Genomic DNA, 144179 nt, shown 5'->3' with positions numbered 1-144179 from the left:
CTCCAACTCTTTAGGCTGGCCTGTTGTAGGTTCTTTATTTGGGTCCCCCTTTTCAGTTATGGAGAATCCAGGATCCCCAGCACTCAATCATCTTTTATAGTCCTTTGGTAAACAGATATCCCCTTTCGCTGCCCCAATGCTACTACCCAGAAGTTAACCAAGCTTCTCTCTTTACATGCTCTGCTCTGGATAATATGTGCAGTAACAGTCTTTGGGATGCACCCAACCAGTCAGATTTTCAGGATACCCACAATAAATATGCATGCACTACTCCTATTGTAGGGAAACCTCTTTGGTCACTGTGGCCAATACCACAAGGAGCTGGTTTTATTTCTGGATGCCAGTACTCTCTCAATGGCATCACCAGGGATTGGTTCCCACTACCTGCAAGACCCAAACAACACATTTCTCCTTCCTCTGTTAGCCACCAGGGACACCACACTGGGCTCCCAACTCTGAACACCAGGTTGGAGGCTCAACCTTAGCAGGTGGAACTTCCTCTTTCACCTTGATCACAGGAAGACTGGCTTTTATTTCTGGATGCTAGCACTCTCTAGATGACATTACCAAGTCAGTTCACTGTACCCAGAAGGCCCAGATGCCAATGTTCTCCCCTCCTCCATTTCCTGGGTGTTCTGAGTGAAAATAGTTTTCTTGGGTGAAAGTTTGGGCTACAGCCTTTTTGTTTCACGCAGTTATTATGCCAATGTGTTTATCTTTCTCGGCATTGCGAGTCTTCTTTGTATATGAAGGTATCTGCAAGTCAGTTGTTTTTTCTATATACAGATGTTTGTAAATGCCCCTTGTTAACTACTGCCCCTGTTTACAAAGCCGCACAGCAATGCCGACACAGCATTACCACATCGGCAGCTGCTAGCGCAGCTTTGTAAACAGGGAAGTAAGTGTGTAGTATCTATAAAATAACGTATCAAATGAAGTTATTTATTTCTATATATCTAAATGGACTAACATGGCAACTGCACTACTTCAGTTTTTAATGGAGAAATGAATCATTAGGAAGGATCCCAGAGGTAAATCATTCCCAAAGCTGATGGTTCATGGTCCAACAATTCTAATTAAAGAGGATTAAAGAGTTTTCACAAAAACATAAGATTATAATGAATCAATTTGTGTTTTAAAGCAGTACTAACTACATTATCTTCCGCTATACATTTACATCTTTTTTGGGGTTTAGATCAAAGGTCTTCAAACCTTGTCTGCGGGACACACTTAGCTAGTCAAGTTTATAGGAAACCCACAATGAATATGCATGAGACAGACTTGCATGCAGTGGAGGGAGTACATGCAAATTTATCTCTTGCATACTCATTGTATCTTAAAACCTGACTGGCTCAGTGTGTCCCAAGGCTGGGTGGAGAACTGCTGACATAACTTGATGGCAAAAGAAATGCTTAAAATGCTGTAGAGTAGTGTTTCCCAAGTCACTCCTGGAGTACCCCCCCCCCCCCCTTGCCAGTCAGGTTTTCAGGATATCCACAACGAATATGCATGAGAGATTTGTATACAATGGAGACAGTATATGCAAATCACTTTCATGCATATTCATTGTGAAGATCCTGAAAATCTGACTGGCAAGGGAGTACTCCAGGACCAACTTGGGAAATACTGCACTATGATAATTAACGTCTAGTTTAGGCGTTCTCAATGCAGTCCTCAGGTTTTTAGGATATCCATGAGACAGGTTTGCATACAGTGGAGGTAGTGCATGCAAACCTATCTTGTGCACATTCACTGTGGGTATCCTAAAAACCTGACTGGCTGGGTATGTCCCAAAGACTGGGTTGAGAACTCTTGCTGTAATCAGATTAAAGCATTGATAGATAGCCTTCCATAAAATCAGTGAAATTTGTAAGTGGCTCCCTAGAGTGCAACAGTATTTTTAAAGAGCAAGAATGACAACACTGTAATATAGTTACACATTTTCATGCATAACCATGTGATTTATATTAAACAAAGCAAATTGTTCAGTAATGCATACATGCTTAATGGCTTAAGTTGAACAGTTATTCCCCTTTCTTCAGAAGCCTGTCCAGCAGAGGCACCTGCATCTAGACAGCTTCATTTCAGGGTGGAAAAAAAAAATCAGCTGATTGCAGTGTCCAACTGAGCGAGTGTGCCTAGATCTATGCTGGTTTAAAGACAAGACAGATAGAGGCTATTAAGGTGGCTTGCAAGCCACTGCTGTGCAAAAGTAGAACAGGAGCAATAGACTAAGAGATTAGCTGGCTTTCACAGACCTCTAAAAGCCATTATAACAGCTTAGTGCCAAGTCACATCTTTCAAGAAGAGCCTCCTAATGAGTGCCGTCTCACTCTATCCCAAGGAGTAATGTTATAATGGAGAGGCAACAGGATCCTTTAAACAAAGGACACCTGGTCACCCAAGCCCACCTTAGCCAACCAAATGTACTGTATTTACGCTAGCATTGCTTGCAAACTCTTTGCAGACATAAACTTTTAGTGCATAAGGATGGTGAAATTAGAGGCCGACTGAATTGTGTCCGAAACTGAATCCACGGCCAAAATCAGCCACTCGGTTTCGGCCAGAACTGTGACCCTGTCTCCCACTGCAAGCATATACCCCTGAGCCACCACCCAAATGAAAATCCATTCCCTCCTTAGACCTCCTACCAACTCCACCCTCCTTCCCCCTCCATAGGCCCTCCCTGTGCCTACCATGGTGGTCTTTTGGCCTCTTCAGAACAGGGGCATCCCGAGTTGCTCCTGTCCCTGCCATTTTGGGGAATTGGGCATGGCATGAGCAACTTCCTGCCTCAGCCATTCCCAATTCCAAAAGGGTGGCCACGAGAAGTTGCGGTTGCCATTTTCACAATGCAACCAGCAGGGGCAAGAGCAATTTGCGATGCTCCTGCCCTGGGAGGCCACTAGACCACCAGGGTTTTTAAAAGGTAGGTCTGGGAAGGAGGGTAGAGCTTGTGACAATAGCAGTGGGGGCTACAGTTTCTGTCGAAAATGCACAAGGAATTTTCTGCCAAAACTCAGATTTTGCATTGGTTTCAGTCAACCTCTAGGCAAAATACAGTTTAAGATCTTTTGATTACATTTTAGGAAGGAAAGATCAAAAATATATGTTCTAAACCAACTGTTCCCTAAATCTGTCTGCAGGGGGAAGACAAGTCCTGCTGTGGTTAAGTAAGAATACCTGCTTGCTTCTTCCACCATTTTAAAACACGTGCTATTCTATTTCTTCTCCTTAGGAACAGGCAATTGGTCTGACTGCGATGTTCATAACCTTCCTGGTCCCATCAGGCTGGATACTGACCCACTTGGAGGACTACAAGCGCAGACCAGAACAGTAAAGGGGAGCAGTGGCCTTCACCATTACCATATGAGTGCAGCACCCAGAAAACACCATCTTCGAAAAGCTGCCACTTCTCTGTATAATAAAACTCTCAATTAACAACCTGACCCTGTCATAAAAGGTTTCAGTGGAGTTATGCGTGGTTTAAATTATAAACGCTTTCTATTGCTAGAACAACACACTTATAAGAAATCTGAAAGCAAGCACTGTACATCAAACATGTTTCCATGCCCCCAAATTAGGGAATTTTGCATATTTTCATTGAGAGTTGCTTCTGTTCGTTTTTTTTTGTTACATTTCTACCCCGCACTTTCCCACTCATAGCAGGTTCAATGCGGCTTACATATTATATACAGGTACTTATTTGTACCTGGGGCAATGGAGGGTTAAATGACTTGCCTAGAGTCACAAGGAGCTGCCTGTGCCTGCACTGGGAATCGAACCCAGTTCCCCAGGACCAAAGTCCACCACACTAACCACTAGGCCACTCCTCCAAGTCTGAAGCTGCTGTGGCTCTCTGTTTCTGGTGGTTCGCTGGGCTTTCTCTCTTCATCCAACAGGAAATCACATTCCAGATTACCAGAGAGGTTTTAAAACAGAACATGATCAGAAAGATGACCTTCATGATCCATACAAAATTTCCAAACTGTCTGTGTGAGAGATGCAAAAGTGGTGGGTGGTTCTTTATGCAAGACGGAGTCTTTGTGTGCTTCTGTGAGGAACAGATGCCATTAGTGTGTATGTGAAAGACCGCTTGAATTTGAATGTGTTAGTGACAGATACTGCTTGAGGCATGGAGATGTGTGTTTGGCTTTGCTCGTTTCCATCCACATCCTTTTTATTCATAACAGTCACCACAGTAGGTCAAGCTAAAGGTTCAGCAAGCCCAGTATTCAAACCAGGTCACAAGTACCAGGCAGGATCCCAAAAAATAGCAAGATTTCATGCTGCTTACCCCCAGGAATAAGCAGTGGCTTTCTTAAGGTCTGTTTTAATAACAGATTATGGACTTTACGCTAACTGCTTTTACCACATCCTCTGGCAACAAATTCCAGAGCTTAATTATAAATTAAGAAGTAAATATATTTTGTTTGATTTGTTTTAAATGTCCTACTTAGTAACTTTATGATGTGTCCCCTAATCTTGATCATTTTTGAAACTGACACCTATTCTACTTCACTCATGATTTTAAAGAGGAGTATCATATCTCCACTTCAGTTCTATCCAAGCTGAAAAACCCTAACTTCTTTAGCCTTTCCATCCCCTTTATCATTGTGGTCATTCTTCTCTGTACCTTTTCTCATTCTAGTTCTGAAAGCTCAACTTGTGTACTTGTAACCTTCCACTGCTGGTCAATTTACACACATAATATCCATGCATAGGTAAAAAGACGCAGTAATGTGAACTTGGATGCAGAAATACATGCCATCTTGCTACATTCAGATTAAGCTGACATATGCATTTGGGATGTCATGAAACTTACGCGCATAATTAAATGGAAAGCTTCATCAGCTTAAGGCACTGTCAAGAATTACCTATGAAGAACACTTGAAAGCCTGAGAAGAGCAGTGGTGAATGGTTGCTGGAGGCTGAATTACTCAGACTAGATCAATTAGATGGCTGTGCTGTTCACAAACCATATGAGCACATGCTTATATACTGTTAAGCTTATTATTTTTCATAAGAGTGCAAACAGCCAGTTCACAGGGTCTCATGCTGCTGCAGGAAGGAAACAGAGAGCCAGCCACACACTTGCTGCCAACAAAGCCCTGGCACCAAAGCTGTCATCTTAGTTTTAACTAATGTCACAGAGATGTAAAACAGCTCTGAATTATTTATTTCTTTTCCAATGCCTTTTGCACAGGCATTGTTTCTTTATGATCCCAATTGCAAAAAAAAAAAACCCAAAACAAAAGATTGAATCTATCTCCATTTTTGAGACGCTCAAGCTGTCAGACTAAATATTGCTCTCTAATGTTTGGGCCCTGGTGTCAGTAGACTGAATGGGGGGAACAGCAAAGAAGGTGACAAGCTTTAGGAAGTAGTTTGGTACTGCAATTTCTGGTTCACAGCTGGTTACTGAGGAGCAAAAAATTAAAGCCAAAGCTCAAGGTGTGTGCTCCTGCCTTTTGTCACTTCCTCCATCCATCATCACAAGTGGATATGCCATTCTTAGGATCAAAGTCTCTTATGGTGTAAGATGTCATCTTGTAATATTGGAGAAAGCAAGCAAGAAATGTAGACAGCATCTTTCAACTGAGCACAATTTCACTGGTTCCAAGTGTTTCCTTTCTGCCTTTTATCTGTATGTAAAACAAGAAACTGCACTGATAGGTGGAAACATTCCCATCTTAGAATGCTGGTGCTATGACAAGAGGGAGGAGTAGCCTAATGATTAGTGCAGTGGCTTAAGAACCCAGCGTGATTCATTGTGACCCTAAGCAAGTCACTTAACACTCCGCTGCACCAAGTACAAAAACTTAGATTGTGAGCCCACTAGAGACAGAGAAGTATGTGAACCATAGAAAGGCGGTATATTACGAAATCTAATAAAAATATTTTACAGCACATCATGGAACTTGTAAGCTTTAGAATCCAGACACGCTGAAAAGCAAAACATTCTGTAAAATCAGTTTATTAACTTGTATTGAACAGTGATGTGTCACGGTCTGTATGTATAATATACTTACTTAAACGAGCAAATAACCAAACTGGAAAGAACAATACTAATATATTGCAGAATTCAAGGTAGTTGAGGAAGAGAGGGCCAAACCACTCAGCCAATAGCTTTTCTACAACCTCAAGAAGTATCTCACTACAACTTTTGAAGAAGTAGAGTACACAGTGCTGCAGTGGCAATAGGCAACTTTCTGCTCTAGGGCCAAACTAATGTGGAATAATCTCTTCCTCCCAAGCCTCCAGGTCACCACCACTGTCCCAAAGAGGGATATAGCCAGTAGTACCAAAGTCAGAGGGAGCACTTATTCCAGAATGCATATTACCCTCACCTACTTATCAAATGCTGCCGAGACAGCAGCTTGTACAGTGCTCCAACTGATTCAGGGAGAATGCTAATCCAAGGCCAGCAGTGCAAAGTTCTTTAGGTCAGGATATCGTGGGCCTGGTGTTCCACCAGCATCTCCATGCTTTTCACGTCTGTGCACCAGAACTCCAGTCGGTCCTTCATGCCTTTAATCTACAAAAGAGAATGGGAGACCTTAGCTACAGATCAGAATCTGATATGAGAGCTGCAAACACTCTTATACTGCCATGATGCGAGAGTCTGTCGTCCATACTTAAATTATTAACAGAAGTGACGGCACCGTAGCTAGAAGCAACGTTTAAAAAGCAACTCGAGAATTGTCTATCAAGTACACAAAGGAAATGCCGACCTTAAAAGCAAAGTGATCAACAGAGGACTATACCGCTCTGGTCAGAACTTTGTGTTCTCTTCTTCAACTTGGACAGTTTGTTCATACTGCATAGGATATGTTAAGCCTTGGAATGATGTATTCATTTTGGCTCGCATGCCTGTAAAGTGTTTTCTAGTGAAGGTATTCAGTAAGATTAGGCTAAAAAATTTTCTCCCTACCTCAGAGGTTCATTTTGCAAAACAGGAAAACATTCCAGTAATGGGGGGGGGGGGGGGGGGGGGAAAGAAGAGAAGGATCTAATGCATGAAGCCAATTCTGCAGTGGCTTCCATACCAGTGTACCCCAAGTTAGCTCTGCAAGTCCTTATCAGACATTTAACTCATCATGATAGTTATTTTTTTATCTGCTTCCTGCCCAAGATCTACCCTTGCCCCCTCTGCTTTTTCGTAGCCCCAATGGGACCACAATTCTATCTTGCCTCTTCGCTCACTGACATTGTCTTGGCAGAGTCTGCTGTGTTACTTAAACCTCCCTATACTTGGCATTCTGATGACCAAGTAGCACACTATATATCGTGCTGCTCCTGTTGTAGAACGCAATGCTGTATTACCTGTTGTAAATCCAAGACACGTGGTTGTACCCATGTCATGTGCACCCTCTTATCCACTTCATCAATGCTGCCCTTCACCAGCCCCACCGAGAGAGCTTTCATCACCAACAGTTCCACCTGAACCAATGGGGGGGAAGAGGGAAAATGCATATTTATGAATATACCTTAAAACCTGCATGTCATCTTATAGAAAAGACATCTAAATGTTTACGGGTGCTGCTGAAGGGGAGAGAAGCCCCAATGGCAGTCCTACCCTCAGCAGAAAATAGTTCCCCCGTTTGTAGGATGAGAGTCTCATTTCTCTCTCCTTCCCCCTGTCTCCTCTCAGTGCTAATGCTTGCTGCAACTGGCACAGAACTCACATCGTTGATGGTGACTTGCGCACTCTTGGCAATCTCTTCAAAGGTCAGCTGCCTGTGGTTGGCAGGACGTGTGAAGGTCATCTGAATCAGAGGAGAACACAGAAGTCATGCACAACAAACTAGAAAGACTCATCAGAGCTAACAGGAAGAGGAGAAAGAAAATTATTGAGTCCTCAAATGCACCAAATGCTTACCAGCAAACACAAACATAAGGCACATCTCTCTTAATCCTAAACATAAAAAGCTCCAGATTCAAATGTCACTCTTGCCCTGCCACAGCTTGGGTCTGATGATACCTATTCTTCACTGCTGGAGGGGGGGGGGGGTCCCCATAACCCACTGTTCCCCAAGCCCGGTCCTGGAGTACCCCTGCCAGTCAGGTTTTCAGGATATCCACAATGAATATGCATGAAACAGCACTTGAAAAAGTCTCAATGACCTGTTTCTTGCCAGATACAAAGGTCTCTATTCTATCCTCATCCTTCTCGATCTATCTACCGCTTTTGACACTGTTGATCACAGCCTACTCCTTGATACTCTGTCCTACCTTGGATTTCAGGGCTCTGTTCTTTCCTGGTTTTCTTCTTCTGTCTCCCATCATACTTTTAGTGTATACTCTGGTGGATCCTCCTCCACTTCTATCCCACTATCAGTTGGTGTACCTCAGGGATCTGTCCTGGGACCTCTTCTTTTCTCCATCTATACTTCTTCCCTTGTTACTCCGATCTCATCCCATGGTTTTCAGTATCACCTTTACGCTGATGACTCCCAGATCTACCTCTCCACACCAGAAATTTCAGCAGGAATCCAGGACAAAGTATCAGCCTGCCTGTCTGAAATTGCTGCCTAGATATCTCACCGCCATCTGAAACTAAACATGACCAAGACTGAGCTTCTTATACTTCCTCCTAAACCAACCTCTCCTCTTCCCCATTCTCTATCTCTGTAGATAACACTCTCATCCTCCCTGTCTCATCTGCTTGTAACCTTGGGGTCATTTTCGACTCCTCCCTCTCCTTCTCTGCACATATTCAGCATACTGCTAAAACCTGTCATTTCATTCTCTATATCACCACCAAAATTCATCCTTTCCTCTACACTACCAGAACCCTTAGCCACACTCTTATCACCTCTCGCTTAGACTATTGCAACTTGCTTCTCACAGGTCTCCCACTAAGCCATCTCTCTCCCCTTCAATATGTTGAAAATTCTGCTGCACAACTTATATTCCGCCAGTGTCGCTATGGTCATATTAGCCCTCTCCTCAAGTCAGTTCTACATACAGTTCAAACTCCTCTTATTGACTTACAAGTGCATTCAATCTGAAGCTCCTCGGTACCTTGCCACTCTTCTCTCTCCCTAAACTCCCCAGGAACTCCATTCACTCGGTAAATCTCTCTTATCTGCACCCTTCTCCTCCACTTCTAACTCCAGACTCTGTTCCTTTTATCTTGTTGCACCATATGCCTGGAATAGACTTCCTGAGCCTGTACGTCAAGCTCCATCTCTGGCTGTCTTCAAATCTAGGCTAAAAGCTCACCTTTTTGGTGTCACTTTTAACTCCTAATCCTCACTCTCTTGTTCAGCACCCATTTTTATCACTGTAATTCCTTTAATCCCTTATTTGTCCTGTTTGTCTGTCCTAGTTAGATTGTAAGCTCTTTTGAGTAGAGGCTGTCTCTATGTCCAGTGTACAGCACTGCGTACATCTAGTTGCACTATAGAAATGATAAGTAGTAGTATGAAAGGGATTTGCATATAATGGAGTGTATGCAAATCAAGATCATGCATATTCATTGACTGGCAAGGGATACTCCAGGACTGGACTTTGGAAACACTGCCAAAACCCCCACTGTCAGTACTGATAACCTGTTCTCATGCTCGTATGAATACGAATTCAGAGACTACTGGTTCTACTTATTTCTATAGTGCTAACTAGAGAGAAGCAGATAAGTGGTGAAACTGCCAATTCTATAAAGAGAAGTTACAATCTGAGAGCTACATTTACTAAAAGGCACTACCATGCTAGTGCACTCTAACATGCACTGGAACATTACTTGCCATATGCAAAGAGGCCTATTTAGAAATAAACACATATTAATGGCATCAGTAAATCTAGACCTGACCCTGATCACAAAGGGGGTCATATTTAGCCTGTGGCAGTCAGCATAATATTCAACGCCAGGACATACCCAAATACTGGTGCTGAATATCTGTGCATTCAGCAAACACTAGCAGTTACCCAGATAGTGGTGGTATTCAGCCTTTTTGCTGTTCAGATAATTACCCCATTATGAGGCTGAATACTGCTGCTAATGGGGTCAGTCCTACCTCCGCCCTGGAAGCATACCAGATGGGAGCTATCTAGTGTCTAATGTGCTCTGAACACTGATGGCACTCTCTGCATTTGTAGTCAGATGCTGACATGGGCTCCATGAGGAGCGACATGACTGTCACATGGGAAGTTACCTCTTTAATTACAAAGCTGGCTCTAGTAAGTGTGCGCTTCAATTTCCCACTCTGGGCCTACAACTCACCTCCATGAGACACAGCAACTGGATCTTCTTCATGAGAAGAGGTTCATTAGCTGCCAGGTCGGGCTGGAAAAAAACATTAACTGTGCTTAAGAAGGAAATAAGGATTGCAAAACAATTCTTGGAAATCCAAAAAAGTACTCTGGGTTAATCATAATAGGAAGAAATAGTCTGAAGTATCGTAAAGATGAAACTCTAAGATGCAGCATTTAGGCAGCAAGACCAGCCTGTGAGCAGCACACTGGATGTCAGTTCTGCACTATTATCAGTGATCTGATCAGCAAGGTAAAAACTTCATTTTGGTTGGTGATTTTCTTTTCAACCCATAAGCTTTCTTGAGATTCAAACTGAAAACCTTTGAACTTTGAGGCATAACTACCACTGACTTGGCCCACTTCATGTCCAGTGATGATTTCTTAGCTCTTGTGACATGAAGGTTCTCCATTAGTAATGTCCCCAAACAATTAGTGATTTAAGTCACACTGAGACAGACACACATCTGGAAGCCATTCAGTTCTCTTTCTCATTATCTTTTGGTCTATGTTTCAGGTAACAGGCCAGTCAATAACAAACTGACACCTTTAATAAGCTCAAGAATGAAGCTGCAAACTTTAGTGGTATTATTACCTACTCTATGCTACTCAGGGTTACATCATCATTGAGAAAATGTGTCACACCCACTCCTTCTGACCTGTGTACAAAGAACCTGAAACTGGTCCCAGTCTGGTACCATGCTTTTAGCTTGTATGCACTAGAGAGCTGCACGGGAACGGGCTTAGTGGGAATCCCACAGATACTGCAGGGATAGACCAATGTCCTGCGGGGGGGGGGGGGGGGGGGGGGGAGAGGGGGCTGGAAAAAAATTTGGTAGGGGGATACATGGAGAGAGGGAAAGGGGAAATAGAGCATATAGGATAGAAGGGGATGGAGAGGAGAGGGAAACATGCTGCTCATGGATGGGAGGAAAGGAAAAGGGGACATGCTGCTCATGAATGTTTGCTTTTTTGGAAATGTGCATCTTTTAAAAATTATTATTTAGCAGAGTATGGAAGAAAATTCTTTTGTTACTTTTACCAGTATTTTCACTGCTTATAAAATCTGGCTTTCTTGTGGGGGGGGGGGGGGGGGGGTAATCAAGGTGACTGTGCGACAAGGTGCTGCGGGGACAGGGCTGGGTGGGTCAGGGGTGGGGATGGAGGAGATTACTCGTGGCAGGGACGGGTTAGATTTCTGTCCCCGTGCAACTCTCAAGTATGCACTCCTACTCTTACTCACTTGTTGACCCCAGGCTGTCTTCAGTGCTTGGAACTTTTCCACGTTGCCACTGTTAAAAGCATAAAGAGTATCGATCAGCCACTGGCGGTCTGTGTTCCTGAGGGATTCCAGGACAGGGTGCATGAGCTGAAGGGAAAGCAAACGCAAAGTCAAAGAAAAGGCGCAACAAGGGACAGTCCTATTATTACTCCTACCATCTCACCATTTTTAAAACTGTATTTGAATTTTCTGCAAATATAATAGATAAGTTTAAATCTAATTTCATAAGTATATAAGTACATACGTATTGCCATACTGGGACAGACAAAAGGTCCATCAAGCCCAGCATCCTGTTTCCAAATTTCAACAGTGGCCAATCCAGGTCACAAATACCTGGCAAGATCCCAAAAAAGTACAGAACATTTTATGCTGCTTATGCCAGAAATAAGCAGTGGATTTTCCCTAAGTCCATTGTAATAATGGTCTATGGACTTTTCCTTTAGGAACCTGTCCAAACCTTTTTTAAACCCCGCTAAGCTAACTGCCTTTACCACATCCTCTGGCAACGAATTCCAGAGTTTAATTACACATTGAGTGACGAAATATTTTCTCGATTCATTTTAAATTTACTACTTTGTAGATTAATTGAATGCCCCCTAGTCCTAGTCTACCCTTTCCACTCCACTCATTATTTTATAGACCTCTATCATATCTCCCCTCAGCCATCTTTTCTCCAAGCTGAAGAGCCCTAGCCTCTTTAGCCTTTCTTCATAGGGAAGTTGTCCCATCCCCTTTATCATTTTTCTCGCCCTTCTCTGTACCTTTTCTAATTCCACTATATCTTTTTTGAGATGCAGTGACCAGAATTGAACACAATATTCGAGGTGCGGTCGCAAAGGCATTATAACGTCCTCATTTTTGTTTTCCATTCCTTTCCTAATAATACCTAACATTCTATTTGCTTTCTTAGCTGCTGCTGCACACTGAGCAGAAGGTTTCAACGTATCATCAACGACGACACCTAGATCCCTTTCTTGGTCGGTGACTCCTAATGTGGGATCTTGCATTATGTAGCTGTAATTCGGGTTCTTCTTTCCCACATGCATCACTTTGCACTTAGAAACATAGAAACATGCCGGCAGATAAAGGCCATATGACCCTTCCAGTCTGCCCATCCTCTGCAACCCCTAATTCTTCCTGTTCCTAAGCAATCCCACATGCTTATCCCATGCCTTTTTAAATTCTGGAACAGTCCTCGACTCCACCACCTTCATCGGGAGGCCATTCCACGCCTCCACCACCCTTTCTGTGAAATAAGTAACCTTAGGTTACTCATAAGCCTATTCCCTCTTAACTTTGTCATATGCCTCCTCATTCCAGAGCTCTCCATTTGAAAAAGGCTCTCTTCCTATACATAAATGCCCTTGAGATATTTAAACGTTTCTATCATGTCTCCTCTCTCCCTCCTCTCTTCCAGCGTATACATGTTGAGGTTCATAAGCCTGTCCCTATAATTTTGCATTCAAGACCGCTTACTAATTTCGTAGCCGCCTTCTGGACTGACTCCATCCTGTTCATATCTTTCCGTAGGTGCGATCTCCAGAACTGCACGCAGTACTCCAAATGGGGCCTCACTAGAGACTTATACAACGGCACTATCACCTCCTTTTTCCTGCTGATCATGCCTCTCTTTATGCACCCACGCATCCTTCTGGCTTTGACCGTCGCTATTTCTACCTGTTTGGAAGCTTTAAGGTCATCAGACACAATCACCCCCAAGTCCCACTCTTCCTTCGTACACTGAAGCACTTCACCCCCTATACTGTACCGCTCCCTCTGATTTTTGCGACCCAAGTGCATGACCCTGCATTTTTTGGGATTAAACCTTAGTTGACAAATATCGGTCCATTCCTCCAGCTTCGCTAGGTCCTTCCTCATGTCATTCACACCCTCCAGGGTGTCCACCCTGTTGCAGAGTTTAGTATCATCTGCAAAGAGACAAACTTTACCAGACAGCCCTTCCGCAATATCGCTCACAAAGACGTTAAAAAGAGCCGGCCCTAGGACCGAGGTACTCCACTGACGACATCCTTTTCTTCCGAGCAAGCTCCATTTATCACTACCCTCTGTCTACTACCATTCAACCAATTTTTAACCCAATCAGTTACTCTAGGTCCCATACCAAGGGCACTCAATTTATTTATCAGTCGCCTGTGCAGAACCGTGTCAAAGCCTTTGCTGAAATCCAAGTATACCACATCAAGCGCCCCTCCCACATCCAACTGTTTGGTCACCCAGTCGAAGAAGACAGTCAGATTCGTCTGACATGACCTGCCACTAGTGAAGCCATGCTGCCTCAGATCCCGCATTCCATGTAGTTCAAGAAATCTCACAATCCTCCTCTTTAGAAGCGTTTCCATTAGCTTACTCACCACCGAGGTCAGACTGACAGGTCTGTAATTCCCAACCTCCTCCTTATTTCCACTCTTGTGCAAAGGAACCACATTCGCCCTTCTCCAGTCCACCGGGACCACTCCAGTTTCTAAGGAAGCATTGAAGAGGTCCGTCAGCAGGGCCGACAGAACTTATCCGAGTTCCTTAAGCACCCTCGGGTGTATCCCACCAGGCCCCATCGCTCTGTCTACTTTTAGTTTGGCAAGCTCCTCACGAACAGTCCTCCATAAATGCGTCTTGGTCTACCATACATCCATCCCCTTTAGCCTTTGATTTCTGCAGTCCTACCCCCGGTCTTTCATTCGTGAACACAGAGCTAAAATAATTGTTAAGCAGTTCAGCTTTATCCTTACCATTTTCCACATATTTCTCTCCCTCAGCTTTGAGCTTCACAATGCTATTATGGCACTTCCTCTTGTCACTTACATATCTGAAAATGGTCTTATCCCCCAATTTTACCGTATTAGCTATCTTTTCCTCCATTTGCCGCTTCGCTTTCCTGATAGCTTTTCCAGCTTCTCTTCGCTTATTTAGGTATTCTCTCCTGTCATCATCTTTCTGAGTTGTCTTATAACGTGCAAAGGCTAGCCTCCTTACCTTTATCTTTTCAGCTACTACATTCGAGTACCAGACTGGAGCATGGCCCGATAAAGTAAAAGTTCCAATATCTGAAGTCCATCCAGCATGCGTCAGAGAGATATCAACAAAAAGGTAATCAATGCGAGAATAAGTATCGTGAGAGTGCGAATAAAACGAATAATCACGAACCAATGGATGAGATACATGCCAAACATCAGAGATGCCAAGATCCTGAACAAACCTATTTAAAGCTTGGGAAACTTGAACATCTGGACAGGAAGGTGGGCCCGACCTGTCCAACGCAGGGTGCTGTGTGGCATTAAAATCCCCACCACCAACACCAATATCAATTTACCACTGGGACAAGATGTGAAGCGTCCTATCAGCGTATTCAAAACCTCCCCTTGGGCTTCATTGGGAGCATATATTGAGGCTAAAGTAAAGGCCATGTCATCTATCCTGAGACTCAAAAGCAAGAATCGCCCTTCTTTATCATGCTGAATTTTAACTACCTGTGTCTGCAAGGAGGAGTGGAGCAAAATCTTCCAAGCCTCCGGAACGCTGCGAAGCCTGCTCTGCTTTTCCTTGATCATAAAACATAGAGCAAAAGGAAAAGCCCATCTGTATGCAATCTTCGATCTCCAACACTGGCTTCATAGCATATCTCTGAGCTAACGTGAACAAGGAAAGGTCCTGACAGACTGACACTTTGAGGCATATTTTCAAAGCACTTAGCCTTCCAAAGTTCCATAGGTTTCTATGGAACTTTGGAAGGCTAAGTGCTTTGAAAATATGCCTCCATAGCTTCATTATAATCCAAGGATGATAGTTGACGAGCATGCACCAACAAGCTCTCCTCAAAAGCAAATGAAGAAAATCTCGCTATAATGTCCCTGGGTCTATTATCCAGTGTCTTTCCCAAGGCTCTATGCACCCGGTCTATTTCTACTGCACCTGAATCCAGAGTATCACCCATGAATTTTACACACAGTAAACGCACTATGGCAGGAACATCCTCCACGTTACCATTCTCCGGCACCCCACGGAAATGGAGATTGTGCTTGCGTCCCCAATTCTCGAGATCATCAACTTTGTAACGAAGCTCCTCAGTTTGCTCCAACAACTGAGAAAATCGAGAGTCCACAACTGCCGCTCGCTCAGCCTGCTTGTCAGCCCGCTCCTCCAAAACCTCCACCCTGCCCCTGAGTTCGCGCAAATCTAGACTGATAGCGTCCATGTGCTCCAAGATTTTGACCTTAGAGACCTTAATATCTGCACGGATCTCCTTGAGGCATTTGGCTAATTCCTTTGAGAAGCCTTTCTTGGGGAGAGAATGACACAGGGCCACGTGGGAGGAGGCTGAATCCGACTTCGACGAGCAACCAGGAGGAGACGCATGGCGCGATAGGCCCTTAGCCAGCTGTCTCACCAAATGGCACTCACCCTCCTTATGCTGCGATGACGAAAGCTTACTCATGGCTATCAAGAACTCGCCACATAAGTACATAAGTAATGCCATACTGGGAAAAGATCAAGGGTCCATCGAGCCCAGCATCCTGTCCACGACAGCGGCCAATCCAGGCCAAGGGCACCTGGCAAGCTTCCCAACGTACAAACATTCTATACATGTTATTCCCGGAATTGTGGATTTTTCCCAAGTCCATTTAGTAGTGGTTTATGGACTTCTCCTTTAGGAAACCGACCAACCCCTTTTTAAACTCTGCTAAGCTAACCGCCTTCACCACTTTCTCCGGCAACGAATTCCAGAGTTTAATTATACGTTGGGTGAAGAAAAATTTTGTCCAATTCGTTTTAAATTTACTACACTGTAGTTTCATCGCATGCCCCCTAGTCCTAGTATTTTTGGAAAGCGTGAACAGACGCTTCACATCCACCTGTTCCACTCCACTCATTATTTTATATACCTCTATCATGTCTCCCCTCAGCCGTCTCTTCTCCAAGCTGAATAGCCCTAACCTCCTTAATCTTTCTTCATAGGGATGTCGTCCCATCCCCGCTATCATTTTAGTCGCCCTTCGCTGCACCTTTTCCAATTCTACTATATCTTTCTTGAGATACGGCGACCAGAATTGAACACAATACTCAAGATGTGGTCGCACCATGGAGCGATACAACGGCATTATAACATCCTCACACCTGTTTTCCATACCTTTCCTAATAATACCCAACATTCTATTCGCTTTCCTAGCCGCAGCAGCACACTGAGCAGAAAGTTTCAGTGTATTATCGACTACGACACCCAGATCCCTTTCTTGGTCCGTAACTCCTAACGTGGAACCTTGCATGACGTAGCTATAATTCGGGTTCTTTTTTCCCACATGCATCACCTTGCACTTGCTCACATTAAACGTCATCTGCCATTTAGCTGCCCAGTCTCCCAGTCTCGTAAGGTCCTCTTGTAATTTTTCACAATCCTGTCGCGATTTAACAACTTTGAATAACTTTGTGTCATCAGCAAATTTAATTACCTCGCTAGTTACTCCTATCTCCAAATCATTTATAAAGATATTAAAAAGCAGCGGTCCTAGCACAGACCCCTGAGGAACCCCACTAACTACCCTTCTCCATTGTGAATACTGCCCATTTAACCCCACTCTCTGTTTCCTATCCTTCAACCAGTTTTTAATCCACAATAGGACATTTCCTCCTATCCCATGACCCTCCAATTTCCTCTGTAGCCTTTCATGAGGTACCTTGTCAAACGCCTTTTGAAAATCCAGATACACAATATCAACTGGTTCCCCTTTGTCCACATGTTTGTTTACTAGGCAAGATTTCCCCACACAAAAGCCGTGCTGACTTGGTCTCAGTAATTCTTGTCCTCGGATGTGCTCTTATTTTGTTTTTAATAATAGCCTCTACCATTTTCCCCGGCACCGACGTCAGACTCACCGGTCTATAATTTCCCGGATCTCCCCTGGAGCCTTTTTAAAAAATCGGCGTTACATTGGCCACCCTCCAATCTTCCGGTACCACGCTCGATTTTAAGGATAAGTTGCATATCACTAGCAGTAGCTCCGCAAGCTCATTTTTCAGTTCTATCAGTACTCTAGGATGAATATCATCCGGTCCAGGAGATTTGCTACTTTTCAGTTTGCTGAACTGCCCCATTATGTCCTCCAGGTTTATCGTGAAGTCAGTAAGTTTCTCCGACTCGTCCGCTTGAAATACCATTTCCGACACCGGTATCCCACCCAAATCTTCCTCGGTGAAGACCGAAGCAAAGAATTCATTCAGTCTCTCCGCTACGTCTTTGTCTTCCTTGATCGCCCCTTTTACCCCTCGGTCATCCAGCGGCCCAACAGATTCTTTTGCAGGCTTCCTGCTTTTAAAATACCAAAAAAATTTTTTACTATGTTTTTTTGCCTCTAATGCTATCTTTTTTTTCGTAATCCCTCTTGGCCTTCTTTAATCTGCGCCTTGCATTTGCTTTGACACTCCTTATGCTGCTGCTTGTTATTTTCAGATGGTTCCTTCTTTCATTTTCTGAAGGCGTTTCTTTTAGCCCTAATAGCTTCCTTCACCTCACTTTTCAACCAGGCCGGCTGTCTTTTGGACTTCCGTCTTTCTTTTCTAATTCGTGGAATATGTATGGCCTGGGCCTCCAGGATGGTATTTTTGAACAGCGTATACGCCTGTTGTACAGTTTTTACTCTCTCAGTTGCCCCCCTAAGTTTTTTTTTTACCGTTCTTCTCATTTTATCATAGTCTCCTTTTTTAAAGTTAAACGCTAATGTATTTGACTTTCTGTGTACAGTTACTTCAAGGTCGATATCAAAACTGATCATATTATGATCACTGTTATCAAGCGGCCCCAGTACCATACCGTCCCTCACCAGATCATGCACTCCACTAAGGACCAAGTCTAGAATTTTTCCTTCTCTCGTCGGCTCCTGCACCAGCTGCTCCATAAAGCTGTCCTTGATTTCATCAAGGAATTGTACCTCTCTAGCGTGTCCTGATGTTACATTTACCCAGTCTATATTGGGATAATTGAAGTCACCCATTATTATCACATTGCCCATTTTGTTCGCGTCTCTGATTTCTTTTATCATTTCTGCGTCTACCTGCTCATCCTGGCGAGGCGGACGGTAGTACACTCCTATCACCGTTTTTTCCCCACATGCAAGTAGAGACGGATAAGGAAGTAGATGTCAGTGGATGAAGCAATTAAAAGCAGGGTAGTGCAGGAGCTAAACTCTCAGGCGTCCAGCCCCGTGACATCACTTCCTTATCTCCTCTAGAACATTTTTTTAAAAATCGGTGTTGCATTGGCCACCCTCCAATCTTCCAGTACCGCGCTCAATTTTAAAGATAAATTATATATTACTAACAATAGTTCCACAAGTTCATTTTTCAATTCTATCAGTACTCTGGGATTGATACCATCCGGTCCAGGAGATTTGCTACTCTTCAATTTGTCGAATTGCCCCATTACATCCTCCAGGTTTATAGAGATTTCATTCAGTTATCTGTGGTAAGCTCTACCACATGCTTACAGCACCTTAGAATGGCATACCACGAAATGCGCTCAGGCATCCTGCAGTAAATGCCAAATCGGCACACGCTAAAAAATACTTTTTATTTTTTCTTGGAGGGGGCATGTCGGGGGGGGGGGCAGAGAGTGGGTGTTCCTGCACTAATCAGCATGGATATATTACTGCAAACTAACTGGTTAGCGCAGTATTACTGCATGAGCCCTTACCACCTATGAAATAGGTGTTGGTAAGTGCTCAACTGATAATTTTTTTTAATGGCTGTGCGCTAATGGTCAAGCGATGTTGTCATTAATACAAAAATTGGAAAATCAACCATTTTACTGCTGCAGCAAAAATTACCTTAGCACACAGGAAAGACTCGCATAAAGGCACGCTAAGGCAAATTTTTGCTGCAGCTTAATAAAAGGTACATATTCTTCCCCTTCACCTTGTCTCACAATGCACTTTTGAACTTCCTCCTATCTAACAGATTGTGTATTTTTGACAGTCACATGAATCAGGTTTGCAGCTGCTGGAAGATTAGCCCTCCATTTTTTTTTTGACATATTTGAAGAAAAATAAAAACAAACTAATAACACAGATGAGAGAACAGTGATGTAACCTATATCAAACTATCAAGGATAGTGAATTTCCTGGAAGCTAATAAGTTGCAAGATCAGAGACAACATGGTTTTACCAAAGGTAAATTGTGCCAAACGAATCTCATTGAATTCTTTGACTGAGTGACAGGAGAACTGAATCATGGACGTGCTATAGATGTAATCTACTTAGATTTCATAAAAGCTTTTGACACGGTTCCCCACAGGAGGCTCTTGAATAAACTTGACAGACTGAAAATAGGACCAGACATGGTGAACTGGATTAGGAACTGGTTGACGGACAGACGCCAGAGGGTGGTGGTTAATGGAATTTGCTCGGATGAGGGAAAGATGAGTAGTGGAGTGCCTCAGGGATCGGTGCTGGGGCTGATTCTGTTCAATATATATTTGTGTATGACATTGCCGAAGGGTTAGAAGGTAGGGTTTGCCTTTTTGCGGATGATGCTAGGATTTGTAACGGAGTGGACACCCGGGAGGGAGTGGAAAACATGAAAAAGGATCTGTAGAAGCTAGAGGAATGGTTTAAGGTCTGGCAATTAAAATTCAATGTGAAGAAATGCAAAGTGATGCACTTATGGTGTAGAAACCCACGGAAGACGTATGTGTTAGACGGTGAGAGTCTGATATGTATGGACGGGGAGAGGGATCTTGGGGTGATAGTATCTGAGGATCTGAAGGCAACGAAACAGTGTGACAAGGCAGTGGTCTTAGCTAGAAGGTTGCTAGGCTGTATAGAGAGAGGTGTGACCAGCAGAAGAAAAGAGGTTTTAATGCCCCTGTATAAGTCGTTGGTGAGGCCCCACCTGGAGTATTGTTTTCAGTTTTGGAGGCTGTATCTTGCGAAGGATGTAAAAAGAATTGAAGCGGTGCAAAGAAAAGCTACGAGAATGGTATGGGATTTGTGTTACAAGACGTATGAGGAGAGACTTGCTGACCTGAACATGTATACCCTGGAGGAAAGGAGAAACAGGGGTGATATGATACAGATGTTCAAATATTTGAAAGGTATTAATCCGCAAATGAACCTTTTCCATTTATGGGAAGGCGGTAGAACTAGAGGACATGAAATGAGATTGTAGGGGGACAGACTGAAGAAAAATGTCAGGAAGTATTTTTTCACGGAGAGAGTGGTGGATACTTGGAATGCCTTCCTGCGGGAGGTGGTGGAGATGAAAACGGTAACTGAATTCAAAAATACGTGGGATAAACATAAAGGAATCCTGTTCAGAAGGAATGGATCCTCAGAAGCTTAGCCGAGATTGGGTGACAGAGCTGGTGGTGGGAGGCGGGGCTAGTGCTGGGCAGACTTCTACGGTCTGTGCCCTGAAAATGGCAGAAACAAATCAAGGTCAGGTATACACAAAAAGTAGCACATATGAGTTTATCTTGTTGGGCAGACTGGATGGACCATGCAGGTCTTTTTTTCTGCCGTCATCTACTATGTTACTATGACCCTTATGTTACTACATAAATTTGATTATATGGCCTATCCTGAATTTTGGGCAGCTGGTCCCTAGAGGGGCATCACAAGAGTTACTGGCAACCAGAAAGGATATGTCACTATTGGCTTGCAGGCAAGTATCATTTTAATGGACTGATGTGGGAAGCCAGGTGGAACTTCTAATCCTGTGATGGTTAGATAACACTTCAGGGCAACTGGGAGCGTCCAAATAATTCTCTATTACTACTGCAACTGTTGCAAACTGCTTGTCCTCTTCCATTCCAATAACCAGTGATCTCTATCTAATTATCTAAATCACATTTTTACTTTTCAAACTCTAGCAGCAAACTTACCAATTCACCAAAGTTATACACGCCCTCCCCAAGAAGTCCAGCCAGACCCAAAGTGAAGGCTCTCTCCTGCTGTTCAGTCACTGGAGAAAGAAGAATCATGTGTTCAACTATAGACAATGCACTAGCTTCCCCTCTCCTTCCCTCAGACACTTGTTCTGCAATTTTTCTGTGACACTGAACTCAGTTCAGGCTGATCTGTGTTACAGAACCATAAGATCAGAAACTCTAGCGTTCAGGCACTGCCAGTGAGAGCTGCAAGTACAAAAGTCAGCAATTCTGAGACATGGAACTCATGAATGGTTAGTGCAGTGGCTTGAGAACCAGGGGAACTGGGTTAATTCCCACTGCAGCTCCTTGTGACTTAGGGCTCCATTACCCCAGGTACAAAATAAATACCTGTATATAATATGTAAACCAATTTGACTGTAAGCAAAGAAAGGCATTATATCAAATCCCATCCCCTGTTATGGCTGCTCTGATGGAGCCATCTAGTGGTTAGTTCCCAGAAAAGCAGCAGAACAGGATAAACTCTCTGCTCAGGTTTTCCACGTGTCCCATATCTAACCCTAACCAGGGCCCAGATGCACAAATATCCCCGTTACGAATCCATTTTTATTTTCAAATCGGTAAAAATTACCGATTTGGAAATAGAGGGATTTCCAAAGAGAATCGCAAGCAAATGAGTTGCTTGTTGCCTTTGCGAACAGGGCTCATTTGCATGCGATGGGGGAAGCCAGTCAGCCAGCTAAGAATGCGCAGGGCAGCCAATCGCTAAGCATGGCTGCTCTGCGCATGCCACAGACGGCTTCATACACGAAGACAAACTGCGTGTATAAAAGCCGTCCACAGCCTTTTTTTGTTTACCTTCAATCCAGCTTAATAAACGGTTCTGCAAGCCATTTCCTGTAGCCACACTCCACCTCCTTTCTCAGGAAAGGCTCCAATTGTTATTAATTGCCACAGAAGTGCCTGTCTGCCAATCACAGCGCGTTGAGCTGACACCAGCTTCTCTGGCATCATCTAAACGCGCTGTGATTGGCTGTGAGAGAACAGCTGGAACGGCTCAAACAGGGAACTCCGGGAGTGGGGGTGGGGGATTTCAAGCTTCCAAAAACAGCGCTGTGCTTTCATGGGAAGTGGACTAACACGGCTACCACACTCCTCTACCATGGGAAGGGGAAGAAGCAGAAGAGTACTACAGTGAAAAGGGAGCGAGTTAATTGCCAGGAAATGCAAGTAGTTGAAGGTCACACCTCCAGAAAGAGGGTGCAAACCAACTACACATTCTACTGCAAGAAGCTGAAACCTCATTCTAAATAAGCTGAAAAAAAGGGAGAGAGATTTGGGTTGCAAATCAGAGTCTGAATCCTGTTTCTCACTGACCATGCTGGAACGGCTCAAACAGGGAGTTCTTGGGGGGGGGGGGGGGGGGGTGAGGGGGATTTGTAGCTGTGTAGTGACAAATCAAAGATCTTATATGAGCACACTTTGCCAGCCATGTCCTTTTTTGGAGGATGGTACTGGCAGGAGCAGGGACAGCAGTGGGAGAACGAGGATAGAACATTTCCCTGGCAGGATTGGCCAGTTCGCAGCTGACAGCCCTCCTCAGCCAGCCACCAGGCAATACCCCTGACCACCCGCTAACTTTTCCACGGTAAAGGTAGGGACTGCTTCTGTACATCGGGTTGGAAAATGTCTGTGCATCGCTTTGCATGCACATATATATAGTAATTAGCTCATTATAATAGCTTTGCATAGCATTTTCGTTAGCTGCTACCGTGACAGGAAAAGAGCTCTGAGAACCCTTTTGTGCATGTCTCGTTGTACCCCTTGCTCGCTAAACTGGCTAGAACCTCAGTGTAAAAACCATGTTGCTGGCTCGTTAAGTTTAGTGCATCTGGGCCCAGGGCAGGATAGAGGTACAACAAATGCCTGTGGGGGTTCCAGAGGTGCAGAACCAAACTGGACAGCAGGGAAAGCAAATGGTTTCTTGAATTTAGATAGTGCACATTCAGCTTCATGAAACGTTAGATAGAATCTATGCAACTGCAGCTCTCCATCAGAAATAAAGTTACAAGTGGGAGCCTCCTTTCAGGCATCTCGATGCTGTACTGTGCGAGCCTGGTCTCCAACTGCATCTGTGCACCTGGCTTCCCTTACAGAATACTAGTGTAACCGGGTATTGGCACACCTATCCATCATTTTACACACCTGGTGAGGCAAAGGTGCAGACAACTTACTATATTCTGTATGCTGCATGTGTAATTAGTAGCCCCACTCGTAGGAACACCCCCTCTTGCATTAACACATTATGCCACTTACACACACCCTTACTGAATAGCGCACAGTCAGTTTCCTGCCACTTATATAAGTGCCAGTTTTCTGTACATTAATGTGTACAAAAGGTGCATAACTGCAAGCATTGTGTAACAGAATTGCCCTTAATAATATTGAAATACAAGGATTCATCTTCTCTTCCTTTCCATGGTGGAGGCAACTGGAGCAACCTAAGTCCTGTTTAATATTGTTTTCAGTTCAAAGAGGTGATGGGTACAGGACGGTTCCCACATCTAGACAGGTAAATTCCTAGACCATATGTACAGCAGCGGCAAGTGACAATACTAGGGAACAAACGCCTTTGCTCCTCAGGACAGGAGGGTCAGTCTGTATCTAAGCTGGGGTTTCAGGGGACAGAAAAAAATGAAGGCAAATAAAGACCATATGGCCTATCCAGTCTGCCTATGTATGCAGTGGCATATCCATTCAAGGTATGCGTGTTGAGTACGCACCCCGTCAGACAGTTTTATCTGCATTCTCCCTACTGCCCTCCTCCAACTGACATTTCTCAGTTCCCTTCCTGGCAAAGCTCTGCAATTTCCCCGCACAACTTCAAATCACCTCCGCTCCAGTCTTCGCCCAGGCAGCGGTAGCGGTACTCATAGGTTGCCTGTGCCTGCACCTGGACTTTCTCTTACTCTGAACCGTCCCGTCCTTCACAAAACAGAAAGTCGCATCAGAAGGGGTGGGATGATTCAGAGTGAGAGAAAGTCCTAATGCAGCCACAAGCAGCCTATGAGTGCCACTGCTCAAGCAAAGACTGGAGTGGAGGTGATTTGATGGTATGGACTAGAGGGGGGAGGGCACTTCCCTCTGCGAAAAATTCCTAGATACATTGCTGCATGTATGTCATCTACCATCCCTTTTTCTCCCCTATAGATCCTATGTACTTGTCCCAAGCTTTCTTGAATTCAGATACAGATTTTATCCACTACCTCCACTGGGGTGGGGCATTCCACAATTCACTGATTCACTGTTAGGGCTACACTTTGGTCCAGTTTGCTATTAGCAAACCCTTGGTTACCTGGCAAATCCTTGACATCGATGCAGCCTAGGAAGCGCAGCGCATCCTTGTAGTAGGAGGCATGGTTGCCAATAGTCTGGTAATACTTGCTGGAAAGGTCGTAGAAACGGCTATGAACAGAAGTCACGCCGGGCAGATTATTCAGCATCTCTTCCACACTCTCTATTGTCTCCTGTGAGAGACAGAAGAAAAGCTTTGAACCAACACTAAATATGATTTTACTAGTTAGCAGCTACTGCAGTCTCATCCTGCACCTCTAAAATTCTACCCTTAATGGAAAATCCCTGTCAATCTGATACCTCAAGCCTCTCTTTGTGAATGTCTCTCGATTTGCTTTGCTTTGATCACGTTAACCAACTTTTTACACCATCCTACAAATCTGTCAGTAGGACTGACACAGAGCTGATGGGGGAAGAGGCTCATGAGAAACCCTACATAAGCTGCCACTCCTATATAAGGGTTAAGGAATTCTGAAAGTACCAAACTGGGTCAGATCAATGAGTCATCAAGCCCTACATCCTTTCTGTCTCAGGTCACCTAGAACTGCCCATGGATGGAGATGCTTAAGGCTATTCACCTAAATAATGGGTAATGGACTTGTCCTCTGGAAATATTTTTCTCTAAACTCAGCCATATTATTAGTCTTCACCACATTCTCTGGCAACAAGTTCTATATTGCACTGACTGAAAAAAAACTTTCTTGAATTCATTTTAACTCTGTGACTAGTTAGTTTCATGAAGAGTCTCTTACGACTTCTGAAGAGTGTAAAATGTTCCCTATTGATTTACTCCTCACTACTCATGACTTTATAAACCTTGAATAAGAATGCCATCATTACCTGCACACCAGAAGTACACTTATCAGCAGTGCTTCTGAACCCAATATCTGGGACACACCCAGCCAGTCAAGTTTTCAGTAATAAATCTCTTACGGACATTCACTGTGAATATCCAGAAAACACAACTGGCTGGGTTTGTCCTCAGGACCAGGTTCAGAACTACAGTGGAGCACCATTAGTACGCAGTGTTCAGGAGGCATGACTATGTAACCGCATACTATCGGTACACTTATTACCGGAAGAAGGGCAACCTTCGAAAGCTAATCAAGAAATGTATTAAGTTATGTCCAATAAAAAAGGTATCATCTTATTTTCCATGTTTTATTTTGTTTGATTTCTATTGATAACCGGAACAATAAAGAAATACTATCCATCAATACTATAGCGTCAAAGACCAAGTGTGAAAAATTTTATTTACAGCACTGCGTGTATTTACAGTATTTCTGCGACAATCTTCTACAAAACAGTACCTGTAATGTGTTGCACAGCCATTGCTCATTTTTTAAAGTCAGTAATCTTTAGCTGTTTTAGGTTACTGATACTTTTTTTTCTTGCAAAATCAGTCATTCGTCTAAGATGCATGATTTCAAAGGTTCAGCGCATGTTCCTCCATAAATCTGATTAACTTTGCTTCAGCAGGTGTAATTTTCATAGCCGGCACATCATCATCATTATCCTCGTTGTCACTTTGGTTGTTCTCTGGGATATCATGATGTGGTTGAACGGCCTGTATAATGTCCTCCTCTGACAGAAATTCTGTATAGCTTCATTATTTTCGTCCCACTCCAACCAGTCACTAATCATTTCTGCAGATGTTTCTATATCAAAGACCTTTAACATATCGTAGATACAGGCTACTTTTTGCTCATTAGTTTGGTTCAAGGTCTCGATGAAATTTGTTTCACTGAAGCCTTCAAGGTCTGATTCACTAGAAGAACTGCTTTCGGCAAAGGCATCATCCAGGCCTCTTATCCAACAGTTTTCAATGGATGCTTGTTTTACATCATCCCATGCCTTCTTAAACATGTAAATAATTTGTTTCAGATTTAACATTTTCAGAAATTATTATTAACATTTGTATAGCGCTACCAGACACACACAGCGCTGAACACCTGACACAGAGAGACAGTCCCTGCTCGATAAAGCTTACAATCTAAAAATACAGACAGACAAGACAATTAAGGGCGAGGAAAGTACTGGGTGAGAAGGAACAAGGATAGGGGATTCTGGAATGTTAGAATTTTCTGATGAAACAAGAGCTGAAATTACCTCTTGTCTATAATTGTGTTTGAAGTTCTTGATTATGCCCTGGTCTAATGGTTGGATTTTGGATGTGGTGTTCAAGGGAAGGTAGAGAATTCAGATTTTCCCATCCCTTGAGATCAGAGAATCCGCAATGGAGGCAGCTTGTGAATGCCAGTTTTATTAGTGCAAAAAAGTAGAGTGGCACGATCTTTTATTTTCTTATGGCCTGCTATATTATTAGGTTCCTATTTAAATGCCCAAGTTTTGTCTGGTAACAATTTTGTGAACAAGGCCATTTCATCACAATTATACACTTGCTCTTCTGTATAGTCATCTTCAAGGACAGCCCTTAACTGACTAGGAAAGAAGATGGCAGCAGCTTCATCTTTCCCCCAAAATCAGCTCTTGTGAAATTCCATGGCGTTTCTTGAACCTATTTATAACCTCTGCTACCAGAAAATTCATGCCCAATCAACCGTCCAAATTTTTCAGCTTGTGCTTGGAGTATCGGGCCACTAACATGTGTTCCTTTATCTCACTCTTATGAAACCCACGTATGTAGTGCTTTGTCAGGTTCAGGTTCGGCTGCATAACGCACACGCTTTTGTTCAAGTCTTTCTAAAGTTTCAATATTTTTAATTAAGTCATTTCCAAGTCAACTTCTGAATGTTGATTCTGAAATTGAGGTCCTTTGCTATTTTAGCTTGCAACTCTCCTTTGATTACTCTATCTATAGCCGTTAATTTTTCATCGACTGAATAGCAGAGCTTGCGCTTCTTTAAACCCATACTGAATATAAAATATTCTGTATAAAGCAGAAAGTAGGCAGAAATATGTCTCACCTCTGTCACACTTGGCACTGAAAGGAAGTTTGCTGTAGCTACCGCCAGGTCATCTCCAGTACAGCCTACCGTGTATGATCGAGAACCAAACATTAATTTTATGATTTTCGGAGGCAGGTTATTAACGCATATAAAGTGATCAGGTGCTTTAATTTATTTATTTGTTACATTTGTATCCCACATTTTCCCACTTATTAGCAGGCTCAATGTGGCTTACATAGTACCGTAATGGCGTTTGCCAGTTCCGGTATGAACAAATACAAAGTGATACTTTATATGCGATACTTTATATGTATACCCAAGTTTGATTTGTCCTTGCCATGTTCAGGGCACAGACCGTAGAAGTCTGCCCACTGTTCTTGCATTAAGGTTCTGAAGCTAACGTTGAAGCCCCTTAAAATTTACACTCCAGCCCATCCATATCTATTCAGTCATTATCAGGGCACAGACCGTAGAAGTCTGCCCAGCACTGGTTTTGCTTAATGAAGTGAATATGTCTCATCATAGAAACCTTTTTTCTTACTCCACTGGGGAATGGACTGTCAATATGCCTTTCCCCCACCACCTCTATAGGGAAAACTCTTCTCAAACTGTGTCGCGACCAAGGGACCATGATCCTAATTGCTCCTTACTGGCCATATCAGATTTGGTTCCCTCTTCTCCTAGAGTTGTCATTCAAAGAACCATTGAGATTAGATCCTTTTCCAACTCTAATAACAAAGAACCAAGGAGTCTGTCCTCCACCTAGACTTCCGCTGTCTGGCCCTGACAGCTTGGTTTTTGACGACATAGATTTACATTCCTTAAACCTTCCAGAAGGAGTGTCTAGAATACTATTAGCTTCTAGGAAACCTTTTATACAGAAGTATTACTGTTTTAAGTGGAGAAGATTTTTCCTCTGGTGTACAGCCAGAGCATTCAACTCTGTTAGGTGCTGTCTTCCTACCCTTATAGATTACCTCCTCCATCTTTCTGATTCTGGCCTCAATCAGAGCACACTGAGTGCCATTATGATTTTTCACGCTAGAGTTAAGCCAATTTCCGTTCATCCCTTGATGATGAGATTAATGAGAGGTTTATTTTGTACCAAACCTCCTATTAAACCACCTCTAGTGGTGTGGGATCTCAATGTTATCCTCGCAGCGCTCATGAAAACTCCATTTCAACCACTTCATTCCTGTTCCTTAAAGTTCCTAACATATAAAATCCCATGGAGCCATTCCTTCTGAACAGGATTCCTTTGTATTTGTCTCATTCACGTACTAATGGTGCTCCACTGTACTTGTTTAAAACGTCTTAAAGCTAATAAGTAGCTTTGGAAACGTTACTCTTATTGGGGTCACATTCAATACAGCATATCAACTGCAATACAGACTTTCATGCTTACCATGAATCTCAGACCAATGAACACACAAGTACATAAGTAATGCCACAGTGGGAAAATACCAAAGGTCCATTGAGCCCAGTATCCTGTCCACGACAGTGGCCAATCCAGGCCAAGGGCACCTGGCAAGCTTCCCAAACGTACAAACATTCTATACATGTTATTCCTGGAATTGTGGATTTTTCCCAAGTCCATTTAGTAGTGATTTATGGACTTGTCCATTAGGAAACCGTCTAGCCCCTTTTTAAACTCAGCTAAGCTAACCGCCTTCACCACGTTCTCCGACAACGAATTCCAGAGTTTAATTATGCGTTGGGTGAAGAAAAATTTTCTCCGATTTGTTTTAAATGTACTACACTGTAGTTTCATCGAATGCCCCCTAGTCCTAGTATTTTTGGAAAGCGTGAACAGACGCTTCACATCCACCTGTTCCACTCCACTCAATATTTTATATACCTCTATCATGTCTCCCCTCAGCCATCTCTTCTCCAAGCTGAAAAGCCCTAGCCTCCTTAGTCTTTCTTCATAGGGAAGTCATCCCATCCCCGCTATCATTTTAGTCGCCCTTCACTGCACCTTTTCCAATTCTACTATATCTTGTCATACATGACTCAACATTTGGAATATGGCTCAATACAACACATTGGGATCAAATGGAATAAGCTGAACACTGGCCATGGGGTTTAACTTGTTTTGCATATTCAACGTCGCTGAATATACATTTTAACATTGTCACTACTCATCACTATATGGTTGATTTAGGCCTGCTAAACATTTAACTTATACAGACAGTGGCTGAATATTGCCAGATAACTGTGAGCCTCCCTCCACTCCTTTACTACGCAAATACTAGAGCCTTCCTCCACTCATTTACCACGCAGATACTACGAACCTCCCTACACTCCTTTACTACGCAGATACTAGTCTCCCTCCACTCCTTTACTATGCAGATACTACAGAGCATCCCTCCACTTCTTTACTACACAGATACTAGTCTCCCTCCACTCCTTTACTATGCAGATACTACAGAGCATCCCTCCACTCCTTTACTACAAGATACTATCGATCCTCCATCCACTCCTTTACTACACAGATACTTTGAATCATTCAGATAGATTTTTGGTCCAATGCTAGTTGTATAGGGGCCAAAAATCCAAGGATAGGGAAATTCTATGTTTCCCAGCTGTTGGGCTGAAATTCAGGAAAGTTATATGTTCACCAACTGATACTTTGCCAGGTCTATGGCCAATGATCAGAAATCAGATGTGGAATTAACAGCACCCCGCAGGGGCAACTCAGGCTGCAGGACTGAAGATGGAAGGTTGTGCTAGGTTAAAACAGGACCCCACACACATGCTGAACATTTTTTTCTCATCTAAGCTTGAGACAGTTCTGGAATGTAAACTAGGTTTGAGCAGAATTTTTGTTACCATCTTGTTAGAAGTAGAGGTCCTCCTGTATTGATTTTTTTATTATTTTGTTTTATTATGATGTCTTTGTATTGCTTGTTTTGAACTATGTATGCTGATAGTGTAATCTGATGAGAATTGTTGAGATCATGCGGAATACAAATATTTTAAATAAATAAATAAAAATAAAACAAACAGCACAAAAAATCCAACAGAAAGCAATCTCACTCAAAAAAATAAGAATGATATGAGTGGAGAGGGATGGGATGGGACAGGGATGGGATACAATAACGTGCACTCAGAAAAGTATTGTCGCTTTGAGACTTGTACCTGTTGAAGGTTGCACATTTGGATGTTACAATGGCGGAAGTAAATGCATTGAAGATTTATGATGTTCATACAATGATGGGATGTACACAGTCAAACTGTTATTGTTAAAATTTCAAGAAGAAGGGGTGGGGGGGGGGAAGAGAAAAGTTTGATGACTGGAAGATGTACCTTGTTTATTGTGCATTTAGCTATAGTTGACTCACTGTACATATTGCAATTGTGAAGTGATTTTTGAATGATTGTCATCAATAAAAACGTTAAAAATTAAAAATAAGAACGATGATTTGTCTGTACCTGACCTAGTTTAAAAGAAGTATAGTTTTCTTGGAGATGCGGCTCTTGTATTTAAAGAACTGCTCCTTTTCCGCATTATCTTGCTTCATGTAAAAAGCAAATCTATCTTATGTCACACTCCCATCTAGACTAAATCTAACAGGCTGAGTTCTACTTCTGACCAAGACCGGAGTTTCTCTCCTTCTCCCTCCCCCCCAAACTCCTGTTCAATTGGTTTTCCTTTAGTGGTATGTGTGGAAAAACTTTATTTAGCTTTCATGATATGCACATCTCCATCTCTACTATCATCTGTGATATAAGTACCAAGGATAAGCAGACTCAGAACACAAGAATGAGAGACAGAACGGACACAGATACACAGCCCCTCCAGGACAGCAGAACATGCAGTGTCCAGGTTAAAAAGTACCCTAAATATGCAGTGGTTCTCACCTTTGTGGCCTGCAGGTCTCCGATATTTAATTTCAGGGCCCCAATAGCTGTTTTACACAGAATCACTGCCTCATCACTGCTTTTCACCTATAGTCAAACCAAACATGAGAAAGTTACAAAATCATCTACAGCCAAGCCCTTCCAACTGTGTCTCTGACTAGTATACCTAAAACCATGGCACAAAGAACTTACAGTTCAAATAAAGTACACCCATTCTCTGCCAACTGATATCAAATGGTACTGTAAATCTTTCATGTTGAATTTGCAGCGGACCATGCAGAGCGAATAATTAGTGAAAATGACATATATATATATATATATATATATATATATATATACTACACACATTCACCTCACAGATATTAAAGCATGACAGGGTGTAGAATAACCTTGGTATTTTAAGAGAGATCAGTGCAGTAAAGCACCTTGAGCCATCCAGCATATCAGATACCACAACTAGCAATTATGGAAAATACTTCTTGCTGTTTTCAGTTCATATATTTGAAGAATATCCAGCAAAACTGAATGCTGCTGAAACCATCAATCCCCCACAGAAAGTTTTCTAAAAGAGAATGTGCATCAAAGATGGGCCTCCAGTGTCACATATTTAAATGGTGGTCTGCAGCAAGGAGAACTTCTAAAGCACACAAACCAGAAGCTAGGAAAATCAGCAGCAGAAACCCTAATTCCTCCCACAGTGGCAATGAAGGTTTAGCAGAATGTACAGCCTCCTGACTACTCAGATTCTTGAGATGCAAACACTATGATATCCAATATTATAAATATTTGTACAGCTGAGTGTTTTACACAATTCTTTTTACCAAAGCTTTATTAATACAGCACTTAACAGAAATAACCATAGAATTGTGTAGAGTAGCTGCCTGGTACTTATGGAAATGGGTCATGAACCAGGAAAGCCAGAGTTCAAATCCTGTCTCTCCCACCCTTTGTGACCTTGGGCAAGTTACTTCACCTTCCATTGACTTATGTACACGTAGACTGTAAGCCACTTGGACAAGGAAATAAATATGTAACTCGCCTTGAGCTCAGATTTGAGAAAGGTAATACATCTGAATTCAAATCCACTTACTAGAACAGATAAAATAAGACGATAAATCAATAATTTTTATTTTTTACTCTAGGTCTTCGCCTTGACCCAACTATAAATTCCAAGGAATAGGGACTACCATGTTTTTCTGTGCAGCATTGCATTTATCTGGCATCTCTTATTCCAGAGGCCCCTAAAACCTTTCAAGAGAAAACTCGCATAGGACATTTCACATAACAGTGGATGGTGGAGAGTTTTCATCAGAGATTACTGAGTGAAGGGTGAGGTTTCCTCTCAAAAGTTTGCTGCCACTGTTGCATATAGAGGGGGGAAAAAGAAATTAAACTTTCTCCATGGGTCAGATTCAGTCATAGACAGAAAGCATGCTGTGGGATCATGGACCCCTATACTATACAAAAATATTATTAATTATGCTTACAATGTAAAATTCATCATATTTACTTTATAAATATAGCAACAAACCAACAAGCCTTGCTCATATACACATAGCCATGTCTGCACATACAAATGTCTGCAGCTACACAGGCCTAATGATGTACACATAGGTATGTACATTACGTTTTAAAAGTATTTAAGTAAAATGTAAAAGTATTGGCTTCAAAAGTAATGAAGTAAAAGTAGAAAGTCTTATCCAAGGAGTTGTGTCAGGGGGGCACTGAAGAATCACAATGTGTCCCTCATTGTGTATTCTTGCGGACTGTCGGTGGGTGGGGAGGGTTGTTACTTTGGATGTGTCTCTGAAAAGTTTGTTCAGCTGTACATGGAGGTCCCCATGTGCACATGCCAGAATTCAGGTGACCTCTGATGCTGCTGGCCCATGAGTGTGTCAGACAGTGTGAGCCTACATCAGCCCAGGCAGAGAGGGCTTAGTTCTGGGGAGGCTTTCCCTGCAGATTGACTGCAGACTTGCAGAGCAGTGCCAAGGAGTTGCACCAGGTCCTGCAGCCCTGGCAGCTGGAGATAAGTGAGCAGCACTAATGGAGAGGTTATGAGTAACTTGATCATGCTGCAGTAGAAGGACTTTGCTGAACACAACGTGCACATACGACGACTTTGGCACATAAGTATTGCTTCATCTGAGTCCCCCTTGCTTCAATCAGCACAGCCACACTAGTCTGTCTGTTGTTAAATTAGGAGGAGGAGGCAGGAGCGGGGGTCACTTCAGAGGACTCTGGGTAGATGAGAGACTGATGGTACACTTCCTCAGCCAATCATACTTGGGAGGGGGGTGGGGGGAACACTAAGGTTTCCAAGTGATGTCACACATTGGCTTGCATCACTATCAACATCTGATTGGGCCTGGACTTCCACTCCCAGCTCAGCTGTTTCTGGGACTGGAAGTTCAGCTGCAGCCGGGTCTGACATTGTCTGTAGAGGGGGAGAAGCAGAAGTGTGGAAAATACTTTTTTAAAAATACTTTCTAAATTTGTACTTCGTTACTAGAGTACAAAAGTACAGCTTACATATGACAAAAAAATGTAACTCGTTACAAGTAAAAGTACTGCCAATTGTACTTAAGTATTATAACAAAGTACAAGTACTTTACATAAGTATTGCCACATTGGGACAGACCGAAGGTCCATCAAGCACAGCATCCTGTTTCCAACAGTGGCCAAACCAGGTTACAAGTACCTGGCAAGATCCCAAAACAGTACAATACATTTTATGCCACCTGTTCCACGCCACTCATTATTTTATAGACCTCTATCATGTCTCCCCTCAGCCGTTTTTTTTCCAACCTGAAGAGCCCTAGCCGCTTTAGTCTTTCCTCATAGGGAAGTTGTTCCATCCCCTTTATCATTTTTGTCGCCCTTCTCTGTACCTTTTCTAATTACATTATATTTTTTTGAGATGTGACCAGAATTGCACACAATATTCAAGGTGCGGTCGCACCATGGAGTGATATAAAGGCATTATAATGTCCTCATTTTTGTTTTCCATTCCTTTCCTAATAATACAGAACATTCTATTTGCTTCTTAGCCACCGCCACACACTGAACAGAGGGTGTTAACGTATCATCGATGACAACTAGATCCCTTTCCTGATCAGTCCTGGAACCTTGCATCATGTAGCTACAGTTCAGGTTCCTCTTTCCCATATGCATCACTTTGCAATTGCTCACATTAAACGTCATCTGCCATTTGGATGCCCAGTCTCCCAGTCTAGTAAGGTCCTCTTGTAATTTTTCACAATCCTCTTACGATTTAACAACTTTGAATAACTTTGTGTCATCAGCAAATTTAATTACCTCACTAGTTACTCCAATCTCCAGATCACTTATAAATATTTAAAAAAACAGCGGTCCCAGCACAGATCCCTGGGGAACCCCACTATCTACCCATCTCCATTGAGAACCCTTCCTTCCTTATCTAATCAGTTGAGTACGGCTCTCGGTCACTCTATGAATCAGTGTTCGCCATGCCTTCCAATCTCTCACAGCATCTTTCTGTTCTGCTATGTTCATTCAAGTATCTTCCTTGATATCATTTATCCAGTGAATTCTTGGGCAGCCACTTTTTCTTTTTCCACTAACCATTCCAAGCATAATGTCTCTTTCAAGGGACTTGCTTCGTATGATGTGAACAAAATAGAAGAGCTTTTGTTTTGCTACCTTGGCCTCCAGCAAGAATTTTGGTTTGATATGTTCTAGAACTGCTTGGTTTGTTATTTTGGAAATCCATAAGATGCGTAACAGTCATCTCCAGCACCATAATTCAAATGCATCAATTTTTCACCTGTCTGCCTTTCTCAACGTCCAAGATTCGCAGCCATATGTTGCTAATGGGAAGATGATTGCACTGACCAATCTACATTTGGTTGCCAGGCTGATGTCCTTGCTTTTCCAAATTTTTGTTCATGCTGACCATCGCACTTCTCCCAAGTGTCAGCCATTTCTTGATCTCAGGGGTGCACTCACCATTGTGATTAATTTTTGGCGCCAAGAAAGATGGAATCTTTGACTACTTCAATTTCTTCATTGTTGATCTTGATGTCAACATTCACATTTTTTTTGCTGATGTCATAGTAAATGATCTTTGTCTTTTTGATGTTCAGGTGCAGTCCAACCTTCTCACTTTCTTCTTTGACTTTTCTGATCAAATGTTCAAGATTCTTCTTATTTTCAGGCAGCAGGGTGGTATCATCAGCACATCGGAGGTTGTTGATGTTTCTGCCACCTATTATCACGCCAATCTTGGACTAATCCAGGCCTGCTCATCGTATGATGGTTTCAGAATACATGTTGAAAACTGCTGGTGACAGGATGCATCCGTGTCATGTGCCCTTTCCAATCTTGAACCAATCTGTCTCTCCATATGGTATTTGGACTGTAGCTTCGTGATCTTGATAGAGTGATCTTATGAGTTCAATCAGGTGTTGTGGTGTGCCCATCTCCTTCAGGTAGGTCCAGAGCTTGTTGTGCTCAAGCACATCAAATGCCTTTGAATAATCGATAAAACACATACAGAGATCTTTCTGCCACACTCAGCTTTTTCTATAATCGAAGGCTGGCAATATGATCATGAGTGCCTCTGCCTTTCCTGAAGCCAGCTTGCACATCTGACAACTCCCTGTTGATGGTTATACTCAAACGCTGTTGAATGATCTTCATCAAGATTTTGACTGCATGTGGTATCAGAGCTATGTGTTTTGTTTCCTGCACAATTTTCAATCTATTTGATTCAAGGCCCTCCTTAACATACATTGCTACACCTCCACCAATTTGATCCACCCTATCAATACAATATAATTTCTACCCTGGTACGACAGTGTCCAATTGGTTATCCTCCTACCATCCCTGGGCATGTGTCTTCATAAAAGTGCAACTGCAACAAGCACAGCTACATGATAGCACAGACCGACATGCAAACATATCTAAGAAACAGCAACAAACAGGTAACCAATACATAGTTGAGGCGTAGTAAATTCACATTAACCTACCTTTTCTCGGGTCTTTTCCAGAAAAGTAAGAGCCACTGTAGGATCTGAAGAGAAAATGTGCAGTGTTACAAGAGAAATGTTTTAATAATTGCTTAGGAAATGCTAACAAATAAGTACAAACTGTCAGAGTATGTCTAACAGAGAGTTTCTTTATTATATATTTCAAACCACCAAAACGTATTCCCAACATCTAAAAAAAAGACTCTTCAAATATGTCATCATCTTAACAAAATTATAATATCCAAGAGGGACCTCAGCAAATCATAATGCTTTCTTGGCAAACCTTGCTTCTCCTTATACCCCTAGTCAATCTCTAATTCTGACAGAGGTGATAGATCTGTCATTCAATTGCACCTATCTATTGCAGGCTATGAAGAAACTTTAATAATTAAAAAAAAAAAAAAACTCCTTGAGGCTGATACTCAAAGCCCACAACACAAACCCCAAAAGTACAAAAAAGCAAAAGCTAACCAACGCTCAACGCAAATGCAATTCAAATTCTATGCACAATTCACGCTGTTAAACCAAAAGCAAGGGAAGGAGCGTGCCTGCTGCACATGCACAAAAATTTCATGGTAAGCGCGGCTCTTGCACTTATGTTCAGACAAAACCTGAAGTGCAAGCACACACTGGCGCTGTTCTGTGCTTTAAAATATGAGCTTTTCAAAAATTGTTTCCACTAAAACAGGCGCCAATGAGCGCTTTCACTTTCAGTTTTGCTCAGACTCCCACACATTTGTTTCTCACTATCAACATGTAGAATTTGCACAGGCTTGCTTATGCTTCCAAAAGAAGACAAAACCAGCAGTTTAATGTGAGAAACTTAGAAGAAATCCTCTCCCCAAGCCCCTCAACACTGTCTCTGAGCTGGCAGTAAGTTTTTGGTGTTATAGACCAGAATTTGATTCTGAGCATTGCAAAGGAATAGTAACTGACCTCATTAGCATCCATTTCAATACATTAGCATGCAATGTGCGGCCATCTTTGGTGCACGAGCCCTCTGATCATCTGGTGCTAACCCCCTTTACCACTGGCACTAATTTTTGAGCACTGACCCCGTGAGAGTTAAGATGAGATCCCAAATTTCTAGAAACTGCACATTGCTTACCTGTCATCTGCCTCACTACATGGAGAATGGTTTCAACAAGTGACAGAGGATTGACTCTGAAACAAAACAAGATGTAATTAGCACACAGGTGAAATTCAGTCTCTGTGGTCCATTAATGACAATAAAGTCTCTCACCTGTGCTCGAACTCGCAGATAAAGTTCTCATAAAGCTGTGAATAGAGACAGTAAAGCAAATCAGCCACAATGGGTATTCACATCTTCCTCCAAACTGCCCAAAAAACAATCAGCTGAGATTCTTACAGACCAACGCTCAGAACTCCTGCGGTAAAGCCAACAATGCAGAACCCATACTGCTGGAACAGTGCAGAAAACTAGCTCAGCAACGCTCAAAGGAAATGGTACTGAAATTATATGCACGTTGTAAAAGTGCCAGCGAGGAAGCACGCTTGGCGTACGCGCAGAGGAGTTTTGCGGTAAGCTCAGCTCTTGCGAGCATGCGCCAGGAAACCCTGAAAGCGAAGCACAAATTAGCGCTTTTTTTCTGCACCTTTAAATATAGGCTTTTCAATTTTTTTTTTTTACTTGTAAGGCTTATATTTAAGAGCAGGAAATGGGCGCCAATGTGTGCTTTCACTTTCAGCTTTGCTCATACGTGTGCACACTTATTTCTTAGTACCGGTGCTCACAGGCTTGCACAAGCTTTCTTCCACTTCCAAAAAATCAAAACCGGCAAATTTTAAAGAACGGAGGATTTCTTGTGACGCTAACACCTGCTTCGAGCTGGCGTTAGGTTTTCAGCGGTAAAGCCAGCTTTTCTTTTTTGCATTGTCTCCAAGGGGAGAATAGGAAGGGAGGGAGGGAATAGGAAATGACCTCAATAACATGCCTTTGACTACATTTGCATGCTATTTGCGCTAATCTTTGGCATGCTCATTGTCTTCCACGCTAGAGCCCACTGAGCATTCTGCACTCACTAATGCCAGCGTCACATTTTGAGCATCAGCCTACTAGTAGGGATGTATATATTACTCTGAAGTGACATAATCTGCATCTACCAGCTTCCAGTATATAATGCCAAAACAAAAGAAATGATGTTCTTGTGAAATTCCTTAATACTGGTAGAGAACAAACATTCACCTTAATAAGTCCATCTCCTTTGGCAAAATAAGGATCCTGTACAAACTCAAGAACTTGCAAAGTCAGCTGATGCCAGAGCCTAAAATGACAAAAAAAAAGTTAAAAAAAAAGAATAGAACAGATAGAAGTGTAAATCCAACACCTAGTAAATAAAATATATGAAAAGAGAAAAAAAAACAAATACCAAAAAATGGCAAAACAATATAGCAGAAAGATACAGAAATTCTCTCAAATGTATTAAACACCAGTAGCTTCATTAAGAAAACCTTCTAAATGAACCCAGATATGTTGCTAGTATATATTATACCCCATGAACTTTAGGGGGCAGCTTTCTTTGGTACTACGGAAGTATTAAGAGCACTAAAAATAAATCTAAGAGATCGAGAGCACGTCAACTGAGAGACAACAGGGAAGTCACAAATTGCCCTGGGATCAGTAGCATGGAATGCTGCTACTATTTGGTTTTCTGTCAGGTACTTATGACCTGTATTGGCCACTGCTGGAAAAAAAGATACTGGGCTAGATGGACCATTGGTCTGACCCAGTATAGCTATTCTTAGGTTCAAAATAGTCTGACTCAGGAATGAGGTTCATTTCCTGTAACAGAATATCATGTTCAGTTTTGGAGGCTGTATCTTACTAAGGGAGTAAAATGACTTGAAGTGGTTCAGAGAAAAGCAACAAAAATGGTATGGGGGTTTGCATCACAAGCCATATGAGGAGAAAAGATGAACTGCATCAATACCCTACAGGAAAGGAGTGATATGATAGAGACATTCAAATATTTGAAAGATATTAACCTACAAACAAACCTTTTCCAGAAATGGAAAGGTGGTAAAACTAGAGGACATGAATTGAGGTTGCAAGGAGACCAACTCAGGAATAATGTCAGGAAGTACTTTACTTTTTCATGGAGAGGGTGGTAGATACCTGGAATGTCTTCCCACAGGAGGTGGTGGAGATATAAATGGTAATGGAATTTTGGGATAAACACAAAAGAATCCTGTTTAGAAGACAAGGAACTTGTCGTGAAACGCAGCACAGCTCAGATCTGCCTGCACCTTCCGCTTGTGGTCTACACTAGCACCCTCCTCCCTCCGACTGGGTCCCAACCGCCTCTGGGTGAGTCTCTCACTCTCAAAATATCCCCAGTGATTTCTAGGTTACTGGGACCACAGTCCCAGTGGTTGCACAGTTCCCAGAAAGCACTCACAGACCCAACACATAAACCACCAGGATTCTTCATCAGTCCAGACAGCAGAGGCAATAAACTGAATAGTGTTTATTGTCTTTAAAATATTGAACAATGAACAAAAAAAACCTGCAATCAGCACATAAACAGGTAACTGAAATTATAAACTATCTAAACATTTGTTTACTTTCTAAAAAATACCTGAGAAGATCAGGACATATAACTGTTCATAGAGCCTCAGCAAAGAGATCCAACTCTCTTTTCTTCCTGGCTAAGACTGGAGAAAAGCCAGTAAAATCCAAATGAAAATGAGCTCCTGTGCCAGAGCCCAGAACAACAATCTTCGAAAGTATACTACAGACTGCTTTTCCAAAAAGCTTAAACCAGAGGTTCCCAAACCTGGTTCTGGAGGCAACCTTACCAGTCAGGTTTTCAGGATATCCACAATGATCCAGATTGGCCGCTGTCGTGGACAGGATGCTGGGCTCGATGGACCCTTGGTCTTTTCCCAGTGTGGCATTACTTATGTACTTATGAGAGAGATCTGCATGCACTGAAGGCAATGTATGCAATCTCTCCCATTAATATTGACTGTGGATATCCTGAAAACCTGACTGGCTGGAGTGCCTCCAGGACCAGATATAGGAATCACTGGCTTACACAAAGGAAACAACCTTGGTTCTGCAGCAGCTTCGAAGCATAAACATGCACCACCTGCTGGCCAAATTAGAGACATAAACTTCAAGAATTAATTAAGGCAGTTTTACAGGCTTAAAAAACGCTGTTCTGTCACACCTCCGCTGATCAGGTATCGATAGTCCAGTGTCAGGGTGGTTCTGGCTCTTCCTTTCTGGAGAGGCCATCAGCATTATCATGTTCAATGCCTTTCTGGTGTTTATAACAGAAGCTGTTACCACACTCAGTACATGCTAACAGTTTTAATCCTGTATGCTTCATTTTGTGAATAGTGAAGAGTATCTTCTGACAGAAGCTTTTACCACACTCAGCACTTGTAAATGGTTTCACTCCTGTGTGGATTCTCTGGTGCTTTCGTTAGCTGTGATTTATGAATACAGCTTTTTCTATATTCAGTACATGTAAATGGTTTCTTCCCTGAATGAATTCTATGCTGCTTTATTGTCAACACGCTTTTCTTACACTCCATATTTGAAACTGGTCTGTCCCCTGGGTGAAATCTTGCATTTCTTGTGGAGCTTTCTTCCTGGTTGAACCTACTGTCATAACCAGGACATAAATATATTCTATTATCAGTGTTTTTCTGATATTCTGTAAGGTTTGCTTTATTGATACAGCTTTTCCCATATTCTATACTTGTACATATTCCAGTTTCTTTATTATTTTTCATGTGCTGAATTAGCTCCTTTTTCATACTGAAATCTTTCTCATACTTAGGGCATGTAAAATTGGTCTCTTTTATACATGTTTCCTGTTGTTCTAGTTCCCCCTTTCGACTGAAAGTTTTTTCACAGTCTGTACATGTAAATAGTTTCTCTTCAGTGTCAGATCCCTTTGGTAATGTCTCTGCTAAGAGGTCAGGTATGAGCTCACTATCCTGACACTCTTCTGGTAGGCTGCACACAGATAGCACCACAGCTGTGCGGTTTGCATAGGCCTTTAACATATTTACATGAAAGGTACGCTGCTTTCTGTCTTGAGAGACCATAGATATAACATAGTTTGTATCACTCAGGCACCTTATGACCCTGTAAGGTCCTGCCCAATTAACCTGAAGTTTATTCTGATGAACTGGGACTAAAACAAGTACCTGCTGGCCCTCATAAAACTCTCTATTTCGGGCCTTATGATCATACCAGGTCTTTTGCTTAGTCTGGGCTGCCTGCAAGTTATCTCTGACAAAATCCACAAGTTCTTCCAATCTCTGCAGTATATTAACTACATATTCAATTGCACGGGTGTCAGAGGTATCAACTTTCCCCTCCCAATGTTCTCTTATTAGTTCAAGGGGCCCTCTCACCCTCCGGCCATAAAGCAGCTCAAATGGGGAGAACCCTGTAGACTCCTGAAGTACTTCTCTGTATGTAAACAGTAGGTAGGGCAAATATTTCTCCCAGTCTCGTTTCTACAAAAGTCTTTAACATATGCTTTAATGTCCCATTAAATCTCTCCACCAACCCTTAATTTCAGGGTGATATGGTGTGGTAAGTACAGATTTCACTCCATAGTGTGACTACAGATTCTGAATCAACTCAGACATAAACTGTGTCCCTTGGGTCTAAGAGTATTTCTCGTGAATATCCTATCCGGGAAAGTATTTCTAGCAGGGCAGTAGCAATTTTCTCTGATTCAATGAAGGATAAGGCTACCGCTTCAGGATATGTGGTAGCAAAGTCCACCACTGTTGATATATATCTTTTCCCAGTCCAGCTAGGGACAGCTAGAGGCCCCAATTTATCCACAGCTATTCTCTCAAAGGGCTCACTGATAATGGGTAAAGGTTTCAGGGGAGCTCGGGGGTGGACTTGGGTCTTAACCACTCTTTGGCACGCATCACAGGTTCGACAATAGTCAGCTACGGCTCGAGATACTCCCGACCAATAGAAGTTGTAGCACCACTACAAACAAGAACCTCACGAACACACAACTCAATACCATCGTATAACAAAGAACTGAAAAAACTAAAAACACAAGTTAGGAGGCTTGAACGAGCATGGATAAAAATAAAGGATGAACACACACGCAACGCATGGAAACAAATGCAAAGGAAATACAAGTATGCAATAAGGCAAACCAAAAGGTCTTATTAGAAAACTAAAATAGGGCCAAACTACAAAGACACCCATAAACTGTACCAACTCATCAACAAACTACTAGATACCACACCGGTTACCACAACCAACACAGACACCCCATCGGCAGACAAACTTGCCAAATACTTTAATGAGAAAATTGTAAACCTAAGCAACACGCTACCACAGAACACCAGTGACATTGAAAAATTCACTGACTGTCTGGACCCAATCCTAGAGGAGTACCCAGGAGACCGAATCTGGACAAACTTCGCACTCCTCAACGCTGAAACAGTCACCCAAGCTACCAACAGGTTCGCCAAATCCCACTGTAAACTGGACATATGTCCCAACAACCTAATAAAATCCGCCCCGCAACGCTTCATAGAAGACCTCACCTCACACCTAAACTACTTGCTACAACATGGACTCTTTCCCAAGGACAAAGCCAATATACTACTCACCCCAATACCTAAAGACTCAAAGAAAAAAGCAAATGATACTACCAACTACCGCCCGGTAGCATCTATCCCTCTGGTAGTCAAACTACTGGAAAGTATGGTAACCAAGCAACTTACTGAATACCTGAACAAATTCTCAATATTACATGAATCACAACCAGGATTCCACTCAAACCACAGCACCGAAACAGTACTAATCACTCTCCTAACCAAATTCAAACAAGAAATTGCAACTGGCAAGAGTGTACTTCTCCTTCAATTTGACATGTCGAGTGCGTTGGACACGGTTAACCATAAAAATACTACTAAACATACTAGAATACTTCGGTATCAGTGGAAGCGTACTCAGTTGGATCAATGGCTTCCTAATGACTAGAACATACCAAGTGATAGCAAACTCGAACACATCACTACCATGGAAACCAGAATGTGGAGTACCTCAAGGATCACCGCTATCAACGACCCTTTTCAACCTAATAATGACCCCACTAGCCAAATCCCTATCCAACAAAGCCTCAACCCCTACATCTATGCAGATGATGTCACAATATACATCACAGTTAAACATGACCTAACAGAAATCACAAATGAAATCAAACTTAGCCTCATGGGCGGATACATTGCAATTAAAACTCAACGCAGAAAAAACACACTGTCTCATCCTCTCATCACCACACAACACAAAAAAACCCACACATATAAACACCCCAGATTACACCCTTCCTGTTTTAGACAGCCTGAAAATTCTTGGAGTGAAAATCTACCGAAATCTCATGCTAGAGAGCCAAGCAAAAAATACAACAAAGAAAATGTTTCACTCAATGTGGAAACTTAAGCGAGTAAAACCTTTCTTCCTGAGGGAAATATTCCGCAGCCTAGTACAATCAATGGTTCCAAGTCACCTAGACTACTGCAACGCAATTTATGCTGGATGCAAAGCGCAAATCATGAAGAAACTCCAAACTGCCCAAAACACTGCAGCCAGACTTATATTTGGCAAAACGAAATACGAAAGTGCCAAGCCCTTACGAGAAAAACTACATTGGCTCCCAATCAAAGAGCGAATTGCATTCAAAATCTGAACTCTGGTTCATAAAATCATTCACGGCGAAGCCCCAGTCTACATGGCAGACCTTATAGACCTACCAACCAGAAACACAAGGTCAGCACACACATATCTAAATCTCCACTACCCCAGCTGCAAAGGACTAAAATATAAGACAACATATGCATCCAGCTTCTCTTATATAAGCACACAAATATGGAATGCACTTCCAAACGTCATGAAAACAATGCACGACCTAAACATCGCTAAAAACCAACCTGTTCATAAAGGCATAGCAGAATGACCCAATCTAAACACCTGAACCCTCCAACACAATGGAAACTATTACCAGAACTAGACAAAACTTAACTCTTTCTCCTGAATTACTTATATACTCTGTCATCTATGATCATTAACACTGTATTTCTCTTACCGGAATTGGCGATCGCCATCACGGTACTAAGTAAGCCACATTGAGCCTGCAAATAGGTGGGAAAATGTGGGATACAAATGCAACAAATAAATAAATAAAGTTCTGCGTTAATCTAGTGCATGTGCGTGTCAACCCCTGATGTCCTGTTAGTGGAATGTTGTACACAATTTGTAGAAGTTGTTCTCTGTATGCCCTGGGCACTATAAGCTGCTTGCCTGCTGTCCAGGGCCTATTAGGATCAGCAGGACCAGTCTCTCTCTGTACAAGCCCCCTTTCCATAGGATACGATCTCTGCAAATCTCGCTGGTTGGTTGAATAGCCCTCTGCCTCAGGGCTTCCAGGTCAGAGTGCTGTGCTTCCTGAAAAGCATGTCTCAGTCTTATAGCAGTATCCATACCTGGAACGATCTCTGCTGGTGACTGACAAATCAGGGTCAACAGTCTAATCAATAGGTATGTCAGTTATGTCAGGCTGTTCCATACACACTGCCCCGGTCACCTACGTAACTGGTGCTGCTGGAAGCACTGGAGCACCACCTCCTGTTGCTTGGTCAGCTGGTCCCACCGGGACTGGCTTAGGATCTGGAACTGGAGAGATAATCTCTGCTGCTTCTGCTTGTTGGGCCTCCTGGGCTTGACTATCGGTCACCATAGCAGAAATGCTGACTCTGCTATCAAAGGTAATGTTCATTAGACCCACATCAGACCCACACAGCATTGGTACCGACATGTTTTTCATTATGTCTACTTCTCTGTATCCAGGCTTGGTACCCCAATCCAGGAATCCAGGGTACCCATTGGCTAACATTACCTCCGCAGTGCACCCTGGTAAAACAGCATCTTCAGCACTAACTCTGGTTGTAACAAAGTCATGCTAGAGCCAGTGTCCACAAGCCCAGCCTCCTGGGTCTGATTCACAGTTACTGGGGTGCTGTAGAGAGCTGAACAGGGATAACGGGGATCCTGTGGGAATGGACCGAAGTCCATGAGGATCCCGCGGGAATGGACCCAGGTCCTGCCGGGTTCCGGTGTAACCATTAAGCAAATCAAGATCAAGTATACATATGTAGTATCACATCATACCCTATGCTATGTTTATATTGTGGGGTAGACTGGATGGACCAGTGGCATAACAAGAGGGGGGGGGGGCAGTCCGCCCTGGGTGCACGCCGCGCGCCTGTCGGCTCCGCTCATTCCATGCTCCCTCTGCCCCGGAACAGGTTACTTCTTGTTCCAGGGCAGAGGGAGCATGGAACGAGCGAAGCCGAAAGGTGAGAGGTGCGTGGCACCCCCCCCCCATCAGGTAAAAATGCACCCGGGGGGGGAGGTGTCCTTTCGCAGGGGGAGGGGGTCGCGCTGCACCCGGGGGGGGGGCGCATCGGCGATCCGCCCCGGGTGCCAGCCACCCTAGGAACGTCGCTGGGATGAACCATACAGGTAATCTACTATGCCGTCATCTATTATGTACGTTACTATGAATAGCTTTGTGAATCCTATTTAGAGACTACAAACCAGACTGGTTGAGAGAAGGGGTGATATAACCGATGCACATTAACACCCTTGAGAACTCCAGAGCCGGCATGTGGAAGGAGAAAAAAATCCAACACACAGAAGGGAAAATCAGGAACAAGAAGTACAGGACCCTATCAGTAACCAAGACACACTGGGATCGGGGCACATGAAGTTGGGAACGCCAGGGTCAGTGTATAATCATCCATCATAGAGACAGAAAAGAAGAAAACGAATCATCTACAACCCAAACCTCGCAGTCTGAGCATCACAAGAGTTCAGTGAGAATCAAGAGCAGCACCATTTGGATAATATGAGGTACCAAAGCCTCACTCACTTCTTGTTATACAGCTCCTCCAGACGATGCCAAACTGCAGCCAGCTCGGGGCCGGCGCTCTGACTCTGCTGCTGCTGCAGATAACCCTGCACGTCCTTCATGGCGAGGTCAGAACCTACAGCGAGAGACGTGCCGAAACTAGAAACCTAATACTGTACCAAGCAACAAGCACCGGCAGCTCTGGCCGGAAACGCACAAAGGTACGGTGCAGACTCATTTCCGGTGACGTCACCCCGAGGCTTGCTGGGAGTACCGTACTTTACTGGATACTGCGGCTCTAAGAATTCTTGCGTGTCGATTATTACGTCACTCGCATCTTCCCCCGGCTGACCGGCTCCTTTCCTTTATTCATTTACGCGTTCGAAACGCTTTAGTCTCTGGCCTTTGAAAGTTGTGGGTTAAAGGCGACCTTGGAAACACATATAACTCTGAACGACTAGTTCATTGTCACTGCCGTATTGTCTGTGTTATATATGGATTGGGGTAATATACATTGTTACATTGTCTATTATGTATTCAGCACTGCATATAAAAGTTATGCGCTATACGATACGAAATGATTCAATAAAAACTACAGCAGTTAATGGTGGTAGGTTGATCTTTGGATACAGTAAGCCACTCAGGTCCATTCAGTGCATTCGAGCTCATTAGCAGTTTTGAACCAGAACCAGGCCCTCTGTCCATTTGTCTGAGGGCAGCATAATTTCCATTTAAAAACTGATCATGTCCAAATTTGGTGGATGGGAGTAAGGCGGGTAGGGTATTGGAGGGGGGAGGGAGTCAAGGATTTGATATACCATCTTTCTGTGGTACAACTAAAGTACTTTAATATTTATTTGCAAGTATTTTTTCTGTCCCTAGTGGGCTCACAATCCTAATTTTGTTGTCCTTTTGGAGTAATGGAGAGTTGGGTGGCTAGCCCCAGGTCATAAGGAGCCACAGGGAATTGAACCCAGTTTCCCATTTTGCTAGTCCTCCATGAGTATGGCTTTGGTATTGTCCTAGATCTGATAGGGATGAGGTGATTTTCAGTATAGGCAAAGGTCAAAAGCATTAGAAAATGAATGGATAAGTACAGATTTCACTTCTATGTTTTCAATCATAATCTTTGTGATTCATAAATTATTTTTGTTACATTTGTACCCCGTGCTTTCCCACTCATGGCAGGCTCAATGTGGCTTACAAGGAGCAATGGAGGGTTAAGTGGCTTGCCCAGAGTCACAAGGAACTGCCTGTGCCTGAAGTGGGAATCAAACTCAGTTCCTCAGGACCAAAGTCCACCACCCTAACCACTAGGCCATTCTTCCACTCCAGAAGTCTGTCCCTGATAAGTTTCTAGTAACTTTTATTTCTGTAGCCACATTTCACTGGAGGTAAAGCAGTCTAACTTTAGTCTATTAGCATTTTCTGGTGGAATAATAGCCATACTCATACCCAGGATTCTGAATGGGTTACTGGGAGGCCCTTTTATAAAGTGGCAGTAGGACTACCGTTCACCTGGTAGTAATGTCAAAGTTGGTGCACGCTGTTTCCCACAGTAGAAAATATTTTTCTATTTTCTACCACGGGAGGCATTCCCGGTGGTAATCTTCAGCGCAGCCACCAATGGTGACTTTAAAGCAGATAAGTTATGTGTTCCGAATTATGAGTGCGACAAAGGAGTCTGATGGCAGTGTTCGGAATTGTTTGAAGCTTTTTCAAAGAGAACCGGGGCAAACCAGCATACACAATATTGCAATTATAATGTCTGGAAAATTAGTGTATTAAAACATGAAGGTTGTCATGACAAAACAAATGTCGAATACTACGCAACTGATGGAAAGCACAGAAGTAGGATTTAATCAGACTAGAAATTTGTGGAGAAAAAGATAGAGCAGAATCCCAAGTAATTCCAAGGTAACAAAAAGAAATCAAATCACAAGAACTGATTTGATTTCTTTTTCTTACCTTGGAATTACTTTGGATTCCGCTCTACCTTTTTCTCCACAAATTTCTAGTCTGATTAAATCCTACTTCTGTGCTTTCCTTCAGTTGCGTAGTATTCGACATTTGTTTTGTCATGACGACCTTCATGCTTTATACTGCTAATATTCCCTTTCCAGGGTTCAGTGCGGTTTACATTCTAGGTGAGACAAAAGCCAATAATGTTAGTGTGAGGTATGAGAACAATTAGAGTCCATTGGTGTAATGCATAAGACCAAAAACATTATAGGAAAGGATAATGGATGATACTAGGAGGTAGAAGTCAATGGATTGTTATGAAGCAGTCTTTGGGAAGAGAAATGTTTTTAGCCTCTTCCTGAAGCTAAGGTAGCTGCTTTCTGATCTGATGGCAATAGGTAGAGAGTTCCATATTTTAACTCCAAATACAGGAAATAGAGAGCTGAAAATCTTTTGATTTCGAATTGTCTTTTGAAATGGTGGCGCTAGCATCAGTTGTTCTTTCAATCTGTTAGACAGGACCAAAAGTTGCAAAGCGGTCTTAGCAGTTCAGAGGTGAAACCCTGTAAGATTTGAAAAATTAAACAAGCAGCTTTGAACCAGAGTTTTTCTGCTGTGGGAAGCCAGTGCAGTTTGTTAAGATGAGTTGAAACACTAGTATATCTATTCAATCTGTATATTAGTCTAGCAGCTGTATTCTATATGATTTGTAGTTTTTTCTGATATTGACACTTAATACCAAGAAATAGAATGTTACAGTAATCCAAGTGAGGTAGGACTAACATTTGAACTAGTACTGCAAAGGCCTTTGTCAAAGAATGATCTGACTAGACGTAGCTGTCTCATTTTGAGTTTTCAGATTTGTGTTTTCTTCCATAGCTGGTTAATATGGGAAGAGAAGGTGAGTGAAGAATCAAGCAAGACCCCTAGTACTCTGGTTTCAGACTCAACTGTAAAGCTTTGACCATTGGAAAAGATATTGATTATGGGACCTCAACTACTTGATTTTGGAACCACAGGACCTTGTTTTTTTGCACTTAGTTTATTGGTCAGAGCCCAGGTGCTAACAGCAGTCATACCATTCACTACAGACTGAGTTGTATCTTTCTTTGATGTTGTTACTGATAAGAGAAGCAGGATGTCATCTGCGTAGGATAATAGTAGTTCATTAAGACCCAGGTGTATTGAGACAAGGGATGACATAAAGAGATTGAATAGGGTAGGTGAGTGGGGAGATCCCTACGGAACCCCGCAGTTAGGAGATCAGTAGTTGGAAAGTTGGTTGTTTTACTTGACAGAACAGCTTCGATTTGAAAGGAATTCACTGAACCATTTGATTCTTATCTGGTCCAGGCGTTTGAGTAGCAATGTGTGGTCAACCGCATTGAATGCCACCAATATATCGAATTGGAGAAGAATTACTTGGGTCACCTTTGCATAGCTGTTGTTTGACATATGTAGTTAGAACTAGCAACAATGTTTCCGTACTATGTGACGATCTGAAGCCAAATTGTGAACAGTGTAATATAGAAAAAATTTCCAGATATAAAGAGAATTGTTTACTGATGTAGGTTTCTAATACTTTAGTAAAAATGGGTATGCTTGCCACCGGATGGTAGTTTGCAGGTGATGTTACATCTAACCCAGATCCCTTCAACAGCGGAGTGAGAACAATTTTGCCCATATCAGGAGGAAGAGAGCCAGTTTTTAACAGCGCTTTGAGATCATCGAGTAACCAGTTTACTACTTACATAGGGATGGATTTGAGTAGGTATTTTGGGCATTGATCCAGGGAGCAGTTGGCTCGGGAGCATTTCAACAGCAGTGATCTTACAGGCTCCAGGGGAGATCCGGGAAATTATAGACCGGTGAGTCTGACGTCGGTGCCGGGGAAAATGGTAGAGGCTATTATTAAAAACAAAATTACAGAGCACATCCGAGGACATGGATTACTGAGACCGAGTCAGCACGGCTTTTGTGTGGGGAAATCTTGCCTGACCAATTTACTTCAATTCTTTGAAGGAGTAAACAAACATGTGGACAAAGGGGAGCCGGTTGATATTGTGTATCTGGATTTTCAAAAGGCGTTTGACAAGGTACCTCATGAAAGGCTACAGAGGAAACTGGAGGGTCATGGGATAGGAGGAAATGTCCTATTGTGGATTAAAAACTGGTTGAAGGATAGGAAACAGAGAGTGGGGTTAAATGGGCAGTATTCACAATGGAGAAGGGTAGTTAGTGGGGTTCCTCAGGGGTCTGTGCTAGGACCGCTGCTTTTTAATATATTTATAAATGATTTAGAGATGGGAGTAACTAGCGAGGTAATTAAATTTGCTGATGACACAAAGTTATTCAAAGTCGTTAACTCGCGACAGGATTGTGAAAAATTACAAGAGGACCTTACGAGACTGGGAGACTGGGCGGCTAAATGGCAGATGACGTTTAATGTGAGCAAGTGCAAGGTGATGCATGTGGGAAAAAAGAACCCGAATTATAGCTATGTTATGCAAGGTTCCACGTTAGGAGTTACGGACCAAGAAAGGGATCTTGGTGTCGTCGTCGATAACACACTGAAACCTTCTGCTCAGTGTGCTGCTGCAGCTAGGAAAGCGAATAGAATGTTGGGTATTATTAGGAAAGGTATGGAAAACAGGTGTGAGGATGTTATAATGCCGTTGTATTGCTCCATGGTGCGACCGCACCTTGAGTATTGTGTTCAATTCTGGTCGCTGCATCTCAAGAAAGATATAGTACAATTGGAAAAGGTGCAGCGAAGGGCGACTAAAATGATAGCGGGGATGGGACGATTTCCCTATGAAGAAAGACTAAGGAGGCTAGGGCTATTCAGCTTGGAGAAGAGACGGCTGAGGGGAGACATGATAGAGGTATATAAAATAATGAGTGGAGTGGAACAGGTGGATGTGAAGCGTCTGTTCACGCTTTCCAAAAATACTAGGACTAGGGGGCATGCGATTAAACTACAGTGTAGTAAATTTAAAGCAAATCGGAGAAAATGTTTCTTCACCCAACGTGTAATTAAACTCTGGAATTCATTGCCGGAAAATGTGGTGAAGGCGGTTAGCTTAGCAGAGTTTAAAAGGGGGTTGGACGGTTTCCTAAAGGACAAGTCCATAAACCGCTACTAAACGGACTTGGAAAAAATCCAAAATCCCAGGAATAACATGTATAGAATGTTTGTACATTTGGGAAGCTTGCCAGGTGCCCTTGGCCTGGATTGGCCGCTGTCGTGGACAAGATGCTGGGCTCGATGGACCCTTGGTCTTTTCCCAGTATGGCATTACTTATGTACTTATGTACTTATCCTCAACTGTTAATGTTGAAAAGATTCCCAGTTTTGGTCAGTTTTGAGTCCTTGGATTGTAGGATCTCCAGTGATTGAGGATGAACCTACGGGTTGGACTATTTCCTCTGTTGGAGTAGCTTTAGATAGTTCAGACCTAATTTAGAGGATCTTATTGGCAAAATGATCAGCTAGGTTTTGGGTGGTGGGACATGATTTCTGTGAATGTTCATCATCATTAGTGGAAGCAAGTTTTTTATTGACAAGATCTTGACCTATTAGGCTGCTATAGTACTGACGTTTTGAATCAGCTACCTTCTTTTGGTAGCGTTGGAAAGGCTGACTTCCATTTGGATTTATCAGTAGTATCTTTGTTCTTTCTCCATTGCTTTTCAAGGCATCAACATTCCCTTTTTAGGATGGATAGTTTCTCTGTAAACCATGATGTATTTGTGGGCGTCCTGACCTTTTTAGTGGTAAATGGAGCAATTTTGTCTAGTATGGCTTTCACCTTGGTATCCCAGTGGGATTTGATCAAACCAAGATGAGGTAGTGAGGGAATCTGTTAGCTCAGACCAGAAAGTGACCTAATTGATTTTTACCTCTGGTGGAGATGAGTTTGGAGGACTTGTGCCTGATTAAGCTTGACATACAGATATCAATGGTGAAATCCAGTTGGAAATGGTCAGACCATGGTACTGTGACAGGACTTAGTATAGAATCCAGAAGCTTTACTATGCTATGGACGTGTTATGGACGGTGTTACGAGATGGGCGCCCCCAGCATATAACAGCTAGCGAAATGGTTTTGCATGGGTGGGAACATGGGCGTCCTTAGTTAGACCTGAAATAAAAGCGACCAGGGTAAGGGAGAAGTCGTCTTTAGACCCATTAGCAATTTTGTGCAGTTGGAGAGTGGCGAGAGCGTTGTTGGGAGAGAAAGCTGAGAGTTGTTGAGTACCTGTTACCTTTGTCTGTGTGCTGTAGTCGGAACATTTTCACCCTCACCTGCCTCGATTGTGTTTTACCTTTTCAGCTTTCCCTACCCCTTCTAGCCCCCAAACCCAGACACCACTACTCCTTCCTCTATCTCCCCCATCCCCTCCCCACTCCCTATCCCTCTCCATTCACTGTCCCCAAGTTCATATTTCATTCTCTTACCTGTTTGTAGTCTCTGTTTTTCTCTTTGTCCTGTGTACTGCTGCAGCGTGTTTGTGAAGTCTGCTTGGAGAGTGAGTGGCTAGAGGGTGTGGCAGGAGAGTTTGTACTGGGTCAGAGAGTGCTTGCAGTGTGGCTCTGCTGTGTGTGACCACATTGTTTGTCGGTGGTGGGAGAGTGAGTGTAAGCTTCTGTTTGTTGCTGCTGTTTTTCACCAAGTTGGTAGGGAGAGGTGAGCACTGGTGGCACTGCATTGCACCTGTAGTGTGGGGAAATGGAGGCACTAAATGCACAGGTGGCTTACATGATGGAGGAAGAGGGGAAGCACCGCAGGAGGTACTCACGCCCCAGAGTTTTCGGGCCCTGTAGCAGTTTCCTAGACCTCACAGACCTGCAGTGTCTCACTAGGTACCGCTTTGATAGGGCTGCCATTCAGCACCTTTGTGACCAGCTCAAACCCCTCCTGCAGCCCAGGACCCATAGGAACAACCCCATTCCTGTGCACCTAAAGATCACTGCTTCCCTATCTTTTCTGGTCACTGGGAGTTTCCAGTCTGTCCTATCTGTGAACACGGGTCTCACCCAGGCTTCCATTTCTAACTGCCTCACCCAGTTCCTTGATGCCTTCCTTACCCACACCTCTGAGTACATCACCTTCCCCACCACCCCCCAGGCCCTGCAGAACAACATGGCTGACTTCTACGCCTTAGCTTGCTTCTCCTTGGTTATAGGCGCCATTGACTGCACACATGTCGCACTCGGACCCCACCCCACCTCCCGGGCACGAGAGGCCACTTATAGGAACAGGAAAGCATTCCACTCACTCAATATGCAAGTTGTGTGTGACGCCCAGGGGGAGATTCTAGATGTGTGTGCCCGATACCCAGGTTCCACCCATGACGCCTGTATATTGCAGCACTCAGGAATCTTCCGCCGGTTTGAGCGAGGGGAGATCACTTGCGGATGGCTCCTAGGTAAGTTTGGATCTGCCCAAACTATACCTCCTCCACCGGGCAACCCTCCACAACCCACGATCCCCCACCCCCCCACCTCCACAAGGTACCCACTCCAAACAATACACACTCATCTTTCTCATCCTGCTTCTCCCTAAAGGTGACAGAGGCTACCCACAGCGGAGTTGGCTCAGAATGACCCCCATAGTGCACCCACAAACAGGGTCAGAGGAGAACTACAACAGTATACATCGGACCACCCGTGGCATCATTGAGTGCACCTTCGGACAACTTAAGAACAGGTTCCGATGTCTGGACCGTTCTGGAGGGGTGCTCCTATACAGCCCCCCAAAAGGTGGCAAAGATATTCCTGGCCTGCTGTATGCTACATAATTTGGCAATGCACAGAGGACAGGCCCTCCCAGAAGGGCCACAGCCACCACAGCAGCAGGCCACAGATGAAGAGGATGAGGATCCCCCTCCACCTCCTGCCCACAGAGCAGAGCAAAGTGCACACCAGCTGGGGGTCAGAGCCAGGCAAAGACTGATCGAGACAAGTTTTGTGTGAGAGTAAGTTGACATTTATTTCTATGACATAGTATTTACACATCACCACCCCCCTCCCACCACCATCACCCGCTCTGTGCATATTCCCCTCCCTCCAACCCTCACCCCCCCCCCCCCACCCCCAGCATGTCCCATCACTTTCCCCACCCCCTCCCCTGGCCCCGTCCCCTCCTACCCCTCCCACCATGTTCCTTTGCAACTGGTGCTGCAGGGGAATCCTGTTGAGAGTCCTCTGATGAGCTCCCACTCTTCTCCTCTGTGTCCACAAGGCAGCCTGCTGCCTCGGCTGGCCTGTGGAAGTCCGGCCACCTTGTGCTTTGTGGCTTGCCCTGCAACCTGGGCACAGGACCCAGAAGGGGAGCTGGTGTGGTGGCTGCTGGACCAGTGGCTGGGGAGGCTGAGGATCTCAAGCTCCTCTTCTTAGCGGGTGGTTGCTGTGCAGTGGTGGAAGTAGACGCCAGTTGTTGCTGCATCAGGGCTGTATAGGTGCTTTCAGGTCACGGCGTATGCCCTCGATGCTGTGCTCCAGCTGTTGGAGCTGCTGTACCACTTCACGTTGGGCTTGTACCGCTTCCCGTTGCACCTGGAGTGCTTCCTGTTGCACCTGGAGCGCTTCCTGTTGCAGCTGCAATTTCTGGCACCGGTAATCTTCCATGTGCACATTCTGGCCCAGCAGTTGTGTGGTGAGGTGCAGTAGCTGCCTCCTCTGGCTGGATGGTCTTCTGAGGAGGTGCCCCCCCTTCTGCATCTTCTTCTTCAGTGCCACCATCGGCAAAGGCTGCGGGTGGTGGAGGGAGAGCCTCTGCTGCAGGTGGTGGAGAGAGAGCTGGCGCTGCTGCTGTCCTGTGGTTCCACCCCATGGTCATGTGTGCTTTCTTGTGCAGGCCCACTGGTTTGGTGCTCTGTGTGCTGAGGCTGGTGGCCACTAGGGCCAACTTCTTCCTCTGACTGGCTGTCATCACCTGCATTGCAAAAGGGGAGGAAGTGTGTTGGTCAAAATAGCCCACTTTTGTTTTTCAGCATTCATATACATAGCCCTACACGCAAAGACCCAGCAAAGAGATGGTGAGGAATGGGATTGGCAGGCAAGCCACAGATGTCATTGTACATGGTACAGAGCTGGAGACGAGGAGCACAGTGTACTACAGAGACTGATGTGGAAGAGAGCCACACAGGCAGGTGGGAAGACATAGAACTGTGGAAGGAGTGCAGAGGACACAGTGGCTACAGCACAGAGGTGTGGGAAGGAGAAATGCAGAGTTTGATGATGGGAAAAGAGGAGGGAATGGGGAGGGCCTCCAAAGTGTGAAACAGTGGTAACCTACACACACATTGCTGGAAATCCTCCCCCTTCCCCCCTGCTACTCCCTGTGTCATGGTCTGTAATGAATAGTGATTTGTAGTGCATGTGGTGTTCTCACCCCTTCCCCTACTTAGGAGCACCACACTGTCCCCCACTTGTGTAAAACAGAGTGTAGTGCAGCACAACAGATACCCCAGCTTCCTAATGGTGAACCTACCTGAGCCCTCAGGCTGTGCTGATGTGTCAAAGGACCCAGTGCCGTGGATTCCCTCCTGGGGCAAGAGCCCATGGATGATGCGCTCAATGGGGATCAAGTTAGCGGTGTCATCTGCTGGGGGGTTGGCACCAGCCTTCCTCCTGACATCACGCCTCAACCGGCGCCACTTCTGTTTGCAGTCTTCCGCATCCCTGCCACAGTGGAAGACCACGTTGACCCAGTCCCTTACTGCCTCCCATTCTCTCTGCTTCGTTGTAGCAGCCAGCCTCTGGCCCGTGGGAACAAAGAGATGTGTGTGCCTCCTCTGTATTTCCTGAACCAGCAGTTCAATTTCTAGGTCGTTGAAATTAACCTTGCAGGTGGGTGGTTGCTTTGGTGCCCTTGTAACAATGTGATGCAAAGAATCGAAAATACAGAGAAGGGCGCTTAAATACTCTCCCAAGGACGCTCATGTAAGAACACGATGGGCGTCCCTGAGATGGGCGTCCTAGTTTTGATTATTGACAAAATCCCTAAATGTCCCCCTCTGCTCTAGCGATTTTGGCATCCTCATTTTGATTATAGGTAGGGAACTATGAACGTCCCCAGCTGCTCTGTGTTTTGGGCATCCTCATTTCGATTATGGGTGATAATGATAAACGTCCTCAGCTGCTCTTCTCATTTGAAAGTTTGAATTCCCTATATTGGCGCCTCTTTAAAACAGCTTTCTCTGTGCTTGCACTTTAGAGGTTTTTCTTTAGATTATGGGGTGGTATTTCAAAGCATTTTAGCTTCAGTTATAGTAAACCTTGTTTTTGCCACTGTATGCTTTTGTATACCTGTTTTTTTTGGGGGGGTTGGCCAATTCTTGAAAAATAACTGGTGTGTGGGCTTTGTTTCAGGCTGGGTGTTAGCTGGTAGCTTAGCATATACTCTGCATTTTATACATCTGACCAACTCTCCATTCTCTACCCTCCAGGAGCTGCTTGCTGTGTTTGTGATGTGCTCCCTCACTGTCCCCCATTCTCTCTCTCCTTTGTTGAAGCAGGCAGCCTCTGGTCCCTTGGAGCCAACAGATTCTTGCACCACAAGTTCAAGGTAAGCTCATACCTCTCAGCCACCTCTTCCCTTTCTGCTATGTAGGTGCTAAACAAACACTTCTTGCATCTTGCAGGACAGCTGGTGAAGAGCAGTGGACTGTAATACACTGGACTCTGAGAGCCATGATTGTTTCTACCCAATTCATTGTACAGATGTCTTGTACTCTATTGGACACACTCAGTTGTGGCTGCCTGTTTGGGGTGGGGGGGGGGGAGGGGAAGAGGCCCTGAGAATGGATGTGTGCATCCCTCATGGTCAAGGGCTCCCCATTCTCTGTATGTTCTCTGCATTCAAATCTTACCTCTATTTTCACCAGGTTCATGGGTATCCACAGCAGATAGTTTTTCTCCCACTTTCCACCTCATGTGTCTCCCCACTAGGTTCCATCCTTCTTTATGTGGTGAACCCTAGTCCTCTTTTATGAAGTGCACACCCATTCTTATTCAACACAGTCCTACAATCCTCCATAGTTATGGAACAACAACATTGCTAAATTCTGTCCTGCAAATTAATTTCAAGGTGTTCACAGGTGCATGCCTACCACGGCCTTGAGCTCTTGTCATGGTGAGGGAGAGGAGTTCTGGTTACAGTTCTGCAGGTGGCTACAGCCCGGTGCCTATATAATTCCCCTTTCCTGTGTCCTTCTGTACCTGATATTTTATATTGCAATTGTGATGAAGTTAGCATCCATCTAATGCTTTTACCGTTGTTTTCCCTTTTCTTCTCAGCACTATATACCATTGCTGATACATTCAATGTGAACAGATGACCCAGCTGTTTCTAGCTCCTTCCTGGCCCTCACCAATGTGGTTTGGTTGTCTGGTGTCTGGTGATCAGAGAGCAAACATCGTCTATGTGCTACCTATGGTTATGTGCAAGTTTCTACTTGGCAGATCACTAGTGCTAGACAACATACCTATTATATTTGAATGATTTTTATTGACAACAACATACCTATTATTTACACAACTCTGTGCTGTGGGGCTCTATGGTAAGGGGGAAGAGGCTGGATGGGCATTTCTGTTCCTCAACAGAAATGCCAACCAGCCACCCCCCCCCCCCCCCTTTACCATACAGCCATGCAGTTTGGAAGGAACAGGTGGCCTTCTGTATGGCCACACTTATGACACATATGAACCAAAGTTTCTGTGTCACACTTCACCTGTCATGCAACCCAGCTTGCCGACTCCTCTCACATCAACCCTAGCATTTGATAATATGTAGTGCACGAAGTAGAGACACACACCCTGTTATATGAAAAAATATCCGTGTATTTAACAAAAAAAATAGAACTATGTACAAAGTCCTTCAAGGGAGGCCACGTCCTCCTCCCTGCATCCCCCCTCCCCCCCCAAAGTCCTTCACGGGAGGCCACGTCCTCGTCCCTGCAAGGCGTTGTGCAGCAGGGTAACGAGCGGCACCAGGATCAGCTGCTGCGCCCTGAAGTGCCGCTCATTAACCTGCCGCATTGCCGACATCTCCAGCATCATCGCTGACACCTCCTGCACCAACTGGTTTTGGCTATTCACCAGTTGCTGCAGGAGGCGCAGTGCTGGGGATGGGGATGGGGATGGTGTGGAGAGGGCTGGAGGTGTTGGGCCCTCCTCTTCGAGGGGAGGCATGTCATGCCAGGGGTCGTCGTCCTCCTCGTCCTGCTCCACCATCGCTGCAGGCAGTCCTGCCTCCTCCTGTTCCTCCTCCACCACTGGAGCAGGCAGACTTGCCGCCTCCTGCTGCTGGCGCCCTGTGTATATAAAAGGATTGTCCTTGAGATCAGCACATTCAACATGGCTTGCATAGTGCAGGAGCAGGCTGGCTGGCATGAGGCAAGAATGGGGAAAGGTGGGGTCAGTGGTGAGCCCTGGGCTAGACACATGGGGTGTGCGATGCATGAGATGACATGACAGGGAACCCTGGAAGCTGGTCTGAAAAAGGAGTACACTATAAGATGTGTTGGCAGGGAACACTCATTCCTCAGCAGCATGTTAGCATTTTGAGTTGTGACTGGTAGGATGACCATTTCTTTTGGGAGGGGGAGGAGGAGGGGGTGGAAGCACCCTTTATTTACATTACTTTCAAATCATGCTATGACATCCACTAAGAGCAGGACATCAGGCAAGAATACCATGAAACAGTATCCACCCCAGAAAGGGGGATACAGAAGTGAGGCATGTCATCTCATTCATCTCAGAGGAGGTTAGTTGGAAGTTACAGCCACACTCGTGGGAGGGTAGCTGCAACCTCAGGCCTTGATCTGGGATAGAGGTGTTATGACTTACTATTTGCCTATTAGCCACATGGAAACTGAACATGAAATTTGTATTATTAAATAAATACATTTACAAAGGACTACAGGTGCCCTGTTTATAATACTTACGTCGCGCCCTGAGTCGCCGTCGCACGCTCCTAATTATATCAGGATGGTCCCACCATATGCACCAGAACCGGCGTGTCAGAGACTCCAGGTCCCTCCTGATGCCAAAACATCTGTAAGATACAAGTTTGTACACCAGGAGTTAGGGGATGGCCCTTCTTGCCTTCTCAACATAAAATCATTTGGCAGCCACATTGTAGAGACACACAACACTGATGATGGGGGGGGGGGGGGGGGAAACATGACATTGGTACAGGTGATGTCATTGAGGTGGACATGAGGACAGAGAATACCGTTTGTGTGCAGTATTGTTGGGAAGTGAGAATGTTTTTCCTAATACATTGATTCTATTAATGAATGTGGGTGTGCACATACTGTTTACCCTTGAATGCAGACTACAGTTAGTGCTTACATTGCTGAGGGAGCTCTTATATGTGTAGCTACAGGAGGGGGACCTGATAGGCCAGGACTGGGGGGGGGGGGGGGGGGGACAAACAGTTAGCTTTGTAGCCTGTCTCTTATATGACTCCAGGCTCTTATCGAGACAGTCCTGGGAGGCAGGTGGTGGTGGTGTATAAATAGTACCCGCTGGTGCCTTAGGCACAGCACAATCAGGCAAAGATTTTCTGCGAGGCTGAAATTAGGCTCCCGGCACGCAGGCATGTTTCTCAGTGAATAACCGTCGGAAAGCGTGCATCGCCTTATATGGACGCCCATGCGTGATGGACGTCCTTACACGCACAGTTCCATATATGGATGAGTCAGCACGTGGGTGACCATGACACATGGACCGTCGTCACGTGTGCGGGGCCTTATTTGGATGGGTACTTGTTCATACGTGCGGAACCTTCTTTATATAGAGCATAGTAACATAGTAGATGACTGCAGAGAAAGACCTGCACGGTCCATTATAGTCATTATCAAGTGTGCAAACCTCTTCATATATACACAATAAAATATGTATGTTCCTTATATTTCCCATAGCTGCATGTTCCGCAAGTACAATGTATGTAGTTGCGGACATCCAGGTACGGGAAATATAAGGAACATTCATAAGTGTAAAGTATAATAATAAGGACATCTTTCTTGTAGCACCGCCGAAGGACATTGATATGACAAATTGGGCAAGTACAGCGAATGTTTTAGGGGCGTCCTTTCGTGGTTCTGGAAGATGGGCATCCTTTTTACTATACTTTGGGTGTCCCTGATTTGGGCATTTTGCACTGTGATAATAGAATGTCTAAGGATGTCCGTACTATTTTTTGATTATACCTACCTGATTTTGGCCGACTTTCTGAGGATGCCCTAATTCATACTTGGACGACCTTTTGAAAATACCCCCAAATGTATCTTAAATCAAGTAATGAATTCTTATTTCCAAAACACCAGCTTCTAGAACTCCTTCATAACTGCTAACTTTCCCTTCTTTGTAGAACAAATTTCTATTCTTCTAGTGTCTTACTTCAATCAAAACTTATCCTCCCATGCTTTCAAAATGGAAGTGAAGGTTATCATCTCTCTCTCACCTGACCTGTCTCTGAATAAATATAATCCCTCAGTGTTGTATAGTAACTAAGTAAATGTAACTAGTTACTATACTTCAGTAAAAGATTTGTTACTTTTACTTGTAAAGAAGTATAGGATAACATTTTTTTACTTTTACTTTTACTGAAGTAATAATTTTGCCAATTTTTACTACTTTTACTCAGTTACATCTGATGCTTGCAGTTAAAAGTAAAAGTGGAAGTGGGATGTAAATGATGATTCCTCAGTAAACCAAATGAAACAGCAAAACTGGGAACAGGATTTTGCTATTACAAACCTTGTCATGCAAACAGTAGATCATCTCATCTTAAATTTTGCTGTTCAGCAAATGTGGACTATGAGAACAGTGGATTTGCCTGTGTTTTTTTAACTGGTTAGTGGCCTCCAGCCAAACAACATTGGAGCTGAAGCTGGTAGCAATTCTTGGTGAACAGACACATGTCTCTACTACAACAGACTGCTAATCATCCCATGTGAAATTTTATACTGGGGTAACTGTCCACTGGATTGATAAGAGTCTTTAGGGAGGAAGTCTGCTTGTCTAGCCTTAAGACTGAAGGGTTCCCACACATTTGACATTCTTGCATCAATTGAATGGACCATTTTGGACTCCTTTATTTCTATTCTTTTTATTTTTCTTTCTTCTCTCTACTTATCTATTTAAATATTGTATTTGTATTACCACTGGATTGGCGAAAGCCTTTTCAGCGTATTGTAAGCCACTTTGGGCCTGCATCCTGTGGGAAAAGGTGGGGTAAAAATGTGATAAATAAATAAATTCTCAAAGATATTCAAACAGAGTTTGCCATCAGACAAAAAGTTGATAGAACAACAACAAACAATTATTCCAACTTTGTGAAAGCCTTCTTTGTGATTGGACAGCACGACGATGATAATGAAGATAAAGATGAAGATGCAATTGATGGATTAGACAGCACTACTTTTAATGCAGATGATAATGATAAAGTACTGTTTGCTATATGGAAGTCAAGTGTTTCAGACATTCCCTTGATCATAACTTGCAGCCCCAGTCAGAAGACGTCAGTAACATTGCAATCTGGCCTGATTTGAAGGAACTTTTTATCAGACTGGACAATCCACTTTCTGCTAGTGCAGTTGTTGAACCTTTTTAGCTGTGCTGGATTAATGACTCACAAGCACTCTCATAAGTGACAGTCATTTTTAAAAAATAGTTTTACTAAAAGCAAAGTGGATTGAATTGTAGAGCAATAAAGTTGTTGGGTAAAAACAATAATAGTTGCATTCATTGTAGCTGTAGGTACATTTATTTTTTACTCAAAAAGTATTATATTAGGCAATAACTTTTTTACTTAAGTAAATTTTTTAATGTATTCTTCACTGTACTTTTTACTTTTAAATATACATTCATTTGTACTTAAGTACTTTGGCCTAGTACTTTGAACCACACTGTCCCCTCTCCCTTCAATTCAGATCCTCCAGACCAATAGAGAAAATGACAGGAACAGAGCTGCAAAGTTACCCAGTTCCAGGAGGGAGACATTTTGGACAGTTCTGGTTTTGAAGTTACATCCTAAAGCAGTGTGATATTTATAGTCCTTGATTCTACGGATTTAAATTAGTGCCACTGTGCATCAGGGTAGAGTTGCCTGAAATCCAGGACTGGTCCTAAATCTCCCTCTTGGAACTGGTGATTTGGCAGCTTTGCAGACAAAGGGTGGGACAACTTAACATGACACAGCAAGCTCCATACTATTACCAGGGATTTTGAAGATGAAATTTTGACTGGAAGTTTCTGCCCTGCTATGTTGAGAAATAGAGGATCGCTCCTGGTCTCGGAAGATGGCAGATGGGGTAAGAGGGATGTCTAATAAAGGTATGGGAATCTGAGGGAGGTCCATGGAGCATGCATACATGCATTTATGCATGTATTTTTTTAAACATTTAAACAACTGTAGCAGTACTAACAGTGACTTTGAATGGACAGAACCTTTAAACTTTCATTTGGTTTTCAGGTTCTTTTTTTGTTTGTTTAATTTTAAAGAAATGAAAACCACGACAAAAAAAATTAAAAAAAATGTTCAATGCACAATGCTGCTGGGTAACTTGGCAGCCTTGTAATTATAATATTTAACATTTGATGGCTCTGAATAGCTATGGATATTGGGTTGGTGCTTGTATTAGAGACATGCTGGTAATGTGAATTCCTGATTTGCTCTTGTGTTTCAAGTTCACTAGACCACTGTGTGCACTCATACCAAGCTTTGTGGAGTCCCTGTCAGTATCCTCTAGCCACAAGCAAGACTGACAGTCCTCTTAGAATGTTTTCATCTGGAACAAATTAGCCCAGGCTTGCCCCTTTTTGTATCATAAATTAGACATAGGCTTACACCTAATTATGCCCTTTATCTCTCACCAGCTACAAGAAAAATAACTCCTGGTACATTGACACCAACTCCCTCTGTTCCCAGCATCTGCAAAGGTCTTTTGTCCTCAGGAACAAGGAGAAACATGGTTCTGCTGCACAGGTTCAGTCTGCTGCTGTTCAAGCCAAGCTGTCGAGGGCTTCTCAAGCTGAGAGGTACTTTATATCTGTGAAGATTCCAGCCATGGAGATACCAACATGGAGATATTCATTTGTTGAGCAGATATATTTTCTTTAAATGATGGGTGAAAGTATAGCAAAAAAAACCATAAGGGTCATCTTGGGACTTGAAGGATGGGAGGTGGCAGGCTCTGTATTACACATTCACATTGCCTGTGTGTGTTAGTTTAAAAAAGTGACAACTTGGTGCCATTTAAAACAGGTGATAAAAGTGAAATGGTTACAATCTCATTCCAGTTCTCAGTGTTTTTGTTTAATAAGTATTTGATATTCCACCTTTCAACAGAGCAATCAAATTAAAATCAACATATAATAGAAGGAAAGAAAAGAACCACATCATAAGTGACAGGAAAGCAGAAGTAAAATGACAGTGGAGAGGGGGGGGGGGGGGGGGCGGGAGAGAGAAGAAAAAAACACGAGCATAAGATTTGTCATAGTTGGTGCAAAGGTCCATTGAGCACATCAACCTGTCTTCATCTGGATTTGCCACAGATCAAACAGGATCCCCAAAAGTACACCTATTTCTTGTCATTTCCACAGATAAGAGGGGGTTTTCCCAGGTTCAGCATCACTGATAATGGCTTATGGGCTATTCCTCTAGGAGCTAATCTAAACCCTTAAATTCAGTTTTATTAACTGCTTTAACCACACTCTCCAAATTCTACAGTTTAGTTATTTGTTGAGTGAAAAAAATAATTTTTCCGTTCCTCCTCATCTCTCCAGTCCAATCCAGACACTTGGTTTATCTTCTCCTGCCAGCAAATGGAGACTGCTGTAACCCTTGCCAGCCTGGAGTAGTCACCGCAGGGTTATGTTACTCTGAATACATTTATTTTAGTTGGTCCAGATTGGGACCAGTATCTCTTGGGGCAAACCAATCCACACTTTCCAATGGCATTCAGTCAATTAGTCCAGGTCAGAATGCGGATATATCCGACATTTAGGCCCAGGCACTTACACCAGCTCTATGGCTGGCACAAATGTTCATCCTAATTTATGTGTGTATTTCAATGCTTATGCTAGTATTCTATACAGGAAAGTAGATGCCATGTAGATGCTCTCTAGGCACCTATATAGAGAATTACCCCCTAAGTAAATAGGGATCCTTTTAGTATGCTGTGGTAAAAAGCAGCCCTTAGCACGCCCCTATGTGGGTTTTTCCCATGCACTAAGGCCAGGGCCGCTGAGAGACTAAACCGGGCCTGGGGCAGGGCAGCTGCCCCCCCCCCCACCCCAGATCGCTGCTGAAATATTTGGCTGGCGGGGACCCCGAGGCCCCGCCAACTTAAGACATCTTCCTCCAGCGCTGCTCTTCTGCCGATTGCCTGCCTCTGTGTCTGCTTTTTCACCGAGCATGCATCCTGAGAGGAAAAGCCGCTGCTCAGCTGGGCAGAAGAGCAGCACTGGAGTTGCTCATCCCCCAGCCGCAGAGCCAGAGTTTTCTCTCTCCTGCTCCTGTCGGGACGCAATCACTCAGGTCCCAGCAGGAGAGAGAGACCCCGGCGGCCCGGGGAATTTTGCCCCCCCCCCCCCCCCCCCCCGACCTCTCAGTGGCCTTAAGGCTATTTTTGCCATAGCAGTAAAATGGTCAATTTTCCATTTTTTTGGATTAAGTAATGTTACCATTATGATGTGGTCATTAAAAAACAAATTACCGGGAAGTGACGTCACGCTAGCAAATGGAGCGGTGAAAACGGAGCTCCCGTCTATCAGCTTTAAAAAAGCGACTTTATAGCGGTCCAACCCCCGTGGGACAAGCGGAAACTGCCGCATTCGGTAGTGGAAAGTGCATTGAGCCGAGAGATGTCGCAATCCAAAGTTAAAACGCCGGATTTAGCGGCCTTTTCCTACCAGCAAAAAGCTAAAGCGGATGGAATAGTGGCGGAAGAAGATGGCGCCCATGCGTCGACGATGGCAGAGCAAGGTCTGGAATCTCCACGAGGCGAGCTATCGATCGCCAGAGCGGCGGCAGAGCCTGAAGTGTGGGAGAAATTGTGCACGTGGTTCCAAGAAATAAAAACGGAGCTGAAGGAAATGCGCAAAGACTTTGCCCAATTGAGCACGGAGCTAAGAGGGGAAATATCAGAACTGGGCAACCGAGTAATGGAGATCGAAAATGGCCAGGAGGAGCAAATAGAAGTGAACAAGGCAGTGGAACAACAGCTCGGGGAGCGAAAATCAGAAGCTCAATACCTCATGGATAAAATTGAGGATTTAGAGAACCGGAGCAGGCGCTCTAATATCAGAATACGGGGGGTGCCCGAACTGCCAGAATTCAATGACTGTGAGGAAATAGTGCAGTCTATAGCAGCGCAAGTTCTATCCACTGAAGACCAGCCCTATGACAAAGCAAGCATTCGCCTTGAGCGCGCGCACCGCGCATTGGGCGCCAGGAGACCAAACCAGCCAAAAAATATAGTGGCTTGCTTCACGGACTTTAAAATAAAAGAAGCAGTGATGAAGAAGGCGCGATTAGAGAGCCCCGTGCAATGGGAAAGCTACCCGATTGAGCTGTACCAAGATATATCGGCCATAACCCTAAAACGTCGGGGAGAGCTGCGTCCGCTAACAGCGCAACTTAGAGAGGAAGGAGTGCCTTATAAGTGGCAATACCCCTTTGCATTAACCTTTTTCTGTGAAGGGAAGCAGAGGAGAGTGATATCACTTGAGGAAGCACAAGAATATATGAAGCAAAAGGAGGCAACGACTGACCCTCGACCCAGCGCGCAAGGAGAAGCAGCACGCGATAGGAAACCCAGGTGGCAAAGGGTATCGCAAGGACGAGGTCGCCTAAGGAGACAGATGTCTGGAAAGCAACTCAGCGCGTCAAAAGGAAAATGAAAGGAGTGACAGGACATCGTGATAGCAGACTGAGCGGCTTTATGGACAAATGGTGAGCAAGCCAATCCACGGGGGTGGAAATTTGGAATAAGCTGAGGGACAAAAGGGAGACGTGACTCCTCTCAGCAATAGACATGCCTCAAGTGAGATGTGGGCCATGTCTTTTTTGGCAAGGGGGGGGAGGGGAAGGGGGGATGGGGTGGGGTTACTATCTAAGTATCTGGTGGTTGCTGAGTAAGATAGCATATAAGGGAGATCAAAATAGTAAATGTTTAATTGTGTAACTTGGAATGTTAAGGGCCTTAATTCCCCAATGAAGCGCAAACGAGTGTTTGCTGAAGTGTTAAGAATGAAAAGTGATGTACTTATGCTGCAAGAAACACATTTAAAGCATTGTTATAAGAAATTGCTGGTCCATAGGAGGTATCCCATAATAATACACTCTGTAAGTAGTCAAAATCATAAGAAGGGGGGTGTGCTTATGGCGTTTATGGATACGCTCCCCTGGGAAATTATCAAAACAATAACGGATAGGGAAGGCAGGTTTCTGTTGGTGGTGGCCTCACTGTATAATACACTGTATACATTTGTCACACTATATGCACCTAATGAAGGACAGGGTGAGTTTTTGGAGGGAATTGAGCAAAAACTGCAACAGCATGTCCAGGGGCAGCTGCTGATGGGAGGGGATTTCAATCTGACAATAGATCCTCTGGTGGACAACTCCTCGGGACAAGCGACATATGCCAGGAAAGACAGAGAGGTTCTGGGCAGTTTTATGAAAAGATGGGGTTTGACAGACCTATGGAGGGCAACACATAGACAGGATAAAGATTTCACATTCTACTCAGCAACGCACAACTCCTACTCTAGGATAGATATGTGGCTGGGGGATGGGGTAGTGGCTAAAGTCATGCAACAGACACAGATAGGAATACGTACATGGTCCGATCATGCCCCAGTCCTCCTAAGGTTACAGACAGGGAGAGTAGTAGGGGGACAAAGATATTGGCGACTAGATGAGGCACTGCTAAATGACCCAGAGAATGTGGGGAAGATTGAACAATATATAAAAGAATATTTAGAGTTTAATGATGTAGGTGATATCAGCCCAGCGAGCCTCTGGGAGGGTATGAAGGTAGTGGTGAGAGGGCAGCTTATTGCCCTTAAAGCGCATCTGAAGAAAACCAAAGAAGCCAAGGAGTGCGAGCTGAGGGAACAGATCCAACAGGTAGAGAGAAAGCATAAAGCCGACCCAGGAGATAGGGCAGTAATGACAGAGCTCCATAAAACCAGATTGCAGCTAAATGAGCTACAGATGGCGGAGGTGGCCCACCAATTGCAACTGGTGCAACAAGAATATTATGAGATGGGAGATAAAGCGAGTAGATTATTAGCAAACAAGTTGAAAAAGCAGATGTCTCGTAATCAGATCCATGCTTTAACAACCAACCAAGGTCAGATTGTAACACAAACAAGTGACATTCAAGCTACTCTGCATGAATTCTATACGAGTTTATATAAGTCAGAAATGAAGGTGCCCCCTAACAATATTGAAGAGTTCTTGCAGGGGATAGAGATACCCCAGTTGTCACCAGGGGAAAGGGACACATTGTCGGCGCCCATAGGGTTAGAGGAGATTAAAGAAGCGATCAAAGCCCTACCACAGGCTAAGGCTCCTGGGCCAGATGGGTTCCCCGCAAAGATTTATAAACTGTATGCTAGTATTTTGGCACCACTTTTGTTGAGGATATTTCAAACATTTGATCAAGCGCCAGAATTGCCATACTCATGGAGATTGGCTGCGGTAACCCTCCTACTTAAGCCCGGAAAGGACCCGCAGCAATGCGGGTCTTACAGACCAATATCCCTACTAAATGTAGACTATAAAATATTCACAAAAATTCTAGCCACTAGGATGCAAAAAGTGCTCCCTAAACTCATTCACTCGGACCAGGTAGGTTTCATAATGGGGCGACAGGCCTTTGACAACACTAGATGTTTGTTGCACTTACTCCAACAAATGAGAGAGGAGCATGAGCCAGCTGTAGTGCTGTCAGTCGATGCGGAAAAAGCGTTTGACCGCGTAGAATGGCCATTCCTATTTGCAATGCTACAAAGAGTGGGGATTGGGGGTTGTTACCTGAAGTGGCTGCAATTGCTATACAAGGCCCCATTGGCGGTATTAAAAGTCAATGGTTCCTATTCAAAGCCGCTTGAACTCCAAAGAGGCACAAGGCAGGGCTGTGCAGTTTCGCCATTATTGTTTGCCCTAACAATTGAACCACTGGCCTGTATTATAAGAGCAGATACTGGAGTAAAGGGAGTAGTTCGCGGACAGAGGGAGCACAAGCTAATGCTGTTTGCGGATGATGTGCTGATGACATTGACTAACCCTGAGTCATCAGTGCGGCGAACTATAGAACTAATGGCACAATATGGGGAAAGGTCGGGCTTTAAGGTGAATATTACTAAGACAGAGCTACTTAATATTACAATGCCTGACCAAGAGATGGGGCGGATGAAGGAGGCATTTCCGTTTGTGTGGGCCACAAAATCTATTAAATATCTGGGGATACAGATTACTCCTAAAGTAGAGGATCTCTATGAGGCAAATTTCCCGATGAAAATAACAGAGTTAGTAGCTGAACTGGATAGGTGGGAAGGCCTAAATATTTCATGGAAGGGTCGTATTAGCGCCGTTAAAATGATGATGCTGCCTAAACTGTTATATTTGTTTATGGCGCTCCCTATTCCTATCCCTCGCAGTTTCTTTGCACACCTCAATAGAAAGTTGTTTGCGTTTATTTGGAGGAAGCGGCCCCCACGGGTGAGGCGAGCTATACTATTTCAACCATTAGAGAGAGGTGGGATGGGAGTCCCCAATTTCTTTCTTTATTATCAGGCGGCACAATTGAGAATCCTGGCGGATTGGCACCCAGCAGCTAATAAAAAATGGCTACATTGGGAAAGGGCATGGCTGGGGATGAGGGAGATAGGGGATCTCTTGTGGATATCCAGTAAAGAATTGGGGAGTATAGGGCGCAGAATGCCCATTGGACTCAGCCACATTTTATCCACTTGGTGCCAAATTAGGAAACAGTGGTTCCCGGAACGTACATATTTTCATCAGACAGGGATATGCAGGGCACCAGGCTTTCCCTTAGGGGCCACTGAGATAGCCTTTAAACACTGGGCACGGGCGGGTCTTCATAAGCTGGGCCAACTATGGGATGATGATAAGATAATAAGCTTTGCAGAGCTACAGGAGGAATATGGATTGCAAGCTAGAGATCAGGTGTTTTACTGTTGCATACGTAATTACCTCCAAACCAAGGCCCGAGAAGAACTGGAGCTGGGGGAAACATCTTTGGAATTGGCGATGGGGAAAGGAGGGGGAAGGGGAAGTATCTCACGCATATATCTAGCACTACTCCAACATACAGACCCCCAAGGAACATATATCAATAGATGGGAGGGAGTATTGCAGGGTACATTCACAAAGGAGTGTTGGAGAAGGGGTTATAGCTATCTTTTTAAACCCTCTATGGCCCAAAATGCAATTGAAAATGGATTTAAAATCTTTTACTGGTGGTACTATACGCCAGAGAGATTACAGCAAATATATCCAGAGACATCAGGAAACTGCTGGCGACAGTGTGGGGCTAGAGGCACGTTTATGCATATTTGGTGGGAATGCCCCAAGATAATAGAATTTTGGAAGAGTGTGATAGCAATGATAACGACAGTACTTCAATGCCCCTTCCCCTGCAAGCCGGAGAACTGCCTCCTTCACTTCAAGCCAGCCTCAGCGAAAGGACCCCAGCACAAACTAGCCATACAATACCTGGTGGCAGCTAAACTGGTTATAGCCAGAGAATGGAAAAGCCCACAGCCACCTGAAATGAGACTGGTTGAGCAAAGAGTGGACTTCCTATACCAGATGGCAAAGCTGACGGCTATGAGAAGAGGGCGAATGGGAGCCTTTAGCAAAGTGTGGCAACCATATGAACATTTGCATGAACAGACAATAGCACCACCATGATACGGGGGGGAGGGGAAGGGAGGGAAGGGAATACTAGCAATAAATGGCATAAAATTGTAGCGTACTGTTATGAGTGATAAGATGTAAAAATGTGAAATGCGTTGTATAACTGAAAATCAATAAAAACAGTTTAAAAAACAAAAAAAAAAAAAAAAAAAAAAAACAAATTACCTTGTTAGCCATTACACTACCTATTTTGTAGGTGGTAATTCTGCACTAATCCGTGCAGTAATGTAGCTGCACTGATTAGTACAGAAGCATCCCCTCTCCGCGCCCCCCACCAGACACACACCTTCCATACAAAAATTAAAATACTTTTAGCATGCGGTTAACGTGTGCCGATTTGGTATTTATCGCAGGACACCTGAGCACACCCCACGATACATCATTTTAAGGTGTGGTAAGTGTGCACTAGTGCTTACCACAGCTTAGTAAAAGGACTCCATAGTAAATTATAGAAAATAAAGACCTATGTGGTCCAGGACCACACAACGAGGCAGCCAGAGCTGTACAGGTTACCCTTTCCCCTCCCACCATGTTCCATTTATAAAGTGTGAAAGTCATTTCAGTTTTGCTTTTATTCCATTCTCATTCTATATAAGCCGCATTGAACCTGCTTTGAGTGGGAAAGCGCGGGGTACAAATGTAATAATAAATATATAGAGATTATGCTTAGAGGAGCATATGCACTTTTGTCTTCAGATTAGTACGTTTCACCCCAGTTTAAATATATAAATTTTTAAAGTTAGAACGTTGTATATTGTCTCTTATTCACTGTAATTCCCTCATTATTTTGTTGTTTCAGTTTGTAGGAATCTCTTAATTTTCACATGGAAGCATCATGGCTTGAGTTCCTTTCCAAGGTGTGTAAAATTCTCCCTATTGCTACTGTGTTCTCATGTGCACAGTCTCTGCAAAGGTGGCCCTGGGGGCACTGCTACTCAAATATGTCTCTTGGGCAATATTTGAATCCCTTTAAGGCAGATGTACCAAAGTGTGACATGACTTTGCAAAGGTAAGCTTTGTGCAGAAAACAACACAATTTTTAGCCTTTTGCGCTGTTTTCCACACAAATCCACTTTTCTGAAGTTACTACGCAAAACTGGGCTTTTGCAGTTGTACATTTTTATGTATAGTCTGCTATACATGGAAGTTTAAATCCTGCATTAATGAGCTGCAAGGATGCAAAATTATGCAAATTCAGTAGTATATTTTGTTAGGGGCTGGATGTGGAGATTCCTTGTGTTAAGCTAGATATTTAAGCTGCATTGGATACTATAAGCCTTACCATATGACATTTTATTGCAGCGGTTAACTTGACCTATTGGCGGCCCTTGTGGGCTGGGACGGGAGTAGCCCCTCTGTGCTTCTTACCCCATCCTGTTGTGGGCATCAATATGGTCACCATGATCCCAAGTGGTAGTCTTCTGATGCTACTGCTAGAGGACATCCTAGGATGAGCATTACATAAACGTACCCCCCTCACCATTTGACATGTTTGATGGTATTTTATTGGTTTTATGAGTGTTAGTTGTAACCCGCTTAGATGAGCTGGCTAAGTGGGATTTAAATTTGATAAATAGATAAATGTCCCTGGGAGATAATTTTAAGTTCTTGCGGGAGCACAGATTAGCTATACCAGCTGTGTCTTGGGCTCATTTGGAGCCACCTCGAGCAGGTGTTGTTTTTTTTTTTTAAACTTTGGCTTGCTCTTTGAAATGGATTGCTGAAGGATATTAGAATGGAGCCTTAATTGAAGACGCATAAGGTTTTATTAAAAACATATTTTTTGAATGTGCCTATGGTCTGCCAGTTTTGGGGCAGGCTGGTAATTGAAGGTCTTTACTGTAAGCTATGGTTTTGTTTTTTTGCTGCTTTTTGAATGTGTGGGCCTAGCAGGTATTCTTTCCTATCTGTTAATGGAGTTCGTTTTTTTCTGCTCTTTTAATTTCGTTATGCTGTTTGTAAACTGCTATGACCTGCCTTAGGTTAGAAGTACAGTAAATCTTTTAGTGAACATACACACGGGGTGTGGGGTGTAGAGGGAGCACTGCCATGTCAGATCTTTGTTATTCTTATTTATTTATTTATTTATGCTTAGGCCTGCATTGCATTACCTGCTCTGACAGATAGCATAGGTATCTGCAGGTAACATGGTGGTTGGTGTGCAGTAACCCCCGGATTCTATACAGCATGACTTAAATTGTGTGCACAAATCCAGTCATATTCTGGATTTGTGTGCGCAATTTAATTAGTTAAGCCAATCAGCGCCTACAGTTGCCACTTAACAAGCAATTATTGACACTAATTGACTTTAATTAAAATTTATGCATAGAACTAAGCATATTCTATAACATGATGCGTGTAAATTCAAAGTTGCATAGTTGAAAAGGGGGCACGGCCATGGGCAGTCATGGCCATTTTTAAAGTCTATGCGCAAAGTTATAGAATACACCCAGTCTGCCATTGGCATTTACAGCAAGTTTTACTTGGCATACCTGCCCGTGACTAAATTTAGAAGCACAGACAGGCACTTAGAAATTTAGGTTTATTCTATGAAGTATGCCTAGGCATATTTCATTTCGGCACCAATTTTGTTTGGGCATTATATATGAAATTTAGGCCTAAGTGTCTGCCCTGTGCATTTACCGCAGAGGTTTTGCACTTAACCATGTACTACTTTTTGCAACTAACACACAGTAAGTGCTAAACCTTTCCACACTTTAATATGAGATCCCAAGGAATAATTGTTATGATATGATACAGACGTTCAAATATGGTGCTGGGCAGACTTATGCGGTCTGTGTCAGAGCTGGTGGTGGGAGGCAGGACTGGTGGTTGGGAGGCGGGGATAGTGCAGGGCAGACTTATACGGTCTGTGCCAGAGCCGGTGGTGGGAGGCGGGGACAGTGCTGGGCAGACTTACACGGTCTTGCCAGAACCGGTGGTGGGAGGCAGGGCTGGTGGTTGGGAGGTGGGGATACTGCTGGGCAGACTTATACGGTCTGTGCCCTGAAAAGGACAGGTACAAATCAAGTTAAGGTATACACAAAAAGTAGCACATATGAGTTTATCTTGTTGGGCAGACTGGATGGACCGTGCAGGTCTTTTTTCTGCCGTCATCTACTATGTTACTATATGTTACTATGTTATGAAGTTTATTCTCAAATGAGGTAAATTCTGCTGCTATAGTGAGGGTTGTGCAGTGAATTAACCTTTTGGGACAATGAAATGAATGCCCTGAAGTGGGACAAAATGACCCTTTTAGGAGCTTCAAGTTTGCATAAACATATCCTTTTGGCTCCTTCTGATGATATAGCATCTGTGTTTATAGCCCTGAGATTAAATGAAATGGCCTTTTCAAGCCCTGATATCAGATAACGTGACCAGTTTGAAATGTAGAGGTCAAAATGAACTACCTCTTTGAGGCTGAAAAGAATAATCATTTGTAATCATTAGATGAAGTGGAATGACCTCTATGGAATTACTCATTTGAAACCAGAAATTGGGGATGCAGTGGTCCTTTCTTGAGCTTTTGAGGCTGGGTATAATGATCTTCCTGGAGCCCTGAGTTAGGGTTGAATGACTCTGCTGTAAGTGAGCTTCAAGCTTTTCATTAGCAGTGTGTATTTTCTTTTCCCTTGGCAGGATCCTTGGTGTGCGCCAGGTGTCTGTCTCCTCTGCTCAGGCTAGTTTGTTCTGCCCAGGGGGCAGGGGAGATGGCAACATAAAGGAGAAACTCTCTTTACAGGATGTGGCATCACTGCTTAAGAATAAACAGTGCCAGAGAGTGGTGGTAATGGCAGGAGCTGGGGTCAGCACACCGAGTGGCATCCCTGACTTCAGGTAATATTCCCCAGTCTATTACAAGCATTCATTTGTCATCTTTCAAAGCTTAGGTGGAAATATAGATAAGTATTTACATGACGAATTCTGTCTCTCTTCAACTGCTTTCACTTGATCCTTTGAAATAAATAGGAGGGCACCGTGGGGCTGTTTTACAAAGGCTTGGTAGACGCTCAGCGTGTGCAGCGCATACCAAAACAAGGCTAGTGCACCCCCGGAGCTAATTTCAGATTTGGCGCGTTACGCTGTGACAAATTTTCTACCGCTTGCGGCATTTCCAGCATGAATTGGCAGTTCACGCACACCGACCGGTCACCGAGCATGTAACGTGAGCCCTTACCGCTAGATCAATGGGTGGCGTTAAGGGCTCAGGCCATAAATAGGCGCAAGTTGGTTTCAATTTTACCATAGGCCCTTTTCCCAGCCCATTGAAAAAAAGCCCTTTTTCCCAAACATGGTAAAAACTGGCCCAGTAGTGCCAAATACATGCGCGCACACTACCGCAGGCCACTTTTTACTGCACATTAGTAAAAGGACCCCCATATGAATTAAATTTTCAACTTATAGAGGCCAAGTCCTGCTACAATCCACCGTGACAGGAGATACAGTGGTTGATGGACAGTTTTTTAAACAGTTGTTGCACATTCCTTTTTCAGGAATGTCTTCTCTGACACCTTTGAGCTTGATTAGTGGAGGAGTTGCCTAGTGGTTAGTGCAGTGGACTTTGATCCTGGGGAACAGAGTTTGATTCCCACTACAGCTCCTTGTGACTCTGGGCAAGACACTTAACCCTTCATTGCCCTTGGTACAAAATAAGTACCTGAATATATGTAAACCACTTTGAATGTAGTTGCAAAAACCTCAGAAAGGCGGTATATCAAGTCCCATTTCCCTTCCCTAATAGCCTATACTGGAGTAGCTGGACCTTTAGACATGTTGTTGCTGTTTTTCAATGTGTTTGCTCCCAGCATCCAGGGAATAGCCTCTCTAGCAGTACCATAAAGTGTTCAGTTGAGGCTGCAAGTCTCCTTACCACCTCCTTCATTTCAAGACTTATTATTCAATGTTTGCATACAAAATCACTCCCCTCCTACAATATTTTAATTTTTTTTTATTTGTGAACAATAAGGAGGTAGGATACAGAATTGCTTTAGTGAGTTCTAAAAATGCATATAGGGCTGGCCCTACCACTAGGCAGACAAGGCATTTGCCAAGAGCAGCAGGGAAGCAGCTGGCCTTTGATTTCTCAGACATACTTGAGCCCTACTGTGTCCTGCCAACTCCGACAGGAAGTTTGCATTTGAGGGGACAGGATCTGGCAGGCCATGAGTTCACATAGTGCTCAAAAGCCTGCCACTGCATTGCTTTTAGGTTCAGGTGCACTACATTGGCAGGGGAGGGAGAAGAAAAGGGGGAGCAGTAGAGAAGAAGATAGGTGCTGGACTTCAGGGGGGAAGCAAAGGGAAAATGTTGGGGGAAGGGTGCAGCAGGAGCCAAGGGGGGGGGGAGGTTAAAAAAAAGGAGGAGATAGATACTGGAGACCCAGGGGGAGAGAAGGAGAGATGCTGGAGATCTAGGGCGAGGGAAGGGAAAGGGAGATCTTGGCCTTCTGACTTTGGGAGGGAAGGGAATGATTGATGCTGGCTGCCTGGCCAGACCAGGGATTTTGGAGGGGGAGGGGAGATACTGGCCACATAGGGTGGGGGCTAGGAAGAGGGAGATGTTGGTGGGATTAGGACCTTGAGTTGTCTGGGGGGGAGGGGGAAGGCAAGAATAGAGCCTTGAGGCACCCTAAGGGCAGGAGGCACATGGCTGAACATTTGGCAAGGGCAAATCTTCCAGTCTTCAAGTGCCACCACCAGACCAGGTTTTCAGGCTATCCCTATTGAATATGCATGATAGAGATTTGCATGCAAATTGCTCACATGCACATTCATTAGTAATATTCTGAAAACCTGACCTGTTGGTGGCACTTGAGGATTGAAAATGAATACCACTGGCCTACAATGGCAGTAGAGTTGCCAACTGAATCCAGATATGCCTAACAGGGTTGATGCAGTCCTGGATTTACTCCATTGCCCGCAGGGACTTGTAGTTTTGATTTCCCCATTGCATTTCCTAAGAAAACACAGAATCTGGATCCAGTTGGCAACCCTAGTTGTCAGATACCTTTGGTCTGGCTCTGCATGCATAATCCTATAGGGCCAGGTATATATTTCCTATTTTACTTAGTACATCTCACTATTCTACCAGCCTTACATAAACACATTGGAAGTTGGTAGTAATAATACTCCTTTGATTGTTATTTTATTTATTTTTGTATAAACCAAAGTACTTAAAACCTGATTGGCTGCTGCTTTTTCCTAAGACCTTACTAAAGTTTAGTCAATGCTAAGGCTGCACAGCCCATAGGAATAACATGGGCACGGTGGTGGTGAGTGCATGCTGTTTGGCCCTAAACCACTTAATACCAAAATCCCATTTAACATTCCTGTCTACTACACAATCATTTTGAATGAGATTTGTGTATTAATTGGTTTATATAGCATTTCCCATTGCTAATGTTGAGGATTACCTATTCAAAAAGCATCTCTTTTCTTGGAGTGTTCCTGGTTTATTCTTCTTGGCATATAATGATTACATCCCCTTGATTATGGACTTGAGATAATCCAAAAATGGTATTGCTTTTTGTTTTCAGTTTCTATTTTCTTTTTTTTTTTGTTGTAGTGGCTTACAATTTTTTCTTTGCTTTTTCACCTTGTGCGAGTTGTATTTTTTTAATTGCAAATAGAAAATAAAAACTATTTTGGTCTGGGACTTGAAATATAACAAAGTCATAAATTACCCAGGCTCGTGAATCATCTGTGTATGCTATAAATGTGTTTGTCTTCTAGAGATAGTTAAAAGTACCGGACTGGCCAGGGTTTATGAAAGTTCATTAGTTTCTGGGGCAGGATGGAGGTTTGGGGAGATAGGTCGGAGGTAAGAGACAAATGAAAAACGATGTAACAGCTTGAGGATGATGTTGCTTTGAATTTTGATGCTGTGTTCTGGAGTTATGGGATTTTTATTTATCTATTTATTCGGATTAACTGTTTGTATGAAGAGACTCATCCAAGGTGGTATACAACAGGTGTAGCTTGACTTAAAACTTAAAATTTTGTTATTTATGCACTTATGACCTTGTGAAATAAAAACAATATATAAGATTGGCAGATACATTCCCATGTTCATCTGGTCCCCCTGCACTACCTCATTTCTACAGTGCATCTGCTCTTGCAGAATCCTGCTTACAGACTCCCCTCCCCTCTCTCCTCTGCTTAGGTCCCCAGGCAGCGGCTTGTACAGTAACCTCCAGCAGTACGATATTCCTTACCCAGAAGCTATCTTTGAACTTGATTACTTCTTCCAGAATCCCAAGCCCTTCTTCCTGTTAGCCCATGAGCTGTATCCCGGTAATTACAGACCTAACTCTGCCCACTACTTCCTGCGTCTGCTGCATGACAAGGGGCTGCTGCTGCGCTTGTACACCCAGAACATCGATGGGCTGGAGAGAGGTTGGTGGCTCCTTTCCTTTCCTCCAGTTTTACTGTCTGTGTATCTGTCTTCATCCCTCTCTCTACTTCCTTCTATTCCAGTTGCAGGGATTCCACCCAGTAAATTAGTGGAAGCTCATGGCACTTTTGCTACAGCCACATGTACGGTGTGCCGAAGATCATACGCAGGCCAGGAGTTTCGGGTAAGTAGGGACAGCAAAGTAGTGTTCTCCAGCTGCCTCTTGGAAAAGGGAAAAAGTGTCAGGATTAACCTCCATCCATAAGAGTTCGAGGAGTTTTATTGAATTCTAGGCTTTCACTTAAATCCCATATAAATTTACTCAAAGAGCATATTTTGTGATGTGTAATCTTTGGCGGGTATGTAAGCACTTCGACCAAGCCCATTACCAATTTATAGTGCAATCATTGATCGTGAGTATGCTGGATTACTATAATTTCATTTACTTGGGATCTTCTAAACTGCTGAAACGACTGCAATCCATTCAGAATACTGCTCTCTGCTTAATTTATTCTTTGAAAAAGTATGATAGTATCTCTGTGTTTTATTAAGAGTCATTGGCTTCCAATTTCTGCACGGGTAATGTTTAAACTTTTCTCTCTTGTTTACAAAGTGCTACATGGGCTAGCCCTATCGTACCTCACAACCCATTTTGTTTTTTTCTTCAAAAATTAAGGATTACTAGATCAACTACTATATTTACTTTTCCTTCTTTAAAAAATATGATAAGATCAGGCTTTTAGACAACTTCCTTTCGTTTCAGGCAGCACATCTCAACAAAAAAATAGAGAATTTCTTAATGTCTATATCAACTTATTTTCAATTTCAAAAACACAAAACTTTCTTATTTAGGAAATCTGTGTTAGAATCTGATAGAAGTTATCAGTATTATTGTTCTTATTTTGTATTTCCTGGAAATGTGCAATCTCCTCTAACTGTGATCCACTTAGAACCGTGAGGTATTAGCGGCATACAAGCTATACCATTAATTTTAATGTCTGTGCTTCCATAATACCTAGGTCCTAGGTCCAGAAGCCATACTGTAATAAAGAAAGCTGGATTCTCTGCAGCTCCTGCTCCCTTTATAGAAGCAACATAAATACGTGTCAAAAGATGATATACTTCAGTTAGGTCACTTCCACAGGGGTATAGTGTCTTCAACTGAGTTAGTTTTACATGTACAATACAATGGGTATAAGTCATACATTTGATAGATCAGTTTACATGTTACATACAGGTACTTCCTCTGTCCCTAGTGAGCTCACAGTCTTAAGATTTATTTTTGTAACTAGGATATTGGAGGGTTAAGGGGTCTTTTACTAAGCTACGGTAGCATTTTTAGCTCGCAGTAGAAATCAGCTGGTGGTAAGCACTGAGATGCCCATTATATTCCTATAGATCTCTGTGTTTACTGGCAGCTGATTTCTATCGCAGTTGCAGTCAAATGACTCAGGGAGTTGGCTCTACCATTGAGTCTGTGAGTAGTGTTTTAGAGATATGTATTGGATAGTAGAAACCTGCATTGTCATATCTGGGGTTCAGCAGACATTGAGTGTGCTGTTCTGTAACATAATGTAAGACATAAATTATGTGTATCATAGGAAAAAACCTTCTCAGTACAAGTTTCATTCACAACTTCATATACCAAAAACTGTAGCCTAATCAAAGCTTATCTTTGAAGATAACAGCTTTAAATGTCACTGTGAAATATGTCTTGATCTGGTACAATGCATTTCAAAATCCTGGTTCAGGGTCCAGAAGACCCCACTCGATTCAAAGCAACTTATACAATTAACTTTTCATGTGCATAGCCAGCTACCAACCCTCGTTACGAAAGCCATGCTAGCAGCTGCCGCTTGGCAATGCCAACACAGCCCATTCAAAGTGAACAGGCTGTGTTAGCATTAGCGCACTGGCAGCTGCTAGTGCAGCTTTGTAAACATGGGGGGAAGTGTTTTTTTTTTTTTATACTGGTATGTTCTGAGGTTTTTCCTACTTCAGTTCAAATGATTTAGGTGTCTTTTTACTAAAGTGGCCTTAGCATGCCTTACATGGGCCTTTTCTACACACTAAGGCCACTTTTTGCTGCGGTCAGAAAATGGCCAATTTTCCAATCTAATGGGCACGTGCTAAAGTTGCCATTAGCGCACGGTCATTAACAAAAATTAGCACATGAGCCCTTACTGCCACCTGTGTTACAAGTGGTAAGGACTCGCATGCTAATCCCATGCTAATCAGTTAGTGTGCGGTAAGGAAGCTGTGCTGATTAGTGCAGAAACGCCCCCTCCCCTTTTAACAAGGCAGTTACTTGTACACGTCAAAAATACCAGGGGCTGCCTCAGCTTGATAAATGGGCCCCTTAAACCTCATAGATCTAAAGTAAATAAGGGCGCTAGAGGCCACTAGTCTGGACTAGTGCCCGCATTTACTATTCGCTGATGATCAGAGGGCATTCGGCGCAGCACACAGGGAATACCACAGAGCTCATTTAAATTATATGAGCTCTTCAGTATTCTGCCTGTATGATCAGAGCACTGTGCTCCGATTGTACAGGCACAAGTGCCTTAACCCTACACCAGCTTGGATTGGCATTAGGGTTAAGGATCTTCCTCACTCCCCCCCCCCTCCATCCATGGTAGGCAGCACAGGCTGCCACTATCAGTCCTGAGAGTCCTGTGGACCCCCAGACCCTCCAATGGCCGAGGCCCTGGTGGCCTAGTGTCCCCCAAGCCTCCCCCCAAGGACAGTGACATGGGAGGCTGGAGGTCCAGTGGACCTCTGGCCCCCCACAAATCTCCCCATAAGGGCATGGGGGGGGGGGGGTTGGAGGTCCTGTGGATATCCAGCCCCCTACCCCCCCCCCCCCCCATATTAAAAAAAAATTCCTTGGTGGTCCAATGGGCTACACAACCCACCCCAAACCTGCCCTGGTGGGCTAACAGTTCTTTCCTACCCCCCCCCCCCCCTGTACCTTGTTGTTTGATGGAGAGGGGAACAGCACTCCATCCACTTCCAGCGCCACCTCCAAAATGGCAGCGCCCTGCCCAGAGCATCCTGGAAGAGAAGGGAGTGCTGCTGTCTCCTCCACCAGACCTCCAGCTCTCCCATGCCCTTTTGTCAGGGGGTGGGGGGCAGAGGTCCGCTGGACCTTCAGCCCCCCATGTTGCTGTTCTGAGGGGAGGGGGGGGCAATAGGCCACCAGGGCCTTACTTTTGACAAGTCTGGGCTTGAACACATAGTACTGATTATTTGGGAGTTAATTCCCAGCGCTGTTCTGGTGCTATTTTTATGGCACCGTTTTGGAACAGTGCGGGGAATTGTTCATTGGAGTGCCACTTGTCTCTTTTGTTTTGTTGTTAGAAGTTATGCCATACTGAGTCTAAGTGTCCTTCAAGCCCAGTATCCTGTCTCTGAAAGCAGCCAATCCAGATCACTACCCAGTAGATCCTTTTCTTACCACTTATTCCTAGGGGTACACAAAGTCTGTCTGGCTAATAATGATATAAAGACTTTTTCTCCAGGAAGCTGTCCACATGTCTTTTAAATCCAGCTATACTGGAAGCCTTGACCACACCCTCATTGTAATGACTTATTCTGGTGTCAGGGGATGTTAGAAAGGGGAAAATCTTGGACTGTCTCTTTTGAGGCATGTGTGCAATTCTGTAAATAATTTCTTTTCTGCTCAGGTGGATGTGATGGAGGGACGAGTCCCACAGTGCCCCGTTTGTACAGGTCTCATCAAGCCCGACATTGTGTTCTTTGGAGAGGAACTACCCCAACGATTCTTCCTATACCTGGCAGACTTTCCCCTGGCAGACCTCCTCTTCATCATTGGCACATCACTTGAGGTTTGAGGGTTGTAGACGTCAGACATTTACACACAGAGCACTTGGGGAGAGGGGAGCTGAAAACATGGGAGACAAGCACTTGGGTTAAAAGTTATAGCAATAGAGCCATTATACATAAAAATGGAAGAAAGCAAATCGTGACAATAGAGGACAGTGGTCTCTCTCTGAATGGGATCAGATAGGGCTGGAAACAATCGGCACTGAAGGGCATTCTATAACGAGCACTTAATGGGCACCCTTTATAGAATAGCACCGGAATTTGCACCCAGCTTTGGGAATGAGCACTTACACCAACTGAAACCAGGTGTAAATCCCAGCACATAAGCTGGGCGTGGATCCCCCGAATTCTATAACCGCCTGTGTCCCTCCCATCGGTACAACTTTTCAAATCTGCGTGGAAACTATAACAGGGTGTGTAAGTGTAGTTCAGCTAAGATCTTTCATTTTTAGGACCCTGCTTCCATTATATTGTTTTTCCATGCTGAAAAATTGGCGCATAAATAGTGCATAATGCTAGGCACCATATAAAGAATTCCCTAGATAATATGCGGTGAAGAGAACCCTTCCTATTTCTAGAGAATGGAAGAGCAGTCTGAGTAATTACTAGGGATGTGCATTCATTTGAAAAGAATGTTGTTTCATGTCATTTTTTCCCAAAAAGACGGAAAAAAAAGTCAAGGGTTTAAGTCATTAAGAGTGCGCACTCTGGGATCACCTCTTGCAAAGGGCACACTGTCAGAACGAATGCTTAATTCTTTCCCAATAGTGCAAGCTTGCACAAACCAATGCACATGTATGCACTCTTTCCAAAGTGTTCCCTGTTTGCAACTTGTTCCAAAGGAATGTGCACTTTTAACAAATTACTCCCATAATGAAAAAAAAAAAGAAAAGAAAAATAAACCACAAATAAAACAAAAATTTCTATAAAAGGACACAAATGAAACTTTTTGGGCTGCAGAGGGCAGAGTGGTCTAAAAAGCAGTAGGTGGTCATATGATGGAACAGTAGAGATGGGGATTGGAATTTAGATAGTGCTGTGATGGGATACAGGATTGAGAAGCGGGGGGGGGGGGGGGGGGGAAGGAGTGCTAATCTGAGTCTTGGTGTGATGAGACACTGGATGACAAAGGAGAGTTGGGAGTTTGATTGATTAGGAGGGTCTCGGCAATAGTCTGATATGATATTTGATGGCAAAGGATGGGGCAGGAGGAAGCTTAGATTAGGGTGTGAAGGGAGATAGAGGATGGGAGTCTAGCTGGAGGAGACAGACTAGGTGAATGCAAGTACTGTGGAGAACAGTACATTTTACATGTCGGTGAGTTTGATCACACAGAGAACTGTAGCTGTTGATTTTATTTTTTGCAAAACTAAGCCTTTATCATTCCTGGGGTGAAATTAACAGCTTTATTTCCCTTCTTTCTCTCTCATCATCTTGCTTTCTACTGGTCCTTTCTTATCAGGTGGAGCCATTTGCCAGCCTAGCCAGTGCAGCCCGTAGTTCCATCCCACGTGTACTTATCAATCGTGACTTGGTGGGACCCTTTATCTCCCAGTCACCTCGGTACAATGATGTCACCCAGCTGGGAGATGTGATCAGCGGAGTGGAAACACTAGTGAGCCTTCTGGGCTGGACAGAGGAGCTGAGAGAGCTCATCCAGCGAGAGACTGAAAAGGTAAAAGAGGGCAGTCTTTATTTAAAAAATACACACTCATCTTGTGTGATGTAGACAATGATTAGGCCGATACAATGAGGGTAATCTTATAAAATGTTTTCACACGTAAAATTAGGTCATGCCTAAAATTATACACAATTGCAAGCCAGCATGTACTTGTACAGTATGTGGCTCAGGGGCAGAGTGTGGGTGGAGTTGTGATTTTCACAAATTTTCTAAAATAAGCACATACATGTACACCTGCTCCAAAGCACCATTAACCTAAGCACAATTCCTGAAGGATTCATTCTACTGTTTTATAAGACACACAGGCGCCTATGTGCCTTTATAAAATAACTGCGTTCCTGCCCTGTTATAAAATTACCTCATTTGGCCTCCCACTTCACAAATACATCCGGGACCTGTGCTTGTTAATCTGAGACACCGTTTCCCTAAGCATTCACACTTACATCATTCAACAGAACCAAATACTATATAAAAATGTAACTTTTACACCAAAAAATATATCCCTGTGACATGGTCTCCCATGGCAGCCCTTTGCTCTTCAGTGTGAAGGGGGCTCTAGAGGTGAGACTGTTGTAGAATACAATGTCTGATGCTGGATCTGTATCTGGTAAAAGATTTTAAGGTATGTCCCAGCCAAGACTCAGTTTCTGGTGGTTGCTTTTAAGAAACTTCTATCTATAAGCAGAAGCTGAGAGATCTGGGGAAAACTCATTAATAAGTCTTGCCTCTGCTGCTCAAAATTCTCCTTCAAATAGATTTGTTTAACTCACATTAAAAAAAACAAAAACATACACAAATAACATGCCATAAATTTCTAGACCATAAAATCCTGTTTCTTCCGCCTGCTAATTCATTTACTCTCAAATAAAAGCAGTATGATGTATGGGACAATTTAAAATAATCAGATACCAAGCCTTCTAAAGGCCTTCACATCCTTATACATTTATCATAATCCACTCTGAAAAATACATTACAGGAGTTTTTTTCAAATCTGGATTCTTGTAAGCCATTGTTCAAGGACCCTGTCCCCTGTCTAGATCTGGAGGGTGTTCAGCTCATCTAGTCTCTGGCCATTAGAACAAAGGCTCTGAAATGTTTTAGCCTAGGTTCCAAGACCCTGAGCCTCTACACCTCCTCCTATATCCCTAGCTCAGCCTCTGAGATGAAGGCAAATCAAGAGTTTCTCCTCTCCTTCCTCCAAGGACAGTCCTCAGCAGCTCCTCATTTATCCTGTGTGGTTCATGCTCTTCTCACTACTAGCCACTTCTGCTTCCTTCCCACCCCAGTTTGAGAATTACATTGAGGTGCAGGGGAATCAACATTTGGTGCCCGAGATCTTACAGCATTATTATTGTGCATTTATTTGACAGCTGGATGCCCAACAGAAGGATTCCTGACTCCAGGGCTGCTAGACAGATCTGATGTTTTCAGTACTGAAGGGGAAATCACTTCTCCTATATGATGTGTCACACTGTGTCAGGTGTAAGCAGAAGTGTAGAAGAAACAGGATACCAGGGACTGGTCCAGGCCCTGGCGTACTCTGTTTCCAGCAGTCATGTTTAAGGGGTATGCCCTGAACACAGGTCTGACATGCCTGTTATATTAAATAGTCTGTGAATGACCTACCTTCCATCTACTGTATATACGTCTAATTTATTTTTGTTAGATATTTATGAAATTTACATATATCTCTTAAAGAACATTTAAAATAAAAATGAAAGACACAACTAAAAGGCAAGAACAAAATATTCCACATCATACTTTCTCACAGGCCGCAACATGAAGGTGGAAGGTCTACTACAAAAAAACAAACAAAAAAAAAAAAACTGGTTTTGTGTTTACATTCCAGCGGCAGAGGGTCAGTGGGGGTGCTGGAGAGAGTTCCCAGGGGAATTGGAGAGTATTACCTTAAAAAAGTGGAGGTTCTGTCCTATGCCACACAAACCTAACAAGCACAGCAAAGAGGGAGGAACAGCCAGAGAAGATGAAGGCACCTTAACTGAAGAGAGCAAGACCTGCTCAGGAGATGAAAGCCCAAATGGGTCCAAAGTTTTCATTTTACTGTTTCAGCATTATGCTCAAATAAAGGGTGGAAGCCGCTGTCTCTCTTTTAGCTCTGCAACTCCAGCCCACACAGTGATATTTACCTCCCCATCATATATATTTTCTTTCTCTCTTTCTTAGTTCATCAACAGACAGACATGGTAATTTCATTCAGAAGTTCTTTATTTGTGCCATATTGAAGACCTTCTGCTACATGAGAAAAATAAAACCCCAGTATGGTTGTCCTTAATATGAAAAGAAAAGCTAGGACTTGTGCAGGGAAAAATTTAACATCATTTACAAATGGGGTTGTGAACACATATATTAGTGCTGGAAAAAAGGGTCACGGGACTTCCCTGCTACTAAGAAGGGGAAACAGTGTATACCACTAAACTAAAATGGCTAGTCGAAAGTAGAAGTATTTGCTTAAACAAATCCCGAACAGAAAAGACAGAGTACTATGAATCTGCCAGAACATGTTCACATTATAGTCTCACACTATACCTAACACCTGTACAAAAACGAATCAGATGCGCTATTCACAAACAGGATGTTGGCTAAATTGAAATAAATACTTGAGAGCTCTGCCCAAAGAGCATTAAATTGGAAAAAGCAGTAGAACATTATCCAGGTGAAAGGCACTACCTTCTCTAAACAAGGGAGGTGGGGGGAGTCCACTGGAGATGCTGTGCTTACATTTAGTCCCTAACCTGCTACTGGTCAGCGATACAGAACTGACTGAGGGGACCTAGCAGGGGTCAGAAGGGCACCAGGCCAGAGCAAAAAAATCTCTAACAAAAAACCCTTAACTTTTCAGTTCAAAATGGGCCTTTGTTTTTTTTGTTTACTTTGAGAAGAAATGTAGTCCTACAGCACAGCATTTTTAAACACTAGAGCATAGCCAACTTTGTGTGCACTATGGAAGGAGTGTGACTGTGATTAGTGGAAATGTAAATCAATTAAAAAAGGTGATACCTTTCTGTTGGCGTAACTGAACACAATTCACTGGCCATCATCAGGGCAAAACATGAGCAGGGAAAAGCAAAGGCTGCCAATGACGGGTGAATATATTATTATCCGAATCAGATATGTATTCAAACACCAGCCTTCACCTTCACCTGCTCATTCTGTTTTGAACTGAGGAAGAAGCATTAGTTCCAAAAGCTAGTCAAAAATATATTAAAGATAGTGCAATAAAAGGTACCACCTTATTTACAAGCTCTGGTCTTCTCATTCTCACAAATGTGTTTCAGGCCACACCCATAGGGCTAAGAGAGAGCTTTCTAAAGCAGTCTACATAGTCATCCAGCTGGGTAGACGTCTACATAGTGAAGAACTTCCCCCTCCCTACCTTCAAATCTATATTCTGCTACATAATGCTCATCACGTAAAATCTCAGAGGGGCAGGGGTTGTTTGAAGACTTCATTTCGGTTACTGCAGTGCTCTCCTCCAGCTCCTCAAATGTTGCAGCTCTGTATCTATGTCCCAGGCACACCGGAGGAATATCTAACTCACCTTTTCCCCTTCCTCTTCCAGTAGTCATAAAAGCTCTCTAGAACCCTCAGCATGGCAGCCCAATGCAGGTCTAATTCAGAGCCCAACAAAGTCCAATGCCCCTGGAGGGCTGCCAGCAGCTCTCTCAGTCAGAGTCAGAATCTGAGTTGGATGATGCCCTCTCTTCAGCCATCCTGCAAAAGGCAGCTTCCAGTGAGGTTAGTTTGCCATCTGGACCAACTCCCATTGGCTGAGTGACCTGCTGTCTGAAAGTGGCAAGAAGAAAAACCAATAAAATTACAGATCAAATACAGAGAGACTCCCGAGAAACTCTTCATCATGGGCTTTCTAAAATCTAACACCCAGCTGGCTCAGGTGATTAGTACAATTTCCAATATGTTAAAATTTCCTGTAAAACAGTATTAGCTTTGGTTGTAGGTATTTGATTTGCAATCAGTAGCTTCTGATTATATGAAATATTCCTTTCACTAATGGCTCATCCTGGTATCTACATATTGCCTTGTGTACAATCAATCAGTCATTACTGCTTAAACAAAAAAAAAGTGGTAATACCGACTGAAACCAGGTTAGAAACCTGCAGCAAAGGCTGGTGGCCCCTGTCCTCAGTTACAGGCCAGTCCTTCAATTCATCTCGGAGTGGTTAGATCTCCTGTTAATAAAGCAGGAGCCATCAACCCAGGGTTTGGTAAGTGTGCTGTATACTGCACAATGGTAACCACAGTGGGCTCGCCTCTCCTTCCTGTCACTTCTCTGTGAGCTCCCAATCTCTTCACTGCCCTCTCCAATTCCTGTTCTCTTCCCCCCCCCCCCCCCCCCCCCCAAACTCTCTCATGCACTGCCCTCTCCAATTCCTGTTCTTGTTCCCCCTCCCCCCAACTCTCTCATTTCCCCTTCCTCTCAGTCTACCATTTATTCAGACCCTGACATTTTTCTCTTTTCTTCAGTTTGATTTGATTTAACTCACATCTTTCAGTAGTAGCCCAAAGTGTGCAACATTCAGGTACTCTAGGTATTTTCCTGTCCCTGGAGGGCTCACAATCTAAGCTTGGACCTGAGGCAATGGAGGATTAAATAACTTGCCTGAGATCAAAAGGAGGAGTGGAATTTGAACCACACTTCCCTGGTTGTCAGCCTGGTGCTGTAATCACTAAGCTACTTCTCCTTTTCCCCCATAATCATCATTTAGCTTGCTCTCTTTCCTCTCTTCACATTTGTCAATGATTAGGAAATGTAGGATCCTTCCCTATGGATCTGCCAAAATAATGCATTCATAACCTTATTATATAGCAGGCCCCATGTCTGTGCTGCTCCCATTATATGGACCCTATAGTCACCACCATCAGTGATAAGGGCTATGGGATGATCCCACCTTCTCCCGACAGGCCATTTAAATAATAGCTAGGTGAATAATACCCAAGAACATGGTGAGTCCATCATAGCCTGACAGAAGGAAATGCTGATTTCTGGAGCCCTACTATCCAATACAAAGAAAATAACAGCAGATAAAGACCACAAGGTCTATCTAGTCAGCCCATCCATAAAAATTCTTCATTATCGAAGTCGTACATTCATGGCATCTACATGAAGCCAGTGATCTAGCAACTGTCAATATTCAAAAATGTAATTAGATAAACCTATGCCTAGCTTTATAAATGTAGTCACTGAAACATCCTTAGGCTCAGTGAATTTCCACAACTCTTCAGGTCAGCCAAGTAGGCAGGCAGTATTTCTCAGCAGCTATATACTCTGTTTTTTTTTCATCTCTCTCATTCACTGCATTGCCATGACATTTCAGTGAAATAAATTACCTTTCCTGGAACACAGTTCTATTTCTCGGCTTCATACCCTGCACCTACAGCCAGTGGTGTGCTGGAGCCTAAATTTTTTAACATCTTGCGAGCCGTTTGTTATGCAGGGCGAGCCGGCTCCGGTAAACGAGGTAAGCATGGCAGGAGGGCACCACAAGCCATGCTTACCCCGTTTATCTCACCTCCCACCACTGCCCTCATTTGCCTGCGCCACCCAGCGATTCTCCTCGCTCCCCTGCCCCGCCTCCCATACCCAGCGATTCTCCTTGCTACCCTGATTACCTCCATCGCAGCAGCCACGTCATTGAAAGCCCTGCCCATCTCTAGCCTTCCCTTCAAGTTTGTTCCCTCAGAGTCCCGTCCTTGCGGCAAGAGGAAATGATGTCAGAAGGCGGAACTTTAACAGAACGAACTTGAAGGGAAGGCTAGAGATGGGCAGGGCTTTCACTGACTTGGTCGCTTCGATGGAGGTAATCAGGGGAGCAAGGAGAATCGCTGGGTATGGGTGGCTGGGGGGGCAGGGGAGAGAACAGAATCGCTGGGTATGGGTGGCTGGAGGGGGGCATGGGGGAGAGGAGGGTTGCTGGACATGGGTGGATGGAGGGGAGGCAAGGGAGAGAGAAGAAATGCTGGACATGGATGGAGGAGAGGGAAGAGTGAGGAAGGAGATGAGATGAGGGAAAAGGAAGAGAGGTGAAAAACTGCACATGGATGAAGAAAATAGGCAGAAGCTGGATCCACTGGACAATCAAGTCTGCGGAGGGCCCAGCTTTTACTTACGGATGTAGGGCAAGAAATGAAGAAGGCGGAAAGTAAAGAAATAAATGGAAAGGAAGCCCTGGAAATGGAGTTGAGGACAGATAGCAGCAGAATCGGACACTGGGCCAGCATGATCAGAAGAACAAAGTCACCAGACAAGAAAGGTAGAAAAAAATCATTTTATTTTCATTATAGTGTTTGGAATATGTCCACTTTGAGAATCAGGTGCTCAACATAAGTTTATATTTATTTACGGCATTTTATCCCACATTAAACATGATTGGAACCTGGGATCATTTAATTTTTTTTTCCTGGAGTAATGCATTGCCCCCCCCCCCCCAAGGCTCTCTCCCCGGCTATAGTCAGCTTTGCAATTTGGGGGGGGAGGGGGGCACAGAGGTGGACTGGAGAGAGAGCCTGTTGTTAAACATTTACCAGCACACCACTGCCTACAGCACCTCGCTGCCTACTTTCTGAATGCCACAGAGATGCCAGCTTCTCCTTTCCACCTCCAGTCCACATCAATGATAGATGATGAGGATGACAGCTGGAGAGTGCTCCTGTGGGTAGCAGGATCTGGTGTCCTGACAACACCTTCTGCACTGCTCCCTCCTGACCCTCTCGTTTTCATCCTCAAAACCAGCAGAAACACGGAGGGAAATGGTGCTACCAGGATACTAATCTCTTTCATATTTACCTCAGGCTGAATGGCCTTAACTTGATCCTCTGGAATTAACTATTTTCACTTCACTTGTGTTCAAAAGCTGGCAACATCACAAGTAAAAATGTGCATGTTTTGACCAGCTTACACTTGGGTAATGCCCTCTCCCAGTTTCCTCTTACCAGCAACTTAATTTAGACTTGTCTTCTCAGCATGGCATCAATGCACTGGTTTGCAGATGTGCCAGATGTGGATTTGCATTTAAGCACTATTACTTTTTGTAAGCATGCCCTGAATCTCTTCAAGCATCTCTAATCTCCTTTGTACCTAGAAAGCTTGTCAAACATGTCCACCAGCTTCATGGCTTCATCCTCCTTCTGCTCCTCAGTCATCCCATCCATGGGATTGGGAAATTTATCTTCCACACGACCTGTCACGGGATTAATGCTTAGAAAAGAAGAAAATAAAAAACACAACACATCTGGTAAACATTTTACAACTGGAATCCAAATTTAATACAAAAAGCAACAAAACTAATCACAGCTCAGAATCTACAGACTCCACAGCATTAAAAGGCTCAAACAAGGAGACAGGCAGCAAGAGGTCCCTGTTCCTCAAGAATTTCCAATAGCTATCAGTCCAAGGTACAAAACCTGATATCCTATACTGCATCTGCCATACCTGGAAGAGGAAAAGCTCTTATTTAGGACAAATCTAACGCAAAAACACAATATAGGCAGAAACACTGCGAGGAGCAAAAATATATCAGGCCCCAATGGTCAGAAGTACATGTGGGTGCTAAAAGCCATTAGCGCTGGACTAGCGCTCGTGTATACTGGTGCACAATGCAGAGACCTGTACTGTGGGAAATAACGAGTGTATCCACCATCAGCACAAGTAGCATGCAAATGTAGCCAGAAGCACACAAATAGGGGTCATTTCCTATTCCTGCCAATGCTCGCAGAACAGCGCACTCCACAAGGGCACCCATACCGCTGCAAACTCTAAGGGTTGTGAAGCAGCCCTACATCAGTGTTTCAATTTGGAAAATTGTTAAGCCTTATAAAATGTCTGTTTGAACTGAAGCACCAAACTACATCGGACGATGCACCCCTCTCCCCAAAAAAATTCAAAGTGGGTCTGGGGCACTGGAGCTACTGAGACTAGGAGCCAGGCTCAGCACTTCAGTTTGCTAAAGCTGTAACCTATTTTTTAATTAAAAAAAAAAAAAAAACCCACTTACTACAATCTCATCTTTTGGGGCACCATGCTCTCTTGGGAAAGAGTGCCGTTTGGGATACACTGCCAGAAGTCTGGAGCTGGGAACTGGCACCTCTTCCTCCTCCTTCCATTCTCATTCTGGGCATGCTCAAAAGCTGTGCTTAACGCACAACTCTTGAGCACATGCGCCAAGCACCATCCTCCCCCTTAACTTCAAAACAGCTCAAAACGCTGTGAGTGCATCTATATCTGCATCTCATTAGCACTGTGCATTAGAGGGTTGCTCTAGCGCAGTGTTTCAGCGCTATTTCTCTAGTGCTGTTCAGTACAGCACTAGGATCTGAGCTGCCGAGAGGGGAGAGGGCAAAATTCCCCAGGCCTGGGCCTCCAAGGGGGGCCCGGCGCCAGGATTTCTCTCTCTCCCCTGCTCCTGACAGAACCCAGGTGTTCGCATCCTGACAGGAGCAGGAGAGAGAACTCTGGTGCCGCCCCCTCCCCCCCCACTGCACTGCCTGTCTAGCAGCTGCTAGGCCCTCAGGCCATGCACGCTCAGTTTTGAGACCGAGCATGTGTGAACTGAGGAAAGCAGCCGCAGGGGCAGGCAATGCTAAGCAGAAGAAGGAGCTGTGCTTCCTGCAGCTGGCAGGGTCAACCAAAATACTTCAGGTGGGCGGCGGGCACGGGTGATGACGATTCTGTGGCGGGGGGGCGGCAGCCCTGGCTAGAAGTTTTGAACATCAGGGTCTTTGTGCCTCAAAGTAATCTGAATGGGATTCCACAGTGCTAGAGCTCAGCTAAATCAATCATAGATCTAAAAAACAAACAAAAAAAAATCACTGCAAATATTTTTATTTTAGATTGATGATTGAGCTTTAGAATCAAGTGCAAATTGCTCCAATTCACAGAGATCTTTTTGCTCCTTGCAAAGTATTTCTGCCTATATCAGAGGTCTTCTCTAATTTTTAAGTCAGGGCCACTCTGTATCCAAACGAACTTAAGGAGAGCCACCAAATATCTCCCTATATGGGGCCACGACACTGCCGACCAGTGTGTGTCAATGACATCCAACCCTTCCAGCCCATCTTCACACTTCATTGGTGGTATCCTCAAGGAGGTGTGCAAGAAATACCTTGTCCTTCAAACATGTGATTTTACCATCCATTTCCCCCTTCCTGTCCTGAGCTTGGGTAGAGAGGAGGAGACTAGAAGTAAAAAAAAAAAAAAAAACTAATCCCCCCACCAAAAAATTTTTTTTAAAAGACCCGAACAAGCAGAATGAGGGACACCTTTGCATTGAAGAATACTGTCCTGTTTTAGGACTGTCCTGATTTGCTACCAATTTATTGTGCATATATTGCTGATATGGTTCTCAAACCTGGTCCTGGAGGCACCCCATCCAGTCAGGTTTTCAGGATATCTATAATGAATATTCATGAGAGAGATTTGCATGCAGTGGAGGCAGTGCATACAAATCTCTCTCATGAATATTCGTTGTGGGTATCCTGAAAACCTGACTGGTTGGGTGCATTCAAGACCAGGTTTGGAAACCACTGATTCAGATCAATTCTTATGTTTTTAGATCCTTATCTACCATCTTTGGAGATCAAGTGGTGTATAAATCTTCTTTAAAGAACACACAGGCAGCAGTTAGAATCCTCTGGGCGCCAGTAATCTTACTCTCTACGAAAACTGTTTTTACACTGAAGGTGACTACCTGTGCTGTAAAGTTGTTGATGTCCTGTATAAAATGAAGCAGTGTAAACATTGCTTCACATGGAAAGGAGAGGTCTCTTACTTTGGTTTTGCTTCCTTGTATTCCTCTGTATCTGTGTCTTCATCTTCTGAGTAGTCTCCCTCTGCCTGTCCTCCTGCCATCAGGCCACGGGCTGCAAGGAGGCCAGCTGCATTCCCGTAACCCGTGTATTTCACAAACCGTGACACTAGTGTAGAGTAAGAAGTACAATGTCATCACTTTACACTCTCAGGCCATGAATTCCCTTTAGCCCTCATACTAAGACCAAATGGAAGCTCCGAGAAAGAGCAGGTGGAGGACAGAATACGTGATCTGCTTTAAAGGGGAAATTAAGCTCTTGCCATACTTAGGAATATAATCCAGATACTGGCAATTAGCCATCCATCTAATCTCACTTTTACTTTCACCAATGGTAACTGGCCTGTCTTTCTTGTAAACTCACACTGATTGTTTCTAGCTGACATCATTCAAGAAGATTCCAGATTATTATTGGATATGGCCTAATCATTTTCCTGGACTCTGACAATCTATAATAGATGTCATCAATTAGGCACTAAAACAGGCGACATCCCTCTAGAAGGCTTTCCAAAACACTGTGGGATTGTATTTGTATTTATTGAGGATCATGAAGACAGGTGCTTTACTATTCTCATCCATAATCCCAGATATGGAGAAATTAGGTCTTACCTGCTAATTTTCTTTCCTTTAGACCCTCTAGATTGGTCAAGAGCATCTTGACCAGTCTGGAGGCTGCAAAAGAAGGAAAAAAAATTTCTTTCCTTTAGGCCATCCAGACTGGTCAAGATGATCTTGACCGGTGTGGAAGCTACTAAGGAACCTCATTACACCTACAGAGTCTTGAACACTGCCATACTCATTACACCTGCAGAGCCTCAGATACACACCACTCTCCTTGCACAACACAAAGAGGAACTCTGCAGCACAATGTTTCACATCTGTGTCAAGATGAGTCATGAGACGAACCAGCTTGTTTCTCATCGAGTTCCCCACCTCTGGACGATTCTTCACATCTCGCAGTGGAGGCAGCACCTGGAGTCCCCCAGTTGGGAAAAAGAGAGAGGTTAACAAATATACACAGGCAACTAATTATCCCCAGTACACTAAAATGTAGCTGGTTTAAAAGGGCTGAAAGTTCAGTGTGGGCCACCTGAACAAATATGATAGCAGAGATGATGTGAACAAGCTCAGGAGCAGTAAAGAGCAAGAATCCAAACTATATTGAGAGGAAAGGTGCCACTTAACTTTCTTTCCGAGAAATTCTGAGAGAAGAGGACATTTCTGTGGGTAAGTGACATGGGAAAATTAGGTTCTTACCTTGATAATTTTCTTTCCTTTATTCACAGCAGATGAATCCATTAACTGATGGGTTGTATCCGCCTACCAGCAGGTGGAGATAGAGAACACTGAAAGCACATGGTGTTCCAGGACGCCCAACCCCCTCTGCCTTCAGTATATGAAATTTCCAAAGCAGAGTGAATAAAAATGGCAATATAACATAAACTTTCCTCACGGAGAACAAACGCCCCAGAACCGGGGCAATAACCAAACAAAGGAGGGACGTTATTAACCGCCTGCAATAAAAACAGCATGTAGAAACTCTGATAGCTTGTCTTCAAGTACTCCTGATGAGGCACAATGTCTGTATGCAACATCTGTACAAAAACTAGTCAGTCAGATCATGGATTCATCTGCTGTGACTAAAGGAAAGAACCTAATTTTCCCTTCCTTGTCATCAACAGCAGATGAATCCATTAACTGATGGGATGTACCAAAGCACTCCCTAAGTTGGATGGGAACAGGCAACTCTGCATGCAAACACTTGTGCTCCAAAATGCGCATCCTGCTGCGCTGCCACATCCAGCCTGTAATGCCGCACGAAAAAGAGCTGAGAAGCCCAGGTAGCCGCACGACAGATCTCCTGAAGAGAAAAAACACCCGTTTCAGCCCACGAAGAGGACATTGCCCTCATAGAGTGCGCTTTAAATGCTTCACGCTGCGACCGCCCTGAAAGCAGATAAGCCAAAAAAATGAGTTCCTTAAGCCATCGGGCTATAGTGGCCTTAGACGCCGGAAACCCCCGTTGGGGACCTGCCAACAGAACAAATAAATCAGAATTCCTAAACTCATTTGACATCTGCAGATACTGCCACAGAGCCCTGCGGACATCCAAAAGGTGCAATTGAGTCCGGAAACTCCTCCTTAGAGAAGGAATGAAGAAAGATGGGCTGGTAGCGGTGAAAAGCTGAAACCACCTTGGGCAAAAAAGAAGGCACCGTACGAACAGTTACCCCAGATTTCGAGAACTGCAGAAAAGGATCCTGACAGGAAAGAGCCTGAAGCTCAGACTCTTCTAGCCGACGTCATTGCCACTAAAAAAAAAAAAAAAACTGTCTTGAGAGTCACATCCTTCTCAGAAGCCCGTCTAAGAGGCTCAAATGGAGATCGCTGAAGCGCCTTCAACATGAACCCCAGGTTCCAAGCCGGACAAGGCGACCGCAAAGGAGGACGGAGACAAAGCGCCCCTCTGAGAAAACGGAGAATATCCGGATGAGCAGCAAGGGACAATCCGGAGACTTTCCCCCGGAAGCAGGCCAACGCTGCCACTTGAACTCGAAGGAAATTGTAGGCCAGGCCCTTTTGTAGCCCATCCTGCAAAATGTCCAGCAAGGGCGAGACTGTTGCCAGAATCGGCAAGATAGACTTTGGCGTACACCATGCCTCAAAAGTGTGCCAGATCCGAGCATAAGTCGCAGAGGTAGACCACATGCGAGCCTGCAAGAGCGTGGCAATAACCTTATTAGAATAGCCTTTGTCCCTTAATTGCGCCCTCTCAAGAGCCAGGCCGTAAGACCAAAGCGGCAAGGATCTTCCATATTCACCGGACCCTGAACTAACAGGTTCGGAACCCGAGGCAAAGGAAGAGGCGTGTCCACCAGCATCCGCCAAGATCTGCGTACCACGGACGCCTTGGCCAATCCGGGGCGATGAGAATCACTAATCCTCGGTGCAGGCAAATCCGAAGTAGAACTCACCTTATCAAGGGCCAAGGACGGAACACATACAGGAGGCCCAAGGGCCAAGGTTGAGCCAGAGCATCCAACCCCGCCGAGCGAGGATATCTCCCTTCTGCTGAAAAAGAGAGGGACTTTGGCGTTTACGCTTGACGCCATGAGATCCAAGCCTGGAGTCCCCCATTTGGCACAAATCTGAAGAAAAGCTTTGTCTGCCAGTTCCCATTCCGCCGGCTCGATTTGATGTCTGCTGAGGAAATCGGCTTGCACATTGCTCTGACTGGCTATGTGAGCTGTGGACAGCAGCTCTAGGTGGCGCTCGGCCCAGTCGCAGATCTGAGACGCCTCCGCAACCAGGGCCCTGCACTGAGTACCGCCCTGGCGATTGATGTAGGCCACTGCTGTCGTATTGTCTGACAGAACTCGGACAGGAAGACCCTTCAGCGTCCTGTGGAAGGCCAGAAGAGCCTGAAATATCGATCTCCGTTCCAAGCGATTGATGGACCATCCCGCTTCCGTGGTGGACCAGAGACCCTGAGCATAGCGTCCCCGGCAATGAGCTCCCCAGCCCGAAAGGCTGGCATCCGTTATCACCAGACACCAAAAAGGAAGAGCCAGTGGCATACCCTGCCGCAGCCTGCTGTCGGAAAGCCACCAATCCATACTACGCTGTGCCGCAGGAAGGCACCGTAGTCTGTGAGCTCTTGCCCAGGGAACCACCTCTATGGTGGCCGTCATCGATCCCAGGAGCTGAACAAAGTCCCAAGCTTGAGGGCGAGGCATCCGCAGGAGCAGGCAGACCTGATTCTGAAGCTTGAGCTGCCTGCTATCAGGAAGAAAAATGAACCCCGAAGCCGTGTCGAACCGGACCCCCAAATACTCAACAGAGGGGGTCAGGTGACTTTTGGGCATATTGACTACCCAGCCCAGAGTCTGAAGAAATGTAACAACTCTGGCTGTGGCAAGTCGACTCTCATCTGCCGAATCCGCTCTGATGAGCCAGTCGTTGACATAAGGGTGAATTCTGATACCCTCTCGCCTGAGAAAAGCAGCCACTACCACCATGACTTTGGAAAAAGTCCGGGGGGCAGTCGCCAGGCCGAAAGGCAAGGCGCGAAACTGGAAATGTTGGCTCAATACCACAAACCGGAGAAACCGCTGATGTAGCGGCCAGATTGGAATATGCAAGTACGCTTCCTTGAGGTCCAGAGACATGAAAAACTCTCCTGGCTGTACCGCCGCAATGATGGAGTGCAGGGTTTCCATGCAGAAGTGTCGCATTCCTAAGGCCTCATTGACTCTGCAAGTCGAGGATAGGTCTGAACAACCCGCCTTTTCAAGGCACCACAAAATAGATGGGAGTAGCAACCGCAGCCGTGTTCGGTGGGAGGAACCGGAACCACTGCTCCGAGTTTCAGCAACACCTGCAAGTTCTTGTATACTGCCACCCACTTGACGGCAGTGCCGCATCGGGACTCCAAAACGAGTCTACTACTGGGACGGCAAATTCTAGCCGGTAACCTTCTCTGATCAGGTCTAGGACCCACTGATCCGAAGTAATCTTGGTCCACTCCTCGAAAAAGAGGGAGAGACGACCCCCTACTGCGGGAACTGATGAGTGGACCGGTGCCCCATCATTGTGGAGGATGCCACTGAACTCCTGGACGTTGCCCGGACACCACCGCGCGTTTGTCCGAACGAAAGGAGTTCCTCTGCTGGAAACGGGTACATTGACCAAACCCCACAGAGCACCCCGGGCGATACCTGCGAGCTTCGCGAAAACGTGGCCCGGAAGAGGAGGGAAAAGAAGGACTTTTGGAAGAAGGCCTCGGCCTATCCTCAGGCAACCGTTGGGACTTAGAGTCCCCTAGGTCCTTAACAATCTTCTCCAAATCCTCCCCAAATAAAAGAAGGTCCCGAAAGGGTAACCTCATCAGCCCTTTAGAGGCCATGTCAGCCGCCCAATGCCGGAGCCAAAGAAGGCGGCGGGCAGCAACCGCCACAGACATCTGCTTAGCCGAAGCTCTGACCAGATCATAAAGGGCATCAGCCAAAAAAGACAGGGCAGACTCCATACGTGGGCCAACTTCAGCAAGGGAACCTGCTCCATCGGCGGGCTGCTCAACCGCCTGCTGCAACCAGGAAAGGCAGGCCCGGGCTGCATAGGAACTGCAAATAGCCGCCCCTAAGGAAAGGCCCGAGATATCAAAGGAACGCTTGAGCATGAATTCCAGCCGCCGGTCCTGCATATCTTTCACAGCGACCCCTCCCTTCACCGGGAGAGTAGTCTTTTTAGTCACAGCCGTGACTAAAGCATCCACTTTAGGCATCCCAAAGAGGGTCAACTGACTTTCCCTCAGTGACACATAGCCTTCAAGGGACCCTCAGTGCTAGATATCCTAGGATTAATAGAAGATGCAGCGCCCTCATCAGGATCTTCAATACAAAGGGCCTGTAAGGCATCAGAAATGAGAGCTGGTAGCTCGTCGCGGTGGAAAATCCGAACTGCTTTAGGGTCATCCAACTCCTGTGGCAAGCAGCCATCCTCATCTGGATCATCAGTCCGTGAGGGCCTGTCAGACCCCCGACTCCCCAAAACTAGACCAAGGGGGAGAACAGAGTGGAGTCCCTCTCAGACGGGGTATTCACTCGTCTACGCTTAGCGTCAGCCAAAAGCTCGGGGGAAGAAATAAAGTCTCCAGCAGACGCTGGGCTATAAAGAACCGGAGGCAACCCAAACCAACAGGAATTGTCAGGAGCCTCAGGCAGTGCTCTTTTTAACATAAAAGCCTTATGCATCAGCAGCACAAATTCAGGAGAGAAAAACTAACCCTGTACATCCGCCCCCACACTGGGGGAAGCAGAGGCAAAAGCTCCTCTAGAAACCTCGAAACGAGGCGACCCCCTGCACTCAGACCCCTCCGCAACTGCGGGGGTAGAGTCATGCAGTGCCTCCAAGATGGCGACCGCTTCCAACTCCGGCGGGCGGGAAGAATCACCACCTGCCATGCTTGTGCCAGCATTAGCATCTAGGCAGCATGTGCTGCAAAGCCCCGCTGCTGATCTGTGTTTCCCACAGTGGGAGCAGCACTTAACCCCTTCAGCAACTATCAAATACAGAAAACAAAATGGCACCTTCGCGCCAAAACTTACCCCGCAAAGAGCGCTGTCAGCGGGAACCTCCCCAGAGGAGCTGGGCACCACTCTCACCTCAGGAGACCGAGTCAAACGAGCTGCAGTCAAGCTGCACCGAACCAGGAGCTCAGGAGAAAGCCTCTCTCCGTTTTTTGTTTCTTTTTTTTTTTACTGTGAGGAAAGTTAGAGGCAGGCAGCCACAGAGGAACTCCAGGAGGAGGGGGAATGGGGTAAGGCAGGGACAGGGAAAACCAAGTATGCCTTTAAAGTGGGCACCACCAGCCACAACACCCCCTGCTCTACAGGCAAAGCACAGGAGCCACCCCAGACAGAAATCCAGGAACTGAGAAGCGATGTCCACACCTGCTGGGAGACAGAGATATACTGAAGGCAGAGGGGGTTGGGCGCAGGGTTGCCAGGTGGAAAATATTTTTCCAGCCTAAAGGAGCCCAAAATCCAGCCCAAAACCCGCCCAAACTCAAACCCCGCCCCTGACACCCCCGCCCCCGCCATCATCGGCCCCGCCTTCCCCGTCACTAACCCCGCCTTCCCCGTCACTAACCCCGCCTCCCACGTCACTAACCCCGCCTCCCACGTCACTAACCCCGCCCAAAAATGTCACTAACCCCGCCCACCGCGGCCGAAAAAGCCACCTAAAAAAACCGCCCGAAGCACAAAAACCAGCCCAAAAAACCGCAACCCGCCGCGGGCGAAAATTTCCCGCGGCGGGTCGCGGAAAACCGCCCAATTGGGCGGTAAAACCGCCCACCTGGCAACACTGGTTGGGCGTCCTGGAGCACCATGTGCTTTCAGTGTTCTCTAACGCCACCTGCTGGTAGGCGGATACAACCCATCAGTTAATGGATTTCTCTGCTGTTGATGACAAGGAATATTTTATTCTGTGCTTGGTAACGTGGGTTTAAAAGAGAAATTGTAGGATATTTATAAACAATCAGAATTTAAATTAAAAAAAAACAAACAACCAAAAAAAAAAAAAGCTAACTTTATTAGTTAGTCTCCATACCCTTTTCCCCATGGTTTCTACCACAGCATTAACAGATAGTCTCTAGAAGGCACATCAGGGCCTAGTTCAGCCCTCATTCCCACCCACCCCTAGCTCGGCACATCAAGGCTTAGTTCAGCCCTCATTCCCACCCACCCCTAGCTCAACTCTTTATTTATAGTACAGAATGACACGGGGACAAACCCACCCCGTCCCCATGGGTTCTGTCTCCATCCCTGCCCCATCCCCGCAGGCCCTCTCTCTGTCCCCGCCCCATCCCCGCTCCTTCCCCATGGGCTGTCCTTATCTGCAGAAACCTAGAACAATTATGATTTTATATTTAAATCTTTTTATTAAAGTATAAAAAGGAACAATAACTATGCAGCTATTCTGTATAAATTACAAACAGAAAACAGTAGTGAGCAGCTATAATAACCCTCCTCACCACCACTCTCTACCCTTCCAACCCCAACAATAGCTGATTTCTACTACCCCAAGGAACGCTAATCCACCCTGTTAAAATGTCCAGGGATACAAAATACAACCCATTCTATATGCCCTAGAGGGGGGGAAATATGCCCTATGAAGCACTGTCTAGCTTGCCTGTCTTCCACAATCTTTCCTTCAATAAAAGATGTCTTCTTAGAAGACGTGCTGCTAGCAGAATGTACAGCATCCCCCATGCAAATTTTGCTAGATGTGGCCAGCATGTTTGCTTGTTTTTCCAAAACATCAAAATATCGTTGTCTGCATCACTCAAACATAAAATGAAGATACATACCTGTAGCAGGTATTCTCAGAGGACAGCAGGCTTGACATCATCACGCATGGGTCGTCTGCGACAGAAGTCTAAACAAAAACTTTCAAAAGTTTACAAGCGGCGTGGCGTGCATGGGAACAACGCACCGCGCATGCACGAGTGACTTCCCGCCCGCGCGCTTCCCTCAGTTATAGGAAAAAAGCAAACGAGAAGAAGAACAAATCCAGAGGGGAGGAGGGTGGGTTGTGATGATGTCCAGCCTGCTGTCCTTGGAGAATACCTGCTACAGGTATGGATCTTCATTTTCTCTGAGGACAATCAGGCTGGACATCATCACGCATGGGGTATCCCTAGCACCCAGGCTCACTCAAAACAATGAACATAGGTCAATTGGGCCTCACAATGGCGAGGACATAACTGAGATTGACCTGAAAGGAAACACAACTAAGCGAGAGTGCAGCCTGGAACAAAACAGAAAAGGGCCTAGGAGGGTGGAGTTGGATTCTAAACCCCGAACAGATTCTGAAGCACCGACTGCCCAAACCGACTGTCGCATCGGGTATCCTGCTGAAGGCAGTAGTGAGATGTGAATGTGTGGACTGAAGACCACGTTGCAGCCTTGCAAATTTCTTCAATGGAGACTGACTAAGTGAGCCACTGACGCCGCCATGGCTCTAACATTGTGAGCCGTGACATGGCCCTCCAAAGTCAGCCCAGCTTGGGCATAAGTGAAGGAAATGCAATCTGCTAGCAAATTGGAGATGGTGCGTTTTCCGATGGCAACTCCCATCCTGTTGGGGTCAAAAGAAACAAACAGCTGGGCGGACTGTCGATAGGGCTTTGTCCGCTCCACGTAAAAGGCCAATGCTCTCTTACAGTCCAAGGTGTGCAACTTGTCCTCACCAGGGCGGGTGTATGGATGGGGAAAAAATGTTGGCAAGACAATTGACTGGTTCAAATGGAACTCCGACATCACCTTCGGCAAGAACTTAGGATGAGTGCGGAGGACTACTCTGTTATGATGAAATTTAATATAAGGAGCATGAACTACCAGGGCTTGGAGCTCACTGACTCTACGAGCTGAGGTAACAGCCACCAAGAAAATGACCTTCCAGGTCAAGTACTTCAGATGGCAGGAATTCAGTGGCTCAAAAGGAGGTTTCATCAGCTGGGTGAGAACAACATTGAGATCCCATGACACTGGTGGAGGTTTGACAGGGGGCTTTGACAAAAGCAAACCTCTCATGAAGCGAACAACTAAGGGCTGTCCAGAGATAGGCTGACCTTCTACACGTTGATAAGCACTGATTGCACTAAGAATAACTCTTACTGAGTTAATCTTAAGACCAGACTCTGATAAGTGTAGAAGGTATTCAATCAGGGTCAATGTAGGACAAGAAAAAGGATCTATGGCCTTGCTGTCACACTAGACAGCAAACCTCCTCCATTTAAATGAATAACTCTTTTTCGTGGAATCTTTCCTGGAAGCAAGCAAGATTCGGGAGACACCCTCTGAAAGGCCTAAAGAGGCAACTTCTAGGTTCTCAACATCCAGGCCGTGAGAGCCAGAGACTGGAGGTTGGGATGTAGAAGTGACCCCTCGTTCTGGGTGATGAGGGTCGGAAAACACTCCAATCTCCACGGTTCTTCGGAGGATAACTCCAGAAGAAGAGGAAACCAGATCTGACCGGGCCAAAAAGGTGCTATCAGAATCATGGTTCCGCGGTCTTGCCTGAGTTTCAGCAGAGTCTTCCCTACTGAAGGTATGGGAGAATACACATACAGAAGGCCTGTCCCCCAATGTAGGAGAAAGGCATCTGACACTAGTCTGTCGTGGGCCTGAAGCCTGGCGCAGAATTGAGGGACCTTGTGATTGGTCTGAGTGGCAAAAAGATCCACAGAGGGGGTGCACCATGCTCGGAAGATCTTGCGGATAACGTCCATGTTCAGTGACCACTCATGAGGTTGCATTATACTGCTCAACCTGTCGGCCAGACTGTTGTTTACGCCTGCCAGATACGTGGCTTGGAGAAACATGCCGTGCTGAAGCGCCCAAAGCCACATCCTGACGGCTTCCTGACACAGAGGGCGAGATCCGGTGCCCCCCTGCTTGTTGGTGTAATACATCGCAACCTGATTGTCTGTCTGAATTAGGATAATATGATTTAACAGCCGGTCTCTGAAAGTCTTTAGAGCATTCCAGATTGCTCGTAATTCCAGGAGGTTGATCTGAAGACTTGTTTCCTGAAAAAACCAAACTCCTTGAGTACGAAGCCCATCTACATGAGTTCCCCACCCAAGGAGGGATGCATCCGTAGTCAGCACTTTTTGTGGCTCAGGAATTTGGAATGGACGTCCCAAGGTCAGATTGGAGCGAGTGGTCCATCACTGTAGGGAATTGCAAAAATCGGTGGAAAGATGGATGACATCCTCTAGATCCCCTGTAGCCTAACACCACTGGGAAGCTAGAGTCCATTGAGCTGATCTCATATGTAGACGTGCCATGGGAGTCACATGAACTGTGGAGGCCATGTGGCCCAGAAGCCTCAACATCTGCCGAGCTGTGATCTGTTGAGATGTTCGAGCTGAGGACACTATGGCCTGAAGATTGCCCTTGCCTGGGGAAGATAAGTTCCGTGTGTTCAACAGAGCTCCTATGAATTCCAACTTCTGTACTGGAATCAGGTGGGACTTGGGATAATTTATGACAAACCCCAGCAGCTCGAGCTGTTGAATAGTAATCTGCATGGATCGTAGAACTCCTGCCTTCGAGGTGTTCTTCACCAGCCAATCGTCGAGATAAGGGAACACATGCACTCCCAATCTGCGTAGCGATGCTGCGACGACTGCCAAGCACTTTGTAAAGACCCTGGGCGCAGATGCTAGACCAAAAGGTAGTACACAGTACTGAAAGTGCTGAGTTCCCAGTCGAAATTGGAGGTACTTCCTGTGACTTGGGAGCACCGAGATGTGAGTATAGGCGTCCTTTAAGTCCAGAAAGAATAGCCAATCGTTTTCCTGAATCATGGGAAGAAGGGTGCCCAGGGAAACCATCCTGAACTTTTCTCGGGCTAGGAATTTGTTTAGGGCCCTTAGGTCTAGGATGGGACGCATCCCCCCTGTTTTCTTTTGCACAAGGAAGTACCTGGAATAGAATCCCAGCCCTTCTTCCCCTGGTGGTACGGGTTCAACCGCATTGGCCTTTAGAAGGGCGGAGAGTTCCTCTGCAAGTACCTGCTTGTGCTGGGAGCTGAAGGATTGAGCTCCTGGTGGGCAATTTGGAGGTTTGGATACCAGAATGAGAGCGTATCCTAACCGGACTATTTGAAGAACCCACCTGTCGGAGGTTATAAGAGGCCACCTTTGGTGAAAAAATATCAACCTCCCCCTAACAGGTAGATCGTCCGGCACAGACACTTTTACCGCGGCTATGCTGCTCTGGAGCCAGTCAAAAATCCGTCCCTTGCTTTTGCTGGGGAGCTGGAGGGGCCTTAGGCGCACGTCGCTGACGAGAGCGAGCCCGCTGGGAGAGAGCTTGGACAGGCTGTCGAGAGGTAGGAGTGTACCTACGCCCATTATAGGAATAGGGAGCACTCCTCCCTCAAAAAAACCTCCTAGTGGAGGAGGTAGTAGCAGAAGGCGTCCGGCGGGAGAGAGAATCCATTGCATCATGATGCTTCTTGAGGGTATCGACCATATCCTCAACCTTCTCTCCAAAAAGATTATCCCCCCCCGGGCTAGGAACATCTGCCATTCGCTGCTGGGTCTTCTGATCCAGGTCCGAGACACACAACCATGAGAGTCTGCGCATCACAATACCTTGAGCAGCTACTCGGGATGCGGCATCAAAAGAGTTGTAAGCCCCCCTGGCCAGGAATTTGCGACACGCCTTCTGCTGCCTGACTACCTGGTGAAAAGGTTCAGCAAGCTCCGGAGGGAGAGCTTCAACTAAACTGGACAGTTGCCTCACCGAGTTCCGTAAGTGAATGCTCGTGTACAGCTCGTATGTTTGGATCTTGGCGGCGAGCATTCCAGCCTGATATGTACGCCTCCCAAAAGAATCCAAGGTCCTAGACTCTCTGCCCGGGGGCGCTGAGGCATAGTCTCTAGTACTCTTGGCTCTTCTGAGAGCAGAGTCCACCACCATAGAATCGTGAGGAAGTTGGGCCTTCACCATGACAGGCTCACCATGGACTCTGTACTGGGACTCGGACTTCTTGTTGACAACGGAATTAGAGAGAGGGCAAGACCATCACTTCCCTGAGTGTATTATGCAGGGGGGCCGTTGCAACCTCTGCAGGTGGAGAAGGATAATCCAGGACCTCGAGCATCTCAGCCCTGGGCTCATCCACAACCTCCATGGGAAATGGAATGTCCTTAGACATTTCCCGCATAAAAGATGAAAAAGTAAGACTCTCAGGTGGAGACTGTCTGACTTCAATAGGTGGAGTAGGATCAGAAGGAAGCCCACAAGATTCTTCTTCCGAAAAATACCTGGGGTCTTCCTCCTCTCCCCATGAACGCTCCTCTTCAGTATCGGACAGAAGCTCTCGAAGAGCAGCCCGAATCAGAGCCTGTCTCGACTTTGAGGATCGATGTCCTCGTGGGGGATGTCGAGAAGTCGACCCCTGCCTGGACTGTGGCAAAGCTTCCTCCACTGACGTCGAGGGAGAGTTGACCCCGGTGGCAACCGGCTCTGGTACCGCAAGCGGTACCGAGGGCAGGGACCTCCTCACAGGAGATGGGCCAGACACCGTCTCAGCAATAGGAACGGGAGGCGCAAGCACCTCCGGTATCGAAGCAGATGGACGGAGCAGTCCTTCCAGAATTTCTGGAAGAATGGCTCAGAGACGCTCATCAAGCCCTGCCATCAAAAAAGGCTGGGGGGCCGGTGCAGGAGTCAGTGCCAGAATCGGAGGGGACTCGAGAGCCGATACCAGGCTGCCAGACGCCCGATGCATCAGCACCTCCTGAATGGAGGGTGAGCGGTCCTCCCAGCGCAGACGCTTCTCGGGTGCTGACTGCCTCGGCTCCCCGGAGCTCTCGGTACCGTGTCTGGAAGGAGATCGATGGCGATGCTTCTTAGCCTTCGCCTGACGCCCATCATCGACACTCCTCGGTACCGATGAGGACGTGGAATCCTCACGCCTCCTCGGGGCCAGGTCCGACTCAGGTCGGTCCCGGGGGGCCTGCATAGCAGTAGGCCTCGAGACGGGTGGAGACCCGCTCAATGCCTCGCTGCTCCTAGCTCAAAGTGGTCTCTCGGTGCTGCTTCCCTCGACGTCGACCTCGGTACCGATGTTGATGCAGACGTCGAAGGACCAGACCGATCTGGAAAAAGCTTCTCACGCTGAGCCTCTCGAGCCACCTGGGTCCTTTTCTTCACCAATTTACACAGCTTGCAAGCAGCTAGAAGATGATCGGGCCAGAGGCACTGGAGACAACACGCGTGAGGGTCGGTACACGAAATGGTCCGGTTGCAGCGAGTACAGTGTTTGAAGCCACTGGGAGTCCTCGATGACATGGGCAGGAAAATAGTGTCCACGAAATCAAAGGACTCAATTGTGCCAGATAAAAAGGGAAAAAAAGACACGGCCGCAACGAAAAGAAAGGAAACTTGAAAAAAATGAGGAAAACTAAAAAAAAATTAAGGAAAAGAATTCTTTTTTTTTTTTTTTTCCGAAGAACTAAAGTAAAGATAATTTGAAAAGGGGCGCGATAAACGCGGAAAAAAACACGATCTCCTGGGCAAAAGAAGAAGCAGAGAAAAAATAAACACTACCCCTTTGCAGCATGGAGAAAAAGAAACTGAGGGAAGCGTGCGGGCGTCAAGTCACTCGCGCATGCGCGGTGCGTTGTCCCCATGTGCGCCACGCCACTTCTAGAACTTTTGAAAGTTTTTGTATTGACTTCCGGTCTCCTGGGCCGTCGCGGACGACGACCCATGCGTGATGACATCCAGCCTGTCGTCGGAGAAATAACAGTCCAGTTCATTAACAGGCTTCAAAGTTTGTCCCCTTCCTTGTGGGCTCTGTCTCCATCCCCGCCCCATCCCCGTGGGATCTGTCCCCGTCCTCATCCCTGCGGTTACTGCGGGTCCCTGTCCCTTTCTCTAATTTATAGTCAATTATTCTAATTAGGACAACAACAGGAGAGTTCTAATTATTTAAAAGCAAACACTAAATAAATTACAAATTATACCAATCTTAAGACTGTTTATCGTCATCTGATACCCCCATAGTACCTTAAGCTTTAATTAAACAACTCTATAATACTAAGATGCAGACAGTAGTCCAGCAGCGAGAGGGGTGCTATCCAGCCTTTTGCATTGAGTGCCATATGTATGATTATCTCCTAGTTGGTGAGAGGTCATATGTGTGTGCTCGATGCAAAGAGCTCCTAGCTCGAGTCCATTCTCTTGAGGCTAGAGTAGCAGACTTGGAGGAGCTGAGGGAGATAGAGAGGTGCATAGAAGAGGGACATTGTATTGTAGAGAAGTCCCACCTCCAATCTGGCAGCTCCTATGCTGCCCTGGAGGAGGAAGGTCTTCTAAAAGGAGAGCATCACCCTGGTGCAGCTGGAAGTAATCCTGTAGCCAGGACCAGCACATCAGGGGATGCAATATCCTCTCGCACCGAGGATGTCTCTCCAGGCGCTACTGCCCACGAGGGAAGGGTTAGGACGGCAGTTGTAGTTGGTGATTCGATTATTAGGTATGTAGATAGCTGGGTGGCTGGTGGCCGTGAGGATCGCCTGGTCACTTGCCTGCCTGGTGCAAAGGTGGCGGACTTCACGCGTCTCCAAGATAGGATTTTAGATAATGCTGGGAAGGAGCCGGCTGTCTTGGAACATGTGGGTACCAATGACAGGAAAATATGGGGCAGGGAGGTTCTGGAAGCCAAATTTAGGCTCTTAGGTAGAAAACTCAAATCTAGAACCTACAGGGAGCATTTTCCAAAGTGCTACCCATTCCATGCACTGGGCCCAAGAGACAGGCAGAGCTCCGAAGTCTCAATAAGTGGATGAGGCGATGGTGCAGGGAGGAGAGTTTTAGATATGTAAGGAACTGGGCAACATTCTGGGGAAGCCTATTCCGGTAGGATAGTCTCCACCTTAACCAGGGTGGGACCAGGCTGCTGGCATCGGCCTTTAAAAAGGAGATACAGCAGCTTTTAAACTAGAACCTGGGGGAAGGCTGACAATCATTCAAAAATGCATGGTTCGGAGCTAGGTATCATTCAAAGATATCACCAAAATAGAGAAGACAGGGTATCCCGATAGCGAGGTTGCAAAAGGAGACCATAGTAGATCAGGTGTCCTTAAATAAAAATCACACAAAACATTACAAATTAACACTGTCAACTAATGAGCAAGATGTAAGTAGGAACAACAAACAGTTTGAAATATATAGTTAGAATATATTGCACTAAATGAAAAATTAGATATAAGAGGCATCTCTGAGACATGGTGGAAGGAGGATAACCAGTGGGACGCTGTCATACCAGGGTACAAATTATATTGTAGTGATAGGGTGGATCGAATTAGTGAAGGGGTAGCTTTGTATGTCAAATAGATTGAAAATTCTGCAGGAAACAAAACACATCTTGGAATCCCTATGGATTGAAAAGGATAGTGATAGGAGTGTACTACCATCCACCTGGCCAGAATGAACTGACAGATGTAGAAATGCTATCAGAAATTAGGGAGGCTAACAAACTGGGCAACACAATAATAATGGGTGATTTCAATTATCCCAATATTGACTGGGTAAATGTAAGATCAGGGCATGCTAGGGAGGTAAAATTCCTTGACGAAATCAAGGAGCGCTTTATGGAGAAGCTGGTACAGGAGCTAACAAGAGAAGGAAAAATTCCAGACCTAGTCCTAGGGAGCGCATTATCTGGTGCAGGAGCCGTTTGATAATAGTGATCAGATTTGATATCGGCTTTGGAGTAAGTACACACAGGAAATCCAATAGGTTAGCATTTAACTTTCAAAAAGTAGACTATCCAGCTTATTTTCGAAGGAGATCGCCAGCCATCTTCCGACACAAATCGGGAGATGGCTGGCCATCTCCTAAAGCCGGCCAAATCGGTATAATCGAAAGTCGATTTTGGCTGGCTCCAACTGCTTTCCGTCGCAGAGCCGGCCAAAGTTCCCAGGGGCGTGTCGGAAGGGTAGCGAAGGCGGGACAGGGGCGTGCTTAAGAGATGGGTGCCCTCGGCCGATAATGGAAAAAAGAAGGGCGTCCCTGGTGAGAATTTGGTCCACTTTATTTGGTCCCTTTTTTTTCAGGTCCAAGTCCAAAAAAGTGCCTGGACTGACCAGATGACCACCGGAGGGAATTGGGGATCACCTCCCCTGACTCCCCCAGTGGTCACTAACCCCCTCCCACCCTCAAAACAAGAACTTTAAAAACTTTTTTTGCCAGCCTCTATGCCAGTCTCAAATGTCATACTCAGGTCCATCGCAGCAGTATGCAGGTCCCTGGAGCAGTTTTAGTGGGTGCAGTGGACTTCAGGCAGGCGGACCCAGGCCCATCCTCCCCCCTACCTGTTACACTTGTGGTGGTAAATGGGAGCCCTCCAAACTCCTCCCCCCCCAAACCCCACTGTACCCACATGTAGGTGCCCCCCTTCACCCATAAGGGCTATGGTAATGGTGTAGAGTTGTTTGGAGTGGGTTTTGGGGGGGGGGATTTGGGGGGCTCAGCACCCAAGGTAAGGGAGCTATTTTTTTTTTTTTTTTTTAATTTTTAGAAGTGCCCCCAAGGGTGCCCGGTTGGCCGGGTATGAGATCACTGGCCTCGGTTTCCATTAAGGGCAAAAACCGAGGCCGGCCATCCCTGACATTTGGGCGGCCCCCAACCATAGGCGTCACCCGTATAAGAGGCTTGGGGAGGCTAAGCCTCCCCAGCCCAACCATTACCTTCCCCTGCCTCCTTCTCGAATTCGGTGCAGGAAGGAAGTTAGTTGTCGGAACAATTACAAAACTATATTCCTGCCGATGCCGCCACCCCCTCAGTTCATCGCCTGCTGACTCACAAACTACTAGGGACCTTAAGGCTCCTTCTCCAGCAGTTCCGGCTCTGCCAGAACCTCCCCCTGTGTGATGCACTTCCTGCAGCCCCCTCAGTTTGTTGCGTGACTCACAGGGACCTTAAGGCTCCTTCCCCAGCAGTTCCAGATCTGCCAGAACCTCCCCTTGTGACTGTGATGCACTTCCTGCTGCCATTCCATTCTGGTGGCAGAGCCTGGCTGTGACTGTGAGCCTGCCTGAGTGTTGCAGCACGCGGCTCCGCTCTTTACAGTCAGTCACCGACCGAGCCAGGGAGGGAGGCAGCAGCAGATTGAGCAAGTGCCGAAGAAGCGGGTAAGTGTTGAGGGGGAGGAGTATTTGGGTCTCTATTGCTTTACTTTGCTGAACTGAGAGGGTGGGGACAAGACAGTGGGGCAATGTTGGATTGGGCAGAGAGAGAGAGGGGGGTTATGTCAAAATAAAAATAAATATTTTGTTTCATGCAGATCCTTTTGTTTAAACATAACTAAATGGGCTATAAGCCCCTAATGCAGTCCATTGGTTTTCTTATATTTTGCCTTTGCTGAACAGGGAGGAGGGGCAAGACAGTGGGGCAATTTTGGATTGGGGCAGAGAGAGAGAGGTTTTATAAGTCAAAATAAAAATAAATATTTTGTTTCATGCAGATCTCTTTTGTTTAAACATAACTAAATGGGCTATAAGCCCCAAATGCAGTCCATTTTGTTCTTGTGATGACTTATACTGTGCCAAAATTGAAAACTCTTATCTCTGTCTGGTCATTAATATAAAAGAGTTAATTGTGAACACTATCCACCCTAAAAGGCTGTTTGTGCATAGTGTTTTGTGGTTGAAGGATTGTGTGTTGGCCTTACTGAAGTGACATCAACACTTTAATTTAATTTTAGTTTGTTTGTCATAACATCAGACATGGTTTTAGAATATTTTGGAGGATATGATGTTGAATTGTTCCATAGATGTGTATGTGATTTAGTGTTGGTAAGTGCTTGAAATAATTAACTTTAAAATATGGTATGTCATTTATGATATATAAATCCATTTTTACATGCACATAGAAGCATTACTTGTCAATAACCAGCAGCCCTTCCTTGGAACTCAGTATCTTCTCCACCATGACAAAATTATATACCGAATACACTGCAAGAAAACTTTCACTTGCTAACCTTCAATCTCACTAATAAGGGTGGTGCTTGTAACTTTTCACATTTGGGATGTTGTACTTTTTTTTTCTGTGTGTTGTCAGACAATTATGGATGTAAGCCCCCACTACTATTTAACATTTCTAGAGCGCTACCAGGGTTACGCAGCGCTGTACAATTAACAAAGAAGGACAAATTAGCAGGTAAGGCCTACTTTCACCTTCCTCAGCAATCCTCCAGACCATTCAAGATGCTTGGGCCGTACCAAAGCAGTAAACACATCTAAGGGTGGGACCTGCGAAGCCCAGAGGACAGGACTGCAGCTCCAAAACTGGCATCCTCCCTTGCCTGTACATCCACTCTGTAATGTTTGACAAAAGAATGCAGGGAGGACCACACCGCCGCTCTACAAATGTCCACTGGTGGAGCAAAACTACTCTCTGTCCAAGAAGCTGCCGTCCCCCTACTGGAATGTGCCTTGAGCCCCACCGGCACCGTACAGCCATGCATTATGTAAGCCGAAGAGATGGCATTCTTCAACCACCGAGCTATAGATGCCTTAGAAGCAGCCGCTCCCTTCTTGGGCCCCCTATGAAAGACAAATAACCTGTCTGAAGACCTGAATTCCTCCGACCTGCGCAAGTAAACCTTCAACACTTTGCGCACATCCAATTTCGCCAAACGACGCTGAGAAGCATCCCCCGTTCAGTCCCCCAAGACCGGCAACGAAATCACCTGATTGACATGAAAGGGGGATATCACCTTAGGCAAAAACGAAGGCACTGGACGCAGCAAAACCTTTTCCTTAGAAAACCACAGAAACGGAGGCCTACATGAAAGAGCCTGAAGTTCCGAAATCCTGTGAGCCAACAATATAGCTACCAAAAAGACCACCTTCATAGTAAGGTCTTTAATCGAACAAGACTCCAAGGGCTCAAAAGGAGAACCCGCCAAAGAGTCAAGAACGATATTAAGATCCCACTGAGGAACTACAGGCCGCTGAGGAGGACGAAGCAACTTCACCCCCCTCAAAAAACGGACCACATCCAGGGAAGACGCAACCGACCTGCCATGCACCTTACCCCGAAAACATGCCAAAGCAGCCAGCTGCACCTTCAAAGATGACAATGAAAGGCCCTTCTCAAAACCATCCTGCAAGAAATCTAAAATGCACGACACAGAAGCTGTCGAAGGGACACACGCCCGGTCCCCACACCAATCTTCAAATATGTGTCACACACGCACATAGGCCAAAGACGAACGTTTGCGAGACTGCAGCATCGTTTGAATCACCTGAGGGGAAAACCCTTTCCTTCTCAACCGTTCCCTCTCAAGGGCCACACCGTAAGAGAGAACTGAGCCGGATCCGGCATGACAATTGGACCCTGACACAACAGCACCGAGCCCCCAGCCACAGAGGCTCGCCTTCTAACAAGCGCATCAGATCCCTGAACCACGGCCGACGCAGCCAATTCGGAGCCACCAACACCACCGGACCCGAATGACATTCTACTCTTTGTAGGATTCGACCTATCAAGGGCCCCGGGGGAAAAACACATACAGCAACACCCGCTGAGGCCACGGAAGGACCAACGCATCGATCCCTTCCGCTCACGGATCCCGACGCCAACTGAAATACCGAGGAACCTGAGTATTCTGTGCCGACGCCATGAGATCCACTACTGGCATTCCCCACTTTAGAACTATCTGGTGCAGAGACCATTCTCCGGGGTCCAACATGTGTCTGCTTAGAAAATCCGCGTTCACGTTGTCCACCCCGGCCACGTGCACCGCCAAAATCTTCACTAGATGCCTTTCCGCCCAACTCATGAGCAGAGCCGTCGCGATTGCCAACCGCGGACTCTTTGTACCGCCCTGCCGGTTGACATACGCTACCGCTGCCGCGTTGTCGGACATTACTCTTGCCGCCTTTCCGACCACACTTGAGCGAAATGCCAACAGAGCTAGCCGAATCGCTCTGATCTCCAACCGCCTTTTAAAAACGTTTATTTATTTTTTTAAACCTCGTTGCTGATGCCTAAATGCCTCAAGGGTACAGAACGAGGTCTGTAGCCGAGATCAAGCAGTCCTCCGGAGGAAGAGCACAGGGGGAGGGACCCGGCCACCCCGGGTGTGACACCCCACAGGGAATAAGACTGAGTACACTGCACAGGCTGCACAACCTCTGCTGAGACTGAGAAAATACTGGTTAGTAGAAGGTCTGCACAGGCTACTTGTATAAGAAGTTTTAGCGTTCTCAGTCTCCCTCTGCTGGTAGGAGTGCATAACCCAAGCGTCTTGAACGGTCTGGAGGATTGCTGAGGAAGCAAGAAGTTGGCAAAAGAATCGGTTGGACCGCTAGATGACCAAGGTGTAAAAGGGGAACTCAGGGAAGACAAAGCCACAGCTGAGAGATTAAATGAATTCTTTGCTTCCGTCTTCACCGAGGAATATTTGGGAGAGATACCGGTGACAGAAATGGTATTCAAAGCTGATGAGTCAGAGAAACTGAATGAAATCTCTATAAACCTGGAGGATGTAATGGCGCAATCTGACAAACTGAAGAGTAGCAAATCTCCTGGACCAGATGGCATTCATCCCCAAGTACTGATAGAATTGAAAACTGAACTTACAGAACTATTGTTAGTAATATGTAATTTATCTTTAAAATCAAGCATGGTTCCGGAAGATTGGAGGGTGGCCAATGTAACGCCGATTTTTAAAAAAGGTTCTAGAGGAGATCTAGGAAATTATAGACCGGTGAGCCTGACGTCAGTGCCGGACAATATGATACAGACTATTATAAAGAACAAAATTGCAGAGCATATTCGAAAGCATGGATTAATGAGACAAAGTCAACATGGATTTAGTGAAGGGAAATCTTGCCTCACCAATCTATTACATTTATCCACATCCAAACATGTGGATAAAGGTGAGCTGGTTGTTATTGTGTATCTGGATTTTCAAAAGGCATTTGACAAAGTACCTCATGAAAGACTCCAAAGGAAATTCGAAAGTCATGGGATAGGAGGTACTGTCCTACTGTGGATTAAAAACTGGTTAAGACAGAAAACAGAGAGTAGGGTTAAATGGTCAGCATTCTCAATGGAGAAGGGTAAATAGTGGGGTTCCCCAGGGGTCTGTGCTAGGACCGCTGTTTTTTAACATATTTATAAATGACCTAGAGATGGGAGTAACTAGTGAGGTAATTAAATTTGCTGACGACACCAAGTTATTCAAAGTTGTTAAATCGCAAGAGGATTATGAAAAATGACAAGAGGACCTTACGAGACAGGGAGACTGGGCTTCTAAATGGCAGATGATGTTTAATGTGAGCAAGTGCAAAGTAATGCATGTGGGAAAGAAGAACCCAAATTATAGTTATGTAATGCAAGGTTCCACATTAGGAGTCACTGGCCAGTTAAGGGATCTACTGTAGGTGTTATCGTTGATGATACGTTGAAACCCTCTGCTCAGTGTGTGGTGGTGGCTAAAAAAGCAAACAGAATGTTAGGTATTATTAGGAAAGAAATGGAAAACAAAAATGAGGATGTTAAAATGCCTTTGTATAGCTCCATGGTGCACCTGCATCTCGAATATTGTGTTCAATTCTGGTCACCGCATCTCAAAAAAGATATAGTGGAATTAGAAGGGCGATGAAAATGATAAAGGGGATGGGACGACTTCCCTATGAGAACAGGCTAAAGAGGCTAGGGCTCTTCAGCTTGTAGAAAAGACACCCGAGGGGAGATATGATAGAGGTCTATAAAATAATGAGTGGAGTGGAATGGGTAGTTGTGACTCTTTGTTTACTCTTTCCAAAAATACTAGGACTAGGGGGCACGCAATGAAGCTAGTAGTAAATTTAAAATGAATAGGAGAAAATATTTCTTCTCTGAATGTGTAATTAAACTCTGGAATTCATTGCCGGAGAATGCAGTATAAGCAGTTAGCTTAGTGGAGTTTTAAAAAAAGGTATGGACGGCTTCCTAAAGGATCTTGCCAGGTACTTGTGACCTGGATTGGCCACTGTTGGAAATAGGATGCTGGGCTTGATGGACCTTCGGTCTGTCCCAGTATGGCAATACTTATGTACTTATCTACACGGTGTCCGGAAAAAACAGGACCCCCAACATTTTTCCAAATAACCCAAAAACATCCTACTGCAGCAGAGACTTCTGCCCAAAACTGAAACTCAAGACATTTCTGAGTACTTTCTTTTTCAACAGGATGGAGCTCCAGCGCATCAAGCTCGCAAAGTAGTTGAGCACTTAACTAACGAAACCCCAGAATTCATTGAACCAACAGCTCAGTGGCTTCAGACTTTGTGAATGTGTCCAGGTTGAAGGAGGATACTTTGAACACAAATTATGAATTAAGTAAGAAAAAACCCCCATTATGCTAATATATTTTCAAAGGTCAAACTAAATGTTTAAACAATTGCAATGTATTTTGAACCTATGTAAGGGGTCATTTCTTTTCTGGACATTGTAGAAATTGCAGACTGGTGGATGCAAGTAGCAGTGGGGCTGGGTTCATTCCCAGGTAAGAAGTGTATTTTGAGCACCAGAAAAACTTGCCATGACTACCACATTGGACACACAGTAACATAGTAGATGACAGAAAAAGACCTGCACGGTCCATCCAGTCTGCCCAACAAGATAAATTCATATGTGCTACACATGTTCTAAATTTGATCTCTGGACAAATGTTTCCTAACACCATCTGTAAACCCAAATAGAGGACTTCACATCATTACATGACACAAGTGGTAATCATTGTTTTGTGAAAGTTTACATAATTTCTGAATGTGTTTTGACAGTTAACATTGCAACAGAAAAAGATCACCTGCTAGCTGGTGATAAAATGCCAAATAGGAGGGGGCCTCTGAAAGAGATTAAGTAACCTTTACATTATGAATAAGCTAATGATTATAAAAAAAAAAGGAAAGAGAAGGAAGTGGAGCCATTTATGGAAGTTCTGGGGATGGATACAGAGATTTGGTGGGGAGAGGGGAAATATAGATTTTAAGAATGACTGGGAAGCAATGATGGACAAGCTACCCAGTCACCACTAACAGGTAGATGGATATGAGGGGATAACCGCAAAGTATCAAAGGGATTTAAAAATAATATGGATAACATACCCAGGATATAATTTTAAATGCTATAATGGGGGGCGGGGGGGAAGAGAGGGGAACAGTCTATTATTGAATAGTAGTGTTGCCTAGGATTCATGATGTTAAACATTATTTCAATAAGCATGTACAAACGATCGACATGAGGGGCAAAGTATCTGGATATCTACTTCTCCAAAGTTAATGTACTAAGAGAACAATGGAGGGATGGTGGGTTTACTTGTAGCCGACATTATACCATGGTAATAAATAGAATTTGTTAAATTGTTAACAAAAATAGACCTGTAGTATGGAAGGAAGGGATCAGCTATTCAGGGATGGGATGTTGCCCAACTCCGAATGCATATGTTTACAGAGCCCACAGTGGGGTATGAGTATGCAGTGTATAGTGCTACCCTTTCATGTGTCTCCAGTATGCCCAAGTTACCTTCACTTTCAGGAACTTTCTAGTTGGACGGTGAAAACGGGCGCTCTCAGTTAGAAGGCTCAGCGCTGGAGTGAGGTTCTCTCTCAGCTTGTGTCCCTATGAAAAATTCCCAAACAACAGACCATCAGGTCTTCATGAACTGGGCAGGTTCTCAAGCAGCATTTCTCATCATGCTCTTCAGTCTATGCTCACCCTGTCCAGGCGCAGCTCCAGGAAATTCAGCAACACGTTCACTGCATCCATGTTGATGCCCATGTACTCGATGGAGCCCAACTGCACTTTGGGGGTCAACAAGACATCCAGACACTTTAAAGGAAGGTTCCCCAGGAGATTCACAGTGTGGCTGAAAATAAACAAAGGTCAAATGGCCCATCAGGGTTCAATCAAAACAAAGCTTGTTTAAATCAGAAGGGAGGGGGGAGGATAACCTCAGTTCTCTTTTTATCCTCTAATCAAACACATACCATTTTTTAATATATTGAAAATAAAGCCTTTGCTCTAGAAGGTTCTACACATCGTTAAAAAATAAAAACCTAAAGCCAAACAAACACACTCCAACCTATACAAAGTTTATTTTCTGCATAACTGTCAAAACTTGACTAAATTCAATACAATTTTAAATATATGATCTTGAATATGTTTGAAATAAGAGTACACTCATTACAGCCGCCTCACGCAAATCACCAACACCTAGTAATTATCATCATGATACGTGCAGATGTCATTTTGCTTTAAATATAAACAGTTACCAAGGTTTTCAGTCAGGAGGATCCAATCCTTATTAAAAATCTGTATCTGGAGAAAGATTATAGTTCTCAGACTGGTGCAAGGGTTTCTAGAAAAAAGGTGGAAGAATGTAAGTGTAGAACATGTTTTGAAGAAATTGCAAGAAATGGGCTCAACTGATTTCAAGTCAGGAAGCAGCAGGGCCTGATCAGTTTGCACTGATGAAAACATTATGTAGCCAGATGACCCAGCTGACAGCACTGAGTACTGGACATCTTATTTGATTTCATAAAGTCTGGGACTCCTATCAGTCCTGGTGATTGCAGATGTCAAGAACCAAGGATACTCCACCTGTGGCAACCAACTCTTCATAAGTCACTGACTATTTTCCTAGACCTCTGGGAAGGAAAGTTTTGATGAGTAATTTGTACTTTTTTCTTTGATTAGACATGCATGTAGAGGTGTTTGTATAGCTATCTGATATTTTTTTTTTTAATTTATAGAAGTCTTTATTAAGCATGAATAAGCACAACATTGCATAGGCATCCAAATACAAAACAAATAACAATGAAAATAGTATAATATGCCACACATTTACTAAATCCAAGGTAGAGTGCCACACAAACACTCCCTTGTACATCATAACCATGCTGAAACCATACCTTATACTACTTCAAACTTCTTTTTTTTTTATATTATAAACGGGATAATCTCACCTACTTCCTATCCCAAATCCCTCCCCCCCTCATCTGTCCTTCCACTCCAATGTTGTCTCCTTTATCCAGAACATCTGTTTAAAAAGGGTTCCCAGACCCTTTTCCATTTAGGCATGGTTTTTCTTAATCCATCTTTGACCTAAATTGCTCCTGGCTACAGTCAATGCACTCCTAAGTAGTGCTCACTGGTCCATTGTAAATCCCGCTGGTCTCTGTCCTAGCAAGAAGATCAGAGGATGCCACTGTACAGATTTGCCTACCCATACCTGAAGTCATGACTGTACTCCTTTCCAGTACGCCTGGGCCTTGGGACATGACCACCATATATGTCCTGCAGTTCCCACAGCCCCGCACTTTCTCCAACAGCGTTGTGATACCTGGGCAAACATGTGATGTAATCTGACCGGTGTCAAGTGCCATCTATAAAAGACCTTTATGGCGCTTTCCTGCATAGCCACTGCTGTAGAGGATCTCAATATCCTCCGTTCAAGCGCCACCCAGCCAGCCTCCGGCAGGTTAAACTGCAGCTCCTGCTCCCACCTCTATGTACAATGGATGGCTTTGCACCTACCCCTTGGTAAGCATATAGAGAGGAGATCAATCCTCGCGTACCTCTCGAGTCTACACACATCTCCTCCATCGGGTGGGCTTCTCGCCTCAGGCATCCCTGATATGTCTGCCCTCTCAGAAAGTGCTGCAATTGGATGTAAGCATACCGATCCTCTGGTCGAAGTCCAAAGTCCTCCACCAGAGTCTCAAAAGGCACAATGGTCCCTCCCACATGCATCTGCCCCATCATGTCTAATCCCAGTTCCGCCCATCTACAAAAGGTGCTATTTCCCATACCCGGTTCAAATAGGGGGTTGTCTACTATCGGTGCCAGTCCCGACACTGGAGGAGTTCGATCTGGGAACATAAGATCCCAATAATAGAAGGTGGTTTGTACTGTGGGAGGGAACTTTTCCACCCGTCCCCGATGTTTACTCGCCAACCACATTAAGTGCCCAAGTTTCTGAGAACCTACCAATGCTTGTTCAATATCCACCCATAATTTATATTCTTCCTTCCTAAACCAGTCTACCGCTGCCCACGCCGCCTTGTAGTACCAGAACAAGTTGGGCACCCCCATTCCTCCCTCTCGTCTACTCTTATACAGCAGGGCACGGGGCAACCGCGGTCTCTTCTGATTACAGACAAATTTGTTCAGAATGTCCTGCACCCCCGATAGAAACGATATAGCCACCCTCAGGGGAAGAACCTGGAATGGGTACAGGAATCTGGGCAATACATTCATTTTAATTGCAGCTATTCTCCCGAACCAGGATAGGCCCATCGACTGCCATCTATCCAGGTCCCTCTGAATCTCGTGCTTTAGTGCCAGATAATTAATAGCGAACAACTCAGACAAGTTACTCGAGATCTGCACACCCAGATAACTCAGATGTTTGTCCTCCCACTTAAAGGCAAAGGACGACCGCAGTGTGTCCATTAGTCTTGGTGACACTCCCACCGCCAAACCCAGTGATTTACTCGCATTCAATTTATATCCAGATACCCTAGTATACTCTTCTATCACCTTCACCAAATTTGGGAGAGAGACCAATGGGTTTGTTAGGGTGAGGAGAACATCATCCGCGAATAATGCTATCTTATATTCCTGCGCTCCCACCCTCACTCCCGTAATATCCTTATTTTCTCGGATTGCCTCTGCCATAGGCTCCATTGCTAGAGCAAATAATAGTGGAGACAAGGGGCAACCCTGCCGTGTTCCCCTACCCAACTGAAAAGCCCCAGAATTTCCTCCGTTTACACGCACACAGGCCCGCAGCGACGTATATAACGCCTGAATTCACGCTCTGTAGTGCTGGCCAATCTCTACTCTCTGTAAGACCTTATCCAAGTACCCCCAATGGACCCGGTCAAACGCCTTTTCAGCGTCTAGGCCAAGCAGCACCATAGGCTGGGCCTTCTTCTGAGCCGCGTACAGAAGGTCCATCGTTCTCCGAACATTATCTAATGCTTGTCGTTTGGCTACAAAACCCACCTGGTCTGGGTGAATCAGACTTGGGAGCACCTTCCCCAGGCGATTTGCTAGCACTTTAGCCAAAATTTTGACATCGGTATTAAGAATCGAAATGGGGCGATAGGAAGCACATTCAGTTTTATCTTTGCCAGGTTTTGGTATAACCGCCACCCAGGCCTCCATCATAGTCCTAGGGAAAGATGCCCCTCCTCCCTCATCGAATTTATGATCATCGTTAAGTATGGCGCCAAATCTACCACATATGCCTTAAAGAACTCATTTGTGAAGCCATCTAAGCCCAGCACCTTCCCCGTTGGGAGCGCTTTGATTACCTGAACTACCTCCTCCACCCTCACCGGCTCTTCCAGTTCTTTTTTCTGGAGTGTCGAAAGAACCGACAATCCCCTGGCCTCCAAGTATTCATCTATTCTCCTGGTCTGTACAGCAGCATCCTCCCTGTATAGAGTCTCATAATATTGGGCAAAGCATTCTCTAATCTGTGCCGATCTTTGTAGTACCTCCCCTTTAGTGTTCTTAATTTTTAAAATATGTCGATCTGATCTCATTTTTCTTAGTTTAGCAGCCAGCATTCTGCCTGGCTTGTTGGTACAGGCATAGTACACCTGTTTAAGCCTAGCATGCACAAACTGCAAACTGTCTTCGTGTAGCGCAGCAATCTCCAGTCTCACGGCTTGTAGCCTTCTGAGGTTGGAAACAGAGCCTGATATCTTGTATCTAGTCTCCAAGGCTCCTAACTTTTCCATACACTGGCTCAAGCGTGCCTTATGGACCCGAGCCTTCTGACCTGCTTGTTTAATAAAATACCCTCTTGAAACCGCCTTAAAGGCATCCCAGACAGTCCCAAGTGCCGGTCCCGATTCCATGTTAATATCAAAGTATTCTCTCATAACTGGGATAAATCCGGCTACCACCTCAGAATCTTGTAACAAAAGGTTATTAAATGTCCATCTCTTTTCCCTTACCTCTTCCCTCAAAGAAGGAATACTAATCCAGACTGGGGCATGATCTGAGATGGATATGTGACCTATAGTTGAGGCACCCCCCCCTTCAGATATTGTTTTATCAAGGAAAATATAGTCTAGCCTAGAGTAGGAGAGATGCACATGAGAGTAAAAGGTGTAGTCCCTCCCTCTAGGATGTCCAGATCTCCACACATCATATAGTCCCATCTCGTCTATGAACTGTTTCAGTGCCTGAGAAATTTTTCGATCCATGGGTGCAAGAGGAGCTGACCGGTCAAGCCCAGGCTGCACGGTGGCGTTAAAGTCACCCGCCACCAATAGTTTACCTCTGGCAAAGGCATGCAGCTCCTTCCGGAGACGCAGGAAAAAAACATTCCTGCCTCTCGTTCGGTGCATAGACACTGACCAGTGTGTACTCCTCCTGCTCCAGCATCACATGCAGGAAAAGAAACCTTCCCTCTCTATCCTTTCTTGAGTGTAAAATCTGTACCTGAACATCTTTATGAAACATTATAGCCACACCCCTTTTTTTTGCACCCATCCCTGCAGAGGCACAAAATACCTGAGGGTATTGTTTAGAACGCAATAGTCCTTCATGCTTTGTTAAAAAAATGGGTTTCTTGCACAAAGACCACTTGTGGCTTCATCAGTTGCAATTCACGCAGCAAAGTGTGCCTTTTATATGGAGAATTCAACCCCTTTATGTTGTATGTGAGAAACTTAAAATCCGCCATTTAACAATCTCAGACCAAGGCAAACTAGAAATGGAAGACTCTTGCCCTGCCCTAATGTCCCTCCCCCCCTCCAACTCCACCCCCCCATCCTATCTACCCCTTCCCTAGGTCTCCCTTCCTCCCCCCCCCCAAACATTCCCTATCTTCTATCCACCACCCACCAACCAGCGCCATTCAGCACTACTTGGGATCACAGAGAAAGGAACCCCACTGGCCAAACCTATAACAATTTGAAAACTGTCTTGAGTAAAAAATAGAAACTACCCCCAACCCCCTCCCCCCCGCACTCCTTCCCCCTCCCTTTATACGTTCATGCACATTATCATCCTAATCCTTCAGTCTTAATAAGTCTCTCTTGTCACCTCTCCCACATCAATTACTCTTCACTTTCCTTTATCACCAGCTCTGCACTCTCTCCTGACGATCTGGCAGCGTATCCTCAGGTCTGGGGTCGTGTGTTCTTGGCTGCTTTCTCCACTCTCTTCCATCTCTGAAGGCGAGCTTTAGTGGAGGAGGCCATCCCTCCCGGCGCAGTAGCTGTCTGGGCCAATCCCGCTTCGTGTAGACTCTTCCACGCTGCTCCTACATTATGGTAGCGAACTCTCTCGCCCTTGAGTTCGAAGCAGATCGCAAATGGGAATGCCCATCTATAGGGAATCTTTTCTTTGTTCAGGATATCTATTACTGGCCTCATGGTTCGCCTCAAGTTCAAAGTAAACACAGAGAGATCCTGATATATCGCCACACGCGCCCCATTAAACTCCAAATTGGGGGTCTTTCTGGCTTTTTGCCATATCTGCTCCTTACAAGCATAGGTAGTGAATCGCACCACGATATCTCGTGGCTTGTTGTCTTGCACCGACCCCAGTGCTCTGTGGGCCCTGTCCATGTGCACTGTGTTAGCATCCAGGTCATCTCCCATCAGCTGTGCACAAATGGCGCGCACTACAGCGGAGATAAGGAGGGCAAAAAAGGACTTTGAGAAGAAATTAGCGTTGGAAGCAAAAATACATAGTAAAAATTTTTTTAGATACATTAAAAGCAGGAAACCGGCCAAAGAGTCGGTTGGGCCGCTGGACGAAAATGGTGTTAAAGGGGCGATCAAGGAGGACAAAGCCGTAGCGGAGAAATTAAATGAATTCTTTGCTTCGGTCTTCACCGAGGAGGATTTGGGGGGGACACCGGTGCCGGAAAGAATATTTGAAGCCGGGGAGTCGGAGAAACTAAACAAATTCTCTGTAACCTTGGAGGATGTAATGGGTCAGTTCAGCAAGCTGAAGAGTAGTAAATCACCGGGACCTGATGGTATTCATCCCAGAGTATTAATAGAACTAAAAAATGAACTTGCGGAGCTACTGTTAGAAATATGCAATCTGTCCCTAAAATCGAGTGTAGTACCGGAAGACTGGAGGGTAGCCAATGTTACTCCGATTTTTAAGAAGGGTTCCAGAGGAGATCCGGGAAATTATAGACCGGTGAGTCTGACGTCGGTGCCGGGCAAGATGGTGGAGGCTATTATTAAGAATAAAATTGCAGAGCATATACAAAAACATGGACTGATGAGACAAAGTCAGCACGGATTTAGTGAAGGGAAGTCTTGCCTCACCAATCTAATGCATTTTTTTGAGGGGGCAAGCAAACATGTGGACAATGGGGAGCCGGTTGACATTGTATATCTGGATTTTCAGAAGGCGTTTGACAAAGTGCCGCACGAAAGACTCCTGAAGAAATTGCAGAGTCATGGAATCGGAGGTAGGGTATTATTATGGATTAAGAACTGGTTGAAAGATAGGAAGCAGAGAGTAGGATTGCGTGGCCAGTATTCTCAGTGGAGGAGGGTAGTTAGTGGGGTCCCGCAGGGGTCTGTGCTGGGTCCGTTGCTTTTTAATGTATTTATAAATGACCTAGAGATGGGAATAACTAGTGAGGTAATTAAATTCGCCGATGACACAAAATTATTCAGGGTCGTCAAGTCGCAGGAGGAATGTGAACGATTACAGGAGGACCTTGCGAGACTGGGAGAATGGGCGTGCAAGTGGCAGATGAAGTTCAATGTTGACAAGTGCAAAGTGATGCATGTGGGTAAGAGGAACCCGAATTATAGCTACGTCTTGCAAGGTTCCGCGTTAGGAGTTACGGATCAAGAAAGGGATCTGGGTGTCGTCGTCGATGATACGCTGAAACCTTCTGCTCAGTGTGCTGCTGCGGCTAGGAAAGCGAATAGAATGTTGGGTGTTATTAGGAAGGGTATGGAGTCCAGGTGTGCGGATGTTATAATGCCGTTGTATCGCTCCATGGTGCGACCGCACCTGGAGTATTGTGTTCAGTACTGGTCTCCGTATCTCAAAAAAGATATAGTAGAATTGGAAAAGGTACAGCGAAGGGCGACGAAAATGATAGTGGGGATGGGACAACTTTCCTATGAAGAGAGGCTGAGAAGGCTAGGGCTTTTCAGCTTGGAGAAGAGACGGCTGAGGGGAGATATGATAGAAGTGTATAAAATAATGAGTGGAATGGATCGGGTGGATGTGTAGCGACTGTTCACGCTATCCAAAAATACTAGGACTAGAGGGCATGAGTTGAAGCTACAGTGTGGTAAATTTAAAACGAATCGGAGAAAATTTAGACTCTGGAATTCGTTGCCGGAGAACGTGGTACGGGCGGTTAGCTTGACGGAGTTTAAAAAGGGGTTAGATAGATTCCTAAAGGACAAGTCCATAGACCGCTATTAAATGGACTTGGAAAAATTCCGCATTTTTAGGTATAACTTGTCTGGAATGTTTTTACTTTTGGGGAGCGTGCCAGGTGCCCTTGACCTGGATTGGCCACTGTCGGTGACAGGATGCTGGGCTAGATGGACCTTTGGTCTTTCCCAGTATGGCACTACTTATGTACTTATGTACTTATGACATCTTCTCTGTCGCCATTTTCCTGCACTCCCCGGAACCGGAGATTTTGCCTACGTCCCCGGTTCTCGAGATCATCGAGCTTATACTGTAGGTCTTCTGCCTGCTCTGCCATCTGTTTTAACCGCCTGTCCACTTCTTCATTTTTCTCCCCCTGTTCATCTGCTCGCTCCTCTAGGGTTTCTACCCTGCCCCCAAGCTCCCGCAGATCCATGCTGAGGGCGTCCACATGTTCTAGGATTTCCTCCTTGGACGCTAAGATCTCTGCTCTGATCATCTCGAGGCATTTAGTCAGCTCCTGCGGGAGCGCTTGTCCGGGGGCAGGCTCAGCGCATTCCTCCCGGGACGAGGCCTGTCCCGACTCCGATACTCTGTGCGGCTTGGGGGAGACACGACGAGCTGGGCCTCTGTCTGCCTGCCTCGTGGACAGGCGTTCGCTCTCTCGTGGTAGCGTCCCGCTTTTTTTACTCATGGTGTGATCCGGGATCGTTCACCCGTCTGGTGCAGCTCTTTTTTGAATCGTGGAGAGGATTTTTAGTGCGGATGGCACCTTAAAAGAGGTAGGGAAGCGCGGAGCTCAGGGATTAAGCGGCCATTCAGCCCCATGACGTCACTTCCTCTCCGCTATCTGATATTTTGAAATAAAAAAAAACCAAAACAAAAAACAAAAGATTGCAATAGTTCAACTTGTGCCGAGTCCAGAGGCTGCAACTAAAACTCGCGTCCATTAGTCAAATTGGTCGAGCAGCCGGCATGTCTCACTTTCTGTGTCATCGATGCAGTGGAGAAAACTACTCCAAGCATGCATGTGTGCCAATGAGGGCCATTTTGAACATTTACTGCAGGTTTATTGCAAATGATACATCCCAAATTTTATAGAAATTGGTCCAGATTTGACAGAGTTATGCAGAAAACAAGTTTTGTATAGCTGTTTTGTTTTTGAAACACAAGTGTAGACAGCTTGGCACTGTAGCATAAACTGGGACCAAGTGAGTAGTAAATATTGACTAAACTGGACATAAAACAGTCAGACAGAATTTTGAATAAAGGCTTTGGACTAAGTACACTGTGATGAAAATCCAAGAATAAGGACTTTTAACTCCACCACCCTCTACTAGAGATATGCCAAGTGTCACACTCAACAGAAGGGTTTCTCATTGTGAGCCCCTTTTTTCATTCATCAGAGCGTCAGTGCCAGCTTAGGTGTAGTCAGACCTCAATTTTGGGGGGGGAGGGAGAGCTGAGCCCAAAGTGTGAGGGGGGGGGGTACATTTTGCCCCACCTTCCTGCCACTCTCAACCTCCTCCGCAACCCCACATACCTCGGCTGTTGGGGGCCCCAAGCCTCACCAGCAGAATCCTTCCTGCAGCGATATTTGATGCCACGCTGCCTGCCCTGCATGTCCGCCACAATGCGCATGGGAGGTTTTAGTGAACTTGAGCGTGTGCATGTGGGGGAGGGGGAAAGCAGGACAGAAAGCACAGCGCCGAATATCGCCACAGGAAAGCTGAATGTGAGGACTGGGGACCCCCACCAGCCAAACCAGCAGACCTTGGGGACCCGAACCCAGAATCAGGGGGCCCAGGCCCCCCATGGCTATGCCACAGATTGCCAGTACACCAGTGCTGATCACTGCTTCACTAGATGCATGCCTACAGGAAAATTCCAGGTGGACCCATCAGCAGGAACAAATGTAAGCACACCTTCCTTCCAGCGGCTGATTGGGCTTCTTAGCTCCCAAGAACTAATCAGCCCTGAAGGGTAGGAATTAAGAAGCTCTGTTGAGAAGCACTTTTCAAAAAATGCACAGAAAGGAGAAGGCTCAGGAGGAAGAGATAAACAGGAGAAAAAAAAAACCCTGTCTTGTATGTCTGTGTGTCCATGTCTGTCTACCTGTCTGCATGTGTATCCGTGTCTGTCTACCTATGTCTATCTCCATCTGCATGTCTCTTCCTCTCCTTCTAGGTCTGTGTCTGTCTATGTCTCTTTTCTGCAGATGCAAGAAGTACAAGAAGGAATTTGAGAATCAGATCCCATTTTTACTCTGCTACCATGTCCCACCTCTTTATCCTGCAGCTGAAATGCTCCCCCTCCCTCCATCTATTTTAAACCTATGCATATCCTTTTAGCCACTAAGTGAAGGGCAATTTTCAGCTTTGAAAATCTGCTCAGCTGTTAGTTTCCTACACAAATTCCTTTGAAAATCATCATCCAAATCATCGTATTACTTGTACTCAGTGGTTTTCACACTTAGTCAGCGAGTCTTTCAGGATGCCCAGAATGAATATGTGCGAGATAAATTTACAGTGGAGCAGTGCATGCAAAATCGTTGTGGATATCCTGAAAATCTGAATGTGTCCCAAAGACTGTGTTAAGAACTCCTAAAGAAAAGCACATCTCATTTACTGTTGCTTCTTTCACTCTCACTCTCTTGGTAGTACAGAATCCAAGGATGAACCACCCATCACCAATAAATCAAGGGATATCCAGAAATTCCCACATCCCTGCCCATACTGACTCCTACACTGATGGTGAAAGTTAGTCCCACAAATATTTAGACAAGGGAAATTTACAATGGTATCTATTTTAAAATGCTAACTATTCATAGGTGGCTGAAAATATTCTCATGACCATCTGTGGGGGACCAGTCAGGTTCCCCATAGCTGGTCATAATGGATCCATGAATCAGTAGTGGATTTTTGCTATTTTTAAACTTCAAACATAAAAAGCCTGGGTCTACTGTATCTCAGATGACAGTCGATCCCAGCTCTGCTACTGAGCTACCTAGCTGGCCTGGTTTCTTCATTTTCTCTTTCATTCATTCAACTTGATAAGTACTGGAGTAATGCGTGTTATGAAATTTTCTGTGGCTGTAGCCCCATTATCAGAGCCACAGCAAGCGACCCCAGAAGCCTACCTTCCCAGCCCTCCTTCAAAGTCACAGTTGACTTTGCCCTCATCCCCTGCCTTCTGTATAGCCTGCATAGGCCTAATTACAGTGCAAGCTTGAAGGCAGGCACAGACTGATGGTTTTTTTTTTTTGGTCCACCTAAGTAGCAACCCCAAATGGGGATTTTGAACATCATTTGAAGTCGTGACTCGCAATTTGTTAAGCCCTGGCTTAATATGTCAAAGCTTGGCACAAAAAAAAAAAAAATCATAGAAAGTATCAAATCACAGAAAACAAACACAAACCTTTCCTCACTCCAGATACACATCTCTCTAACCCCACATATAAAATGTATGTATGTACAAAACCTCAATGCTACACTGAACAGCAATTCACTAATCATTGTATGGATGCAGTTTTAATCCCCATCTCCCCCCACCCCATTACATTTCAAAATGACTCACAAACCGCCAGCTCTCTGACTAGGATTCAAGGCGGGATACAAAAAAATAAAAAAAACTGATACAATCATCAAGAATTACAAATAATAATAATAAAATACTAAAAAAAAACCCATATAAACCATTAATTACATTGATGTAAATAAGCGAGTCTTCAGAGCCACATCCAGGCAACAAAATGTTTTCCTAGCCATGGGCTGGAAATGGTCTGTCCAAGATTATTCCCTGGCAGCTGCCCTCACTCCCTCCCTCCATCTCCAAAGCTTCACCACATGGAACCCAATTACTTTTTGGGATCTTGCCAGGTACTTGTGACTTAGATTGGCCACTGGTAACAACAGGATACTGGGTTAGATGGATCTTTGGAATGACCCAGTATAGCAATTCTTAAATCCATGATGTCCTGAGCTGTGCTGGCCCCGGAGAGGACACTGACTGTATGGCCTTATACAGACCAATCTATAGATTTGATTTGTTTTCTCACTGGATACGTATCAAAGTCAGTGTGACATAACTACGCAGATAGACGCTGACAACAAAACCTCAGTTTTCTAAAAGTACCACCTTGATATTAATGGCATCTTGTAAAATCAAGATGCATGAGGATGGGAACTAGAAAACCAAGAACTGGATTTCCATTCTATGCAAAGCATTTTGTTGTATCAATTAAGTGGTATGCTTACCTGTGGAACTCCTCAGTCCGGTCCTCTCCATCTGCTGTCATCATCAGACAGTGGCGCAGGAGCGCTCCCAAGTGGCGGAAAGCAGCAGTGTCTTCCTAGCTCCAGAACAGGGGAAGAAAAAACAAACAAACAAAAAAACCCCACACCAAACCAATTAAAATTCAGAAGGAAGAAAAGAATGGCTCCACACACAGCTCTCCTTGCCTTCCTCACCACATCCTATTTCTGGTTTGCTTTGAGATGCTCAGCTAAATAGATGGAAAAGTAATTTCAAAGGAGAATGAGAACAAAATTCCTGTAGAGCATCAAACTTTATAACTCTCTTCCTCTTCATTAGGTATAATTTGTATTCAACCTGTGTTGTATCACATGAGCAACAAAGAGGCTCATGGTATATACAGATGAACTCCACAGCACCAGTGGCAAGGGCAGAGGTTCTCAGCCGGTACCTCTGTGGATTGTCTCATAAACAATTTCCCTACCTACCACTGAATGTTCAACCTTGGAAAGGTTTTTTTTCTTTTTCCTGCAGCAGTCAGAACCAGGGCTGGGATTTTGACAGCAAGCACCTTCATTCACAACCACCTGTGGATTTTCCCTTTATTTTAACAGGCTCTATCTCCCCCATTATTTCTACTTTGGTTCCCCCCCAACAATGATCTCAAAGGCAGAAGCCATCTTCCAGGGTTCCTTTTGGATCATGGGCTCTAGATCAGGCACCAGGTGTAATCCCTGTTGATAACTATTCTTCCCTCGCCTCAGGGGCTGTGAATGCTATCTCTGCGCCATTCTCCAGCCCTAACTGGGAACCTTCTGCACGCAAATGCACAGCACTACCACTCAGCCCTAACTGGGAACCTTCTGCATGCAAATGCACAGCACTACCACTCAGCCACGAATCTTACGGTTCTTTCTACAACTGTCACTTGAGCCAGCGGGAAAAGTAAAATACAAGGATCTGATACCTGACCTACTGTAAAAGAAATTAATATTCACATAAAAAGCAGCCTGCAACACTGCATGAGCAGACAAAAGATGTTTTGCAACACTACTATAAATGCTAATTCTTCTATGAAAGCAAGTTTGATGAAATATGACCTTACCTCATCAGCCTCCTTGCGGCTACAGTCGAACGTGATATTAAAGAGCACTTTCAGGATCTCCATGGCCAACTCCATCTCCTGGCGGGGTACGATCAAGGACTGACTCTGCTCGCTCGCCACCTCATAAGGATCAAGCCACTTGGCCCCCAGAGTAATCTCCAGGGTATCTGTCATGAGGCCGATACCTCGGAGTTCCATGGCCAACTGCTGCCTCACATCCACCCGCAGCGCTGTCAGCAGAAAGAGTAGTCGCAGGTCGAAGAACTTCAAATCATGCGGGAACTTCCTCTCCGCATAGAGCTTGATGCGCTCGGTGAGACCTGCCACCAGCCGGGCATGGGCGCTCAGCTGTTGGGCCTTCCCACTGCTGAAGACGATATTACAGAGGCACTTGAGCGCCTCCACTGTCACATCCAGGTCTGGAACCTCCCGAATGAATGTCTCCGAGTATTCGATGCCAGCATGCCGTGCCAGGATCTGCAAGCCTTCCATATTGCTAAAGGGGTACAGAGAAAGCTTGTCCCGAGACAGGATTCTAATGGTTTCCAGACATGTGACTTGACAGGAGGGCTGCAGATCCCTCTCCAGAAACTTGATCAGGAGGCAGCCCAAGTGCTAGAGAGAAGAGAAATGCTAGAACTGCAGTCATTCCTCAAAGTTTAATTGCAGCAGTTTACAAGTGAACATGAACATGTAAGCAATGGAAATGCAAGTGAGCTGTGTATACAAAGAGACAATGGTTTGCAGATGCCACTATATTTAGGTGTTTAATAGGGGAGGGATTATGTGTGTATATAATGGATATCAATACATACATGATATACAGTTTATGTATGAAAACATTTTAGAAACATGTACATCTCCATACACATGCAGCTTACATGTATCTGCATATCAACAAACCCAACAGAAAACTAGCACCTATCAGTAGGTGTCTTGTATATGTGCTGGGTGAGAGAATGAATGTAGCTGTATTCAGGATGTACTGAGTCTCAATGTAACTGGTTTAGGGCTGATAGAGCCTCCAAATAAATCCTAATAAATAAGGAGATCAGTAGGAACATAACACCAGTTCCCAGAGTGTGCCTTAACTGCATCCCTAAGGGACTCAAATGCAAGTCTGGAATGAGGCAGAAAACAGATTGTAAGCCCTCTGGGAACAGAAAAACACTTACTGTACCTTAACCTAGCTCATTCTGCGCTACCAAGCATGACCTAAACAAAAACATTCTCTCCTTTGTTTTTTCTTCCGATTCCCAAGAGACAAACCTACATGCACGATGATTACCCATTTCAATCAGAGCCCTGGCCTCAATGCACATGCTTGCTTCAACTTCACCAGCTGGGTACAGTAACTCTGAAGAATGTAATTGTCTCCCTGAGCCCTGCACTACCTCTCACAGATTGACACTGGGAAAAGACTGACCCTCCTCTCCATGCTTGGAACAAACTCCCTGAGCCCATACGCCGGGCCCCCTCCCTACCCATCTTCAAATCATTGCTCCAAGCCCACCTCTTCAATGTCGCCTTCGGCACCTAATCACTTCATCTCTTCTCAGGAAATCTCATCTACCCCAACTTGACATTTCGTCTTTTAGATTGTAAGCTCTTCTGAGCAGGGACCGTCCTTATTCGTTAATTTGTACAGCGCTGCGTAACCCTTGTAGCGCTCTAGAAATGTTAAGTAGTAGTAGTAGTAGTTGTCTAATGAAAAACACTGGGAAAAAGACTTACCTTCCTCACCTCTTGCTCTTCATTTTCAAATGAAAAACACTGTGATTTCTGAAAAAGCAAAACAGCAGCTGCAATAATGCATCAACATGCAGCAGTAGCAGAAGTGCTTCCAAGGATGACCAGAGATATCCTTTTGAGCGCCTATTTTTATATTTTCAAAAGTTTAAGCTTATTGTAATTTAGAAAAATTACAGGCATCAACTAGCAAGCAAAAGTGCATGTCCACAGTTTTTCCAAGATAATTTCAGGGCCCTCTCCCCCCACATGTATGCTTTTTGCTAACCAGGGCAGTTATAAAAATATCCACCCCCCCCCCCCCCCACCAAAAAAAAAAAAAAACAAGGACAGAAAAAAGAAAAACAGTTTCCGGTTAATTAAATCAGATATGCCTTTCTTTCTAGCTGGACAATTGGAGAGCAAAACAGCCCTATAGAATATTAAATGTTCTTCTCCCGTTATTTTCACTATTTAACTGTCACAAGTTTTCAAACCAGGTTTTATTGTATTGAACATACTTGAATAACTCAGGAAACTGCTGTAATTGTGCGCTTTATTAATAAGTATATTAATGCTCACTACTGGATAGATTTAAAATATTTTTAATAGCTAATTAATACTTTGGGAGGAAAGAGTACCCAGAGGCACGAGTAAACAGTGGGAAAAGAGAAGAAAAGCAGTTAAGACACAGAGTAAGGGGCCGTGGGGCGGTGGCTCGCTCACCTGCTGGTTGTAGCTTTGTAGGGCTCTCAGCACTGTGTCTTGCTCACCACTCTCCACCGCCTCTAGTACAGCCTGGAGCTCCATGATCGTCCTGCAGCTCGAAGAAGAGGAGGAGAAAGCCGGCCAGCCGCACTCACAGCCGAGAGACATACTCAACTCACGGACCCCTGCTAATCCCGGGGGGCTCCAGCCCACATGAGTCACTTGCGGAATCCGATGACAGAACACGGAACCATCTTAAGGTGGCACTGAAAATATCACAAGCGACCGACCGTGAGCGAAGGCATCCTCCTCTAAAGCGATGCTGCTGCTCTAGCTCTGCTGCAGCCTGCATCCCAAACCTATCACCTCCCTCGTAGGTATGTCACATGATCACATCAAGCCGCTGTTTCTTTGCACAACCTCTTTTCTTCTTCCACAACAACGCCCCCCCCCCCCCCACCACTCCTTAATCATCACATGTTTCAGTTTACATACATTCTTCCTTCTATTGTTGTTTTTCAGTCTTATATCTGATTACATATCCCCTAACTTGCACTCCCTCCCTTCTAGGCTTGCTTTGCCCCAATTATGCATCTTGCAAGCTATTATGAATCCGGAATTTATTTACAGGTACTCTTCCCAGGGCTGTGCATTTCATTGCACATCTCACTACATGGGTCTCCAATCTCATTACAACTACTCCAATATACATTTTATTTGCCTCCCAATCATCTTACATATCCCTGGCCCCGCATCTCAATAGGCATGCCACCCTACTCATTCACAGACCCTGCATTTTACTACTTGGACAGCCTGATATTACGATTCCCCTCCCTTAGATTTCATTATACACGCTGTCTACTACACTCCACCAGCGTCTCGCATTCTCATGCACTTCCTCTCCAGCTTCAGTTTTCGATATTTACTGCTCGCCTACTTACAATAACAACCGGTTTCTATGGCGACAAAATTTCAAACAGGAGAATCCGAAGGTAGGAATTACTTAAGCAAACAGCCAAAGAAGCGTACGGTACCGTTAAACTCTGGGTTAATGACATCACATCACAATGAGAAGCAGCCCATTTCCGGTGTTCTCACAAAGCTCTGAGCGAGGCTTGCACCGCACTGGAGGTCGGCACGCCCACGCCCAAAAAAAGCAGGCCAGGAAGAGAACTCTGATTGGTTGAGAGTTTAACGCGCGGCGCCGTCGGCTCGCTTCCCAATTGAGCTAGCTTGACGTTTCGCTCCACGTCAGCCCGGGAGGAAAACAAAGATGGCAGAGCGGAGTAGAGGTAAGTAAGGAGAGAGACATAAATTGAAGTGAAAAGTAAACGACCGGCGTGGGCTGAAGTGAGAGAGATTTAGGTTTCCGTTTGGTCTTTGTCCGTGGAGCGAGGTTTTAATAAATCATGGTTTCGGAACTACTACTTATCATTTCTAAAGCGCTAGTAGACTTACACAGCGCTGTACACTTGAACATGAAGAGTCAGTCCCTGCTCAACAAAGCTTACAATCCAATTAGCACAGACAAACAGGACAAACAAGAGATAAGGGAATATTAAAGTGAGGATGATAAAATAAGGGTTCTGAACAAGTGAATAAGGGTTAGGAGTTAAAAGCAGCATCAAAACGGTGAGCTTTTAGCTTAGATTTGAAGAAGGCCAGAGATGGAGCTTGACACACTGGCTCAGCAAGTCTATTATTTGGTGCAGCAAGATAAAAAGAACGGAGTCTGGAGTTAGCGGTGGAGGAGAAAGGTGCAGATAAGAGAGATTTACCCAGTGAACAGAGTTCCCGGGGAGGAATGTAGGGAGAGATGAGAATGGAGAGGTACAGAGGAGCTGCAGAGTGAATGCACTTATAGGTCAATAAGAGGAGTTTGAACCGTATGCGGAAACGGATAGGAAGTCAGTGAAGTGACTTGAGGAGAGGGCTAATATGAGCATAACGACACTGGCAGAATATTAGTCGTGAGGCAGAATTTTGAACAGATTGAAGAGGAGAGAGATGGCTAAGTGGGAGACCTGTGAGAAGCAAGTTGCAATAGTCTAAGCGAGAGGTGATAAGAGTGTGGATGAGGGTTCTGGTAGTGTGCTCAGAAAGGAAAGGGCGAATTTTGCTCATAGAGAAAGAAATGACAGGTTTTAGCAGTCTGTTGAATATGTGCAGAGGAGAGGGAGGAGTCAAAGATGACCCCAAGGTTATGAGCTGATGAGACAGGAAGGATGAGTGTTATCCACAGAAATAGAGAATGGGGGAGGAGGAGAAGTTGGTTTAGGGGGAAAGATAAGAAGCTCAGTCTTGGTCATGTTTAGTTTCAGATGACGCTGAGACATCCAGGCAGCAATGTCAGACAGGCAGGCTGATACTTTGGCCTGGATTTTGGTTGAGATTTCTGGTGTGGAGAGGTAGATCTGGGAGTCATCAGCGTAAAGATGATACTGAAAACCTGAGATCAGAGTACCAAGGGAAGAAGTATAGATGGAGAAAAAAAGAGGTCCCAGGACAGATCCCTGAGGTACACCAACTGACAGTGGGATTAGAAGTAGAGGAGGATCCACTAGAGTATACACTAAAGGTACGCTGGGAGAGATAAGAAGAAAACCACTCTACTACTACTATTTAACATTTCTAGAGCGCTACAAAGTGTACGCAGCGCTGTACAAACACAGAAGAAAGACAGTCCCTGCTCAAAGAGCTTACAATCTAATAGACAAAAAGTAAAGCATTTAAATTTAAAATATTTAAGCAGTCAAGCACAAGAGAACAGTCACAGAAGGACAGAAGATGTTGAAGGGTGGTCAGTGTGATTAGGTGTAACTCTGGTTGGAGTAGTGGGAGAAGGTGATAGAAGAATAGAAATGGGTGAGGTAAAGTAATGAGTGGGTTGATAGGGAGGTTATATAAGACATGTCACTCTAGGGGTGGGTGGGTAGAGGGGTAGGGTGGGTAGGATTAAGTCTAAAGCAGGAGAAGGTATTCTCTGCAGCCTATCTGTGAGATGGAAAATGCTCTCTGAAGCTGCTGCTATAAGTTGTTAGTTTTCTCTCCCTGAAAGAGATCCAAGCCACACCCACGAAGTTCAAACTGTCAGTGGGGAGGGTGAGGGGAGGAAATGGCAGTGCTTGATGAAAAAGAGAGCTCAGTTTTGGTTTTGGAGTCTTGGTGCTGAGTTGGCAATAGTAACTCCTCGAGACCAGCAACTGTGCCTATAGTGGTGAAGGGCAGTCTTTAGGCAAGCATCTCTGCTTCAATGAGTCAAGGAGCAGGAACTTATTGTAACAATTCTTGCTTCAGTGCTAATTCCATTCAGTTAACAGCTTGAGTTCTTTATGTCTCCACATTAGATGGGGAGTCCGGTTCACTCTTCTAGCTGCTTTAGTCTGGTTTAGAAGAGTTGTTTCTTGTAATTGCTAGTAATTCATTATATATTTTTTTGTTAGATTTGTACCCCGCGCTTTCCCACTCATGGCAGGCTCAATGCGGCTTACATGGGGCAATGGAGGGTTAAGTGACTTGCCCAGAGTCACAAGGCGCTGCCTGTGCCTGAAGTGGGAATCGAACTCAGTTCCCCAGGACCAAAGTCCACCACCCTAACCACTAGGCCACTCCTCCAAGTTTTCAGTATTTATGGTATTGTATGATTTATCAAAAACGGGCTTAACACAAGCGATATATAACTGATTCATTGATGTACTTTAGGAGTGACATCCCTTTTTTAATTGGGTTATCTCAGAACTTTATTTATTATTTGGTAAGTTAACAATTTTAAGTTAACTTTTTGGATAGTGTTGTTTTTATTTTGATATATATTTATATTTCAGCTCCTATTTGTAGGTACAGTGTGATAACATGAACTATTTATTATGAGATCGTAGTTAATTATTTATCTAAGTAATGATTTTGTATGATGAAATTTCATTTATATTTGGCTTCTTGTACTTTAGATACTATGTTCCCCTGATGCAGCCATTAGACAAAACATGGATGCATGTAATGTTACCATACTGCTGCAGACTTTGTCTGATTCTAACTCCCTTTTTTTCCTCACCATCCTTTTGCATGGTATAATACCAGTCTCTTCAAAATTGTGTATTTATGTAATGCCACAGAACTTGGTCCATCATCTTGTATAAATGTCCTTGTCTATGTAGTATCTCATTATATACAATAATAATGCTCAAAAATGCATGTAGAAATAAATCAAAAATAATAAAATAGTCAGGTTCCATTGATTAAAAATATGCAGCTACAAAAGTCATCTAAAAAAGTGGAGGAAAATTTGATTATAATATTCGCATTCAAAAATATCTCTGAAATCATTATTGGCAATGTTCAACTATTATGTCAGAAAAATGAATTTTAAAATATAATTTTGTCCTCCCCCCCCCCCCCCCCAATAAATTATCCATTTAGTCTGTTTAAACATGTGGGGCCAGCTGCACGGAACAGCAGTTACAACCCCAACCACCTTACAGTGTTTCTGGCACTTATTTTCTTATATACATATATAACAAGTATACACTATATAACAAATATATAACACTATATATACACCATTTTGTAGTGCTTTCTCTTACTATATTTTGCTAATTATGTATGTTATACTTATTTTACATTTAAAATATCAGATTTCACAATTTAATATAGCAAAAATCTTTTTCTCAGTGCAACATAACACTGGTTTCATAATAAGAGTTCATTAATGAGTGCCACCCTAACCCATCGTGTTCCATAATTTGCTGTGTATAGTTTTGTATAAAATGTGTGGTCATTCATTCTTGGGTAAATTTTTAGTGAAAGCTGATGTATGTGACTTCCGTATGGTGCTAATAGGCTATTCTTTTCTCCTTCAGGTCAGAATCCCAGTGCAGTGGAACAAATGCTGGACGCAGAGAATAAACGGATGACAGATAGTCTATCCACCAAAGTCACTAGGCTTAAATCTGTATGTTTACAGCCCACATTTCCTTTGTTTTTGTTTTTTTTCATGGTACAGATGCAGTAGTAATAGAACTATTCCACAAAGCAACTTTCATATAAACTATATATCAAAAGCAGACACACAGCCACAACTGGAACTTGTGGATCTATATAGGCTACAATTGTTTGCATGTCAGCACATTCCCCTATAAAGGGGAAATAACATCCCAAACATAAAAACGAGCCATTGGCTCCAGCACATGACAATGCAACAATTTAATTTTTATTTTAACATTATAATTATAACCCTTTTATCCCTCTGTTCACTTTTCTATAACTAAGTCTCTACAGATGCAATTGACTAATAATAAATAGCCTTGTTCTCTTCCTTGTCCCCTGAAGACCAGAGGTAGGTACCCACAGAGGCTCATTTTCAAAGCACTTAGCCTCCCAAAGTTCCATAGAAACCTATGGAACTTAGCCTCCCAAAGTGCTTTGAAAATATGCCTCACAGTCTTCAGGAGCCACAATCCAGTCAAGTTTTCAAGACTTCTACAATGCATATGCACGAGATTGATTTGCATTATTCTTTGTTATGCATCCTAAACTGTTTATTGTAAGCCACATTGAACTCAAACTTGTTTGGGATAATGTGGGATATAAATGTCACCAATAAATAAATGTACTACCACTGTATGCAAATAGATCTCATGCATATGCATTGTGGAAATCTTGACGACTGGGTTGTGGACCTTGAGGACCATGGTTGCCCACCTCTGCTCTAGCTTGTGTTACTGCAAAGGCTTGAAAACTGGTAGTCAGACATTGTCCTCACATAGTTAAAGGCATGTTTCTGAAGGATTGGGATCTTAGTGCATGTATTGGAATTCTGTTTGCCTAGAGATGCTGTACAAATAGAAATAGTTATTGTTGTAATAGGCTTTTTACAGGCTTGCTTATTCTGGCATGTGATCACACTAACTTTATCTCTTCTGTCCTTTGAGCAGCTGGCATTGGACATGGACAGAGATGTTGAGGATCAGAACAACTATGTGGACGGGATGGTAAGAGCCTATTCGTGAAGCCTAGATTCTGCGGGTTATGATTTAGCTTTGTAACTGTTTATCTGTATTCATGTCAGCATATGGGATGGGTTTTTGATATATTGCCTTTCTGTGATTACGATCCAAGGGGTTTAGATATTATATACAGGTACTTATTTTGTACCTGGGGCAGTGGAGGGTTAAGTGACTTGAAGAGTCACAGGAAACTGTAGTGGGAATCAAACCCAGTTCTCCAGGTTTTCAGCCTGCTACACTAACCATTTGGCTACTCCTTTCCTCATAATAGTTATAACTGCAAATGTCACCACAAACTAGTGTCCCTTTATAGATTAACACATATATTGAGACAAGCTTTTGAGAACAGGAGTCCATTTCCTTCAATTTAAGACAATTTTGTCATTTTGTAAAAAAAAAAACAATAGTGTCCAAAATGGATTTGTATGAGGGTAGATTGATTTGGAACAGGAAGGCTGGGATAAGCATGGTGGAGTTTTGAAAGAGAGGAAGATATTGTAAAACTGAGCAGGAAGTGTGGATGAGAAGACCGGATGGGTCATGTGGTCTTTTATCTGCTGTCATGTTCTCTGTTTCTATTAATTCTGTCTGTCATCACTTTAATACTGCTGTTTTTTAATTTATACCATGACAGACAGAACTGAGAAAGTTGGCAAATGCTATCTGACCTATTTTAGTGCAGCAGAAAGCTCTGAAAAATATATGAACATTTATTAAAGTGCTAACAAAATCCAGTAGCAAGCTTAAAATAAGACTGGTGTGTCAGACTGAGACTTGGAGCCTTAGGCAAAACAAATCCTAATTCCCCCTATGAGACTGGGTATCCAAATTTCAGATGATGTTTAGTGTGAGCAAGTGCAAAGTGATGCATGTGGGAAAGATGAACCCGAGCTATAGTTCATAATGCAAGGTTCCACATTAAGAGTCACTGACCAGGAAAGGGATCTAGGCGTCATCGTTGATGATACATTGAAACCCTCTGCTCAGTGTGTGGTGGCGGCGGTTAAGAAATCAAATAGAATGTTAGGTATTATTAGGAAAGGAATGGAAAACAAAATTGAGGACGTTATAATACCTTTCTATCGCTCCATGGTGCGACCGCACCTCGAATATTGTGTTCAATTCTGGTCACCGCATCTCAAAAAGATCTAGTGGAAATAGAAAAGGTACAGAGGAGGGCGATGAAAATGATAAAGGGGATGGGACGACTTCCCTATGAGGAAAGGCTAAAGCAGCTAGGGCTCTTCAGCTTCGAGAAAAGATGGCTGAGGGGCAGATATGATAAGAGGTCTATAAAATAATGATTGGAGTGGAACGGGTAGACATGAATCGCCTGTTTACTCTTTCCAAAAATACTAGGACTAGGGGGCACACAATGACGCTACCAAGTAGTAAATTTAAAACAAATCGGAGAGAATATTTCTCCATTCGGCTTGTAATTAAACTTTGGAATTCGTTGCCAGAGAATGTAGTAAAGTTAGCTTAGTGAGGTTTAAAAAAGATTTGGATAACTTCCTAAAAGAAAAATGCATAAGCCATTATTAAAATGGACTTGGGGAAAATCCACTGCTTATTTCTAGAATACTGTCAAACAATTGTGGACCGTCACTCTGTCCCGTAACAAAAAATATGCACACAGTGTATGAATGCAAATATAATAACCCTAAGGGCTATTTAACTAAGGTGAGGAAGTCTGATATGTAATACACGATAGTATTTCTTTCACTCAACAGGTGAATCGCTTATTCGTGTTCATATCTTAATCATTGACTCAGCCTCCACCATCCTAAATCTACTAACAAAAAAGTGACTTGCACAAAATTCTCAATACGCTAATGCACACTGCACTTATCTTAGGCAGGTTGGTGCGCTCTTAAACCCCGACAGGTCCCCGTTTCGTGTTCACTTTGTCAAGGGGGAGTGCCACCAATTCTGTCGATGAAAGAAAGAATAAAAGTCAAGTCACCTACGATCTGAACAAAGCCCTCCTATTTTAACCTCTCTTAATGTTTGCATTTTTTCGCTATATTTGCTGATGGCTTCCCAATTACTGCCCCAGGCATCTATGTGTGCTGGCTCATTCTGATAAACTAAAATGGCGACAGCGTCTTTTTATTATTAACAACAGGAAACAGCCTGATATTTTTAAGTAACAACAGCGATGTTAAACCTGCAGGGCATTACAAATGTATGAAATCTCGCTGTAAAACATGCCCTGTAACGATTGAAGGCACGAGCTTTACTTGCAATGACCAAATATATACATTGAAGGGGAGTACTACTTGCCGTTCAGTGGGTATCATTTACTACATTATGTGTCCATGTGGCAAATACTACAGTGGTAAATCAATTAGATCTTTACATGAAAGATTGATTGAACACCGGTCACGCATAAATGCTCAGAATTTTGGGGCACCCTTAGTCCAACATTGGGTGTCCCTGACATACTATAGAAGATCTGAAATGTATGGTGATCGAGCAAGTATCCCCCCTGAAGACGGGTGGTGATTTCAATAGAAAAGTCTTACAGCGTGAAACTTTTTGGATTTTCACATTGGGCACAATAGAACCCGGTGGGTTAAATACATATATCCAATGGGGCAGTTTCTTCTGATATATTTTTCTTAAGGTTTTTTTTAAGGTTTTCCTCAGGGTTCGCTGTAGATGTTTTCCTCAAGTTAGGTTTACAAAGGGACTTTTATTTGGGGGATCTTAATGTACCTTTAAGAGTCTCACAACGTTTATACATACTGAGATCCAGCGTGATTCCATCAGCTGTTTCCTGTTGTTAATAATAAAAAGACGCTGTCGCCATTTTAGTTTATCAGAATGAGCCAGCACACATAGATGCCTGGGGCAGTAATCGGGTAAGCCATCAGCAAATATAGCGAAAAAATGCAAACATTAAGAGAGGTTAAAATAGGAGGGCTTTGTTCAGATCGTAGGTGACTTGACTTTTTTTCTTTCTTTCATCGACAGAATTGGTGGCACTCCCCCTTGACAAAGTGAACACGAAACGGGGACCTGTCGGGGTTTAAGAGCGCACCAACCTGCCTAAGATAAGTGCAGTGTGCATTAGCGTATTGAGAATTTTGTGCAAGTCACTTTTTTGTTAGTAGATTTAGGATGGTGGAGGCTGAGTCAATGATTAAGATATGAACACGAATAAGCGATTCACCTGTTGAGTGAAAGAAATACTATCGTGTATTACATATGAGACTCTTCCTCACCTTAGTTAAATAGCCCTTAGGGTTATTATATTTGCATTCATACGCTCTGTGCATATATTTTTTGTTATTTCTAGAATAAGCAGCATAAAATATATTGTACTGTTTTGGGATCTTGCCAGGTACTTGTGACCTGGATTGACCACTGTTGGAAACAGGATGCTGGGTTTGATGGACCTTCGGTCTGACCCAGTATGGCAATGCTTATGTACTTTTAGTACTTTCATTTTCAAGTTTTTTTTTGTATATTGATGCTATTTGATATAGTTTAAAGAATTCTGTCTCTTTAGTTGAATGTAAGATGCTTATATCTGACACAAGCCAGTTTCTTATTTATGTGCTGATGTCTCTTTTCTTTCTGTCCTTTCCATGATAAGGATTCGGATTTCTTGAGTGTGACAGGCTTGCTGTCGGGCAGTGTGAAGCGCTTCTCCAGCATGACGCGCTCAGGACGGGACAACCGCAGACTCCTTTGCTACATCTCAGCAGGCCTGATTGGCATTTTCTTTCTCCTCTATTTTCTTTTATTCAAAGCTCGGACTTAAAACTGAGGGCAGTCCTCTGTAACTTGACACTTTGACAGATAAACCTTAAACTTACCATTACCTTACCAGGAGCTGGCCAGGTCATGGCATGGTCCATATTTATGGTTTCATGTTGGTTTGTGAATCTTGCTCTGGTTACCAACACACAGAGAAAGCTGTGTTGGCTTAGAGGAAGCATCTTATTCTGGAATACTGATGTCAAGCTTTGGTCATTTCAGAGAGTTCCTCTGTCATTTCTAGCTGTAAATGAGGACTGCATTACAGTTTATTTTGCTGGATTACTAGGAATATTGGAGTGTTTGCCAAGCTGGATCCCCAAAGCTATAACCAAACTGGTAAATTGGTGTAAATTCCACATAGGGGTACTTTTATCTGCATACAGACGCAATGAACTTTTACATCAGGTAGCAGTCACAACATATTCACTGTGTCTAAAACCAGTATAAACAAGTTTATTCTTTACATTTAAGAGACTTTTATACTTGGCTAGATTTTAAAGTTGTGATGTTTATGTAAAAAATAGTCCAAAGAAGGCTGAACCTGAAATCTGAACCTAGTCACACAGTATAACCAACTTATTCCTGATGCAGAAAGATCACTTGGATGTGTTGTTATCTGATAAGCCCTGAGTCACATTTGTAATTTATGGTAATAGTACATTTACTTTTGAAAAATCCAAAAGAAATGTTTTATTCCATCTTCACCACACAGTTATGTAATAGTATTTTCACAAAAGGTGCTTGCTCGACTGTAAGATGTAGGCCGAGTGTTTGGTATTCCCACTGTGAATATCTGCATACTTATGGTCTAAGACTGAGGCTAACTTTTATAGTGTAGTCAGTCTGATAGACTTATGCTTGCGCTCAGAACCCCTAATTTATACAAACCTTGCCCCAAAAACATTTGCAGTTCAAGTAAGAACACAGGAAGTGATTTATTTCTTTCATGCTTTTTCAGTGGTAGTTCAAGGCAAGTTATGACCTGTTCAAAGTTCCAAAGAGTGATAGACAATAGAAGTGAAGGGTAGTCTGCAGGTGTACAGCTTTGTGATTAAATATCTGTAAATGCGGGGACAGGGATACTAGCTCAGTGCTGCACAGAACTTCACTGTTGCAGTCTTCTTAGTAGAGAGTTATCGGTCTTTCTGGCATGTTTCCAGGTTGTTATTAGATAAGATTCCTTTCTCTTTTGGAGTTATTTCACACTAGTAAAAATGGCCCGTTCCTTAGCATCCCTCCGGACCGGACCAGGATTGGACTGATGGGTTGTGCTCGCCTACCAGCAGGTGGAGACTGAGAAAAAACTCTGACTCTAGAGAGCCAATAGGAGCCCTGGCCATGTGACCTTAGCCCCAGTATTTTCTCAGTCTCCCAGCAGGTAGGAAGTGAGCCCATTAGTCTCTCTCCTTTTCTCTTTAGATATTACAGATATTTGTGATAATTCTTCTGTGCCTGGAATCTTATTTAGAGGCTTGACAGGGTTTCCTTTCTCTTCTTTCTTTGACAGCCTCGGGGGTGTTAAACTCGGGTGTCTCGAGTCCACCCCCCTTCCTCCCCATCTCCCTGGCTTAGCAGGGAAGGGCCGTCCCTTTCTCTGGAAAGGTGTACCGTCTTTGGGAGAGGCAGCCACTTTTAACAGGCAGCTGCTTTAAAAGAATTAAATCAAATAAAAGGAAATTCAAAGAAGCAGCCTTTCTTTCCCCAGACTTCTAACGAGCAGGCAGCTCCAGTGTTTTATTATAATTGAGGGGTTATAAAAAAAAAAAAAAAGAAGAAAATAATTTAGTGTCTGAGACTTTAAACAGCGATTTTTCTCGTCAGATTTAATTTCCTCCATTTTCTTGCGTTTTGGCGGCGGCAGTTTAAACAAATGGAAAAAAAAAAAAGAAAAGAAAGGTGCGAACCGCGTAAGCGCAGCCACCTGTTTTTTTCCGATATGGCTTA

The 144179-nt window shown here is 44.4% G+C and overlaps 4 protein-coding genes across 5 annotated transcripts; 2 read left to right on the top strand and 2 right to left on the bottom strand.

The window, feature by feature from the left end:
• Nucleotides 1-5961: 5961 nt before the first annotated feature.
• PSMD13 (proteasome 26S subunit, non-ATPase 13) lies at nucleotides 5962-46736 on the bottom strand. Its single transcript, XM_030199514.1, has 13 exons — nucleotides 46515-46736; nucleotides 38771-38849; nucleotides 37808-37842; nucleotides 37673-37728; nucleotides 36565-36608; nucleotides 31556-31642; nucleotides 24784-24955; nucleotides 21423-21502; nucleotides 11498-11623; nucleotides 10226-10288; nucleotides 7689-7769; nucleotides 7327-7443; nucleotides 5962-6538 (listed from the first exon to the last, which is right to left on the bottom strand). The coding sequence occupies exons 1-13, from the start codon at nucleotides 46613-46615 to the stop codon at nucleotides 6443-6445; spliced, it is 1137 nt and encodes a 378-aa protein (XP_030055374.1). The 5' UTR covers nucleotides 46616-46736; the 3' UTR covers nucleotides 5962-6442.
• A 16452-nt stretch (nucleotides 46737-63188) lies between these two features.
• On the top strand, nucleotides 63189-84980 carry SIRT3 (sirtuin 3). Its single transcript, XM_030201197.1, has 8 exons — nucleotides 63189-63512; nucleotides 71228-71285; nucleotides 74071-74268; nucleotides 77593-77825; nucleotides 77907-78007; nucleotides 81510-81671; nucleotides 83132-83344; nucleotides 84721-84980. Exons 1-8 carry the CDS (start codon nucleotides 63443-63445, stop codon nucleotides 84745-84747), a joined length of 1062 nt encoding a protein of 353 aa, XP_030057057.1. The 5' UTR covers nucleotides 63189-63442; the 3' UTR covers nucleotides 84748-84980.
• A 578-nt stretch (nucleotides 84981-85558) lies between these two features.
• On the bottom strand, nucleotides 85559-133578 carry RIC8A (RIC8 guanine nucleotide exchange factor A). 2 transcript variants are annotated; one of them, XM_030201196.1, is made up of 11 exons: nucleotides 133497-133578; nucleotides 132481-132728; nucleotides 131761-131808; nucleotides 130027-130641; nucleotides 128924-129018; nucleotides 116994-117144; nucleotides 116802-116897; nucleotides 94017-94161; nucleotides 93154-93298; nucleotides 90465-90584; nucleotides 85559-87154 (listed from the first exon to the last, which is right to left on the bottom strand). In XM_030201196.1, the coding sequence occupies exons 2-11, from the start codon at nucleotides 132628-132630 to the stop codon at nucleotides 87034-87036; spliced, it is 1686 nt and encodes a 561-aa protein (XP_030057056.1). In that variant the 5' UTR covers nucleotides 132631-132728; nucleotides 133497-133578; the 3' UTR covers nucleotides 85559-87033. The 2 variants fall into 2 exon arrangements, with proteins under 2 accessions (XP_030057056.1, XP_030057055.1); XM_030201195.1 differs by having other exon boundaries at nucleotides 133404-133570.
• Nucleotides 133579-133701: 123 nt separating this feature from the next.
• BET1L (Bet1 golgi vesicular membrane trafficking protein like) lies at nucleotides 133702-143456 on the top strand. Its single transcript, XM_030201194.1, has 4 exons — nucleotides 133702-133754; nucleotides 137319-137410; nucleotides 138393-138449; nucleotides 142069-143456. The coding sequence occupies exons 1-4, from the start codon at nucleotides 133736-133738 to the stop codon at nucleotides 142234-142236; spliced, it is 336 nt and encodes a 111-aa protein (XP_030057054.1). The 5' UTR covers nucleotides 133702-133735; the 3' UTR covers nucleotides 142237-143456.
• Nucleotides 143457-144179: the final 723 nt, after the last annotated feature.

The sequence above is a fragment of the Microcaecilia unicolor genome, chromosome 4, assembly GCF_901765095.1.
Source record: "Microcaecilia unicolor chromosome 4, aMicUni1.1, whole genome shotgun sequence".
NCBI lineage: Eukaryota > Metazoa > Chordata > Amphibia > Gymnophiona > Siphonopidae > Microcaecilia > Microcaecilia unicolor.
The sequence above is the reverse complement of the archived record's forward strand: the minus strand, read 5'-3'. Positions and strand labels throughout refer to the sequence as shown.

Coding starts and splice junctions, on each gene's coding strand:
- PSMD13 (XM_030199514.1), bottom strand. CDS start 46,615: ATGAAGGACGTGCAGGGTTATCTGCAGCAGCAGCAGAGTCAGAGCGCC. Junction 36,609..37,672: donor TGTAGTGAGGCAGATGACAG/GTAAGCAATGTG, acceptor TTTTCTCTTCAG/ATCCTACAGTGGCTCTTACT. Junction 11,624..21,422: donor TGTATAACTTTGGTGAATTG/GTAAGTTTGCTG, acceptor CTTTCCCTTCAG/CTCATGCACCCTGTCCTGGA.
- SIRT3 (XM_030201197.1), top strand. CDS start 63,443: ATGGTTCTGCTGCACAGGTTCAGTCTGCTGCTGTTCAAGCCAAGCTGT. Junction 63,513..71,227: donor AGGGCTTCTCAAGCTGAGAG/GTACTTTATATC, acceptor TTGTTGTTTCAG/TTTGTAGGAATCTCTTAATT. Junction 71,286..74,070: donor GGCTTGAGTTCCTTTCCAAG/GTGTGTAAAATT, acceptor TTCCCTTGGCAG/GATCCTTGGTGTGCGCCAGG.
- RIC8A (XM_030201196.1), bottom strand. CDS start 132,630: ATGTCTCTCGGCTGTGAGTGCGGCTGGCCGGCTTTCTCCTCCTCTTCT. Junction 131,809..132,480: donor TACAAAGCTACAACCAGCAG/GTGAGCGAGCCA, acceptor TTGCTTTTTCAG/AAATCACAGTGTTTTTCATT. Junction 117,145..128,923: donor CGGACTGAGGAGTTCCACAG/GTAAGCATACCA, acceptor GTTTATTTTCAG/CCACACTGTGAATCTCCTGG.
- BET1L (XM_030201194.1), top strand. Junction 137,411..138,392: donor AAGTCACTAGGCTTAAATCT/GTATGTTTACAG, acceptor TCCTTTGAGCAG/CTGGCATTGGACATGGACAG. Junction 138,450..142,068: donor ACAACTATGTGGACGGGATG/GTAAGAGCCTAT, acceptor TTCCATGATAAG/GATTCGGATTTCTTGAGTGT.